At 37.3% G+C, this 144,179-nt stretch overlaps 1 protein-coding gene, 1 long non-coding RNA gene and 1 pseudogene across 37 annotated transcripts; 1 reads left to right on the plus strand and 2 right to left on the minus strand.

Moving 5' to 3' along the window:
* Positions 1-13,950: 13,950 nt before the first annotated feature.
* PICALM (phosphatidylinositol binding clathrin assembly protein) lies at positions 13,951-111,242 on the minus strand. 36 transcript variants are annotated; one of them, XM_081536983.1, is made up of 23 exons: positions 110,771-111,242; positions 80,234-80,376; positions 77,019-77,094; positions 73,191-73,293; positions 65,729-65,822; positions 62,334-62,445; positions 60,992-61,098; positions 58,683-58,724; positions 55,037-55,122; positions 51,041-51,164; positions 50,634-50,770; positions 48,439-48,542; positions 43,302-43,451; positions 40,629-40,709; positions 37,792-37,899; positions 36,060-36,191; positions 35,933-35,963; positions 35,652-35,751; positions 32,411-32,434; positions 31,000-31,059; positions 29,399-29,503; positions 16,548-16,650; positions 13,951-15,313 (listed from the first exon to the last, which is right to left on the minus strand). In XM_081536983.1, the coding sequence occupies exons 1-22, from the start codon at positions 110,898-110,900 to the stop codon at positions 16,558-16,560; spliced, it is 2,142 nt and encodes a 713-aa protein (XP_081393109.1). In that variant the 5' UTR covers positions 110,901-111,242; the 3' UTR covers positions 13,951-15,313; positions 16,548-16,557. The 36 variants fall into 36 exon arrangements, 33 of the variants coding, with proteins under 33 accessions (XP_081393109.1, XP_081393112.1, XP_081393111.1 ...); XR_014067634.1 differs by lacking the exon at positions 35,933-35,963 and having other exon boundaries at positions 35,652-35,782; XM_081536986.1 differs by lacking the exon at positions 40,629-40,709.
* Positions 88,667-92,458, minus strand: LOC145524527 (uncharacterized). Its single transcript, XR_014067636.1, has 2 exons — positions 89,060-92,458; positions 88,667-88,817 (listed from the first exon to the last, which is right to left on the minus strand). It is a non-coding gene; the product is annotated as an uncharacterized LOC145524527 (long non-coding RNA).
* A 21,617-nt stretch (positions 111,243-132,859) lies between the features above and the next one.
* Positions 132,860-133,693, plus strand: LOC145524528 (rRNA-processing protein UTP23 homolog pseudogene; annotated as a pseudogene).
* Positions 133,694-144,179: the final 10,486 nt, after the last annotated feature.

A 144,179-nucleotide genomic window follows, 5' to 3' on the forward strand; every position in this document is an offset into this window, starting at 1 on the left:
GATGTACTCTGCATACAAGTTAAATAAGCCGGGTGACAATATACAACCTTGACGTACTCCTTTTCCTGTTTGGATCCAGTCTGTTGTTCCATGTCCAGTTCTAACTGTTGCTACCTGACCTGCACACAAGTTTCTCAAGAGACAGGTCAGATGGTCTGGTATTTCTATCTCTTTCAGAATTTTCCACAGTTTACTGTGATCCACCCAGTCAAAGGCTTTGGCATAGTCAATAAAGCAGAAAGAGATGTTTTTCTGGAACTCTCTTGCTTTTTCGATGATCCAGTGGATGTTGGCAATTTGATCTCTGGTTCCTCTGCCTTTTGTAAAACCAGCTTGAACATCTGGAAGTTCACGGTTCATGTAGTGCTGAAGCCTGGCTTGGAGAATTTTGAGCATTACTTTACTAGCGTGTGAGATGAGTGCAATTGTGCGGTAGTTTGAGCATTCTTTGATATTGCCTTTCTTTGGGATTGGAATGAAAACCGACCTTTTCCAGTCCTGTGGCCACTGCTGAGTTTTCCAGATTTGCTGGCATATCGAGTGCAGCACTTTCACAGCATCATCTTTCAGGATTTGAAATAGCTCATCTGGAATTCCATCACCTCTGCCAGCTTTGTTCATAGTGATGCTTTCTAAGGCCCACTTGACTTCACATTCCAGGATGTCTGGCTCTAGGTGAGTGATCACACCATCGTGATTATCTGGGTCGTTAAGATCTTTTTTGTACAGTTCTTCTGGGTATTCTTGCCACCTCTTCTTAATATCTTCTGCTTCTGTTAGGTCCATACCATTTCTGTCCTTTATCGAGCCCATCTTTGCATGAAATGTTCCTTTGGTAGCTCTAATTTTCTTGAAGAGATCTCTAGTCTTTCCCATTCTGTTGTTTTCCTCTATTTCTTTGCATTGATCACTGAGGAAGGCTTTCTTATCTCTCCTTGCTATTCTTTGGAACTCTGCATTCAGATGGGAATATCTTTCCTTTTCTCCTTTGCTTTTCGCTTCTCTTCTCTTCCCAGCTATCTGTAAGGCCTCCTCAGACAGCCATTTTGCTTTTTTGCATTTATTTGCCATGGGGATGGTCTTGATCCCTGTCTCCTGTACAATGTCACGAACCTCTGTCCATAGTTCATCAGGCACTCTGTCTATCAGATCTAGTCCCTTAAATCTATTTGTCACTTCCACTGTATAATCATAAGGGATTTGATTTAGGTCATACCTGAATGGTCTAGTGGTTTTCCCTATTTTCTTTAATTTAAGTCTGAATTTGGCAATAAGGATCTGAGCCATAGTCTGCTCCCAGTCTTGTTTTTGCTGACTGTATAGCATTTCTCCATCTTTGGCTGCAAAGAATATAATCAACCTGATTTCGGTGTTGACCATCTGGTGATGTCCATGTGTAGAGTCTTCTCTTGTGTTGTTGGAAGAGGGTGTTTGCTATGACCAGTGTGTTCTCTTGGCAAAACTCTATTAGCCTTTGCCCTGCTTCATTCTGTACTCCAAGGACAAATTTGCCTGTTATGCCAGGTGTTTCCTGACTTTCTACTTTTGCATTCCAGTCCCCTATAATGAAAAGGACATCTTTTTTGGGTGTTAGTTCTAAAAGGTCTTGTACGTCTTCATAGAACTGTTCAAGTTCAGCTTCTTCAGCATTACTGGTCAGGGCATAGACTTGGATTACCGTGATATTGAATGGTTTACCTTGGAAACGAACAGAGATCATTCTGTCGTTTTTGAGATTGCATCCAAGTACTGCATTTCGGACTCTTTTGTTGACCATGATGGCTACTCCATTTCTTCTAAGGGATTCTTGCCCACAGTAGTAGATATAATGGTCATCTGAGTTAAATTCACCCATTCCAGTCCATCTTAGTTTGCTGATTCCTAGAATATCGATGTTCACTCTTGCCATCTCCTGTTTGACCACCTCTAATTTGCCTTGATTCATGGACCTAACATTCCAGGTTCCTATGCAATATTGCTCTTTACAGCATCGGACTTTGCATCTATCACCAGTCACATCCACAGCTGGGTATTGCTTTTGCTTTGGCTCCATCCCATCATTATTTCTGGAGTTATTTCTGCACTGATCTCCAGTAGCATATTGGGCACCTACTGACCTGGGGAGTTCATCTTTCAGTGTCCTATCTTTTTGCCTTTTCATACTGTTCATGGGGTTCTCAAGGCAAGAATACTGAAGTGGTTTGCCATGCCCTTCTCCAGTGAAGTTTAGTAACTTTCCCAAATTTCCCCAGCGAATAGGGGTCAGAGTCAGGATTTCACACAGGGGTTTTGTCTCCAGAATCTAGCCTCTTAATCAGTCACAAGCAATTCTGCATCCCAGTAAGAATAGTACTTATGTAGTAAACCTTTATCATGTGCCAGGCTATTTTTAAATACTTTCATTTATTAATTCATTAAATACAACAGTCCTATGAGGTAAGCACCATTATACCACCTGGTGGCTCAGTGGTAAAGAATCCATCTGCCAGTTGCAGGATTCAGTTGGGTTCAATCCCTGGGTCTGGAAGATCCTCTGGAGAAGGAAATAGCAACCCACTCCAGTATTCTTGCTGGGAAATCCTATGGACTGAGGAGCCTGGCAGGCTACAGTCCTGGGGTCACAAAGTTGGACACAACTTTAGGAACTAAACACCACCACCACAGATGGAGAAACTGAGGCACAGGGAGAGTATATAACTTGTCCAAAGTTGAAAACAGTTGAAAGAGTTAGTCGCTCCCTCATGTCCGACTCTGTGACCCCTCTGTAGCCCACCAGGCTCCTCTGTTGATGGAATTCTCTGCTTGTGTAAACTAGGTGTTAAACCCACAGCAAGGCTGCAGAGTCCACAGCTAATGCTATGCTTCATTTTCTCATTAAGCAACTGGTGCTTCCCTCAATGATGGAGATGCTTTCAGAAGGGAAAGATGCTTTTCAAAAAAGACATTTTCTGCAAAGTGTCCTCTGTATGTGCCTGTATTCCAGGCTCTCCATTTGCCTTTCTTCCACCTCCAAACACATCCCACCTCCACTTCTGACCACTCAGTTTTTCCCTTCCTCCTGTTGATTTTGCAGCTTATCTCCTCTTTTTTTGTTTTTAGTTTATCTATTTTTTAACTTTACAATATTGTATTGGTTTTGCCATACATTGACATGAATCCACCATGGGTGTACATGTGTTCCCCTTCCAGAACCCCCCTCCCACCTCCCTCCCCATCCCATCCCTCTGGGTCATCCCGGTGCACCAGCCCCAAGCACCCTGTATCATGCATTGAATCTGGACTGGCGATTCATTTCACATATAATTTACATGCTTCAATGCCATTCTCCCATATCATCCCGCCCTCGCCTTCTCCCATAGTAGAGTCCATAATACTGTTGTATTTATCTGTGTCTCTTTTGATGTCTCGCATACAGGGTTATCTTTACCGATTAACTAAATACCATATATATGTGTTAGTATACTGTATTGGTGTTTTTCTTTCTGGCTTACTTCACTCTGTATAATAGGCTCCAGTTTCATCCACCTCATTAGAACTGATTTGAATGTATTCTTTTTAATGGCTGAGTAATATTCCATTGTGTATATGTACCACAGCTTCCTTATCCATTCGTCTGCTGATGGGCATCTAGGCTGCTTCCATGTCCTGGCTATTATAAACAGTGCTGCGATTACCTCCTCTTTTTTTAAACTTCTTTAACTCCTACTCTAAGTAATTAATGCTATTAGCACATTCTTGCTTTTCAACTTTATTGACATATAGTTGACAAATAAAATTATAAGGTAATTACAGTATATAGTATGATGATTTGATATATTATACATTGTGAAATTATTCCTACCATAAAGTTAATTAACATATCCATCACCTCACATTCTTACCTTTTGGGAGGGGCAGGATGAGAACATTTAAGTTCTACTCTCTTAGTAAATTTCAATTATACAATACAGTGTCATCAACTATAGTTACCAGGTCTTTCATTAGATCCGCAGACCTTATTCTTCTTATAACTAAAACTGTGTACCCTTTTATTAACTTCTTCTGATTTCCCCCTACAAATCAGCCTTTAGCCCCTACAAATCAATTTTCTACTTCTCTGTTTCTTTTTTTTTTTTTTTTGATTCCACATATAAGGGATAGTATACAGTAATTTTCTTTTTCTACCTTAATTCACTTAGCAGAATGACCTAACAGTTTCATCTATATTGTCACAAATGACAGGATTTCCTTCTTTTTAAAGATAGAATAATATTTTATTGTGTGTATATATTTATCACAATTTTTTTCTTGGTCAATATGTTGAGAGACACTTAGGTAGTTTCCATACCTTGGCTATAGAGAAGAATGCTGCAATGAGCATGAGAAGTTGGCTGTCTCTTGAAGATAATGGTTCTGTTTCCTTTGGATACACACTCAGAAGTAGAATTGCTGGATCATGTTCTATTTTTAATCTCCTGAGGAACTTCCACACTGTTTCCCAGAGTGGCTGTACTAGTTTACATTCCAACCACCAGTGCACAAGGGTTTTCTTCTCTATGCATTCTCACCAGTATTTGTCATCTCGTCTTGCTGATAATAGCCATCCTAAGAGGTGTGAGGTGATGTCATTGTGATTTTGAGTTTTGTTTCCCTGATGATTAGTGATGCTGAGCACATTTTCATGTACCTGTCAGCCATTTGTATTTCTTCTTTGTAAAAATAACTATTCAGGTCTTCTGCCCATTTTTAAATTGCTTTTTTTTTTTTTTTTTTTATGTTTAGTGCATGGATTCTGTATATATTTTGGATATTAACCATTATCTAGTTTTAGTATCAGGATAATGACAGCCTCAAAAAAAAAAAAATGAGTTTGGAAGTATTTTCTCCTCTTTTATTTTTTGGAAGTTTGAGAAGTGTTGGTATTCATTCTTTAAATGTTTGGCAGAATTCACCAGTGAAGCCATCTCTTGCATGGGAATCTTATAAGTTGAGGTGCTAAATGTGGGATGCAAACCCTTCGCTCCTCAGAGAAAATTTCGATTGTATGGTACTGTGCTGGCGAGGGAGGAGTTTATGGCAAAATTGTGTCTCAGCCTTACCTCTCTATTTTGATGTGGGTATTTCCTCATTTACCTGATGTGTAAAGTTGTTCAGAGAGCTTCTATGGTATCTCAGTGGTAAAGAATCTGCCCACTAATGCAGGGGATGCAGAAGATGCAGGTTCTACTCCTGGGTCAGGGAGATCCTCTGAAGGAGGAAATGGTAACCCACTCTAGTATTCTTGCCTGGAAAATTCCATGGACAGAGGAGCCTGGTGGGCTATAGTCCATGGGATCAAAGAGTCAGAGACGACTCAGCACACCAGGGTTGCTCAGCTATATCTAGATTTCCTATAGAGGTGCTTACTCTGTGATGCTGTACATTCACTGTGCCTGTTGGAGGAGGGGTGTTCAGAAGTCTCCTGTCACCGTGGTCAACTTCCAGGACATTCTCCTTCTACTGTTTGTGTCTTATCTTTGGCCAGCTCTTCCAGCTATATCACACATTGCCTAAGTCTTGCTCATGCTTAAGAGACTATTACGATTGTCTCCTGACTGATTTACCATTTCCTTCGTTTCTCAATACACAACCACAGTTATCTTTTTGCCAGCAAAAGGTCTTAAAGAATCCTCTGCTCAACGTTTGCAGCAGCAGCAGCCCAGCTCAGAATGAAGTCTAAACCTCAGGGTGACCTAGAAAGCCTTGGCCCACTGCCATCTCCCTGACCTCAGCTTCTACCATGTTCCCTCTCACCCACTCTGCTCAAGCCTTTCTGGTATCCTTGATGCTGCTCAGAGAAGCCAAGCACCATCCCTTTTAGGATCTTCAGTCTTTTCCTTTGCCTGTGTACGTGGAGAAGGCAGCCAGTCTCCACATCTTACCATCTTGCTTCTTCACATCATGTATCTTGGTTCAAAGGTCATCTCATCCAAGATCTTCCTTGATACCTTATAGAAAAGTATTACCATACTCTGTGCTACTTGTGGTGTTGGAGAAGACTCCTGAGAGTCCCTTGGACAGCAAGATCAAACCAGTCAATCCTAATGAAAATCAACCCTGAATAATCATTGGAAGGACTGATACGAAAACTGAAGCTCCAATCCTTTGGCCACCTGATGCGAAGAGCCGACTCACTGGAAAAGACCCTAATGCTGGGAAAGATTGAGTGCAGAAGGAAAAGGGGGTGACAGAGGATGAGATGGTTGGATGGCATCACCGACTCAATGGACATGAGTCTGAGCAAGTTCTGGGAGATAGTGAAGGATGGAGGAGCCTGGTGTGCTGCAGTCCATGGGGTTGCAAAGAGTTGGACACAGCTTAGTGACTGAACGACAACCATACTAGGATCACATCACTCTTATCACCTTTTTTCCTATAGGACTCATCACATGTCATAAAACTTGTCCATCGACTATTCTCACGGGAAAATACATTCCATAAAAGCAAAACTCTTTTTTTCCCGTGCTGCAGACACACTGTTTATTTGAATGACAGGCAGGAAGTGGTAGCAAGTGGGGGCTGGGCAGGTCAGCACTGCTCCCCATGATCCTGCTTTGATAGCCACCCAAGCTGTTGGCATCCGGGTCAGAAATCCTTTCCCTCCTCTCCCAAATTAAATAAAGAGCATTCTTCTCCCCACAAAACCTGAGGAGACTTGTATGCTGAGCTGGGTGCTCTACCACAGCCCACAAACCCCACTTTTATAGTTTCTCACACTTCAAAATACATGCTCATAGAAGGCACCCAAAGTGTCAAGTGAATGAACAAAGTAAATTTACTTTCATCTTTAAAGAAAACTCTTCCTTGGCCTGTATGCCCTGTTTATTGTCCTCAACCTCTTTTAGTTCGTAACCAAGCTTCCTGATACCTCTACACTTTCCCCATCTCCTCAGTTCCACATAATCTGGCTTCTGTCCCTGCCAATGCCTGGGTGTAGCTAGGGTAAGGTTTATATTCCTACCTGCTCAGTCCAATGGGCAGGGTTGAGCTTTGTTTCACTTGAGTGGACCATTCTTTACTTCTTCATCTATATCCTTGACATCTCTTCCCTGCTTACTCTCTAGTTGACCAGTGTTTCCTGGTCTCCATGAACTCTTTACTAACCTCTAATGGAAATATTCTTCAGGACTGGTCACCAACTTTACTCTTACTTCACACAGTTGTTCCTTTGGTAATCTCGATCACTGTAATATATTCATTTGCTTGAAGTATTTTATGATTAATTAAGAAATTATGGTTAATTTCTTTAGATTTCCAGAAGAGGGATAACAGGGTAAAGGATACAAATACTTTCATGGCTTTCTGAAAGGGCTAATTTATAGTGCCCCTAAAAATGATCAGAGTTGCTAGTTTTCCCTCCCAGGAGTGACAGAATTTGAACAGTCAAAATAGGTTAACCATATAGACACAAAGGGGTGGAAAACTCAAGTGGAAAACTCAGTGGAAAATCCTGAGCAGAAACATCAAGAATGGAAGTGTGAGAAAGGTGGAAACTGACATAGACTTTGAAAGCTTGGTGAGCAGTGAGCCACACAGGCACACTGAAGGATTCCAGCGGGTAACGCGCAGGATTAACGGGGAGGGGCTGGAGCCTGCTGGACAGATGAATCCAGCACGTACTGGGTAAACCCCACCCATCTCTGGAAGCTACACATTGAGGAGAAAATTGTCAAGAGTGGAAACTTTATGAAACATGTACACTAAGGCTTGCAATCGAGAGACTATGTCTGAGAAGCTACTTGTTAAATGTGAAACTAAAAATGCCTTGTGGGTCCTCTAGTTTCCCCTAACATAAGACAAGTTTCCTGGGGGATTCCCCTTACCTTCTATATTTCTCATGAAAGTAGAACCCATGTTGGTGAACAGAACCCCTCTTCTCTACTGGGTGATAGGTAAGGAATCTTGTTCTCCTAAGCACATCAGACCAGTATTCCTCCTGTCTTCAGTGGAGATGCCTTCCCTCCGCCTCGTTATCAGCAGTCCAACCCTCCCGATGGTTGAAACCACCTCTTACCTTTGGTTGGCTGGCCTGGGAATTGGCAGAGCTTGGTGGTGTACACTGGCTTCTAATCTGGAATGGTAACAGTAAAGGTCTGAGTCTCTAGTTCTCCACTGTCTGCTGATGTGAACCATGAGACTTGGGTTGCTTTGTGTTGCAGGGACGGTCTGGGGTGGTGGGGTGGCTTCAGGGAGGAATGCAATTCGTTAATCTGACCTCTTAGTCTGTAATATGGACAATTCCTATTTTTAAATTTATGTACTACACAATTGAGCACTTCCTAGGTGGTGCTAGTGGTAAAGAACCCACCTGCCAGTGCAGGAGACTAAGAGACAAGGGTTCAATCCCTGGATCAGGAAGACCCCTTGGAGAAGGGAATGGCAACCCACTCCAGTGTTCTTGCCTGCAGAATGCCATGGAGTGAGTCTGGCAGGCTACAGTCCATGGGGTCACAAACAGTTGGACACGACTGAAGTGACTTAGCTCACACCTACAATTGAAGTCACCCAGCTAAAACCCCATCCCCAAATGATTTAACCAGATATATTTTCTGAAAGTATAATTACTGGGTGGAGGGTAAGAACTCCAGTATTCTGAAAACTTATCACCAATTAAAAAAAAAAAAGGCTGTACTGGTTTATATATACTCACTTCAGCTTTAGATTAGCCATCAAACTCTGTACTCTTGCCCATGGTGTTACACAGATGCAGTCTGATAGGCAGAACAGCCTCCGCTATGAACGGACTCACTCTGACAGTATACAGCACAGGGGTTACAGCAGCCCTGGAGCCAGACCGTACAGGCCAAGGGCTGTGCCCAACCCCTGAGGTGTTAAGGATCACACAGCGACTTACCCCCCTAGGCCTGTACGTATCTATAAAACAGGTGTAACAAAGATTGCCCCCTTCATAGGCCTGATTAGATGAATAATATATACAAACACATTCAGAACAGTCTTACACTTGGAAAAATCCTGCTGTTTTCACTTGAATTTTTCAGTTACTACTAAACGTTTTTCACTGGTCATTAGCATTTTATCTTTGGTGAACTGTTTATCATATCCTTCCCTTTTTCTACTTGACTGAAGTAAGTCACCTTACCTCCTTACATTTCTACTTTTTAACTCATTTGGAATTTATGTTGCTACTAGGTTGGAGGCAATTCCACCCTCCTTACCCAAATAGATACATGCTAGTAAAACTGGCTTATACACTCTTTTAAAATGCTCTCTCAATCACATCAACACCTTGGTTATTAGGCATATTATTTGTGTAAGAAAAACACTTGTGTGTCTCCTTTACTCAGACAATATGAAGCCAGATGTATGGGTTTTCCACATGAGTTAAAAGACACTGGCTGGGGCTCCCACGATTCTCATACTAACTACAGTTAGCACAGGCACCATGGGTTACAGGCTCAGTCCCGCAAGACTGCCTCTCCCTACCCTAGCTCAGAGAACAATTGTAAGTCCAGGTAGTCACCTGTACTTCTGACTGATGAGCTATAAATCAGGGCTTCTGTGACCCTCTTTGTGGTCCTGACAATTTGTTAGAACGGCTCACAAAATGCAAGGAAACACTTAAATTTTACCAATTTATTATATTAAAAGGATATGATAAAGGATACAGAAAAGAAAGATGAAGACACACACAGGGTAAAGTCTCCTGGCAGAGTCCCCAGTGCAGGAGCTTTTGTCTCCATGCAGTTGGGCTGCACCAGCCTCCTGGCACATGGATATATGTGTTCACAACCTGGAAGCTCTAAACTCCTTCATATTAGCATTTCTATGGAAGCTTCATGACATGGACAAGATTGATCCTTCATTTACTCTCTAGCCCACTCCCCTTTCCTGGAGGATGAGATTGGGGCTGAAATTTCCAAACTTCTAATCATGGCTTGATCTTGCTCTTGGCTCCATCTTGAAGCTATCTGGGAATCTACCAAGAGTTGCCCATTAGAACTGAAGGCACTCCCATCAGCCAGGAAAGGCCAAGGGATTTATAAACTTTGAGTCAGGAACTAGGCCAAAGACCAACTATTAGAACAAAAGATGCTCTTACTGCTCTGCTATCACTTAGGAAACAACAGAGGTTTTAGAAGCTCTGTGCCAGGAACCAGGGGCAGAGACGATTATTGCTGCAGGTACTTTCTGTCTTTTCACATTATACTATTTTGTTTGGCTTAAAGTCATATGACACTAATCTGTTACTGCTTTCAGATATGGCTGTCATTCCTTGCTTTGCACTTTGGTCCCATAGTGCTGTAAATTCTGTCCATCATGAATTCCAAGTTCTACGTTATCAGTATACCTGTCAGAAGATCGGCTCCCCCCAAGAGCTGTTATGAGCACCAGTGGTGCGGCCATTCCTCACCTGCCTCGGACAACCCTACGGTTGCGCTCCTGGGGAATCTCTCACTGAGTCTTATCCCTCTTACTGTGGTGCTTCTGCCTCCTCTGGGTACAAGTCTGCCATCGATGAGTAATTACATGGCAGTAATCACTGCAGATGGTGACTGCAGCCATGAAATTAAAAGACGCTTACTCCTTGGAAGCAGTTATGACCAACCTAGATAGCATATTAAAAAGCAGAGACATTCCTTTGCCAACAAAGGTCCATCTAGTCAAGGCTATGGTTTTTCCAGTGGTCATGTATGGATGTGAGAGTTGGGACGGTGAAGAAAGCTGAGCGCCACAGAATTGATGCTTTTGAACTGTGGTGTTGGAGAAGACTCTTGAGAGTCCCTTGTACTGCAAAAGGAGATCCAACCAGTCCATCCTAAAGGAGATCAGTCCTGGGTGTTCGTTGGAAGGACTGATGCTGAAGCTGAAACTCCAATACCTCATGCGAAGGGCTGACTCATTGGAAAAGACCCTGATGCTGGGAAGGATTGGGGGCAGGAGGAGAAGGGGATGACAGAGGATGAGATGGCTGGATGGCATCACCGACTCGATGGACGTGAGTTTGGGTAAACTCCGGGAGTTGGTGATGGACAGGGAGGCCTGGCGTGCTGCGGTTCATGGGGTCGCAGAGAGTCAGACACAACTGAGTGATTGAACTGAACTGAAAAAGCTTTTCAGTTCCTACCCTACTTCAAGACAAAACATGTACAGCCGTGGCTGATTCATGTCAATGTATGGTAAAAACTACTACAATATTGTAATTAGCCTCCAATTAAAATAAATAATTTAAAATTAAAAAAAAAAAGATGAGAAATGCAGACTTCACTGTGCCTTTTAAGATGGCCACTAGGCTAGATGACAGTGCCAGTGCAGTGAGCCTGACAGTTCCATTTAAAGTGTTCTTGAAATGTCAAGAACACTAATTGCAAGTTCTGCACATCAGTGCAGACCCTGGAGTCCATGTGTGTGAAGGAGAGAGGGAGGCTGCTTACTTCTCTTTGGATATTTTTTTGCCTACAGTCCAAGCCATGGCACAATGACCTGGTGCTTATTTATGGAGAATACAAGACAGCTGCCAAGGGCCCGTGATAAAGACAGACAGACAAGCGCCCGACTGAAGAAGGCTTAGACAGGGTGACATTTAGCTCCCCAGGTGATTCTCATGCAGATATTTTTATTTCAAAACCAACTCTGAGATCAGCTTTTATAGTAAAGGAAAAGTTCTTTTGAATGAGAACTTCTTAGGAAGCGAAGTTTCCATAAAACATTCTCTTTGCTTTTTGCTCCTTCTAGTTGAACGCCTACAACCAGCCTACCCTACTCTGCCACAAAATCACCACACCTGCCCCCAAAATAACCAAAGACAGACCTTAACTTTTGACAATGTGGGGAGTTCTATACAGCATAAAAACTACACCTGCCTGCTACATCAGTAACAAATGGGACATTTGCTAAGTGCTTTTAGCAAACCTAGGCCAAAATACTAGCGACTTAGAAAACATCTCTGACTGGTGACACACTAAACAGAATGCCACTGTTAAGTAAAAGCAAGGAATAAGCTTGAGGTCTTCTGAGCGAGACTGCATGGAAGATAACACAGCAGCCTTTCCACTCCAAGAGTCTATTCAGACTGCAGAATTCCAGGTCTAGTAAGACCCATACAAGGTAGCAAATGCGACAGATCAAAAGATCGAAGATAGATGCAAAGGCCTCATGGAAGTTGTGAAGTCACCTTTTCTCAAGGAAAAGATTATTCATCTGGATGACTGCTGGGGGCCTCTCCACATACTGTGAGCCAACCACTGCTGCACACACAGGAGCCACCCTCACCTTGAAAAGAGATTCTGTTTTCCTCCATGCAGTGCTGGAGAATAGGCATTACATCAGTAATCTGAATTCTTAAGAATTTGGAAACATGCTTATTAGTGACGGTAAACAAGAGAAAGTGGAGAGAAAAAAAGTAAGTCGCTCAGTCCTGTCTGATTCTTTTCAACTCCATGAACTGTAGCCTGCCAGGCTCCTCTGTCCATGGAACTCTCCAAGCCAGAATACTGCAGTGGGTAGCCATTCCCTTCTCCAGGGGATCTTCCCAACCCATGGATTAAACCCAGGTCTCCTGCACTGCAAGCTGATTCTTTACCATCTAAACAACAGAAGAGCCTTGCCAATTATTTTAGTCCAAGGACAAACTAACCCCAACAAGTCCTATATTCTAGGAGTAATGTTTTGTTGGCTTGTGGAGAAGTAAAGAATTCTTGCTCCAACATAATGCCTCTTCCTAAATATGGACTCTCATAGTCATTGATTAAGAAAAATATATCTTAAGAAAATATAATGAACAGTAATAACGAGATGTTACAAGCATAAAATTTTGAAAATGATTTGGGATGGGCTAGCTTCCCTCTGCTCACAATCTCTGCAGCCACTTCCAACTTGCTACCTAGACAGTAAGATGGTGTGGGCATATATCGGTTTATAACCTGACTCAGTTTTGTAATTTTTTATGTATTCAATAGCTGATTTACCTCACTTGTTACATTCTGATTATAAAGCTAAAATGGTTGTGTGGTTTTGTGTTTTTCCTTGTCAATCACATCTAGACATCAGAGAAGGAGGTGGGAAATGTGCTCCTTCTGAGAATAAACATCGGTCAACAGGCTAGACCACAGGAGGAAACAATTCCCTTCTCAGCTTATGCACAGACAGAACCACTAAACAAAGGTCTGACTCCAAGGTCTATTAGCTAATCAACCTGAGCAAGACCCATATTCCAATCTGTGAACTGGGTAAAATGGAGATAATATCAACCCAACAAGCCCCAAAGTTTGAACCATAAGCTGGAAATGTTTATGAAGCATTTCACAAGCTTGAATATACTGGGGAGGAAAAAAACACAGTATAAAAGGAACAAGCCACAGACCTCAACTATAACATCCACTCGAACACCAGGAGAGACAAATCAAAATCTGTCATAACGGTAAGAAAGTTAACTTACAAAAGTACATTTCCAATTTGTATGAAAATGGTTTAATAACACTGAAACTTAAAAAAGTGGTAATATTCACAAAGTGTATTGGTTAAAGACTATTTTTTCCAACCATGGCAAATAGTATGCAGACATTTATCAATGCAAAGCTTTTAGTCCCTCTACCATGTACTCTGAATCCTACTTACTATTCACTATGAAACACGATACAGTCAGAGGTTTTTTTGGCAGATATGTCACATGCATCAATATGCCAAATTCACAGCATTTTCTCCCTTAAACTTACCTGAAGGTATCTGATCAAAATGCAAAAATGAACAATTTTAATAAACAGTTCAGTGTATCAATGTCTAGAAGGTAACAAAAGTACAAAGATAAAGCTTTTTGGAAATTAAGTTAAAACAGAAATAAATTTTACATTTTATTAAATCATCAAATATAATCACTGGGGTATACTTTTATTAGCAAAAAATAATAATACCAATGATAAAGAAAAACAGAAAAAAAAAAAAAATGCACCTCAGACCAGAATACCATAACAAAAGTTTTGTGGAAGCTGCATTTTATTTGAAAATCCACCCATTTTTGCTAACATACATTTTAATATTGTAAACAAAAATAGAATCTGCAGAGACAATGCAACAAGTATGCTTAAACTCATGTACAGAATTGCTTTCCTACAACAAACTGTCCTTCTTAAGGCCCCTCTCAACCCAAATGTTAAGATGTATTTACACAAAGCACCGATCAACAGTGCAGTTTAATTCTTCGTTAACTAAACTCTTGGCTAGACATTAATTTTAAAGATACTATTTCCCCTTATTTAAAAGATACATGATCATAACATGGCATCAGCCAAATAAAAGGTTCAAGGATTTTGTCCCCTCCCCTCCCCCCATAACACCTCCTAGAGTTTTACCGAAAAGAAGGAAAGTCTTGAAGTGAAAGCAATTCCTCACATTCATTTTGGAAAGGCCCTAATGTCAAATGGAAAATAATGACATGCCAAGCACAAAGCAGTAAAGTTCCTTCCCAATGCACTAATGCTGAATTTAAAATGTAGTGCTTTTCCTAGTTCAGTGAACTGTTCCCTTGCAAAATCCTAGGCACAGAATTGACTATAAGGATTAATGCATTTATAATGCTTCCCTAAATCCCATAGAGACTGAGAATTCTTAAGCGATTCAGACCTATGGACTTGCCTTAAAATATTTAGTGCTCTGTATGTCAGCTGAGAAGCATTCCGAATAAGATTCATTCTTATGGATAACAATCACACATACTGTGTACATCCATACTCATTTTCATAAGGAGGTTTGATACAATATTAATGTTACGTAAATTGATAATCATAAATAAATACAAATACTTAAGGAATGTCTACTGCAAACTGAATATATAATTTTTTTAAAAAAAGAAAAGTTAATTTTAGTTACTGTTTCTGTATCTGTGAGGATTGGAGAAAAGAAAGATACTGCATAATGAAGAATTATGATTTGATCCCCCCAAAAGAGTCCTGGTGCATTAGCATAAAGGACACAGCTCTTCTCTCCAGGCAGCTTTTCCAAATACAAATTTCACACTTTCCAAATAAGGGCTTTTCTTGGTAGGTTACTGATTATGGGTATTAATAGGAGTTGAAAGAACTGAAGGGTTAGTCACCAAAAAGACAGCTCTTAGTCTGAAATCATGGCAATTCTTGGCTTTATAAACTGTATTGATACGTTCTCCTATAGACTAGTCCCAGTTTCCTTCATGGGCCTTTACTGGGTTACTGTAGCATTCTAATGGAAGAAGAGAGTTTAAGAGACAGCAGTTTGGATTTTGCTGGAAGTAAGTGTTTGCCACTTGAGCACTTGTCTTTTTGGAATAATTCCATTCTCTTCCATCTAGTTACATAAACTGTATCTGGAAAAAAAAAAAAAGAGTGTGAGTTAATTCACTGCATTTAAGAGATACCTTCTCATAAGTAAAAATGCTTTGTGCCTTTTACCATTCAACTTGCCTGGAAGTGTTCATAGCATGCTTCTCACAAACCCTGATTACAAAACAAAGTCAGTATTATCAGCTTATCATGAGCCAGAACTCAGTATGTGAAGCAAAATTACAGGGCCTTCCAAATTTCTAACTACTAAAAACCAAGGGGTATGGGAAGAAAGAAGATGAATGAACAATTTTCCCATGACAAGTTCAGAAAATCTCTCCATGAACACAAATATTCCACATAAAAATCTCATTTAGGCAACAAGCAAAATTTGAAATTTTACTTCTAAATCTTATACCAAAATTAGATATAATTAAGGGAACAGTATGATGTTTGATAAAATTTTCTTTACTAATATAAATCAAAATCTGAAAGATCTACTTTCTATTCACTCAGATTCTTCACTCATAATATCCTTTAAACGCTCATCTAAAGAAATTACTGGAATACATATGCTAGTGAACTACTGTCAAATCAGAAGAGTACAAACCCTCAAAGATCCACAAGGTATATCTACACTGGGGGCTCCAGCATCAAGAAGAACAAATGAGACTGCTTTCCAGGAAAAGAGGTGGTGTGAATTAAAAGCAGAATCTTTCTATCAAAAAGTGCATTACGTATTCACTTGCTCTTACCTTAGAAAAATAATAATAAGCTGGTTTGGGGGGGAAATATTATGATTTTAAAGTGAAAAGGCATACATAAAAAATATAACCCTTTAAAGAAACTGTTAAAAATGAATTCTTCACAATGAATCCTGGCCATTACATTAACACTAAAGATGCTCCTTATTAAGCTTGAATCCCATGTATAAAACTGCTGCTGTTCTCTATAAATCTTTCAAGACTGAATACAAACACCCAGTTTTTAATGGGTGGTGTCTGATCTCATCCATCTGCTGTGAGCAGTGGATGCTTATATGTACACATGTGAGGTCCTTTGGTTTCACACCTTCTAACCATGTTAAAGACATTTTCCAAAAGCAGTTTGTCCTCATGCCCTGTTTGGATCTATTACTCTTCACCGCAAGAACAGAGGAGGAGGAAGAGGGGGAACCTAGAGTTCTTTAGACACAAAAGAGAAGAGCGGTTTGTGCTTAATGTTTGGTAATTTTTTAAAGTTATTTCAGTCCCCATCTCCCCCAACAAGCAGCAATACCTAAAGTGACTTATAAGAAATCCTCCAAAGAGAGCTCTGCAAAAGGGTCCTTTCCTGAAGCTCTGTGAGGACTGTGACTGGAGGGGCTGGAGGCTGCCGACAGCTGGGGGAAAGAAGACAGAGAGAGGGAAAGAAAAAAGATCTCAGAACGACAGAACATGAAGGCAGAAAATGTAATGAAAGAAGAAGTGGTTTTTGTTTGTCATCTTTAATAAATATAATGGCAGCCTTTGCAGAAAGCAGAATCATTAAAACAAAAGTTTCAGTCACATGTCAAGTTAAGGGTATTCAATGGCATGTGCTTTTCAGAAAACAAATTCTTGTTTCTGAATTCCAAAGGAATAAAGTCTTTTACCCAAAAAGGTCGAAATGAGCTGACCCATGGTTAAGACTTTTATTATATGTGTGAGTGGGAGTGGGGAAGAAGGGAGACACAGTACACTTGTGAGCTGCAGATGGCAGCTTCCGGTGTGGAGGCTGTCTGTCAAATGGTGTGCAAAATCTGACCTCTGTCCAGACCCCACACATCTAGCTGCAATACTCTTTCCTTCCTTCCTCATCAGAGGTGGAAAGTCCTGTCCTCGGTGTTCACACTTTGGACAAGGAGTTGTCTCCTGCCTGTTTATGTGGAGAAGCTGCAGCTGATGCTTTTATACCCCGGAGGGAGAAATGAGCTCAGAGGTTATCTACCATAGTTGAACTACCCACATACTGCCCTGAATATAGGGAATACTTAAGATCCTTGATTCAGCTTCCTGTTAGAATACATTTACTTGATTCTTGGAATTTGCTCCTATTGTTTAAATATACAAATAGACTTCTGAAATCAATAAAATATTTTTAGTATTTCCTCAAGTAAAGACAACTCCTGAAGTACCAAGATATTCCTTTTCATATCCATATCTCCTTCACCAAGTCTACTTGAAGAGTAATTTAAATCAAATATGAAGCCATTTTTTTCTCTCTCTTTTTAGTCACTAAGTCGTGTCCGACTCTTGTGACTCCATGGAATGTAGTCGGCCAGGTTCCTCTGTCCATGAGATTCTTCAGGCAAGAATACTTTGGAACAAACTTTAAATTTTTTTCCTCTACCTGCATTAGATTGCAGAGGCACGCAAGCACAGGAATGTTCAACTGAGCATTAAATCAAAGCTAAGTAGAAACAATTTCAATTCATATTTCAATATTCAAATTCATGTAAAGGATTTCAAGGCTCAAAATCTGTCTTTGTTGGCTCAAAGTGATCCCATTTCTGCCCTTTTTTTTTTTTGCACTACAGAGCATGAATAGCCAGTGAGTTGTCAACAAATATTAATATTACACCTCAAGCATATGCAATTTATTGTTTTGGGTGCCAAGATTAATTTACAGGTTTAGAAATCACCCTCAGTTATATCAGTGGCTGAGTCATTTTCTTAATCCAGATTTTGTTCTCAGAAATAAATGTTCAAAGACAACAGGAAGAGACAATGGAAAGGTTGTTGGAATTTACACAAGCAGCTATGGACAGGAGGACAGGACAGTAGGTCTGGGTTTGGAGATTCAAGTATCACTCAGGCAGAGAAGCTTAACTGGAAAGACGCTTCTCCTCCACCTTTCATACCAACCAGGATGACCATTCAGAAGCAAAATGATTTTAAGTAATCACTGAGCTGGAGGGAGTTAGGTGTTTCTCCAAAACATGTTTTTTCATTTGATGTTAAAACAAAAGTCCCTGCTTACCCTAGAACGCCAATCATCCAAAATCTACAGTCCCGTATGAGAGCCTCTCACTAAAACCTATTCTTGTATCACATTTTCATAAGGGCAGCAGTCTGAGAGGAAAATGCACTCTGAAGAATATGGGAAAATGGAACACCAGAATTCTTTTCTTTTCCATATGTGAGCACACTGCTAGAGAAAAGTCCTAGAGGCTTAATAATAATGTTGAAGAACATCAATTTTCCTTGGGGGAAAAACTGCTAGTTTCTAATACTTCTACTATTTGTTAAATTGGCAAAATAAATGCATACATAAGTCTTAAACACCTATTTTAAAAAAATGTAGCTACATTAAAACATGAGAAAATAAGACTCAATAGCCCCGTAGTGAAGTTGCGTATCAGCAACACCCATCTCAGGCAGATGGAACCTCAGCCCAGACTGGACAGGCTGACCGCAGAGGGTGCCAAGGGCTGAGCCGCACAGCAGTCCTTCACCGCCTGGTCCCAATCTCCCAGCACCCATACCAAAGGACATGCACATCACGCACTGGTGAGAAAGCAGTCAGTTCAGAGAGCAAGTAAGGAAACTGAAGGAGGGAAATACACTGCAAGAGCCCAGTCACTGCTCAAGGAAAGAAGGAAGGAGAGAGTGCACCAAAGGGCAACAGGATCCTGGTGGGTGAGAACCAGCAGGATTTAAGGAGCCTGAGAAAGTCACCCGAAACTACAAGGGTTAGGTCTCCTTTACTTATCATTCTTGAGAGTATGTTAAAGAGTATGTAGGGCTGCTCAGTACTGGAGGATAAGTAATTAAAAAAAGAAAAATCCAATGATCTTTGTTAATTGCAAAATCACTGTATTTTACAAGGTAGCAATAAGACAAATTGTAACTGACCACTGCAGTCATATTCTACTACAAATATGCCAACACACACACACACACACACACACACACACACATATCCAAACAAAAGAAAGACTTTCACTTAGTTATCTCAGTAACATTCTCTATACCACAATTTCCACAGAGCTAAAAAAAATTAGTACAGCCATCAGTTTGTTCAAATTAAATTGACCTATCCCACAACTAAATATGCCATTTAAACAAATGGTCAGTCTCACTAGTCTAAAACAGACATACTTAAGTTTTTTCTCATTTTATATAAAAATGAAATATTGAGCAATGAAAGAAGAGCTGAATATAAATAAATAAAAATACTGAAATGTACAGGTAATTGATGATGGCAACACTCAGTTGACACTCCTCCACCCTCTTTCTCCACTTGAATCAATCTTTATAAAAATGTTGCAATAAAGCAGATTTTTTCTTTTCCCTTTTTGGCTATAGTGTGTGTTTAGCATAGTAAAGACAACAGTACAGAAATCATAAGTTAACTTCAAAAAAAAGCAAAATATTCCAATAAAGGAATTTTTAAAAATAGAGTTCTATCAATATACTAAAGACCATAAAATAAAAATGGTTATTACTCCTTCATTCTACAACATTCAACACCAAAGAAAGAAAATTTCATGTTAGAACAAGCAAACAGCGTCAGTCTCAGAAAGTGAGCCTAGTGCAACTGAAAGCTTACAGGAGAATAAAGGACCGGGCATTTTAGGACAAACTTCTTGACATACATACTGGCTGTGTTTAGAATTCTTACAGAAGGAGCAACTCTGTCACATCTTTACATTTGAACTTGAATCCAAAAGCCTGGATAGCAAATAGCAACACTGTAAAGACTCATGTCTTTGCTCAAGAGGCAAAGTCAGCATCTTAGGAGAAAAATGGGTGTTTCTTCTTTTGCCAAGAATGAGAGCACAGTTTTATGGAAAGATGGAGATGAATCTAATCCTGGCTCTTTCGTAAAATGGGGTTAAGAGAGACCCAATACCCTAATCTCCCTTAATGGCTGCTTGAGGATTGAAATATACAAAAAGCACTCAGCTCATTGAGTGGCATATACTAGTCACTCAAATATTAGTTCAACTTTCCTTACCCTCTACAATCAAATGCTCATCTAGTTTTATGTAATAGGATCAGCTCGAATCTCACTCAATCTGCATTGCTCTTTTAAGAGTTTTTATTTTACCATCAACCAGTCACTTGTGCTTCCATATTATACTCACCTTCAGGCTCCTTAAATGTATAGAAACGTAAGAATAAGAAATATATTTTGTCTCTTGTTCAGCAACTAGCAGTGACTTACACACAATAAACATTCTATAACATGTTAAGTTAAAAATGTAAAACTTACATTTTAAAGTAAAACTAAGTAAAATTTACACATTCTATAACATGCTAAGTTAAAATGTTTTTTGGTGATAAAACAAGCTCTGTATAAAAACGATCACCGAAGTGGGGTTTTAGAAGAAAATATTACAACTTCCCTATTTTTACCCTCTTAAAATGTCTATTTCTACATGTTTTTAATGTATATATGGTTTTTCCAGTGGTCATGTATGGATGTGAGAGTTGGACTATAAAGAAAGCTGAGCGCCGAAGAATTGATGCTTTTGAACTGTGGTGTTGGAGAAGACTCTTGCGAGTCCCTTCGACTGCAAGAAGATCCAACCAGTCCATCCTAAAGGAGATCAGTCCTGGGTATTCATTGGAAGGACTGATGTTGAAGCTGAAACTCCAATACTTTGGCCACCTGATGCGAAGAGCTGACTCACTGGAAAAGATCTTGATGCTGGGAAAGATTGAGGGCAGGAGGAGAAGGGGACGACAGAGGATGAGATGGCTGGATGGCATCATCGACTCGATGGACATGGGTTTGGGTGGACTCAGGGAGTTGGTGATGGACAGGGAGGCCTGGCATGCTGCAGTTCATGGGGTCACAAAGAGTCGGACACGACTGAGTGACTGAACTGAACATTGCTATAAGAATACAGAAGTATAAATACACTGAGGGTACATGCTTAAAGACTACTTTCCTGATACTGCTGTGTAATCAAAACATTTTAGAAACCTCAGCCCTACTTAATATGATTTCCCCGAGACATTACCTACAAAACTAAGCCACAGCAAGATATGCTGATTTTGAATGTTACTGAATCCAGATGAATAAGATATAAACATACAGTATTGCACTGCAATATTTTATACTAAAGACAATGCTATTCTCAGCTGCCTCTGAGAAGTATGGCTATAAAGAGAAAACTTCTCTACTGCATAAGGTAAAGGGCCTGTCCTGGAGGCTGAGTCAAATGCCTTTGATAACTGTTTCCTGGCTTTATGTTCAACACAACCCCATCATGGGCTTCTGCCCATCAGTAACACCAAAAGTAATGCCAACATTACTCCTGTCACCTTCAAAGCACTACTCATCTTATTTTAGGGGCAGAAAACAGCGACCTAAGAGAATCTCCCTTTAAATTTATGTTGTTTCTAAACCTCTCTACATAGGAGTAATGTTATTCCAAAACGGCATCTGAGACATCTCCTTAGAATCATGGCAACGTAAATTGACAAAGAATGAAAGAAAACCAAACTGAAGAGAGGGATATGGATCGCAAGACTTCTTAAACTCATGGAAGGAAATATTAACTGCTAAAGCTAAAAATAAACATTTCCGTATATAAGAAGTGTTTCCAGGGTAAGACAAGTCTGTTTAAAGGTCAATTTGATGGATGAAAATCCTGAAAACTGGCTCAGCTTATGTGAATAAAATGTTCACGGCTCATTCATATAAGACTTTAACTTCTCATCCCTTGAAAACCAAAGAAAATGAAAAGCTTAGGTTTATGCTAACTGGTACATAAGGAGATGAAATAGTAATTATACCTAAAATGCACCACTTATTTGCTATTTATTGAAAATATGGCACTTTCCTTTGGTCAAAAAAACTTTCAAACTGTGTTCCATATAGGAGCTTGAGGCTATTACCTGATTTATCTATTAGGCTTCAACTTAAAATATCTAAGGAGAGAGCTCCTTAGACTTGGACATTTTCACAAAAGGTTTGCTACTGCCACCAAAAAGGGGGCGGGGGGGGCTTATAAACTATACTAAATTGGACCAAATAAAAATTTTAACATAAAATAAAGCTTGGTACTTTATGGTAACACTACCTCCACAAATGCTAAAATACATAAGGTAAAATCATCATTTTATAGATAAACTGAGGCTCATCAAATTTCCAATGGCAACTTTCTCTGAAATACCTGGTTAGTGGGGTGTCGAGGTGACGAATTTGTTGAACTATCCTCCCAAAAGGTATCAATATGTTGAAGTCCCGATCCCTATGAATGTATCTATGAAAGTGACCTATTTAGAAACAGGGTCTCTGCAGATGTAATCAAGTAACAATGGGGTCATTAGGGTAGGCCCTAATCCAATGACTGATTTCTTTCTAAGAGGGAAATGCCACATGAAGACAGAGATGCAAGGAGGGTGCCATGTGCGGGAGGCAGAGGATGATTTGGGCTGCCAAAAGCTGGAAGAGGCAAGGAAGGGTCCTCCTCTAGAGAACTGGGGAGAAGCATGGCCTGCTAACACCCTATTACTGGGCTGTAAGCCTCCAGGACTGCGAGAGATGAAATTCCTGTTGTTTGAAGCCATCGATTTTGCGGTTCACGCTGTTATGGCAGCCACAAGACACCAACAACAGACTCAAAGCAGTCCCAGTTCCTGAAGCAGTCTGACTGCTTCCTCTCTAAAATCTTCTATCTCTATTAATCTCCACTCAGCTAGAATTTATGGCTATATTTAATATGTAGAAAAAGTTTAATATTAGAAAGATAATTTTTTAAAAAGGATTTGCCTAGTCTATGTCAGTCAATACACACTGTGTGCCTTCTATATTTTCAGTGCTATACACAGTCACTGATGTTCATCATGAAGACTTTGTAGAACCTCACAGTCACCCAAGATTTTATGAATATGTTCCAGTTTTGTTGCAAACAAGACTTAGATTTCCACCTTCTAGGAAAAAAAAAATGTCCTCAGCAAAAATCCAGCGAAAAGGCCTGGTTCTACATGTTGTCTTATTAACGATAATGGTCAGCAGATGGGACTCCTCCAATTTTTGTTTTGATTGGTTCAGGTAGGCCCAGGGGACTGCAGAAACATTCTCACCAATGGTACTAAATCCCAATTCCCAAAGTAAATCCCCCTCCATGAGATCTTCTACTAAGCAAGGAGGAATGATCACAACACACTGCTGACAAGGCAAAAGGCTCCACAGAAATGCAGCTGGGCAGATCAGCTGACAGAGAGGCACTGCCAACACCCACAATTAACACACCAAGAAAGTAAAAAAAAAAAAACAAAAAACGTAAAGCCTAAAAGCAAAGAGAGCTATTAGCTCTCACACACAAGAAAGTCATTAAAAAGGCCTTTTTTTTGGTAAGACTTAAATTATTCCAATAGCCAAAGCTAACAGTACCCCCATTTAGGTCGGTAAAAAGCACTCACAACTAGCCATTATGTCCTTTCAGACACTCAACTGATGTCATACTTTCTTAAATCTGGCAGATACAAACAAAAACACAGCAGCCATTTTACTTCTTATCCATATCCTCTACTAAAAACACCCTCAAAGCCTCCCAATACCAATCAGAAAAACAATAAAACTTTTAATAAGCTTATTTTAAAAATTAGATCCCTAAATATAACACTCTATGGTTTTCATATTGCTTTTTGGAAAACAGACTGATAAGGGTATCAGTATGAGATTCTCATATAAAAAAGTGGTAAGAACATAAACACAACGCCCCCACCCACCAAATCGTCAACATCTCAACTGTTTTATGAACATTCATTAAGAGACTGTTACTTCACATCACTGTAACTTAAAAAAAAAAAAAAGAAAGAAAGTGAAACCAGGTTAACTGTCTTCATGCTTAGTAACATAATTGCTGCATTACTGCAACGTAGAACAAGTTTACAAACTATTAACCGGCAATGTACATTTCAATTTATATACCAGAATGAACCAGTGTTTATATAAAGCACAAGCAAGAGAGGGCAGTAAGAGTCCCCATTCTCCCCAAGTTAATAAACACACTAGTAACTGGTAATAGGAAATCAAATAGTGTGAGGAAGCACGGAAGAGAAGAAAAAAAAAGCATTAGCCATATGGTTCTAGTATTCTCCATAGAGTAAAACATATAGAAAGATACACTCATGTAGAGCATTAAAAAAAAAAAAAAGCTACAACATTAGTCACGAAACAGAACATCTTTAAGCTGTGTGAAAATATTTTAAAAAATATAGAATTAGCACAAAATGTGAACAGAACATGAAGTGTGTAGGTCTATAGGAACATTAGAGTATGGTCTATTAAATAAATTAAGGCTATACTGAAGAACAAAACAGTCTGAGCTAACAGCCATGTGAAAGGTATTACCTACTTTCTTGCTAGTGGGCACTAACATAGCACCACGAGTACCTAAATATAATTTACAACGCACAACACATTGTTTGGAATACGTCACTAATGGTAATATGATAAATATATGCGGGAGGGTTGAGGTACCCTCAAGAATATTAACTTGGAAAAAAAAAAAGAATATTAACTTGGTGTCATAGTAAGTAGGTAAGAGACCAGGAGCTATAAGTTACGTCTTTAGTAAATAATGGCTCCCAAAAGAAATACTTCAAGAAATAGGAAGACTTCTGACAATAGTAGGAGAACTGGGATTTGATTAAAAGATTCTATTTTGATGGGATTTTGCTTATAAACTATCATTTATTTTATACTGTATAAAGAGACATCTTTGCCTCAAAGAATTTTTATTGAAACAAAGAAAGCATAGCAACTAAAAGGTTTAAATTAAACATTAAGAAAAATTATTTTGTTTACTGCTACCACTGAACAGCCAAAGTTAATAAAAGAAACTAGCTTTGTTATTGTTCAGTTGCTCAGTCATATCCAACTCTTTGCAACCCCATGGACTGCACCACGCCAGGCTTCCCTGTCCTTCACCGTCTCCTGGAGTTTGCTCAAACTCACGTCCATTGAGTCGGTGATGCCATCCAACCATCTCATCCTCTGTCGTCCCCTTTTCCTCCTGCCTTCTCTCTTTCCCAGCATCAGGGCCTTTTCCAATAAGTAGACCCTTCGCATCAGGTGGCCAAAGAATTGGGAGTTTCAGCTTCAGCATCAGTCCTTCCAATGAATATTCCGGACTGATTTCCTTTAGGGTGGACTGGTTGGATTTCCATGCAGTTCAGGAGACTCTCAAGAGTCTTCTCCAACACCATCATCAATTCTTCGGCGTACAGCCTTCTTTATGGTCCAGCTCTCACATCCATAACATGACTACTGGAAAAACCACAGCTTTGACTAGATGAACCTTTGTTGGCAAAGCAATGTCTCTGCTTTTTAATATGCTGTCTAGGGTGGTCACAGCTTTTCTTCCAAGGAGCAAGGGTCTTTTAATTTCATGGCTGCAGTCACCATCCACAGTGATTTTAGAGCCCAAGAAAATAAAATCTGTCACTGTTTCCCCCTCTATTTGCCCTGAAGTGATGGGACCAGAAGAAACTAGCTAAGAATTATTAAAAACTAAAGCATGAGAAACTCTTTCCTACTCCGAAGATAAATAAATAGTTTAATTCTTAAATGATTAAAAATATTCAATCATGAAATTAAAGGCATCTTCATTCCTCAGGTTAGTCATCTAACATTTTAGCTTACAGTCGATTAGCAAAGAAATTAAACCAATTTTGCACACTGCTTTAAATTACTACAGTGGTTGTAAGTAAAAAGATACTGAGTAAGTGACACAATGGAAAAGGTAAGTTTTCAACCAAATTCCCTTGTTTGACAAATAATGTTCAAAACCTGTTATGAGTCAGGCACTATTTTAGGAACCATGAACATCAAAGTTATACAAGCTTGCCTCTGTGAGGGTTATAGTCTAGTATAGGCAACTCTCACTAGATCAAATGGATGGAAGGAGGGATGGATGGACAAATGGACAAACTGACAGATGCTAAGTAGTGACAAATTCTGTAAAGAAAAATAATGCAGAATAGGGAAAAGAACTTCAAATGTCAGGAGAACTGAAAAGGGATGAGAGATAACTTAGAATGAGTAAAGAGTAAATCCACTTTATGACAGACAAAGTTGTTCTAGAAAGACAAAACAGCAGTAGAATACTGGATAATTACTGTGAATTGAGAAGGCATGAAGCTGGAAGAACATGAATGTTCTGTTTATTCATTATTATTTCAAAGAAAGGGAAATTCTGTGAGGTAGTTTTTAAGACAAAAGAAAAGGTGAGGGTATATCTTACATGTTCAGTTATATTAGATTCATTTCCTTAGTGAGTCCTTGAGTCTGGAGATAAGATGCTACAAATACTGCCTACAGAAGTTTACTCCAGTATTTACACATGGATTAAATTAGAAAGGCAAGAAAGGTTCCAATCTGGGTTAAGGATTATAGACTGCAAAAAGGAAGGGGCTAAGAATAGCAGATGAACAATTAGTGGGACACTGTGACAAGATATATGGAAAACAAAGAAGGGAAAGGAATTAAAAGCAACATTATAAAATTTAAGATTCTGACTTTCAATTGGTTCAAATAACTCTGTAAGGAGAAGTCCAAAGCCTCTCTGAACCACTTCACTGCCACCCAATCTTCTTCTCCTCATCATCAATTTGCCTTCTTCATTTGCTTTTCTCAACCAGTAATATTTAAAATTAACTACTGACTTCAAATTTGATTTCTCAACTAGAAGCTTGTTTCCTAATGTTCTCATTCTCTTCTGGCAGAAAGTAACTAGAAAAGGGCAGTTCTATCACTATTTCATTTATATACTTGGAAATTCTTGCACTGTTTTGGTGTTTTAGTGATAGTTAACATGGATTTCAAAAGGAAACAAGATATAAAATCTGTGTTACGAACTGATGCCAGGGGGCTAGCAATTTTTTTAAGGTAGATTCTTTTTTAAACTATATTAAAAACACACCAAAAAACCCTCATATAAAATGTTTCAAGGTTAAAAGCATTATCCAAAACTATATAGGATGCTCTTGACAACTACAGCAGTTCTATCTTATATACATAAATATCATTTATAATCCAACAGGAAACCCAAGCAATTAGCAGAGTGGTTCACTACTGACACAGGAAGACACTACTACCGTAGTGGCCACATGGGCTGAGGACCAGCAGCAGAGAGGCAATGTGGCACAAATGAGCACTGGACCAGGAGGGAACCAAGTTGCATTTCATCACTTGTTTAGTTTAGTTGAAGAACCTTTCCAAACCTCAATTTTTTAAAAATAAAGAATGGTGACACTAGTGCTAGTAGGCCCACCTACCTTAAACATTATTTTGAGAATGAGGTAATGTATGTGAAAGTGTTTGCAAACTGTCAGGTAGCATCCAAGCTTAATGTAACAATATATTCTGTTCTTGAGACAGGAGCTTGCAAGACAAGACCCACATTAGGTGCAGGGTTTAGCTATGCATCAGGGAAAATGAGGTAGGTAGTGGTTACCAGTAAACTTACAGCCCCAAAATATAGTTGTTTTCTTTTTCCTCTAAATAATTTAAGTTCTTTATCACTTGGTCTTGTAACAGTAAAAACCCAAAGCAATTTTTAAAAATAAATTATATATACCTGAAGTTAAAAATGTGGGTAACAAAGAAAAACTAAAAAACAACAGGAAGACATACAAACTAAAGAAAGGATCTACATCAAAAGTTAAGGAAATCATCAACAGCTTAATGTTATCAAAATCTATATATTTCTTTAACAGTATTCAGCCAATACTCAGAACTGCTGCTGGTAAAAGATGGAAAAGAAAGAAAACTATAAATACCCATAATCTAATTTATAAAAACAAATGCATAAAAAAGATAACCACACCAATTACCTCATCTGCCAACTAACTTCATTATAAATACTTAACAGTTTGAGGAGCAAGAAGAAAAGGTCACTTTAACAAGGACAAATAGGAATAAAAGAGGCATCTGGGGAAATACAAGAAATTCAAAGAACATAGATTTTACCTCTCAATCAGAACTAAATTCACTATCTACTACTCCCAGTCACTGGCACTGCCCAAGATATCAATTTACTAAATGAGTTCAATACTCAAAAAGGCTGAAAAATGAAACTGTCTCTTCTGCTTCACTGGTCTATGAGATATAGACTAACTTAACTGGATCAATACAAACTAATTTTTGCAATGTAACACTGTATACACTGGCAAGTGTAAAACTACCTGCATTCAAGTGGAAAAGGAATAACAAGTCCATCAACAAACATGCTCACAAATGCTTTCAAATAGCATTAAACACATAAAATAATCAATCAGCTGGCACTGGAAGCCACGAAAGAAGGTGACTTTTACAATCACATGTCAGTATTTCCAGCTGTTAAACGATATGAGCAGGGTCATAGAGAGGGATTAGCCAACCTATCTCTTTACAAAGGTCTCATCCCACAGGATGTCGTCAGAAAGGTAAATAACAGAGAAACTTCTTATCTCCTCTCCTAACCATAATGGGAGAAGCGTTTTTTAAAAAAAAAAATCCAGATTTCCCTGATGCTAACAATAGTGAGATGAAAAAGAAAGAGTGAATATTTAGGTGAATTTTCATGAACTGAAGAAGGCCTTAGAAACACCTGAAGAGCAAAGTCTTTCCTGTGAAGAAATTAGGTCAGCATGGCATTTCAAGCTTTTTTTTCTTCTGCGGGGAGAGGGGTATCTGTTTTTAAATACGATCTTCAGCAGGAGAAAGTTATCTAATGAAAAATAGCATTCAGAACTTTTGAAGACTTATTAAGTTTCACAGACATCTCAACGGCAACACCTTCACTGTGGCATTCAAGCCAAGGTACTGAGTTCTGAGTTCAAGGTTTCTAAGGCCAACACAGGAGAGCACGTATCAGAATTGTTATCAGAAAGAAGGTTTCTTAACCTCTTAACCCACCAACTGTTAAGTTATCAAGACTTTTCCATCTTTAGCTATCTGTAATCTGCTTATCCTTTCTTTCCAAATAATCAACATTCCTAAAAGCTCTAACATGAGAAAGATACGAGAAGAAAGTATCATCCTCCATGAAGGGAAAAAATGCTAACAACTTGGTTTTTTGAGCTGCATAAAAGGGTTTTTTGGTATTACATTTCTTCCACATCAAGCACAGTAAAAGTTACGTGCAGCATGTTAATTAGTACCTGTGCTCCTGATACAGGGCCAAAAGGGTTTGGTGGTCTCATGACAGGCTGGCTGTATATTAAGCCTGGTTGTGTCATTACAGGTACACTTCCCATTGGAGGAGGCTAAAAAAACAAAAGGCAAAAATTCTCAAGTTAAAGGATGCTGACTCACATTTTCCTTATTATGAGTAAGTAAACAAGAAGGATGATAATGATGGTCAGTACTAGTACATCTGAATTAATTCAAAGGGAAAATGTCTATAAATGCAAATAAGACTGATAGCTAAAAATTTTAAGAAAATTTTTTTTGGTATTGAAAATCTTTCATGTGCTCATTTTTTCAAGTTTACCAAAAAACTCAACTTCTTCTATATGAATTGCAAAATTCAAACTACAATAAACAAACAAAATAATTTAGACCAAAAAAAAATTCCAAATTTGCCATCTTTAGATACAGGGAAACTTAAAACTATAAAATGGCTAAGACATTTCAAAGTAAATTGCCTTTGCTTATCAAATCCAGTCCTTATGCCACAATGCAAGTAAGCACAAGGGAAAATAGTTGATTCTTTGAAGAAATTTACCTTCAATAGTTCTTTCATTTTATTTTACACATTTTTAGAGAAAACCAAGAAGAGGCTTAAATTACACACACAGAGGTTAGTTCATTCTTAAGTAACTGAAAATAAATCTCAAACAACCATCTCTTTAAAAATTACCACTCCATGATATAAAATTAACATAAATGACAGAACAGAGTATATTTATTTTGGTTAAAATGCAATATTCTAAAATCTTATCTTTCTGCAAGTTCTATTTAACTTTTTAAGATGACTCTTATTTTCAGTGATTCACTTTATGAGTTTTCTGTGTAGACACCCTTTTTATGTAATGACTACTAATCCAAAAGCTTTTATGAAACTTTTTCATATGCAGGAAAAGAGCTACTTTCACTAAGACGTAAATAAAGAATTAGCAGAAGTAGCCACAGCAGCAATACCAATGGATGAATGCTGCCTCCCACCAGCAACAGTTTCCCAGAATGTGTAGTGGGCTGAAGCTACTATACCTTCATTTCTTATTTGAACCTGTATATTAAGAGAGCTGGGAGAGTAAGGGCAGTTTATGATGTGGGTTGTGGGCAGCTTAAAAGTTTAAACACTGTTTCTGTACTATACCAATCATGTCATAGGAAAATTTCCCTGGCCTTCACTAAACTAAATTTACCCCCTATACAATGCAAGAAATATCAACTCCCCACATCCACTATAGTAGTATTAAGGTTATAAGACCTCACTGGTATTAATATAAGGTCAAAGCAACAGAGACTTGGAGTTAACATTAATGTTTAAATGAGTTCACAGTGAAGTATAGATGCCTAACAAAACTTATGAGAGGAAAAATAAGCCAAGTAATACAGTGAACATTAATAAATAATATTTGTTGTATAATAACTATTCTAGAAATACTTATGAAACCTATCCTATGGTGCAAGGTTCTGTACTAGTTACTAAGGGTATATGTGGCACTAACTCTTTTTTCAGTTAAGTTTGGAAATAAACACGTGTTAAATGTAGGTCAGTCGATTTTCAAAAAGCTGTGTTGGGAAAAATACTTACAATTCCATATCCTATCATGCCTGTTGGTGTAGTAGCAGGATAGGCCATTACAGGGGGGGCCTGACATGGTGAGAGAAAAAACAAAGAAGCAAGTGTAACTCACATATGTCAATGGAGTCCACGTAATTAATAGCTAAAGAAGAATTGCTAAGACAGCTGTGATTAAAGGTGATATATGTGTTCGTTAATAACTGTGTCAAGCTCAATGGCAAAAGGAGTCTTGAAATTAGCAGAAAAGTAGAATTATTAGAAAGAAAAAATACCATTTAAACTTAGATGCAACAGTGATCTAAGATTTCAATGTGCTTTTTACAGCATTAAAAATACTCAGATTTTTAGAAATACTCAAATCCTGTAACGTAACGCCTGTCTCTCCCATAAAGATGTCTGCCCAGAAAAAGCAGCACAGTGAATGTTCCTAGGTGCTTCACTTCTGCAGCAAAGACAAAACTTAAAGATCTCAAATCAATGAACAATCTAATCTTCCAAAAGACTAGTTTCTAGGGACCTCATTCACTTCTTTCAAATGAGCCCAAAGATTTCAAACCACTACAGAGTATGACTCGTTTGTATGTAGAGTATACATATTAATATTCCAATTTATTCTGTAAATTATTTAAAATATCTTCTGCAAAGCACCAATTCAGAGGAGTAATACATTTTCAAGTCTGTTTATGCTTAAATGTCTAAAAGAATGATCTACCACTAAGATGTTTAAGGTCCTTCCTCTTCCCACTTCAATTCATGCTTTGAAATATACAACCTCAGCAAGAATCATTTTAGATATATTTGCTGTCTTAACAACATTCCCTATGTGTTATCTTTTAATAAAAACTTAAGATGAATACAGGTGAAAGACCAATAACACTGCTAGAACATAAAAAAATAACAAATTATATGGCAATTTGAACATACACATGGAGAAGTTAAATAAAGCATAACTAAAGTGAATAGTTAAAAGTTTAGTATTTGAGTGAGCATGTAGAACTTATTGGTCTCTCCCTCCTTAAAAATCAAGAGCTGCAAGAGCAGTAGACAAACTGCCAAGTACAGCAGAAGCCTGTAAGATTTCATGCAATTGTTATTTTCAACATTACCACAATCACCATTTCCCTTCATTCAGAAGTCATCAAGTGCATAGTGGAAGCACAGATACAAACACAGACGCCCAGCCATCTGGCAGCAAATGGCAGAATATTAAGCAAGAAAAAAAATTTATATTTCCCATGCTACCATCAGAATCAATTCTGCAACAAACCCATGAAATCAGTAGATGCTAGGAAGAATTTCTGGCACATTGAAAATTTGAATGTGAAAACAAGTAATAGCTGGAAGGTTATGAGATTCTGCTACAGCAGTGGTTAATAGCATGCCAATTTATTGCAAAAAAGGCTAGTTTTTGGTCACTTACGTATTGTGGAAAATGCATGCCATTCTGTTTTTCCCAGGGAGAACAATTACATAATGCAATAACACTGGATTAGAACAAGTACTTACACAACAGAAAATACATAGAGAGCATTTTAGTTCACATGTACATTCATTAACTACCTAGAATTCCTTGTATTTCCAGTATCTAATGGAAGAACATCTATACTAAAACACTATCAAGGTTGACAAGGGAAATTTAGTCTTTGGCATCATCACCTTACTTACGTAAGAGTTTACTGATTACAAGTGTCATTAAAATATAAAATCTATCAGTAGTATGAATAGTGCAAAGTCCAATGCATACCATAAACAGGGATGCATTGTAAAATGAATAACCACACGAAAAAAAGCAAGCAGTTAAGAGTTGGTAGTATAACATCATTATATAGTTTAATAAAATATCAATAAATTTGTTTTAACTTTTTAAAAGTTTAAAAACCTTGACAGTGTTTAAGGATTAATAAAAAGGTTAGAAATGTAAAGAAATGTCATAAGCAGCAGTTTATCTAAGTAGTGAATCACATCACCAGCCCTAAATGTTAGTCATTAAAAAGAACCTCTATAAAATACATACATACAAATATTTTAACAAAGTCCTCAAGAGATGACACACCTTACCATATACAACACAGCACCATAGATACGGTTTCTTATCAACACATTCTAGATGGTTAGATGCCTATTACATTCTAACAATCAATCTAAGGTCAAGTGCTATTTGCAAACTTCTAATATTTCATATAGATTACTACTAATTTAATATAAAATAAGAAAATAGTCATTGTATTTTCATATCAGCATTCAGATTTATATCATGGTTCATATGTTGTATCAATGTATGATTCACACCTAGAGGTGTGTTACAGTGGGAAAAACACTGGATTCAGAGTCAGAAGGGATGGGTTTCAATTTAAATCTGCTTCGGAGCTGCTTTCCACTTGAGGGGAAAAAAAAAATTACTTTACCCTTACAGTTGGGACAACAGCTGCTCCCAAGAGTGCACTAATTATAGAGTCAGGGTAGTGTGTATATATATGTGTGTGTGTGTGTGTGTAAAATGTAAACTATTTAAAAATGTAAGGTTTTATTATTGGTGATGGTAGTGACCACTACCAGGAAAAAAGTTGTTGTTTAGTCGCTAAGTCATGTCCAACTCTTTAGAGCCCATCAGGTTCCTCTGTCCATGGGATTTCCCAGGCAAGAATACTAGGGTGGGTTGCCATTTCCTTCTCCAGGGGAATCTTTCTGACCCAGGGATCAAACCCGTTATCTCCTGCATTGGCAGGTAGATTCTTACTGCTGAGCCATCAGGGAAGCCCAGAGAAAAAGTACTGATTTTAAAAGGTGGCTAAATTTTAATATTATTTTCCACTAATGAAGACTGAGATTAATAAAACTCTCTAGATGATGTCATGGAAAACTTTAATAGCACACTATTTTTAGCTCAGCCCTATATTTAATTTTTACAATTAACCCAAGGAAAACAGCAAAACAGCACAATGCTCTGGAAGAGATTTAATAACAAAAGTGGCTATAACAAGGATATGAGGGTCTCTAACAACAGGAAGGACACAATGTGTAGCTTGCATAATCAAAATGCTGCTTATTAGCCTGAGTTTGCAAGAAAGCATGTTTCAAATTTTTCTACAAAAAGAAACTGGTTTTCTCTGACCCAGGAAGACATATCGGATTGGTAAACAGTAGCTGACCAAGGGTAGCGGTACAGCCACAAAACTATTCAGGGAAGACCATACCTTATGGTAATTAAAACCATTAGAACTTCTTTAGTATTAGATGTTAACTCATTGGTCCTCCCTGGAGGCTCAGACAGTGAAGAATCTGCCTGCAATGCAGGAGACCTGGGTTCGATCTTTGGGTTGGGAAGATTCCCTGGAAAAGGAAATGGCAACCCTCTCTAGTATTGTTGCCTGGAGAATCCCATGGACTTTAATTATTATACAATTAATTTTCATTATTCATAGATTCTGTATTTGCAAATTTGCTACAAACTAAAATTTATTTGTAATCCCCAAATCAATACTTGGTGAAGCTTTTGAAGTCTTTCATATACATGTGCAAAGTGGTGAAAAATTTGTCACCATATACATCCAGTTCTGACAGGAAGATAACCAGAGGGTGGAGAACTAGGGAACAGTGCGGTATACTTGAAGAAGCTCTGGCTCTGGGGCCAGTTGGGTAGGTCTAGAGTTTCAACTCAGGTACCAATTAGCGAGGTGGTCAACTTAATACCTCTGAATCTCCTTTTCTCTTTTGTAAAATAAAAGAATATATCATCTACTAGAATAAAGTTATTTAGGATTTAAGATTATAATCTATGTGAGATGTGTGAATGTGTATATATACACAGCTGAAACTATACTTGCTTGGTTTTTGTTAGTACTGTCACCTAATTTTTATAGCTGATTCTTATTTGCTGCACTTAAGGTTCAAAAGATCCTGATGCTGGGAAAGACTCAAGGGGTAGAAGAAGGGAACGACAGAGGATGAGCTGGTTGGATGGCATCAGAGACTCAATGGACATGAGTTTCAGTAAACTCCAGGAGTTGGTGATGGACAGGGAGGCCTGGTATGCTGCAGTCTGTGGGGTCGCAAAGAGTCGGACACAACTGAGAGACTGAAATGAAGGTTCTTAAAGTCACCAGAACACTGAATTAGTGAACACTGAGCCATTGTTAGGGGAAACACATGTATGTGTGTGAAATTAGCAACTGATCCAGTGTTATTTATTTTAGATAAATAAATAATAGATTTGAAACCAGCAGTAGAGAATAATGATTAAGAGCATAGCCTCTGAGGTAACACTGCCTGAGTTCTAAAAACCCACCCCATCTTTTTTATTTGGGCTTATTACTTAATAATCCTATGTTTCTATTTCCTCATCTGTAAAATGGGGTAATAATAGTTACTACCATGTAAGGTTAATTTGAGGATGATATAAAACAAAACCACACAGTATTTGTTAGAATGATGTCTGGCACAAAATAACCCTTAAGTAAACGTTAGCTACAAAAATGTACCTGGCAAATAGTGTCAACCCAGCTTCCTTTAGAAGCTGAATAAAAGAAATAAAAATTACTTTTATTTCTTAAATTTTGTAACAACCTTTGGACTTATGCTTTATCACTGCTTTAAACACATTTTCACGGTACTTATTTACCTAAATTATTCATGTTAGTATATCATGAGATTTTCCAACTCACCATTGTTGCAGCATTCCACGCAGTTGTTGGTGCAACCTTTGGTTGCCAGTTAGATCCTCCAGTTAGCTTCTTTTCACCTGGCTGACTCCAATTTACATCACTTTAAATAAATACAAGTGAGATATAAATGTCTGTAATTATGAAGTTTCTTTACTATAAATTTAGATTGAACAGAGCATTTAAGATGCAGATTAACACTTATACACATACTTTCTTGAGATAAAAGCCAAACCAACCTCTAGATGGCACATGGGAAAAAATAATACAAATTTAACACTCACTTCTTAGTGGTTCCATTTCCAATGCCAAGATCTAGGACAGGAGGAAAAAAAAAGCATTTAAAAACTAGACTCATTTTTATAAAACAACTTATTGCAAAGAAGACTTAAGAATTCAAAATATACTTACTGCCCACAAGGTTGGCTAAGGATGAATCCAAGTCATCAGATACTAACTTGTTAGGTGGGAGTTTCGCAACGGGAAGACTCTGGTTCTGAGAGGCCACTGTTGGTTTGAGAAGTCCACCTAGTTCATCAAAGCCTTAAAGTTACAAACAGATGAAATAGGATTTTGTAAGGAACTTTATAGAGCTACAGCTTTCTAAAGGAGGTCTCTGCCTTTTCTTCTTGTTTAATGGAAAATTCCTCTAAGAAAATGGGCACTAATAAATGCTCTTAAATGGAAAAAAAGAGAAATCCACCATTTCAAAGTAAATCGATTGAAGAGGCTGTATGTACTTTGGCAGAATTCATTCGTCTTACGTCATAACAAAATTACATTAAAGTTAAAGGGAATGAAGAAAGAAGCATTCAAGTAAACTACTCTTATTCCAAAACTGGGATGAGAAGGGGATGGAATTAATCCTCCCCCCTCAGCTGATAAAGTCTTCTGAAGACTCACTCACACTTGAAGAAATACAGGTAAAAAATACATCTCTGAAAAAACATTTAAGAAACCATATTTTATAGACCTTTTTATACTCTTCAAAGTGAAGAATGTAAGGTATATGTAAAACAGTACATTAGAATCAAGTGAAAATGAACCACTAGCTTATCTCTTTTCTTCTGTCTAAAAACAGTCTAAATTATACCTAAGAAATAGCTAAACTACACTCTAGTTGCACAGAATCATGTAGTAAACTAGGACATTGCTTAAAAATAAAACAAAATCCCTTAAGGTTCTCTCCTGAAGGGTAAAAGGTAAAACAAATCCAATAAACCAAGCCACCAAACGACTCAATAGCATAACCTAGGAATACTAGAGAATTTGAAAAAGAAAGTCACCAAAAATGGGGGCTTATAAAATATGAACTGGTTTCTATATCCTTTATCCTTCCTCCCAGTAAGACAAACTCAAGAGGAAAAAGTTTAATACATCAAAAATCATTGTAAACCTACCAGTGCACAGAAAAAAATGAATTCCTAGTCCGTACATATTCTTTATAAACTTGCTTCTTACTTTTGTATAAATACTTATGATAACTATTAATAACTGTATACTATGAAATTAAGACTATCTCAATATGTTTAAATGGTTTGAATTACTACACTTAACACCCACGATTAAGAACATAATTTAGTGTCAACTTTATAGGAATTCAATCTTTACAAACTTCAAATTAACAAGATACTAAATGGAAACCTAGCTCTATAGGTCTATAAAGCTGTCTTAAGACAAATGAACAAGCATACTACAAAATGATTTAAAAAAAAAAGCTCCTGCACCCATAGCTCTGATATTTAATTATTCCAGCTGTTCACTACACAGACTATTTCAATATATCAAGGTACCACAGGTAATACTGTCCTAGTTTTCAAAAAAGCCAATTTCATTTCAGTAAAAGAGCATTCTACACACGGTCACTAGTAATTGAGAACTCTAATCTAAGGAAAATATCTTTTTTCTCTCTCTTAACAGCTCTGGGAGAAACAGAATCTTCCCAGATTCAAAACTGCCACTAAGAAAAGAATAAAGGCTAACAGTCGCTTGAAATTTTCTTCCAGTTGTTGAGGGAGGAGGACCACTTCTTTGGCTATCCTAACTCCATCTATTGACACATGTTAAAAATATCATTATCTGTCCTTACACAGACTCTAAACTAGAACACCAGAACAAAGGTAATAAAGTAATTTTTTCTTACCCCCAGAATCTACAGTAACGTTGGTAGATTTATTTCCAAACACAGATTCAAAGTCAACATTAAGGCCAGCTGAAGGATGTGGCTGTGCAACTGGAGAAGGAGTGAACCCTAAGAGAAACCAAAATGCAAGAAGCTCAATCTTTAATAACTCTACATTTATAGATATCTAATAATGATGACAATAGGATGGAAAAAGCCCTAAATTCCCACAACAAAAAACAAAGCAAACCCTTCAAGCAAAATGTTTCCTAGACTACCACATCTCTTTGTGGTGATTACATTTTCCAAAACAAAATCACCCCACTGACTAAGAAAATAAAAGAGTAAGTAAAGTTGAATTACTAGTTTCATTACAAAATAACATTTTTGCTTATTTTTTACCTTAAATTTTTATGCTAATGATCTTTAAAAAACCAAACACATCTAAAATTCTAGGATTTTACATGAAACCAAAATTTAAAGGATTATCTGGGAATAAAATAAGAATTCTGTGGTGTTAAAAAAAAAAATAACTTAGTATCCCAAAAAGTCTTTCTCCCTCTACCTACTCACCTTCCATATTTCTCTCCTTCCTTCCTTCAATGGTTAATCAAAAGCTATATGGTTTAAGTTCATTTGCGAAGTAACAGGACTCTTAAAAGTTATAACCCACTAATCCTTATGACCCCCTTGTGTCCAGATGTTTTCTGAGTATTAAAAAAATAAGGCTATTTTCAACCACCTTCTAAGTTCAACTTAACTACTTACAAAAGTGGGGCTGCAACATATGTAATCAAATACACTGATTTAACTAACTATGCTGAAACAAGAACATAAAGGGAAAATTTATTCTTTCCTGTCAATGTTACACTGATACTAGTGGCATTCAGCCAAGACATCCAGTTTATATTGAAACCAGGTAATGCTGAGGTAAATGTAAGATTTTCAATTGTGTCAAGTTTTATTTTTGTGAAGTAAGGTTCTGAATTTCTACAGGCTAACTAGAAGAATTAAAATCATCTAGACCTACTATGGCTGTCACATGACTTAAGGCACCTTCAATCACTGAGTATATATTCAAGTAGAGAACAGCCTAGCAAGGATCACAAAGAAGGAATTCTTTTACTTGCAGAAGGCTGGAATAAATGGCTATAATAAATTCCTTCCTTGTGGAAGGAATTCTCTTCCATCTCTAAATTTTATAAACTCATAATGTTAAAAAGTTTTAAATGTCTGGTATTAGAAGATTAATAACTATATTAGAGAGAAATGAAACTTTTGAGCCCTAAACATAGACTCTTTCTTCCTGTCCCATCTTTCTGCTAAAGGCAATTTCAGTCTGTAAGAATCTCACATTGAACTCTTAATGTACATGACCAGGATAGAAGGAAGTATAATAATGCTGTACTAAAAAGACTGATATTAAAGAAAAAGGGAAAAATTAGGACAAGATTTGGTGAGAAGTTCAAGAAGGTCCTCAAAGTCAGAGAAGCCAGAAAGGACTAATTTTTTTTTATTAAAAGTGACTCACACAAGCTGGTATACATCAATGATACTACTGTAAAAGTAGCATTTTACATCAGAGTATGAATATTCTGTAGAGGCAAAGATTTTTAAATGTACAAGTTTGATCTTATCCCATAATCATTTAGCCCTTAAAATACTCTTAACTCAAAGACACTGACCATACAATGCGAATACAACACTATCAAAATAGAATTACATATACTGATTTAACAGCTCTCTGAAGTACACAAACTGTTTAAGAAATACACCACAGGCTTGCCAGTTCTTCTCAAAACTCCTTACAAAAGGAACAGATGTATCTACTCAAGAAAGACAAAAATCTATTGTGCTTTATAATTACATCCCCATGCTACACCATTACAGTGTAAGAAGCTTACAGTGTTCTTTAAATCATGGAAACAATATCTGAGCTATGGTATCATTTAATAGGAAAACAAAGGGAACAATAATTTGTAACTAGGACAATATATCAAATTTCTATTTTCCTCTGATATCCTGTCCCAAATTCTTTCTAGAATTTTGTTGATATCAGAGATGAGCCTATCCTTCATAATAATACAAAACAACTTCATTACTTTCTATAGAGAGAGGAGTCGTCTCCTGAGGTCCCTAGGGACACCAATCTGTGAAATTATGATGTTACTGCCTAAAAGTATAAAAGAGTTGAAAAGATACGAAGTAATCCAGAGCTAGTACCTCAAATCTTAACAGCTTCGACTAGCAGAGGGAAAAAAGTAAAAGGGAAATTCTTAATAAATTATAACCAATTAAAATAAATAAATTTATATTAAAAAATAAATTATAATAGCTGATTAGATTGTCAACCTTTAATTTTTAAAAGTGACTTAAAGCAAAGTTATAAAATATCACCATTTCAAAAGAGACGATTCAGGGATCCCCTGCAAAAGATGAATAGGCTCAACAAGTTAAGGTTAACTTGATGAAAACTGAATTGCCTAACTCTTTCATTTCACAAAACCCAATGAAAAGTCTGTCATGGGCCACTTGACAGATTAACACTTATTAATACTGTACTGTAGGAACAATCTCAAGAGGAAAATAATAAGCTGACTGAAAGGTACAAGATGAACAAGTGTTGGGGACAGAAAGGCAGGCATTCCAAACAACTCCGAGAAAAATTGGCTGGGCTGTTAATAGATTTTGGTGGTAGTTCAGTAATAAATAAGCCTCATACTTTTTTGAGAAAATAACTCTACTATTTATTAAACCAAGTTATTTTTTTTCTTACCAACTCATTTTAAGGAAAACAACAAAACAAAATCCCTCTTGCATAAACAAACTAATAAATTTTAGAGATTATTGTTACCTACCTCCAAATAAACCAGCTACAGTAGAAGGCTCATGGCACATAAGGGTAGTATTACGATAAGCTTGAGTGCCACAAGAAGTATCTGACAAGGCATATAAGGGAGTAAAAGAAAGGATAGGAAAAAGAGAGAAAGTGAGGAGGAACAGCTAAGAGTGGAATGGAGTAATTAAAAGCAAAAACAGGAACAAACAAAAACAAAAGAGAAAACAGAGGAGTCCAAGCTCTTGGTGTTCTTTAATTTACAGCTTACTAAAAAAGAAAAAGCACTTAAGGCTCCATTATGAGTACTATATTTAAAACATGTAAATAATATGCACAACAAATTTTAAAAAATAACTAACACTGCATATCTTTAGATGAAAAAACATGAACCAGCTGGCTTGTAAGCCAATACTAACAAGTCTTCTAATGTTTTCTGCAGATGAGGAAGGAGGCCTCGACAAAGTCACAAAAACATGGCATGGCTGGGACCACAACCCACTCACCTGACTTACACACCCCAGTTTCCTTAGGGCTTTAATGAGGGCAAGCTACAAACTACACTGAGAACCATATCAAATCACCTACAGTATTTACTACCTGGCTCTTTACACTAAGTTTCCTGATCACTATTCTAGAGCAGCATGATCCAACAGAGCTTTCTAGTAACAGAAATGCTTTATAAATCTGCACAATATGCAGATATGTGCATACGGTACATTATGGCAGCCACTGTGCCACTGAAGAGAGGAAATGTGTCTAGTACAAGTGAGAAAGAAAAATTTTAATTGTATTTAACATTTAATTTTAATCAATCAAGCTTTAAAGGATGACATGTGGCTAGAGGCTAATTAGATGATGCAGTATAAGCAATGACACGCCTTGGGTGGCCCTTTCATGCTCTTACTACTGAGTAAGAAACTACTGGAAATTTTATCACACTACTGTACTTCTTAGGAACTTTCAACTTGCACTGAAAGACTTACTAAAAGGTCTCTTCTACGACAGGCATCAACAAACTATAGCTGCTTGTCTTTGTAAATAAAGTTTTATTGGAACACAGCCAAGCTCATGTGTTTGTATCTTGTCTATGGCTGTTTTCATGCTATGTCAAGGTTCAGTAGCTGTGAAAAAGACTGCGTGGCTCACAAGCCAAAAATATTTACAATCTAATAACCTTTTAAGAGAAAGTCTGCTGACCCCTACTCTAGATTAATGCCTAACTGGTTTATATCAGTGGTTTTAATTTCCCCTTCTGCACTCACTTTCATAAAAAAAAAAAATTTAACAATAAGTTTTACAAAGAAAAGAGTATCTAACAATCCTCTGTAGCAATACAAAGAAAAAGTATTTAACAGTAAGTTAAGTCCCCTGTGGCTTCAGGGGACACAGATGTGACATCTTGAAGCCCATGCACTGCTCTGACTTATAAGATGGAAATATATAGCTCAAATCAAAGTCATATCTGCTTCATATTCTCAAACTAAGGGAACAGACTTAAAAAGATACAGTCATATTTACTAAATACATACCATGCATATTCAGTAAATATGAAGAAAAGTTACAACCTGTAAAAGACTGTAGACAGAACACTTCAAAGATAACTCTTGTTACCCCTTATTACCAAGCAAAAAGGTACATCATTTGACATATTTCTAAGAGTAACAAAATGTATAATTTAGTTTCAATTGCTTTTAATCTAATTTTTAAATGTATTACAATATAATAAAGGAATTACAGCAACCAAATATTACACTTTAGAACTATTAGACTAATTATGTAATTACAGCACCTGCCTTGAAAACTTTCTCAAACCTCCAACTACTGCTTTCACACTTTCCCTTCTTCTCTCTCAGATACAGCTAACACAATATTCAGAATGTGGCCACATGCTCTATCTAGGGTACATAGATGACTTTATGCATGCTGCTTCAATCAAAGATTTAAATTTGTGTCACCTTACGCTGTATCTCTGAATTGAATAAAAGCACTTTCATCATCTTTTAAGGGGGTTTAGAATCTTTTTAGCAGGATTAAAAAACATTTATTTCAGTTTAGTATATATTTAAAAACTTACTCTTTCTGGTATAACTTTGGTATGAAATTTTTTTTTAATAGATTTTTATATCACAATTAAAGCTATTCAGTCAAGTTGCTTTTCATTTCCTATTTTTCATTTACCTCCAGACTAACAATGAAGTGAGACCCTTAAGATTAGACAGAGGGTATGTATAGGTTTTAGACAATATAAAATTATATCATTATTTGAAATTAAAAAGGGGAAAAAAAGATTAAGAAAGCTACTAAGGGTGATAACCACCCTCTCTCTCAAACAGAAAGGGAAAAATATAAGCACACATAAACGTGTAAGTAAGTTCAAGAGATGTCACTCTTCAACCAACTCTTATAACCAACTCTCTGAACTAATAAACAAGATGTAGCATGTGATGCTACAATATGACAGAGAACAAAACAAAATTCAATTTCAAAGGAAATTTTCTTTCCTAAAAACGCATCAAATAAAATCAGGGATACTAGTGTAAAAAAATCCTCACTACACTATTGCTAGTTTATTTTAAAATTTGTTATTAAAATCTGAAGTAATTATTGCAGTGCTTTAAAAATAATGGATACGTTAAAAAATACTTAGGCAGTATAAACATTAATTTGAAAGAAAGGTTAAATGGTACTTTACCAACAAACATTTCATGAGTAGGTGTCCTAGTAGTAAAAGTGGATACATCTGAAGAAATAGGAAGGTGAACATCACCACTACTTTTTGTGAGGAAAGGATTTAAGCTTGGAATGGCATCATCAACAGCATCTACAGTAGCAGAGAAAGGATCTGTGCAGTCCAAGTGCATTACAGCAAAATGAAGAAAGGAAGTAAATTAATTAGTATTGTAATTAGTCAAAAAAGGCAAAGTGAAAAGTAGTAGCTATTATCATTATTAATTCAAATGCAAATGATCAAATCTAATCACCAAGATGGAAGAAATGCATTTAACATATTTTAAAATGAACCCTCAGAAAAAAAATACTTTTGTGTCCATAACAACAGCAGCATACTAAGGATGGATCTGCTCTACAACATCAGAAAGACAACAGTCAGGCAGTTTAAAAAGAGAATGACAAAATGTTTCTATAAATGAGCCACCTAACCTGAACCGTGTTCCCCACCCAAGATGGGAGTGTATTGGCTCTGGTGGCATAGCTATGCATACTTAAATAATTGATATAAATAACTGATATGAGTATGGAATAAGTAGTATTTCAAAAAGCCAAAAGGAGGAGTTTCTAACATGTCCATATAACTCTTGCACAGGTTCAGATGTAGGAAACAAAAACTAAAGATGAAGCAAATATCTAATGATGGAAAAAGTGATTTGGGAACATTAAGAACAGAGCCAAAGACTGGCCATGCAGTAGACTGGGGTCAGCTCTGACGGCCTGGCTCTAAGTTTCAAAGCCTAAAGGATTTGGCAGGAATAACAAATGTACTGTTCCCTACTAGAATGTGTCAAATACATACTATAATCAAGTCCTACAATTGAAGTCATTTTAGAACCACATATTTACTGTATCTATTCCTCATTCAAGATAACCAACATTGTAATGACTGAAAGCCACTCATCATTCCTTAAGTATGGGGAGAACCAAAAATAAGAGCAGCAAAAATAAACTGTCATAATTTTATCTAGCACAACTAAAAATGAACGGTACTCCTGTCCTTCAACAAGTAGCCTATTTTTGTGTATTCTAGTTTGCGGTCCTAACTTAAGAATACAGTATTCAGCACTATTAATCTACTCTAAGACTGTAAGACATAACAATAAGGAGGCAATGGCCTAAGGAACAGCTTCTGCATTACAATACAGGCACACTTTATCCTTAAAGTCAATAAACTGAAAGCTAGTGTTCTGCAAATCATGCAACTGTAACTTCAAAAAGAAAAATATCAAAATAAAATTGAGGTCACTGTATGAAGTCTTAGAAACATACCAAAACTCACTGATACACTATTCTAACTCAAATGATCATAAACATCTTTCCCATCCCTCCAACTCAATAAATGGAAAAATGGGGGGAAAGAATCAAAAAAAATAATTCAGAAACAGAAAGTAGAAAAGAGTCAGAAATAAGATTCACTTTTTGTACTAAAATACAAACGCAATGATGACCACTCTAACTCCTTCTTGTGTAAGAAAGGAGCTGCATTAAGTTTATCAGTTCGGTTGAAAGTATTACTACTACTCTGAAATATCTGCTAGTGGCATGGAGTTTTTAAAGCACGTCATACTTTGTTGGACAAGTAAGTAACACAAAAACTCTCTCTAGTTGTCCATGCAGAAACAGCCATGAGAGAAGTCATTAAAAAAGAATATACACATTTCTACAACAGATTCATTAGGTCTATGAGAAAAGACATGTTTAGAAAAAGTTACTAGTTATCTGCTACTCTGTTGACTGATACTTTTTACCTAAGCACTTAATGTCTATCATTTCCTATTATATGAAACATCCTAAAGAAGAGTATCCAGAAAAATGTAAGTTTAGATCAATCAACCAATAAGAAAAACCAGCTTTTAATCTACCTTGACAAAACACTTCTACTATGGTATAGTAGATTAACATCATTTAGATTTAATTATACCATAAAAATTAATTCAAATTCATTAAAGATAAAAGATAGTAATAATGTTCCAGCTATTCCAACTTAAACTTTATCAGCCTGGCAACTCTAAAATTCTGCATATTTTTATTAAATACTTTTTTCTATTATTTTTATCATTATTCACTTGCAAGTTTAATTTTATATAGAAAAAATAATCCAAAAGTTAAAGATTAAAATAGTACCAGTCATTTTTTTAGTCTTGAGATAAATATCTGATATCTACATTTGCACAGAGAAAATTGAGTGTTTTCATAATGTGTTTTTAATGAGTGTTTCCATAACGTGTTTTATGCCAGCTGAGAAAGAAACAAATTAAACTTAAGAATGGGTCATTCTTTTTTGCCTGAAATAAATTTTGAAATCTTGCTTAAAATATACAACAGTGTACTAAGCTGAATATAATGTGTATCTCTAGATTTGCTGTAACTCAAAGTTTTTAAGGTGGTGAAAACTGAAATCTCAGCTATTAGTATTCAATAGCGATTGTGTGTTTCGACTCCAGACCATTTCTTGAAAAATCAAAGGTTCATTAATAATGCAATGAAAGAAACAAGCGAGCTTGTGTTCTCTTCAATGTTCATTTTTAGGTGTAATCTTACTTACACACCTCTCATATAAACAGGCAAATCTTACTTTCTCTTAACTGTTTATCACTAACCTAGCTATGATTGGAAATACACATCATTTCTGTGGTGCTTATGACAAATAAGAACTAAATTAAGTACCAAATCTGTTGCTGATATTCATTTTCAGCAAATGAGAGCAAGAAAAGCATTAAATAACATTGTAGAATTATCAAAAAAATCTAATATTTGTTTTGTCACATGCTATAAAAGCATGATACAAAATGCTACATATTTCAAATGTTCAGGTAAATGGTTAACTTCAAAAAAAGTACCTTCTGGAATTTACTGTTATGATCAAAGCTTTATATAAAAGACTTATTTATCTCAGTAACTTTAATTTTAAAAATAAAGGAAAATATCTTAATCTGAATCTCATGGATATGAACAATACAATGATTAAGTATTAAGAGTTCTTGGCTTAAAATACTCTTCCGTTATCTCTTTATGCATAAGTCAAAACTTTGAAGTTATTACCAACTCAGAAGCCAAATATAAGACAAAGTTTCATTTTTCTTAAATTGAGGGGCTTATATAGTAAGATCACCATGCTTTCCTCATATATAACTGTAAGCTTGTGGAAAAACAGTAGTCAATTGCTACTGCCTCTGCTCCCAACTAGATCTTATACCTGATAATACTTTTTTTAAAAATAATTTTTACAGTGCCACATTTAGATAGCAAGCCTAATGTTAAAATATGGGGGAAATTTTGACGAAAACAGTACATAAACCAAAATAACCTAAAATAGAAAAATAAAACACAATGAAATGTACTCCCCAACATTCTATTCACAAACTGCTATTGGATAATTCTTCTAACAGACTATAAAACAATTTTAACATACTGAAATTACTTAAAATTATTCTCCCACAGTAATAGGCTATCTGCTTTCATATGTGAGTTCAATGATTCCAAACAGAAACTTTGATTTGTCATTGCTACAACTGTATCCAGATAAAACTATTGCCCAGTTCAGTTTCACTAAGATGTTATATTGTTCTAAGTCTTCTGTAAAATTTTTCATCTCTCCAGTAATACAACTTTTCAGTCTTAATTTTAGAAAAACTATAGTTTGTTTTTTTAAAGGTAAGCAAACTAAAACTGCTTGAATGGTCATGTTAATCCTATTAATAACATTTTTCTAAAGCAATTCACAATAAGCAGGAAATAAGCATGTAAATTTTGCCAGATTAAAAATCCTAAAACTGTAATTATCATTAGGCTATTAAGAAATTCCTTTCTCTTAACCCCTAATATGCTGTCTACAGATCATTTAAATAATTCTAAAAAATTCACTGACTTTGAACTAGCTTAGTACTTTTAGAAATTACTCCCAGATCTTAAGATTTAGCTCAATTAGTTTTTAAAATAAAGTGATAGCTCACAAAATTAATCTAAAAACCTAGTATTTTAGTGTTTTACTATTCCTTTTCCCTGTTCTGTCTTGAACCAGAAATAATCTGCCCCCTAAAAAGGAAAATGTCTACTGACTCAACAAACACTTACAAAGTACCTGCTATATACCAAGAAATGTTCTAGACATCACTCAACAAAATATTTTAGAGCTCCTCCCTTGACATAGTTTACATTCCATCATATAAAATTGAGTCTTAAGAAATAACTATTAAAAAACCCAAAAAAGTTATTAACTCAAATTATTAAAATAAAGAAAAAAGTCTAATATATCATAAAACCCCACTAGAACAATGAATCCCTGCTCTGAGAGGTAAGCCACTCAAGTTAGATTTTACATGTGAGCCAGCACAAAGTTTAAGGTAGCCTGTCATTCTCTAACAGTTTTCTAGACAATGTCCTTTCTCAGAATATCTTTCCCTCTCATAAAATTTTTTGTGTTTGTAAAATAATATTTACATAAATACAAACAGAAGTACCAAAACCAAACAAAGGAAATGATTTGAAAACATACTAAATGTCTAACTTAAAAACTGACATGGCTTGCTCTTCAAAGATGCTGGGTCATGAACATAATATGTTCACCTTAAGGTCAAAGAACTACTCAAGGGCAGCAAACTTTCCTGTTGGTACTAGGGGAAAATTCTTTGAATACTAAAATCTAAATTAAATGAACATTTTAAATATAAGTAGCAAAAGTTTGTCATGACATTCCTCCACAGAAGATAGTGCACTGCCTGATAATACTACCTGAATTTAATTAGAACTTCATTAGATGAGTTTTCCCCTCTGCAAGTAAATTTTCCTCTATACCAAAAGTAAAATATTCATTATGTATTTCTGGGTAATAGAATAGAAATTCAACATTGAAAGAATTATTTCACACTTAAACATATTTGGTCCTTTTTCATCTGCATTAAATCTCATTTCATAATTTAACTGAACATATATTCCAAAATTGTATTTATTAATAAATGAAAATGTCTTCAAGGGGCAAAACAACTTCACTGTCATATTAATATTTTTCAAGTTCTCATGTGTCAAGTGAAAGCAAGTAAATCCCACAAAATGGGGAAGGGAGATGCCTATACAACATACAAAGATTCATTAATGCTTACCTCCCCATGTACTTGCTACCTGAGAAGCAGTTGACATTGGAAGTACAGATGGGTGAAATGTTGGCTGCTGCAAATCAAGCAGATCATTTGGTAGCTTTGATGTGCTAGAAAGATATTTTGAAAATATGATTTATTTATTAGACTTTGCTGTATTAGTCACTCCTCTCACCCATTCCACTAAATAAAAACATTTTCTTTAAGTGAGAAAAAAGCCCCAATAATGTAAATCTCAAAAGGAAGAACAGTTTCAGCAAGATACTGTTACTGACAAGATACATGTCCCTCATATAACAGCATATTTTAAAGGAGACCTGGAAAATGATTCAAGTACCATATCTTAAGTTTAGAGAGGATTCAAATAATAATAGCAGTTTTGGAAAGAATCAAGATCTTGCCCAGGAAAAAACTAGTCTCTTTATTGAAAAGAACCTAGAACCTAAACAACATAATTCTAAATTATGAAATACATGACAATTTTTCTCAAGAAATGTGTTTTTTAATATTTAAAGGACTCCAATTACATTTTCAATACCAAAACTCCCACAAAGTAAAATACCTATTAACCTTACCTCTATTGCTTCAAATATCAAGCGTATCAGTAATACAGGGAAAAAATTATACATGCATATACGATATAAACTTGTAACACAGCCACCTCATTACACAATACAACTTACATACATCTTACCATGAGACTTTTACGTGATTAAGAAACAACTCAAATAAGATTCCAGTTTCTAAGAATTGAGGCATTATTTGTACCTCAGCATAGTTTAACTTACACTTATTCAAAAATAAAAAGTTTTGAAGATGTATCTTTTAGATGTAAAACATAGTGTTGTAAGTGATAAAAATACAAATAAATTTAGTGCTTTGGGGAAAAATACAGACTATGCAGTAAGTGTTACATAATAGGCTGTAAGATTTGTCCTTAATTACTATTAAAAAGGTGAAAATGTTGAATGTATGAAGTGAAATAAAAATGTTAGATCTTTATCAAATGATTTGTTTTATCCTCAAATATTAAACATTCTTTTCTATTTACCCGCATCCTCCTACCCTGCTTAGACAGGCTTCTTTCTAAGATCCTTAAGAGAAAAACTTAACACTCAATGGGTTTGATGTTATTGGGGATTAAGGAGAGTATTATACAAAAATCAAAACAAACAAAAAGACAAAACTGAAAGAAAGAAAAACACGTAACTAAATACAATATCTACTAAGACTTTTGGGAGCAGGCAGCAGTTGAGTTAGCGAAAGTTACACTGAACTGTGACAGGAGTAGGTAAGTGGAAGGGAAGACCATTTAAGGATAACTTAACAAACAGCAACAACAAAATCAAAGAAAAACAAGCAAGCATCACTCTCCACGTGGCATTTACCATGCACTAACCACCGTGTCCATGGGATTAAACCAGTCAATCCTAACTAAAGAAAATCAACCCTTAACTTTCATTGAAAGGACTGATGCTGAAACTCCCAATACTTTGTCCACTTGATGCGAAGAGCCCATTCACTAGAGAAGACCCTGATGCTGGGAAAGACTGAGGGGAGGAAGAGAAGAGGACAACAGAGGATGAGATGGTTGGATGGCTTCACTGACTCAATGAACATGACTCTGAACAAATTCCAGGTGATAGCGAAGGACAGGAAAGCCTGGTATACTGTAGTTCATGTGGTTGCAAAGAGTAAGACACGACTTAGCAAATGAACAACAAGCACCATGTTAAACCCTATATTAGTGATCCTACGACCCTGACAGATATGAAATTTGGCAGCTAACTCTTACTGTGTTTCAAGTAGCTAATGAAAGGATATTCTGAAATTACATATCATACATACATATCCAAGAGTTATACACAAGGTCTTGAACCATTAGAAACTTTACAAATGTATATAAATAATAGTTAATGTTTATTTTTTTACAATGAAACATTTGCCCAGAGAAAAACCACCACCCTCTAACTGGTATAAATTTATCATTTAGCCATCTTCCATTTTTTAAATATTCAAAATATAAACTCTTTTCACTTTGTGTTTAGCTATTATTCACTACCACCGTTTACTACTACCTTCTTTGTGTGAATTCATGATTATGAAAATCTGGTATCAAATTAAACCTGAAAAGCTCTGCACAATTGATATAAATCTTTAAATCTAGGCATTCAAAGGTAAGCGTTAACCACTCCACCTACCTGTTAGAAGAACTAGGGGTAGAAAATATGTCAATGGCTGGTGCAGTCATTACACTCCCTGCTGAGGTGGACACAGGAGAGGCTGCAGTTGTTAAAGAGGTATGAGGTTTCTTTGCAAGTTCTTTTAGGCGCTGTTCCTGTTGGGAAAAGGCACTACCATAAGGAATCTAGAAACCAGACTGATTTCTAAGGCCTTTGAAAGAAAGTGTTTTCTAATTTTGATAGCAGAAAAGGTATTCTCTGTATTGTCAATCGTTCAATGTCAGGATGAAAAATTAAGACTACTAAATTTCATCTTGTTTGTACAAATATTTATTAAATACTGTCAGTCTGTATGGAAGTCCCAGTTACTTTATGAGCACCTATACTTCCTATTCCAAATAACTTAAGAAAATGCATACACCTACCTTTAAAGCTTTTAAACGAGCCTGTTCTTCCTCTAATGCTGCCTGCTTTTCCCTTTCATCCACTTTGGTAAGAGACAGGCCAGTGCTTGCCAGGGAAGAGACTGCATTGGAAAGTGTTGTCGCCCTAGGATAATCAGGCAAAAGTAATACAGTTTTTGGCCAAACATTTCACATTACATCCTGGTTACAAAATGATCTAGTGGGCTAGCCATGGATAGATACTATAATTATGAACTAAACCTATGGAGTCAACATCAGTACTTCAGAAGAAATATTCTACCCACTCATCTAGAGGATTATTAAGAAATCAGCTGATTTACACATACATTCAGTTATTATTAATATTTTTAACCAAATGTTGAAGAAAGTGGGGAAAACCACTAGACCATTCAGGTATGACCTAAATCAAATCCCTTATGACTATACAGTAGAAGTGAGAAATAGATTTAAGGGACTAGATCTGATAGATAGAGTGCCTGACGAACTATGGACGGAGGTTCATGACATTGTACAGGAGACAGTGATCAAGACCATCCCCATGGAAAAGAAATGCAAAAAAGCAAAATGGCTGTCTGAGGAGGCCTTACAAATAGCTGTGAAAAGAAGAGAGATGAAAAGCAAAGGAGAAAAGGAAAGATATAATCATTTGAATGCAGAGTTCCAAAGAATAGCAATGAGAGTTAAGAAAGCCTTCCTCAGCAATCAATGCAAAGAAATAGAGGAAAACGACAGAATGGGAAAGACTAGAGATCTCTTCAAAATAATTAGAGATACCAAGGGAATATTTCATGCAAAGATGGGCTCAATAAAGGACAGAAGTGGTAGGGACCTAACAGAAGCAGAAGATATTAAGAAGAGGTGGCAAGAATACACAGTAGAACTGTACAAAAAAGATCTTCATGACCCAGATAATCACGATGGTGTGATCACTCACATAGACCCAGACATCCTGGAATGTGAAGTCAAGTGGGCCTTAGGAAGCATCACTACGAACAAAGCTAGTGGAGGTGATAGAATTCCAGTTGAACTATTTCAAATCCTGAAAGATGACGCTGTGAAAGTGCTGCACTCAATATGCCAGCAAATTTGGAAAACTCAGCAGTGGCCACAGGACTGGAAAAGGTCAGTTTTCATTCCAATCCCAAAGAAAGGCAATGCCAAAGAACGCTCAAACTACCACACAATTGTACTCATCTCACATGCTAGTAAAGTAATGCTCAAAATTCTTTAAGCCAGGCTTCAGCAGTACGTGAACCGTGAACTTCCAGATGTTCAAGCTGGTTTTACAAAAGGCAGAGGAACCAGAGATCAAATTGCCAACATCCGCTGGATCATCAAAAAATCAAGCAAGTTCCAGAAAAACATCTATTTCTGCTTTATTGACTATGCCAAAGCCTTTGACTGTGTGGATCACAATACACTGTGGAAAATTCTGAAAGAGATGGGAATACCAGACCACCTGACCTGCCTCTTGAGAAACCTGTATGCAGGTCAGGAAGCAACAGTTAGAACTCGACATGGAACAACAGACTAGTTCCAAATAGGAAAAGGAGTATGTCAAGGCTGTATATTGTCACCCTGCTTATTTAACTTATATGCAGAGGACATCATGAGAAACGCTGGGCTAGAGGAAGCACGAGCTGGAATCAAGATTGCTGGGAGAAATATCAATAACCTCAGATATGCAGATGACACCACCCTTATGGCAGAAAGTGAAGAACTAATGAGCCTCTTGATGAAAGTGAAAGAGGAGAGTGAAAAAGTTGGCTTAAAGTTCAACAGTCAGAAAACTAAGACCATGGCATCTGGTCCCATCACTTCATGGGAAATAGATGGGGAAACAGTGGAAACAGTGTCAGACTTTTTTTGGTGGGGGGCTCCAAAATCACTGCTGATGGTGATTGCAGCCATGAAATTAAAAGACACTTACTCCTTGGAAGGAAAGTTATGACCAACCTAGATACCACATTAAAAAACAGAGACATTACTTTGTCAACAAAGGTCCATCTAGTTAAGGCTATGGTTTTTCCAGTAGTCATGTATGGATGTGAGAGTTGGACGGTGAAGAAAGCTGAGCACCGAAGAATTGATGCTTTTGAACTGTGGTGTTGGAGAAGACTCTTGACAATCCCTTGGACTGCAAGGAGATCCAACCAGTCCATCCTAAAGGAGATCAGTCCTGGGTGTTCACTGGAAGGACTGATGTTGAAGCTGAAACTCCAATACTTTGGCTACCTGATGCGAAGAGCTGACTCATTTGAAAAGACCCTGATGCTGGGAAAGACTGAGGGCAGGAGAAGGGGACGACAGAGGATGAGATGGGTGGATGGCATCACCGACTCAATGGACGTGGGTTTGAGTGGACTCCGGGAGTTGGTGATGGACAGGGAGGTCTGGCGTGCTGCGGTTCATGGGCTCACAAAGAGTCGGGACACGACTGAGTGACTGAACTGAACTGACTGAACTAAATGTTTGACTTTGGAAAGGATACAGAAAGGATTCACAATAAAGGTGAAGGACACTGCCTCTCCCAAGCCCAAGGGAGGGATCCAATGCAACTGGAAAAGAGTTCACATACTTCAGGGAAAACCCTGACGGGTAAAACATATTAAATTTCTCATTAAGAGATGACCTTCTTCTAATTTACAACCAGGGTTTTGGCAGTACTACTACAGAACACGAAAATATAAGAACCAGCAATAAATAATGCATATGTAGATATGCTTCCCTTATAACACCTCCCAAAGATGTCATTCCCAGAGGACCCAGAGGTTCTACTAAAGGAAGACTAATGTCATCCCAGTCACCAGTCCATTTGGCACCTCCTTTCTATCTGCTACCCTTTTGCCAAGCTAGAATTTGCTTTTCAAATATACTATATTTGCACATGCATATGTAATTCCTCATTCCTCACTGTTGGATTCACAGCAAGCCATCTCCTTTCCCTTAGATCAAAAACTTACCCAGATCATAAACCCCAACATTTAATATCCAAATGTTAATTCTAGGCAAAATAAACATAGGTGGTAAAGAATTCTAACCTGAAACTACTCCTCAGTGACTGCTATTAATTTTCCTTTTATAACACACCAAATGCCATTAATTTCTACTCTAAGTAAACAAAGTAGAAAAACTACTATTTAAGTTTTATATAAAAATCAATTTTATAAATGAGCCAATATAAAGATAAAACTCTGAAGACAAAGGAAGAGTAATACTGTTCTAAAGAAATTTTAAAATATTAGAAATTAAAAACACATATAAGGTAAATCGGTATACTTGAAGCTACTTGGCTATGTTTTTCATTACTTTCTCAAATAATTGGGCCTTATATTTCTAAAAACCTATTAGAAAATCACATCAAAAAGAAGGAAAGTTTTAATCAAAATTTATTCAAAAATTTTTCTTCCACTAACCAACACAATAACATTACAAGGTCAGAAAGAGATGATCTACATTATTTTTGATTCGCTAGGTCCATTGGTCTTAGTCTTGGAAATCAGCTAAAAGTCTAACAGAATGATGAAAATATGTCACCAATCACCCCCAAGAACTGGCATTAGAGAAAGATAATGAAATCTTATGTTGGACATCCTAGTTCTGAGTCCCTGAATTACTACTTCATACTTCACAGGGCTATTTGTGAAGGTGAATCAAATTTGTAAAAAAGAGTTTTATAATTATAATATACCATATTAACCCATGCATTTATCTTTAAGAGAAATACTAACGTTACGAACATCACTCTAAACCACACAGTTACTGTCATCATCTTAAGAGATGTTGACATTTACTGAAAATCAGAAAACTGCCACAAAAACTTACATGTATTAATCTTTAAGAGCAACTCTGAGGTTGATACTATTAATAAACTTGACTTATAAATGGTGAAATCAAGATGAAGAGAAATTAAATAACCTGGAACTTCAGCTCGACTCATCTACTACTTTCTCAGAAACATCACTACCTCTCTTTGCCCCACAAAGAATAATGTACCTGCTTGCAGCTGTAGAATCTTTGATTTTCTTTCCTTCCAAGGAAGCTAAATGTTGTTCCAAAGCATCAAGAAGACTACTGGGGGCCTAAAATTGTACAAATATTAAGACTTTCATGATAATCACACCATTACTCAAAATAAATCAAGAATCATCTAATACAAGAAAGAAAAATAAACAGGTATATTCCCCATGAACAAATTAACAGTGGCATTTTAGCTATCTAATAATGACACTATTATTTTTATTACATAAGCATCATCTGGTAAGAATATTAACAAACAGTCAAAGCTATAAAAACTAAGACTATGTGAACATGAAACATTAAGAAGATCCTGCAATTTTTTAATATTTAACTTATTTAAATTTTAAATAAAAACAATCCTAAAAGCTATACATATTGTTGAGTGAGCTCCTGGTACTTAATAAATACTGAGTAACTGAAAGTGTCCAAATACAGTTTTGAATAGTTACTGACAAATCAAACCGAAAATTAACATCAAGGAAACAAAAAATCATAATGAGATACAACTTCTTACTCACTAGATGGTTACAAAGACTAGCAACATCAAATGCTGAAGATACAGAGCAAATATAACTGTCATACAACGCTGGTGGGAATACATCCACCTTGAAAAACGATATGGATTTTTTTTAAAAGAAAGCTAAATATACATCTACCTTAATTACCCAATTCCATTTTTAACTGTTTATTTAACAGAAAGATAAGCATATCTCCACAAGAAAAGACTTGTTGTAAGCAGCTTTATTTAGTGGTTTAGTAGCTAAGTCATGTCTGACTTTTGTGACCCCATGGACTATATAGCCTGCCAGGCTCCTCTGTCCATGGGATTTCCCAGGCAAGAATACTGGAGTGGGTTGCCCTTTTCCTTCTCCAGGGGATCCTCCCAATCCAGGAAACAAACACAAGTCTCTTGTGTCTCCTGCACTGCAGGTGGATTCTTTACTGCTGAGACACCAGGGAAGCCCCAGCTTTATTTACAACAGTTAAAAGACTGTAAATAACCCAAAAATTTCCAAATTTTCCAATTTAGAAAAGAGACAGAACTGTGGTAAGTTCACATGATGGAATACTATTCAGCAATTAAAAAGAATTAATTAATGGTAAATCTAACATATAGACAGCTCTCAAAACATTATGATGAGCAAAAGAAGCCAGACATGAAAACAGTCACATGATTCCATTTACATTAAATTCAAAAACTGATAAAAATTACTCTATTAGAATTCAAAGTAGTGATTTGTGTGGAACGGTCTGGGGTGACTGGAGGGGGACAGAGGCTGATGGAAACGATTTACATCTTAAATGGTGTATTGATTATACAAGTGCTTACGGTTATCAATCCTCATTCAAACAGGTATTTACCTCAATTTTTTTTAAAGACTAGCTTGAAACCCTCAGTCTGTGTGTCAAATCTCAACTGAATATGAACAGTTAATCACTTATTTTCAAAAGGAAACCTTTTCAGTGAGCTGAAAAAGAACTGTTCACTACTTTTAAGTGAACCAAAACATCAGTGGCATTCACTTACACCAAATATTCTTTAGGATTTGATATAGAGTTTCTGAATTACAAGTATCCAAAAGCAGTTGGAAGAGACAGTACTGGCTATTTTCTCTGTCAACTATGACCTGAACAACTTCCTTCACCCTGTATTTTCTCTCTCTAAATCAAGACCTTAGCACAAGACAGACATGGTAGAAAACATGGGCTTCTATACTGATCTGAGGACACATGTGCAATCCCTCAACCCCAACAAATCAGCAGGCCAACTACTGTCTGAGCTACGTCAGAGATGATGAGGCGAGTGTTACTAACAGCAATTAACATTTTAAAAGCTCCTATAACACAATGGGCACTGTGTGAGCTACCCTGTATGCCATCACTGAATCTATGAGAAAGACACTATTACCATATCCATTTTACAAGAAAACAACCTGAGACAAAGAAAATGAACTTGCCCCAGATCACGTATCTGATACATAGCAGGAGCCAACATAGTGTAGAAGGTATGTCCCGTCTGAAAGCCTAGATACTAACTACTATGCTACAGAATCTTAAATTAAAACTGAGGTCATTTAAACTATGTATTTTTTTCTGAAACATTTAAGTTGTGCTTACAAATACCTCAACTACTTAGGTACGATGATTAATAAACTATTTTTTAAATCCCTTTTAAATATATGTTTTTTCAAAGTCAAATCCACATTACAAAAAATGAAGGAAATGTGATGCTTCACATCCTAAAAAGAACAATTTATAACAAACAAAGAGTAAATAATCTCAAATTTCCACTTTTTAAAAATTTCCACTCATGTATAACTACCATCTTTCCTAAAGTACAATACCATGAATATTAAAGTACAGACACATAATGACAGTATGGCCTGAGGCTGATCTTTTTAGTTTTAAAATGTATTTACTTTAAACTTTTTATTTATATTGGCATATAGCCCATTAACAATGTTGTGACAGTTTCAGGTAGAGGGCAAAGGGACTCAGTCATATTATATACATGTATCCATTCTCCCCCAAACTCCCTTCCCATTTGAAACTGTCAAATCAGTTTATACTGTTCAAACAATGATTCTTATCACACTTAGCCTAGAGCAATAACGTGCTCAATCTTAATGAGGTCAATTATTTCATGTGGGCATATGCAAAAATTTTTATTTGCATACAATTCATAACTAGATCTAGTGTATATCCTTAGCCTGGAGATCAAAGAGATGAATCAGAATAAGTGAGTACAGAGAAGAACAGTAAGAAGCATTAACAAGCAAAGCATTTAAAAGAATCTAAGAATGACTGACAATAAGGTAAAAGGTAACAACTACTGAGGAGAATTGATACATAAGGATAGTTTATGCCAGGTCCTTTCATTCTTAATACTCTGTAAACAAACACCAGAAAAGGCCAGAAAAAACTGCAGGTTTAAAGTTTCCTTCCTAAAAATTTTTTAAGATAATGATAATAAAAAATAATATTATAATAGTTAACACTGAGTGCTTAATGCTCTAAATGTTTTTTAGGTATTAACTCTTAATCCTCCCAACTGAGATGGGTATTGTAATATCTACATTTCAGAGATAATGAAACTGAAGCACAGAGAGCAACTTCCCCAGATCACAGGGCCAGCTAGCTGGTGGCATAGCCAGGACTCAAACTTAAGAGCAATGTCTTGAGGTTTATACTTATTTAATGTATCTACCTGAGTCAAAGAGCCAAAGTGGACGGTTTAAAACAGGAAAAACAAATCCTGCGTAAGACTATTCTCTACCAATAGTATAGGGAAGATTTTGTTTTTAAAACACCATTCTCTAAGTTCAGTTCTTTCTTTTTTGGCAGGGGGTGTTGGTGGGGTGGTAATGATAATGATGAGAAACAGAGACTAAAAGAGATTAAACTAAAAGAACAGCAGAGTACTGGCTGGCTCCACCAAGAAGAAATGAGTAGACTTTTATATGGTTATAATGTTAGAACAATCATCAGCAACATATCAAAACATTAAAAATCAAGAAAAATTACACTGATCTTGACAGCAAGAGCTGCATATTATTCATCTTTGTACCCTTCAGATCTAGTGAACACAGCAGACCAAGACTGATATTACAACAATACTTACCTGTGAAAGATCTGGTATATCACCTCTGTCAATTCCAACTTGCTGTAAGAAGAAGCAGCATCATATTTAATAGATAAAATTACAATAAGGGGTTTTATAAGTAAAATTTAGAAAATAACATTTATGACTAGTACTATGAGCAATATTTTAGGAAGAATTCTTTAAAGTTAGAAGAATATTTAATCCTTGCAGATATCATTCAATACTTCCAAAGACTTAGGTATTATCTGATGGCTCTAAAAGTTCTAACAGGAGGGGAAGGAGAATTGGAAATTCAACCAGGCTACTAAGTTACCATCTCCATATCCTCAAAACACCTACAGAAGCTACCTTGTCACAATCTGAAAAATCCATCACTTCTATGACAAAAACACTACACCAAGAATTAGAAAGGCTGACCATGAATAAGTCTGTTGGAGCACAATAAGAAGTTAAGGAACAAACCTAACAACAATGACTCCCTCTTTCACCATAAAATACACTTTCCCTGGCAGTCACCACAGATTTCAAACCTACGTTCACTCAAGCAGGCCAGGTTTTATACAAATACCAGGTGATATTTAACCAGGATATAACTGTCCCCACAAAGCAATCCCTACATACTTTCATGATGCTCAGGTACTAGGCAATTTCTAGCAAAGAAGATAAAAACCATTCTTATTTATTCCAACACCCTAATTTAAAATTTTTTTTTCCCTCCTGTGACTATATGATTATTCATGCTATATAACTATTTCACTTTCTTATCACTCTCCCTTCCTTTTCTCAACCTTTCAAGGGCCAATTCCAGAATGGTATCAGTAGAAAATTTGATAAAATAATTCATACTAAGATCTTCAAAGCTAATCACTGAATGATATATTTGTCATCTTCAAACACATTTGAAAAGGTTACTTGAGTCTTCACTCCAAGAACTAAGGTCTCATAATGAAATTGCGAGCCCCAAGACCACTTCATCAAAGAATATTCTTAAGGTAGGGGAGTATTCCTATGGAGTGGATATGGAGTGGATGGTCTATTCCATCGCAGGGTTAAGACTAGCAGATCTGGAGGCGAATAAGGGCTTAAAACTTAAGTCAGTAGATACAACTTATCAAATGCAAAGAACAAAAGAAGCCAAAGGGAAAGGTCAACAAAGTAAATGTATTTAAAGAATTTCCTAGAATCATCATAAAAACTACTTCTTTCTGGTGTTAGCATGTGACTGACGCTAAAGAAATGGGAAAAAAATTGATTACTCCTTGAGAGATACTTTAAATCCAAATAAATTCCAGTACACTTCATAAAATAGTTTAACACCACAAAGCTATTTTCTTCAAAGGTCTCATCATCCTTTTGAATCTTACTCCACCTGCTACAGAATAAAAACATCACTATGGTAATAGAGGCAGAATCATCTACTTGCTAGTTTCAGATGAACTACTTTGCTATTACTGATCAACAATATATTCATCTTTTAAAATTACCCTAACAAAACACCTCTGGTAATAATAGGTAGATGGAAGAGAAAGGGAAAAATAAAAACTCTTTGTGGAAGCAAGATAATGTCTATAAGCATTACCACAACTACCTTCTGTGACTCAGAAACTCATTTTTCAAAAAGATTTACAAAATTAATTATCCTATAACCTACATTCATAGCTTTCATAAAAAATGACAAACAATAAATGCATTAAGTTCACTTCTGAAGTGAAGAAAACATTCTGAACCACATGGCTTTGGTTGCAAGTCTTACTGAAGGAAGGAGACCTGTACTAACATAGAATATTCTTTACCATATTTAATAGAATAAATCTTCTACGATATACAGCCAATTCCAAACATAAAAATCATCGCCATCTATCTGATTTTATAAAGAATTTAAAAATTAGATTACTTTTTAGTATTCAATACTAGATTAAATACACAGGGTAATATTCAATGCCATATCATATTCATACTACAGCACAGAATGCAATATAGCATAGTGTTAAAATTGAATATATACCTTACTACATATTTTTTTATTTTTCATTTTTATTTATTTATTCATTTTTATTTATTTATTTATTAAATAAATTTATTTATTTTAGTTGGGGGCTAATTACTTTACAATATTGTAGTAGTTTTTGCCATACATTGACACGAATCAGCCATGGGTTTACATGTGTTCCCGTTCCTGGACCCCCCTCCCGCCTCCCTCCCCTGAATATATACCTTACTATATTTAACACACTTCTTTCACTTGGGTGAAGACTGATTTCTTTGAAATGTACACTTAAAGACAAAGAAACCAAGTTAAGAGATACAGTCATTTAAACACAGTTTACCTCTGCAACTTTGAGAAACTCTGAGATTCTAGTCATCCTAGTCAGGAACTTCTTATAGATGTCAAGACCTTCTTTGCACTGGTTCTTTTTCATATCAAAATATTTTTCTGCCAAAAACAGATATAAACATACTTTCATTTACATCAAAATAAAAGACTCAAAAGAGAAAAAGATTTAAAACAGCCCGAGTCATACTGATGTCTCAGAAAACACATTCACCCTACCGAAAAAAGTGTTAAATTAGCTTAGATATTCAAAGCAACTCAAAATAGAGATGCTGCTGTATTAAAAATTAAGAAATTATGACTTTACTCCTGTTACCAGTTTTTCCCACAATATTTCTTTCCTAACAATTCCCTAAGTATAATTTGCATGTTAATGCAGATCACATTTGACTCCATTTAAAACAGTGCTAAATGTCTATTTCCAAATATTCTAAATAATATTAAGAAAGATGGCAACTTTTCTAAGTCCAGATGTCACTTGGAGAACTAATTTAACTTACATAAATAGCAGTAAAGAGCTTAATTTACACCAGTCACAAGGTGGGAGACTATACTTTCCAAAACTTTGTAAAAAACTTTCCATTTTTCACTTGTGAAAAAAAAAACACCCCAGTTTCCCTATATCCGTGGATTAAAGCACCCCTAAATGAGTTTGTATTACCCTTGCCTATGAAAATCAAATTTAAATAAATTCTTTTAAAAAAATTACTGAAAAGGGGGAACAAATATACTGGAGTAAACACATCGGACATCTTGACACTTAATACTTTGACACTCTTTGCAGACTGTTACTTTTCTACTCCATTCAAACTCCACTGAAAAAAATTAGCATCTCTAGGCAAAACTAACTGAATGTCATATATACCTACTACACAACAAAGCACCACACACTCCTAAAATGCCTCAAATGTAAAAAACATCCTTTAAAACAGTATTTATTTTAAAATAATTATCAATCTAAAAATTAAGTTTAGAAAAAAGTACCAATTTTATAATTAAAAGTTCATTTTGGAATAAACTGTGAGGAAATTATTTTCCTGAGACAGAAAATTCCAACTTAACTGTTAAGAAATTTTTCTGTTTCTAAAAATAAAACTGATAGAAAAAAATACAGATATATCTAAAAAGTGCATAGTTCATCTGACTGAGCATTCTAATTGTATAATTATTTAATCACTTAGCATATGCAGTCAGGTATAAAATTCTTTTCTCCAAATTGTTCAATGAATAACTATATCTCAATGAATTTTAAGGCAGCTTTAAGTAATAACTAAGACAATATTTATCAATGACACAAGATAAGAAATAAAATGTTATTAAACGATAGAAATATTTACCCAACAAGTTAATAATTCCTTCATTGTATGCTGCAAACAGTCTAATGGCATCTTTGAACAGGAGCATGAAGGCAGCATTTATTACCCCATTTGTAAGTTCGTTGCTATTAACCTGGAAAAAAAAATAGAAAGATTAGCTAATGTTCTGTTCCAAAATGACAATGACTTCCTTCAAAGTAAAATACAATGAATTCAAACACTTAGGTATAGGACAGAGAAAGATATTTATCTCTAGCAATCAGAGTCACAGCCATACAGTGCAAAAATATTGATCAAAGAATTAACGCTGAATTTAGTTCAGAAATAAGTCAGTGAGAACAAAAGTATCCTTCAACTCTTGAAATTCTTAGGCTACATCTCAAAAGTATTTTAAGTTCATTTCAACATTAAATACTTCTAATTACAAAATAGAGCCCATTTCTAAGTAAAGTTCACTTTCAGTCATGAAGAATTTATTGAATGTTTCTAAATAAAAGAATATTTATTAAATGGCTACTATAATCACCAAAGAACTGAGTTAAGCTAGGTAGAAAATACTTTTTTAAAAAAGAAATAATTTTCCCAATATTACAAACAAACTCATCTTCAAAATGGTTATAATATTTCTACCTCATATGGTTACAGGAGAATTAACTGACATACTGGTGTAAAGAGTCTGATGCAGTATTTTACAAATAAATGATCAATATTTATTTTTTCTTAAACTTTTTATTTTGTATTGAGGTATAGCTCATTAACAACGTTGTGCCTATTTCAAGTGAAAAGAGAAAGGGCTCACCCATATATATATACATGTATCCAATGATCAATATTACTATTATTAGTGACTCATGTTTTAGTGAAAAAAAAGTAGTTGTCTACTAAGATATATGAGAAATGCCTTTACCTTTATCTCAAGAAAATAATCAAAAGGATAAAACAAGTTAATCTTAAGTTCTTTTTTAGATAACTGTGGTGGTGGTGGTTCAGTTGCTAAGTTGTGTTCGACTCTTACAACCCCACGGACACTAGCCTGCCAGGCTCCTCAGTCCATAGGATTTCCCAGGCAAGAATACTAGACTGGGTTGCCATCTAGATATCTAAGTACATGATAATTAACTTGTTAGGTACAGAAAAATATAAGCGGAATCGTAAAGCAACAAATTGGTAAATATTTTCAGAATATCTGACAAGATCGATCTGCATTATAGAGAGAATTCTGTAAGACAATTCACAAAATAAACAATACATATAGCTAATAATGTAAAAAGAAGTTCAACTTCACCGATACGCAAATTAAAAGAATCAAATTAAATCACTGAACTACCCTCTCTTGAGTGCCAGACTAGTAAGTCTCAAGATAGTCAAAACCAAGGTATTATTCTACACCAATGAGAACAAAGAAAAACAGGTGCCTATTGACTAGTGAATGGCTCAACCCTTTTGGAGTATAATTTGGCAATATTTATTAAAAACTTGAATGTTTATGGCCTTTGACCATCTAATTCTTTGTCTAGGGTATTAATTCTATATAAACAGGCTTATAAATATATAGATACACTATTATCTAACGCACACATGGAGTATCTAGCATCCCTCCCTTCTGTTTTTTTTTCCCCATTTATTTTCTGAATTAAAAAACCAAATGCCCTAAACATTTATCAACAGGTAAAGTGTTAGTCGCTCAGTCGTGTCCCAACTCTTGCGACCCCATGGACTGTAGGCCGCCACACTCCTCTGCCCATGGGATTCTCCAGGCAAGAAGACTGGAGTGGATGCCATTTCCTTCTCCAGCGGATTTTCCCAGCCCAGGGATTGAAGCCAGGTCTCCTGCACTGCAGGCAGGTTCTTTACTGTCTGAGCCATCTGGGAAGCAATAAATTATTACATACAACAAAGTATAACCGACACTGAAAAGAACATGCAATTTTATAAAGATACCCACAATAAATTAAGTGGAAATAAAATTCATGGTTGGACGTTTTCTCTATAAAAATCAAAATAAAGTTCAGCAGTTACATTAATCTCCTGTCTTCTGGACTAGGAGCCAGCAAACTAGGGGCATGAGTCAGTACTTCAGACTGTGCAGCCATATGATCTGTCACAACTACTTGGCTCTATTATTACACCAACAAAGCAGCCACAGACCACATGCAACCAATGAGCCTGTTCTAAAAACACTACTGTGGACACTGAAATATAAATTTCATATACTTTTTACCTGTTAAAAAATTCTTTTATTACTAGCAACCATTCAAAAATGTAAAAATATTTCCTTTTTTTAAATTATTTGCAACCATTTAAAAAAGTTCTCAGGTCACAAGCCACATAAAAAAACAGCAGCTTGAGAACCTGTTCTAGTCTATAAAGCACCTACAGGATGCATTTACTCAATGTTTATTGAACACTATCTATGTGCCACACAGTACTGACAACAGGGTCACAGCAGGGAAAAGCAGAGCTGGTCCCTGGCCTCCAGAAGTTAAAGATTACCAAGTAACAGCACACCATTAAAGGAAAATCAATTTCAGCATAAAACTGTCAAGAGTGTCAATCACTACAAGGTCTAAAATAAAATATCTTAAGTGCTGCTGCTGCTGTTGCTAAGTCGCTTCAGTCGTGTCCGACTCTGTGCGACCCCATACACAGCAGCCCACTAGGCTCTGCCATCCCTGGGATTCTCCAGGCAAGAACACTGGAGTGGGTTGCCATTTCCTTCTCCAGTGCATGAAAGGGAAAAGTGAAAGTGAAGTCGCTCAGTCGTGTCCGACTCTTAGCGACCCCACGGACTGTAGCCTACCAGGCTCCTCCGTCCATGGGATTTTCCAGGCAAGAGTACTAGATGCACCAAAATAGAAGACTTGAAAATGCTAACACCCAACATACTACAAACAAATAACAAAGCTGGAAACTCAGTTCAAGCAGCAGTCATTAAAACAAAAATCCCAGGGAACACAGAGTCCTTGGGCAATAGCTATACAACACATTGTTACAAGTATATTTGAACTTCCCTTTATTTCTTAATAACTGTCATGCTTTGAGTTCTGCAAAGCAGACAAAAACTGAAATCTTAAGACAGCTATTCATAAGGAAAATTTTTGTACATTTTTAACATCTAAAAACCATTATCAAAAAGAGCAGATTTTCACATCAATCTCTTCACCTCTCCATCACTTTGAAAAGCTTGCATACCCTATAATATAGCGGGGATTATGGAAGCACCACCAAAGAAATCAGAGTAAATCTTAAGCAATTATTAAAATAGAGAGTAAACTGATTTGGGACCACATTTATAGAAAATCCTTAGCCAAATACTGTGAAAAATTAGTCTATGACAACTTGAGATAAAAAATCTAATTAAAATGATGCAATTTTTAAAATATCAAATTACAAAAGCATTTATGTAATCAACTTACATTAAAATCAAGAAGGGCATCCATTTGATTCTGAATAATTGGTACAGTTTTTAGGAGTTTTTCTGTGTTCATGGTTCTCATAACTCCATCAGCCCTGTTTAAAGAAAAAAACAATTGAGTTTGTTATTAAATCTACATTTCAAACTCCCATCTGGTTCTCTATTTAAACAGAGAACAAGCTGTTACCAAACATCACATGTTTTTATGTCATTATTGAACCTGAAACCTCAAGTAGAAATCGTATAGAAAAACAAAAACAGGAAATAACCATATGTCCAATATCAAGGTGCTCATTTCAAACTAAAAAGATGTAAAACATGAGCATAAAAATAAAAGCTTACAATATATAACCAGGTTTATACTATACTTTTCACACGAGGAAATCATCTGATGCTCACGCTGCTCATGCGTCTAAAGGGCATTTCCTTCAAATCACTAAATAGGACACAACAGAGACTGCAGTTGAATACATGTCTTGGTGAGTACTACTTTATTTAAAGTAGTTTATTTGTGACTCAAATCAAAATTATTTTAGGGATTCCTTGGTGGTCCAATAGTTAAGAATCCTCCTTGTAATGCAGGGAACACTGATTGGTTCCCTGGTCTGGGAAGATCCCATATGCCACTGGGTAACTAAGCCCCTGTGCCAAAACTGCTGAGCTTGGGCTCTGGAGCCTGCGAGCTGCAACTACTGAGCCCAAGTGCAACAACTACTAAAGCCTTGGGCCCTAGAGCCAGTGCTCCTCAACAGGAGACATCACCGCAATGAGAAGCCCGTGCCCCACAACAGAGCAGCCTCTGCTCTCCACAACTAGAGAAACCTGTGCACAGCAACAAAGGCCCAGCATAGCCATAAATAAATAAAACATGAAGTTATATACTCAAATATATACAATTAAAAAAATTATTTCATTACAATATAAAGGACAGTTTTCACCAAGTCATTCTAATCAGGCCATTAAAATAAGTGATGCTTAAGAGAAATGGTTTTTAATAAAATATTGTTAAATATTTCCAAAAAGACTTCTTTAAATATTTCTGTAGATATTTCTAAAGAAAGATAAATATCAGTACCAAATAAATTATAATTTTACAAAACTGACACCAAAAACACTGGATAAGAGGTAATAGGATTAACGTACACAACTAACACCAAGTGTTTATTATAGACCAGTCTTCCCTATTAAGGGCTTGGTGTATGTGTTTCAAATTCTCACAAAAATCCTGCAGGTGGTCTTGTCCCATTTTATAGACAATGAAATTTTAGGTTCATTGAGGTTATGAGAATATCTAAGGTCAGAAAACGAATTGATTTTAGGGTCAGTGTGTAAACCCAAGTGTATAAGACTCTAAAGCAGAGCTTTTCATGAACTTCTGGTAGAGGAACAAGGCCCTTTCAAAAAAATATATAGATGTTCCCTTTGGGCTCTAAGATCACTGCAGATGGTGACTACAGCCATGAAATTAAAAGATGCTTACGCCTTGGTAGGAAAGTTATGACCAACCTCGAAAGCGTATTAAAAAGCAGAGACATTACTTTGCCAACAAAGATACGTCTAGTCAAGGCTATGGTTTTCCAGTAGTCATGTATGGATGTGAGAGTTGGACTGGGAAGAAAGCTGAGCACCAGAGAATTGATGCTTTTGAACTGTGGTGTTGGAGAAGACTCTTGAGAGTCCCTTGGACTGCAAGGAGATCCAACCAGTCCATCCTAAAGGAGACCAGTCCTGGGTGTTCATTGGAAGGACTGATGTTGAAGCTGCAACTCCAATACTTTGGCCACCTGATGCAAAGAGTTGACTCACTGGAAAAGTCCCTGATGCTGGGAAGGATTGGGGGCAGGAGGAGAAGGGGACGACAGAGGATGAGGTGGCTGGATGGCATCACCGACTCGATGGACGTGAGTTTGGGTAAACTCTGGGAGTTGGTGATGGACAGGGAGGCCTGGCATGCTGTGATTCATGGGGTCGCAAAGAGTTGGACACGACTGAGCGACTGAACTGAACTGACAAATGATCCATACTTACAAATAGCTGTTCTATCCTAAGCTATCCCTTAAAACACAACTCCAGATACAAGAAAAACAATTAAGCTATGAAAAGTTTGTTTAAAGAACAAACACTGGCCTGCCTTATGTAGGCAGCTGTTGACCAGTTTGAGTCCAACAACCCTCCCAGAGAAGATGTGTGAAGTCACACATACCCAAAAACTGACTGGTACCAGCTTCAAGAGTTCGGGATGAGGACATCATCCCCTCTTTGCAGCCCTTTCTTTATTTCCACACACATCACACTCCTGTTTCATCAGTCACTGTTGGCCCTTCTAGTTCTCCCTCCCTCTCCTTGCTAAAGGATTTTTTGACCTTCTGGTCAGTTACCCTGTATCACAAAAGATGTCAACATTGGCTCAGTTTTTCTCAGTTAATTTCAACATCTTACATGCACAATCAATCCAAATCTTGATCTCAAAGCCCCTTAACCACATCCCCTATTCTCACAGTCATAGCCTGACCTTACTGCCTGCCAAGAAACCACATTATCCCTAGCCCCCACTACCACTCCCTTACCCTCAATGTAAGAAAAAGCCAAGATCAGACACCTCATCCTGACAACCACCTTTTAACTTTCTAGCTACTTTGGTCAAGTGTCCCATGACAAAAACTATTTGACTTCATAATAAACTTCAATGTATTAACCCTACCACTACCCATATTGATCCCTTCTAGTTTTTCCTTCTTTCATCTAGCTCATAATTCCAAAGATAAGTATTATAATCATGCCCTTGCAAATACCCTTAACTCTCTTGCACCTCTCATTCCCTTGCAGTCACTTGGCAAATTCATAATTTTCATTAATTATTCAACTCACTCCAGTGTAAGCTCCACTTTTACCTCTCTATGTTGCCTCTCCAGTGGATGCTAGTTCAACATTACTTGACTAGACTTCTCAGCAGCATTCAAACTTTTTCCTCCTTCTTTAATTCTCTACTCTCTTAGCATCCCCAATATCCTTCACTCCTTGTTTTCTTCCTACTGCACCATTACTTTTTCAGTCTCTTTCCTTGTCTCCTCATCCTCTACTCATTCTCTAAAATAAATGCTGTGTATCTCAAGATGTTTCTGGGCTCTCCCCTCTCATTTTACACTGATTCCCTAGGACACTGTCATTCCCCAGGCAGAAATTACCAAACTGCCATTTATTCACCCAGACCAGAACTCTCAAATGTCCTAGTTAGTACTGTCAAATTGCCTACTTGATAATTAATTTATAAAAATCACAGACATCTAAAAATTAATATTCCCAAAATTAATTTCTTAATTTTTAACCACTGCCTTATGTTGCTTCCAAAAACGTTCCCAGTAAAAGGTGCCAGCCATCTCTCCAGTGGCTTAGGGCAGAAACAATGGGAACATTTTTTATTCTTCTCTCTCTCACTAGCCTCCACAACATTTCTTCCCAGACAACTTTAAATTTCTCAATTAAGAAAAATCCAAACAGTTATCACATGCTTACGTCAGCAACTGACTTCAAAAAACTCGATTCACAAATCCAAATGCTTCAATGATTCAAACCAAATGCATGACAATTCATACTCTATGCAGAACACAAGTATTTATTACTTCAGTAATCAAGTGTAATTAAATTCAGATACTTGCTTCCCAAATATAAGAGTAATGAATTAAAGGCTGATCATCCATACTCTTACTCACAGACAATACCTGGATTATTCTTTTGCTAGTTACATAACAATGTCTTACCACTTCAAATTGTACCAACTTAGAATTCAAGATAATTCTACACGGCAAGTTAACACTATCAAAAAAATGGAATGCTAAACAAAAAGAAAATGAAGGGACCAATGTTTAACACAACCAACTAAAAAGATATATCAACAGGCAATTTACTGGATCCATTTTTCATAGAACCATTTAATGTACTGTTTAGAAACTCATCTAATCATCTTTTCAAAAACTATTAAGCATCTACTATGTTTAGACACTGTGGAAAGTCCTGAAAATAAGAATCTGAGACTATACTGTCTTCATGGATGAGACAATGTCATAAAAAATCTAACAGAAAAAAAGGCTTCCTCAAAAAAATGTTTGAGTGAATTCTCGAAGAATGACTTAAGAATTTGCCAGAACAAAAAAGGGGCTAGATAAAGTAAATGTATTTAAGTGAAAAGTCATTTAACCAAGTGCATGCATGCTAAGTTCCTTCAGTAGTGTCCAACTCTGTGTGACCCCTATGGATTATGGCATGCCAGGTTTCTCTGTTCAAGGGATACACCAATCAAGAATACTGGAGTGGACTGCCATGTCCTCCAGGGGATCTTCCTGAGCCAGGGATTGAACCCACATCTCTTACGTCTCCTGCATTGGCAGGTGGGTTCTTTAACACTAGCGCCACTTGGGAAGCCCATTTAACCATATAGGATAATGATTCATTTTGATTTTTGAATATCCTATATTTCTATTAAAAAACTGTAGTTAATCTCCATCTCACTTTTTTAATAACAAGATATATTCTAAACGAATCTAAGATTTGAATATAAATACTGAATCCATAAAAATATCCAATGAAAACATAGTTAATTGATCACTTTAGGGCAGAAAATCCCACTCCAAGTTTGCCTGAAAGACAGTAGCCATAAAAATAAAGATAACAATTTTTATCACATAGATTTTTTTAAAAGTTTTAATAAATGCTAAAAAAAAGGAGGGGGCAGTATTTATAACCTGTGACAATTTATTTTCCCAATAAATCCAAAAGCTTGTTAGTTTACCATGTGCTAATAAGCATTACATACAGTAAATCACTTAATTTTCACAAAAATCCTAATAGATAAATGCTATTAACATCACCATTCTACAGATGAAAAGTATTTACAGAACTTCACAGTGGTGCAGGGGACATGGGTTCAATCCCTGGTCCAGGAAGACACCACGTGCTAGAGAGCAACGAAGCCCATGAGACACAACTACTGAGCCTGCGTGCTACCACTAACGCAGCCCACACACCTCAGGGCCTGTGAGCCATGACCACTGAGGACACGTGCTGCAGCCACTAAAGCCCGCACACCTAGAGCTTGTGCTCCCCAACAAGAGATGCCTCTGCAACGAGAGCCCACGCACTGCAACAAAGAGTAGCCCCACTCACTACAAGTAGAGAATGCCACGCATAGCAACGAAGACCCAGTGCAACCAAAAATAAAATAAATAAATTTTTAAAACTTCACAGATGAAGTAACTTGAAGCTCTCCAACTGTACCATACCATTCTACCATGGTACAAATGGGCTATACATATGCCAACACATTAATCCCAACCCTTCAGTCTCATGTAGTCCTTTCCATGTAACACTGTCCTGTAAAAACAGCATCAGTTTGTGTGACATGATGTGGAAAAAGTTAGCCAATTGATGGATATGTAATAAAAGATACTTTTTCTTAGGAAATAGGCACTGAAATGTTAAGAGCTATAAACTGTAAAAAGGCATGAGGTATATATAATCCACTCTCAAATAGCTCAAACAAGAAAGTAAACAAACACACATACACAAAGAATAATTAAATGTTAAAAACAGATGAATCTAAGTGAAGTGTATAGGAGTTATCTGTATTGTTCCTGCAGCATTTCAGGAAGTGAATTATTTCAAAATAAAATTATTTTTTGAAAGTTAGCAAGCTGGCTGAAGTATCTTACTAAAATCCCTCATCTAATTGGAGTGAAGCTAGAAATCAAACCTAAATTTATCTGACTAAACTGCCAGTGAGCTTTTAAGACAGAAGAATTTTAAAAGTCCAATAGAGAAATGGGCAAAGGATACTGAAAAGCAATTAACAAAGCAAGAGTGGTATTTTTACAAAGAAAGAGGCTCAATATCACCCTTTAAAAGTTAATCAATTAACAAAATATCTAATGAGATACATTTTCATGATGATGAAAGAATACAATGAAAGAGGTATTTATAACTGTATTTAACTCAATAATTTGGTACCACTTTTTTTTTTCTGTATGTTTCTTTTTTTTTTAATAAATTTATTTATTTTAGTTGGGGGCTAATTACAATATTGTAGTGGTTTTTGCCATACATTGACATGAATCAGCCATGGGTTTACATATGTTCCCCATCCTGAACCCCCCTCCCACCCCTCTGGGTCATCCAGTTGCCCCAGCCCTGAGCATTTGTCTCATGCATTGAACCTGGAATGGTGTTCTGTTTCACATATGATAATATACATGTTTCAATGCTATTCTCCCAGAACGTCTCACCCTCACCTTCTCCCTCAGAGTCCATAAGACTGTTCTATGCATCTGTGTCTCTTATTCTGTCTCGCATATAGGGTTATCGGCAATTTGGTGTTTTCTATTAAAATGGTACATGTATATATATATATAGATATAGTTTGACTTGTCAATTCTAAGAATTTATTCTACAGGAAATTTCACTTACAAATGCAACCATAGGGACCTCCACGGTGATTCAGTGGTTAAGACTCCGTGCTTCAACTGTAGGATGCACGGGTTCAACCCCTGGTTGGGGAACTAAGATCTCACATGCCAAGTAGTGTGATCAAAAACAAATCAAAAAAAAAAAAAAAAAGAATGCAAGCATATGTAAAACAATAGCCAACGCATTTCTTTTATAAAATAAAAAAAAAAGGAAATAAATCAAAGGTACATCTAGAACATAATTCTAAAGCCATTCAAAAGAACAAGCTGGATCTATGTGCACAGATATTGAGAATATCTAAAATATCTATTATGGGAGGGAAGCAGTCTTCAAATAGTGTGATCCAAATATGGGATTTTCTATGTGTCTTCATACATCTATTTTTATTTCTATTTTCACACAGAAAACAGATTAGATACACCAAAATATTAACAGTTTAAGTCATAATTCTATGTTGCCTGAATTTTTAAAAAATAGTTTATTACTTTTACAAACCTAAAAACATTCAGAACAGACAAATCCACAGAGATATAAAGTAGATTTGTGACTGCCAGGGTCCAGAGGAAAAGGAAATGCATGTTTTGCAGTTAGACAGCAGTGATGCTGTACAACTTTGTAAATATACTAAAAACCACTTATTGTACACTTTAAAAGGGTGAATTTTATGTTGTGTGAATTGTCTCAATAAAGCTGTTGGAAAATTTAATGAGAACTTCGAAAATCCTAGTGTAAAAGTATCTGATATACTTCTTAAAAAAAACATCAAGCTCATCTCTTAAGACTGGCTTGAAATTCTGTAATTCATAATCAATAATGCTTATTGTTGTTGTTTAGTTACTCAGCAGCGTTTGACTCTTTGCCACCCATGGACTGTGGCACGCCAGGCTTCCCTGTCCTTCACCATCTCCCAGAGCTTGCTCAAATAATTCCTGCAGTTAACATTTTAAAATATTCAAATCCATTAGATGTCAAAAAAAAAAGAATGAAAGAAAGAAAGCTTAACTCACCCTCGTTTCACTTTTGTGAAATCAAATGCAACTTGTCTGTATGAAACTGCTTTTTCATTTAGATACCTACTATACCTCCTAATAAATGTAGACATGTCATATCCTGTAAGAAAAGAAACATAAAAGGATTTCATAAAATATTAAAAACCCAATTAGCTTAGAAAACCAACTCATTTTACCCAATGGCCACAATGTTTTGATATACTACCTTCAATTTAGTGATATGAATTAAGTGACATTAATATCTATAATACTTTACATTTTTAAACTTAGGTATGTCATATATGGCTTAGAAAAATCTTCCCCCTTAGAATTTACTAAAATAATAATTCTGCTTTATTCTGACCAACATTCCTTTTATTTATTGGGAAATGAAAAACTTGCTTTCTTATACTTGATAACTCCATAACTCAAGTTTAACATCCTGCAGAACCAAAATCCCACCCCTCAAAGTCGTTAATCAATTTAGTATCTTTCATACTTTTCAATCTTTAGTTGCATATGATTTAGAACAACTTATGGGCGCCAACCTTGTAAGTAGCAGAGAAAATTACTGCATTGTACAATGAAATAAGTGGCAATATGCAAATTTAAGGCCTAACAAAAAATAATTCTATGACAGTTTTCAATGAAACTTTCTAAGTGTATAGCTAAATCATTCTAAGATTTTGCTTCAACACAATCATGAGATTTGAAGACTTCGGCACCATAAAATCTAATCAATATTATAAAAACAAACAAACAAACTCGTGTTTTAGCTATTGCCTGGCTCAAGGAAGTCTACAAATTTTTGCTCTTTCCCTTGTGGCTCAGTTGGTAAAGAACCTGCCCGCAATGCCAGAGACCTGGGTTAGATCCCTGGGTTGGGAAGATCCCCTGGAGAAGGGAAAGGCTACTCACTCCAGTATTCTGGCCTAGAGAATCCCATGGACTCTATAGTTCATGGGGTCGCAAAGAGTCGGACATGACTGAGCAACTTTCGCTTTCACTGTAAAAGCAGATCCATTCTACTTTAGTTCATCGTCATCTAACAAATTTAATTTTAGTTGATGGTCTCTGCTACTTTAAAAAGATATAACACCAAAACAAGTGTGCACACACAAAGTACAGTGACTGGATTTAACATAATCACCAATTCATTTATTCAGCAAGTATTTCTTAGTAGCTACTAACTGGCTACTGGAGAAAAATCAGTGAACAGAAAGAAATCACTGCCCTCAGATATTTTCATAGCTATTAGTATATTGTATAAGGTGCTACATACATTTTTCAGCTCTTTAGTTAATACTGTTCCCTCTAATACACTCTACTAGATCCTCACTAAGGGGAGAAACACCTCTCATCCTTCAAGGCTCGGTCTCTAAAACTTTCCCTGAACTCTTTGTGTACCCATATTATTCTTACTTCAAGTACAGCTATTAGATGTACAGTTATCTCACTCACTATAAGTTTAATTATAATATATACAACCAGTATAAAAGCCAGTATATACTGAATAAAATATACCAGACTCTACCCAACAAAATACATCAGCAATCAAAATTACAAAAACATCACTGAATTATAACTTTTATCATTTCAGTCTAACCGTTATATCTTTGAATATAAGCTTTAAATAAAAGGCCTAAAAACTGTTCTCTACATAAAAGGAATGAAAGTCTTAAAACCTTGTCACTAGAAGTGCTTAATTTCCATCTCAAGAAAGTAGAAAATCAGTAGTTAATGAGACACATAAAACCCACTTGGAACATATGTATATATTCTGCTCTACAGTAGTGGTTTGCCTATTGTTTTCCAGACTCTTACAGTTCAAATGAACTAAATAAGGCTGAAAGCAGAAATAAAAAGATGAGGTAGTTTTATCCATGTTCCAGAAAACATAACAGCTCCAGTTTCATCTGTTATATATACAGATAGCTTCTATTGAAGATTTTACTTGAAAAAGGGATTCCATGGCTTCATTTTTTTCCCCCTTAACTTTTTAAGGCATGATATCTCTCATTAAAGTAAAATCAACCTTGTAACAGCTGGTTCTATGTACAGACTACTGATCTTCTGGAATCTCTGAAAGATTCAATTCTAATTAGTACTTTCAACTGCCAAAAGTAAAGAAGTATTGAACAGTTCATAAACACATACACAGCTACTCACTAAATTCTACTGATTTTCATCTCCACAGAAGCCACAATTCAGGCCCTCATTAACTCTCTACTAGATGATCAAACAGAGAAGGCAATGGCACCCCACTCCAGTACTCTTGTCTGGAAAATCCCATGGATGGAGGAGCCTGGTAGGCTGCAGTCCATGGGGTCGCACAGAGTCGGACACGACTGAGGTGACTTAGCAGTAGCAGATGATCAAAATAATGACCAGAGCAGTCTCAAGGTCCTCAAGATGTTACTCACTCAAATACAACAGGCTAGAGTGGGTTTTTTTAATAACACACATTCCCTCTCTCCTCCTCCCTCAACTCAAAAAACTTGGATGGTTTCTCGCTGCATTATAAAATCCCAACTATATCAAAATCCTTTGTGTATGATTTTGGCCCCAAACAGCTTCCCAAGGGTTATCTGCCATTACATATTCTCCAACACCCCATCTTACATTCTATTCATATTCATTTGCCCTATAAATAAACACCCATGCTCTTTACCATCCACATATGTCTGTGTAACTTTGCTTAAGTCAACTCACGTCCTCATCCATCTTTCAAAGCACAACACAAATCTTACCTTTTCTAAAGATATTTCCCAGCTGAAACTTACTACTGAGTAAGCCTTTAGTATGGTCTTAGTATGTCCTTTATGAGGCTCTTCCTAGAGTTATTCTGTAATGCTAACAGTCTAGTTCTGGCTAAGTGTAACAGATCCCATTAAGACAGTATGTACATGGAGGGCTACAGCACTAGATGACAGCAATTTCAAGTTACTGATTTAAAGTAAAATAAATAAAATACCTGGTAAGTATTAATAAGTAATTCATCTGAAAAACATATTATACTTACCTTTGCTATTAAAATGTATGATATTCTCAACATTTCTTAGAATAAAGTATAAAATAATAACAAAAACAACAATGAAAGCAAAAGAGTTAAATTCTACATTTACAGATATGTAAAGATACATTCTAACTTTACATTTTTAAAGTTAGGTACGTCATATGTGGCTCAGAAAAATTTTCCCCTTAGAATTTCACTAAAATAATAATCCTGCTTTATTCGACCAACATTCCTTTTATTTACTGGGAAATGAAAAACTTGTTTTCTTATACTACTTGATAACCCCAAACTCAAATTTAACATCCTATGGAACCAAAATGCCACTCCTCAAATCATTAATCAATTTAATATTTTTCACACTTATCAATCTTTAGTTGTATATGATTTAGAACAACTATAACAGAATGTAAGTAGTGTTTCCTATGTGGCAGGCATCATTCTAGGCACTTTACGTGTATAACTAGGTTACACCTCATGATAATCCTACAGGTGGGTGCTATCATTACTCCTGATTTTACAGATGCAGAGAGGTAAAGTAACTTGCTCAAGTTTATGCAGTTGTGTTAGAGATGGGATTCGAATCCAGGCAGTCCACTTTCAGAACCCATGCTCTTAAACTGCTACCTTATACTGCTTCTCAAAGAGCTCTGGGTGGCAAGAAGTGAAGTCAATCAATCTTCATATAAAAAGACAGTTTTTTCTTCTCTACATCCTTCACTAAAACATGAGGCTCCTCCATAGCATATATTCTAAAGAACAGAGTTCAACTCTGCAGTAATCATCAAATGGGGTCACTCTTGATTTTTCTATAATGAATAAGGTGTCTTTACCTTGCAATCCACTTTTATCCAAAAAATTGCTTAAGTTAAACAACGTGTTTCTTGAAGCCAAATACTGAATGAAACGCTGAGGGAAGAAAAGACAACAAATAATTATGTCAAATAGTACTGCCATCCAAGAAACTTTAATTTGAGAATTAGGGGGGAAAGTGGTGCTTAACACATTAATCTTATCTAGTTTAAATTTATCTTCTTCAGTCCTCCTAAAAACATAAAACATATTTTTCACTAGCATGCAGGAATTTATTAAAGTCTAATGCCCACAGCTATGGTATTAAAGTTAAAAGGAAACAGGCACTTTTAACTAGAAGCGCTTTACTATAGTATATTATGGCTACAGTTAATCATGTTCAGATGGTGCCTTTATTTTAAAACAAGTATCTAGTGATCCAAATTTTTATTATTTTAAAAACAGAACATTAGTAATCATATTGGAGTATAACAGAACAGACATCCTCTTACCCACAGTCCAGATTAAAGAGCACCACTCTAGATCCCCTTACAGAATCAAATTACACACTACTAAAGACACATGCCTTCAATACCATTCCCTTCTCCTCCTCCCTCTGCAGAGGCACTTTTCTGAAGTAGGTTTTTATCATTCCCATGAATGTTTTTAAAATTTTTACTACATATATAAGGATCTAAAAACAGTACATAATTTTGTTTTCTATTTTAAATTTACAGAAATTCTATACTGTACTTATTCTTTTCCAATCTGTTTTTTAATAACTTCTTCCCAAGAATTATCCATTTAATATATGTACATCTAGTTCACTCATTTTCAACAATGTTTGAGTATTTCAACAAACTACTACATCCGTTATATATCCATTTCTACATGGATATTTAAGTTCTTTCCAATTTTACTATTACTAATGATGTTTCACTGACGTCTTTGTACTGGTCTCCACCTGCAGGCATGCAACGGTTTCTCATGATATATACTTAGGGTTGAACTGTTGGCTCAGCATGTGTATAAAAACTCATCTTCTCAAAAATACTGTCAAACCCCTCTCCAAAATGCTTACCACAGGACACTATCTTAATTTCCTTTTACACACAACCTCTAAAACAGCTAAAGAAACTCTTTCAATTTTGTAGGACAAAAGTTTTAAAAGGATTACCTTTGTAAATGTATGCAGAGGATTACTATCAATTTTATGTACATGATCACTTCTCTGAACCAACAGTGTTCATCAGAGATCACTGCAAACTAACAAACCATGATTTTGAAAAATAATTTGTAAATCAGACTCCTGTTTCATCATTTATTCTAAAACAACTTGTTTCAAAATGCATTAAAATGTCCTAAGACAAAAAAAAAATCCTAAGACAATGTAACACTCATGATTTTCATAAGTTTTGATGATTCTTTTTTGTGAGGGGCTGTCCTGTGCCCTTGTAAGATGTTCAACATGCCAGCAGCCTCTACCTACTACATGCCAGTAGCATCCCCTCCAGTTATGCCAACGTTCCTTGAGGGTGAAAATCACTCGCCTGCCTTGCTCTATTTCAGAACAACTGTTCTAGAGAATCTCCATCACCACAGCATAGTGAAACCCTATGCATACTCTCACAGACCAGTCACACCTGCCAATGCAAAAACGTGAGGGTTGTACAAACTAGCACACAAAAAAGAGCAGAGCGCCAAATTTCTCTCAGCTGCTGAAGGGAAACAGTTTATCCAAAAACCACTACTGAAATGCTACCTTTCTCTTCCTGTCAGTCAGTTGTAAGGAATGACAGTCAACTTTCTATTTCTTTGCCTTTTAAAAAGGTTTTGCTTCTGGTATTATCACCGTTGGGGCTTCCCAGGTGGCTCAGTGATCAAGAACCTGCCTACCAACACAGGAGACCTCAGAGATGCGGGTTCAATCCCTGGGTCAGAAAGATCTTTGGAGCAGGAAATGGCAACCTACTCTAGTATTCTTTCCTGGAAAATTCCATGGATAGAGGAGACTGGCAAGGTTATAAGTCTATGGGGTCACAAAGTTGCACACGACTGAGCACTGGGCAAATTATTACCTTATTCACCTCTGAAAGTCACCACTGAATGTCTGCCTCTTTAACTGGCATTGCAGTTGGTTATATTTGTGGCTTTTTCTTTCTAAAGAATAAACTACATAGTTTATCTTTGAGGTAAAAAATAAATACAAGCCTGAAATTCTTCTGAATAGATGATCATGATCTTAGGTAAACACATTCCCAATAAAAATAGAAACTATTATTCTAGTTAAGATGAAAATGTTTTAGGTTACACTGAAGCTAGTATATCCAAATTTTGCTACTGACTCTGTATACTGCTAATAATGAATTAGAAAGCAACTGAGTAACATGTCGTAAAAATGGGTCACATGTGTTACCTAAGTAATTATACTTCAGGTAGCACTCCTGAAAATAATTTTTAAAACTTAAAAACTACAAATAAAACAAAAAAAATCCCTCCTCATCTCAATGGGAACTATCTCCTAGCAATTAGTGGTCTGCATTTTTCTAAGGCACATACCAAGGTCCTAGATTTATCAAATTCCATTCAAACTTTCTTTAAACACAGTTTTAAATATTCCTTTTGACACAATTTTACAAATAAGCCTACTAGGCTGAGAAAAGCAAGAACTCAAAAATTAGCTATTGGGCTATCATGGAAAACAAGATGATTCTCTCCAGACATTAAATTGCAAAGGTTTATGCATCTTATTCGTTATCCTTTTTGGGTAGCAAAGACTTTAGACACGACTCTGCTGAAGAAGGTATTCTTCAATCAGTCCCTCTAAGCAAAATGCCATCTTAGTCCTTAATATCACAGCCTTGAACTAGGCAAAGAGCTTCTACAGACAACTATATGAGATCAGACAGAAATCTGACTGGGCTGTAATGAAAAACCAAATGAATAAAGACAAACATATAACCTATACACAAAGGCCTTCAAGAAACAGAGCTGCTTATAGAACCCATCTCCAAGAATTAATCTTTGCTTCTCGATCCCATTACTGAAAGTCCCCTGTGCTATGACCCACTTTCTGCTTTCTGACTTAAAAGGCAGAAAAAAAAGTCTAGGGTCTACAATTCTATTTCTGCATAAGCACCCTACCCTTTTGACCTATATTATTCAGTTGCTATAGGCATTTCTGAGGTGTCAGTGGGAGAAGCAACCTAAACCAGTCAACACCCCCAGACACTTGTTAACCAAAAACAATGCTTACCTCATTTCCATACACCATCAAATGATGAGTTGTAATGAGAGATTTGAAGACCACCACCCAACTACTGTTAGTAGTTCTTTCAAATAAACTGTCTGCTAACTGCGGGATGTTCACATTCATCTCATTTGTGCACTGAATTAAGTCTGCAATAAAAAAAAAAGATTAATTTACTCTGCTTTATTTTTAATGCTAGGTCTGCATACTAATCGAGTAAAGATTTAACAAGAGTGGAACAAAAATGGATAGTTTGGAAAAGTTGTTAAAAAATCTCTCAAGAGAACTGAGACAGAACTTCTATCTGAGAAGTAAACAGGGCATTGATTAGTATCACATAATTAATCAATAATACCAGAAAGTAAATCAAACTTCCTTCACCCTGAAGTACATTTTATTTATCTCAAAAGGAACTGTTTCAAGGCCTTGAGTAACTTTCAGTTCTCTTACTTCTCATAAAAACTTTAGAATTGCAATACTAATAATATTCATCCCTACACTTTAAAAATTTATCCACATAGAAATAGACACAAGCTGAAGGTCAAACACCTTTATTAAAATCCTCCCTAGAATGCTGCGCTTGTACTAATAGGGCAGATATATGGTCTGTGAGTGGACAGGATTCTCAGTTTGTTTATATAAAACAATTCTCATTCTTTTCTCCCTTCAGTTCTGAGTTAGCTCAGTTTTCACTTGATGCTGCTAAGTCGCTTCAGTCGTGTCCGACTCTGTGCGACCCCATAGACGGCAGCCCACCAGGCTCCCCCGTCCCTGGGATTCTCCAGGCAAGAACACTGGAGGGGGTAGCAACTAGCTAATATTGACAAACAAAACTGAAAATGGGCTGAAAGTTTCTCAGTGCAATAAGTTTCCAAAGAACTGATTCAGGAACTGTACTCAATTATTACTCTGAAAACAGGTAAAACAATGTAAGTTCTAACTTTATATTTTAAAATATAAATAACTGGAAAGCATTACCATAAAATAGTCTAATCTACAATTGTTCTAGCACCAAAACTGAAAGAAAAAGTTAATATACCTCTCAGAATTTCACCTCATATCTGCTTCACAGATACTACTGGCAAATTCAATGAAGAAAATACAAAGTATGATCCAATTTAGACATGTAATGAAGAAGATCAAGAAATGAGTTGTTTTAAAAGTATGCATAAAACAAAATGTATAATAACTACCTCAGTTATAAGTACCATTAAAGGGGGAAAATATTAGTTGTGACTCATTACAAGTTTGTCAACTTTTCACCTTTAGTACCTAATGATTAAATATGAACTCAAGTGATCTAACTTGGCTGTGATTGCTAAAAAGAAACAACTATGACCATTTATCTGCTTATAACCTTTCAAAAATGTTTGTTTTAATCGGGCCAATTTCTGTACAAAGTAACATTTGATAAGCAAATGCATTTTAGATAAGCAGCTACCCTGGCCAACAATGCCTGAAGAACAAAGCACAAAACAGTCAAACAGAAATGTCCATGGAACACAAGGCTTTCACAATTGAGACTACTTGCAACAAAAATTAAATAGTTCATTCAACTTGGTTTGTATGGCTCAGCTTCTGATATTTTACTTCTGATATTTTAAATTTGATCTCTGCCTTCTTGAACAGTAGTTTATACCTGCCCTAAGGCACTGAATATATTGTACTTGCCTTATTTCAAAGATAAACTTTCTGTCTCTCTCAAAATATAATTTACCAGAAGCAAGGCCTATCTATGTTCTGCTCATTTTGAATCCTTTAAAACGTCAAGCACAGTGATCAAGTTTTGATTTTAATTATATGAAGTTATATTCCTAGCTTCCTGTTTTCCCATGGATTTATTCTTATGTATCTGTATTTTTCTTTATCCTTCCAGAAATTATCTTTGTAAGTTATTCATTTCTTTAATAGCTGTTTCTCACAATGACATCAATAATCACTTTACTCCTCAGAATCTTACTTTCCAAAACTGAACCTGTCACAAAATTTTTTGTCACAATACTTGCCCAAGGGCACTTCTACGTGTGTGTACGTGTGCTCGCACACCCACATGTTTGTAAACACTTCCTAGAGCCAATCAAGAACCAAGTCTCTTAAATTTCTAGATATTCCACCTTCTCCTCTCCACTCCACAATCACTGACAAAGCCAGAGTGAAGATCTTATGTTTTCCTAACTAGAAGTTAACCAGTCCTGGGAGTATTTAGAAGTTGAGGGGAGGAGCTATCACACTCTCTGAAGGGCTTTGCTGGCATAGGACGACAAAGATGAGGGAGACTGTCATGCAATGCACAACTGACACTCCGCAATTAGAAGCTGCCCTGCCCCACCTCGCTCAGTGGTGAAGAGTGCACCGGCAGGAGACACGGGTTCAACCCCCATCCAGGAGAATCCCACAGGCCCAGGGCAACACGGCCCGGAGCCGCCACCGAGGCCCGCACGCCTAAAGTCCGCGCTCCACAGCAAGAGAAGCCACCGCAGTGAGAAGCTCATGCCCCTCAACCAGAGAGCAGCCCCCACGTCAACAAAGACCCAGCACCACCAAAAATAAACATAAAACAACAAGCTGCTCCACCCAAAACCGTCCCCACTAAGAAAATGCTGGACTAACTAGCCTCTTCACTTCTAATGAGACCCCACCCCACATGCCCAAATAAAAACTGGCCATGACACGGACTACCTCAATGATCTCCCAACTGCACACAGGATTGGCATACATTTCATCTTTGTCAATATCCTCCTTGTTGAATCTTAACTTCCAAGACGGGCTTCCCTGGTGGCTCAGATGGTAAAGAATCTGCCTGCAATGTAGGTGGCCTGGGTTTAATCCTTGGATCCAGCAGATCCCCTGTTAAGGGAATGGCTACCCACTCCAGTATTCCTGCCTGGAGAATCCAATGCACAGAGGAGTCTGGAGGGCTACAGTCCATGGGGTCCCAAAGAGTTGGACACGATTCAGCGACTCTCTCTCTCTCACACACACACACATTGCTGCTTCACACCCAAATCCTTCCATTCTTGCTCATTCCTCAAAATGAATGATGTATTTTCCTTTGTGAAATTCTCCTCTCCACAGACTAAGGTACTCACCACACAGACACTAAAGCTGGTACACAATTCTACACTTTTATTATTTACTTTCTCATCACTCTCGTCTAGAATCAGAGATTTTAAAAGGAATCTGCAAATATTTTTGTTGGTAATTTTCCATACTCTTAATCAGGGACCTAAGTAAACCACTGGATTAGTCAGAGACAGCCTGATTCTAAATGAAGCCAAAAGTGTAGATTTCAGTTTCAACGAGCATTTTACGCATTAGATTATGTATATTCTATCTATGGTATATTCCCTTTGTGATCAGCTCTCCTCATCACTTTGCTTCAGTTACACTAATGTCTTCTTTGCAATGCCTCCCACGAGCCAAGCCCTCTTAACCTCAGTGTTCAGTGTTTTGTTCCTTCTGCCTAGAATACTCTTTTTGCAGATATCCACACTTCTCTCACTAGCTGAGTTTATTCCTACAGATCTTTGCTCAAATGTCACCTATTAGATGAACATCTCTAAATATTTATAAAAAAGTAACAAAGCCTTAAGGCAATCCTCTACCTCCAAACCCTCACTATACCCTCTTATTCTGCTTTATTTCTCTCCAAAGCACTTATCACCTAACTCATTTTAACTTGTTTAATGTCCTTCTCTCCCAATTAAAGTATAAGTTCCATGTAGGGAGGGCTCTATTATGTTCTCTGCTGGATTTCCTAAGAATAGTTCAATGCATACAATGGTCACTCACACTTTTTGAATAAATAACATTTATTTATTTTAGTATGCACTTGAGCAGCCCTAACATGACCATTCAAAATGTATTTTTTACACAAATTACACCAACTACAACTCTACAACTCTTTGCACAACCTGCAATTCCCAAAAGGTTAAAAACAGACCTGAGCCCATCACATGTGAAAATTCTCAACTTCAAGTTAAAGGGGATCCAACAAATAATGGTTTATTGTAATGTACTATATTTCATGGCATTTAGAAATGACCACATAAAAATGCACGGAAAACTCCAGAAGCTAAAATATAAGACCTCATATATAACAGGAAAAATAGGATAAGAGTTCATGCATAAATTCAGAGTAGACCAAATGCAAAAACCAAAGACATAGAAACATTTCTGGGAGAAAATATACTGCACGGTTACACAAACCCTGCAGAACACACATGCCCATAGTACTTTAACTCAACCATCCATTTTCTCCAGGGGTAATTTTTCCTCTGAACAATGTATCTACTACAGTAGTAACTTGAAAATGCTTCTAAGCTTGAGCCCCAACAACTCAGGAAGGAAAATGTTTTCCACACCTCTAATCAACCAAAAGCCAATTGTTTCAAACAAATATCAAGCATATCATGGCAACCTTGATAGCTACTGCTTTTCTCATTCTCAATTCAGATTTCATTTCTTAAAAAGCACAAACTTGAAAATAAACTTCCTTTACCATCAAAAGGCTTCCAAAGTAGAAACTCACGTTATATTTTCATTTAGCTGTTTACCTTGAGAATATAAAAAGTGTAAAACCTTCTTTAATATTACATTGGTAACAAATCCTAAACTCTACACTAAAAAAAATAACTATATGGCATATAGATTCTCTGCTTTAAGTATAGGTGAGAATTCATGAGGATTTCTAGTATTTAAGGGCAGAGGAAAACAGGCCTACTATGGAAATGAAGAGCATTTTTCCACACAGAGACAGCAGAAGGAACCAATCTAAACTTTCAAAACAAAATGCTGACTTTTATTATTTAACATGCCTCTCCAACAAACAAGGTCTGGCGTAGATAAAATAAATGTTTACTTCATTAACACAGGTAAGGTACTGACCCATAGGTAAGGTCACAGGAGCTCACTACTAAATACCAGACTTAGTAACAGAATTAAATTTTTTGTAAAAGATAAGGATGCTTGGAAATATTTACAAAGCAAATACCCAACTAGCCAATTTAATGCAAGTTCTAAATTTCTATAGCTAACTTAAAAATAATAAGCACTGAAATGCAAAAATATATATATTTTTGTATTCATCACAAACGTTCAGTAAAGCACAAAAATTAAGAAACAGCCAGATACCAGATAGCCACAGATCTGTATTGACTTGTTGAAGGGTAGATTTCCACAAGTCAGGCAACCCAGTCCAGTGGCATGCGCCATTAGCAGACTGTAAAAGCCTCAAGTTCTCATCTAAACAGGCACTCACTAGGCTATATCAAAACTACGCTGATACCCAAAGTAGATTTTCTAATAAAAGAGCTTGCCTAAAGCTAGTCTTTAAAAAAAAAAGCACAATGCATCATAATCATTTAGCCACATATTACTGTCTCTTTCAAAAGGGTTATTTCGAAAGACACTCCTTTTGCAACTGCCTTCAGAAATTATTTTAGTAACATAAGACTGATCTCTTCAATCATCTAGAAAACTGGAGACACTCAATTTGGAAGGCAAATTAAGTGGTTCATCAAATGTTGCTTCGCTGATCAGATCTTCGAAATTTTTCCTGGGTAGGAGTACAAATAATATAAAAACAAATATTCAGCAAGAAACAGCAGCAATGAGAGGATAAAGAAAAGCTTCTGAACTTTTGCTATAAAGTATCAGCACAATTTTTTTCACTTAGGAAAAGTTTGAAAGTATTTAGAAAACATGCAAGTTGAAATCAGACCTAAGCCAAAAGATGTCTGGGAAACAGAATGAACCATCTTACATCATTCAATTTTTTGTGTAAGGGGTCACAAAATATGGTCCAAATTAAGATGTAGCTGTTACAATTTTCTTTAAAGGTCGTGGGATCCTCCATGAGAAATGTGTTAGACTTTCACATAATTTCCATTAGAATTAACTCAAAAATACAACCTTTACAGACTGATTTATACCTTAAGAAACAAATCTAACCAACATTTTAACTGGATTTAAAATTAAAACTAGGGAAAGACTCACATAATATAGAATACTCAGTACAAGTAATAAGGATTGAGTTAACTTGAAAGAGAAGAGAAAGCAGCATTCAAAGTACTAAAAAGAAATGACAATGATATCCAAAAGGTTTTGATAAGAGTACTATGAAGCTAAGGTACCTAAGTCACAATGTGAGTGGACACGTTCAATAATGGAGGAATAGCTCATTAAATGACAGCAGTCTGGTAGTGAAGTACTATGAGGCCAACAAATACACCGAGAAAAAAAAAAAGCTGAGTGGGGAAAATGCTCACAGTATATTATATCAAAATCATGTTAAAGAATAATGCAGAATAACACTAAGATCTCAGATATACTATATTTTCTGATACATAGCATATTTGCCCAAATATGGGGTGATGCAAAAAGAAATGAACACTTTCAAAATTACTCAGCAACTAAGTTACATGTAGAACAGCTAGTAAAAGCAGCATGTAAAGGAACTGTATCACTATTATTTCCGTAATTTCACAAATTTCAGTAAGGACCTCTCACGTCACACAGCAAACACGAATCATGTACTGTAATTGATTTCAGACCCTTTAGAGCACATCATGATCACTGGCAGAAAAGACAGCATTGATATGTTCCTTTATTTCCTCAAGGATGAGGAAGAGGTGGTATAAGCACAAGAGCTGCATGTGTAATAGCTAGAAATCTGGTAGCCACTGTCGCAGAGGTAGACCAATACTTTGAATACAAGTTCAGTCTTACACCATTGTAGGTGAGTCTTGAGGAAACTCCAGAACCAACAAAGAAAATAAGGCAAACTCCCACCTTACTAAAAAAAAAAAAGTTGCGGCTGTAGGAAAAAATCAACCTGCTGGCACAACTAGATATGCTATTTCTGTCACTGCGTTTTCTGCAAAAATGAATGGACTAAGGATTCACACTGGTGAAAACTAAGATTCACACTGGTGTGAAAACTAAAATGTAAAGATAACTTGATAGCTTGATAATTATGTATCAGTACAGTTATATTAAGAGCATGATAGTATAGTTATATTTAATCTGGTTATTGAATAGTAAGTTTTTCTTTCAACTGTTTTTTTAAATCACCACATAAGAGGTTTTGTCCCCCTTAAAAACTATTTCAACAGAAAAGCTGCTATAAATCCTCACAAATTCTCTAGCTCTCAATTTTAAACAAAATTTTTGAAGATATATTAACCTGAAACACCTTCATGAGTGCTAATTTCAGGTGCTTATGGAGACCACCAAAAGAAATCAACTTTTTTGGAAAGAGGAATAAAAAACATAACAAGATTTAGGAAGTGTTGAGCGTCTTCAGAACACTTTAAAAAACAGAAAGGATTGGTCTCCTGTATATCTGTAGCAGAGGAAAGAAGTAGCATTAACAAATGTAGTTCTAAGAGAAGAAAGAATTCAGATGGAGCTAGGTAAACAAAGCCAACCCTAAGGTACTCTACATTAATATTTTGCTGAAATTTATCGCTTGTATCATAGGTTACACAAGCCAAGTTTGCTGAACTGTCCATAAAGTTTAAAATAAATTGTTTTTGTTAATGGAATCATCAAGCAGTTGCCTTAAAATTTTAATCACACACAAAGCATCTTCTTCAAATCAGCTCAAACTACTGTCTCTTCAAATTATCTATTATTATTTATGCATTTGCCTCTTTATAACAATCAACTTGTCATAAATACATAAAAATCTCACAAGAACAGAAGAAAGTTCAAGTCATGAAAGCACTATATAGAAAAAGATAGTCTTGGAACACTCTCAGAATTCAATGCCACTACCTTCTTTTTCAAATGAAATAGTAGTTTTTTCCCCCTATGAAAATGTTTCAGTCTACTATGTTAGCATTTATAACATGAAAAAGTCTGAAAACCATGATGTTGTGGTGTACTCTGCATTCCTACCACTAGATAGCAGACTGTACAGAGAAACAATAGGACTCTGGCAAGACCAGACACGGGGCTTTCCAGGTGGCACAACAGTCAATAATCCACCTGCCAATACAGGAGATGCAAGAGATGTGGGTTTGATCCCTGGGTCGGGAAGATCCCCTGAAGGAGGTAATGGCAACCCACTCCAGCATCCTTGTCTGGAAAATTCCATGGACAAAGGAGCCTGGTGGGCTACAGTCTACGGACCAGGTCGCAAAGAATTGAACACAAGTGGGTGAGTGAGCGTGCACACACACACACACACAAACAGTCATGGGTCCAAGCTTAGCTATAAATAAACGCCTTAATTTTCAGATTGTTTAGGATTTCAGGTGGTTTTCAAACCTAGATAACTTTAGTCCCAACCCAGATTCCAAATAAGATCTGAGAGGTGAGGAGAATCGCATTTTGGTAAGAACTATCTCAGAGGTACTATTACAATGTCTAATTTTCCAGATAATGTAAGATAACAATAAGAAGTCACTTAATAGAATAAAAACACATCACTTAATATAAGAATAAAAAACTTTATTTAAATTGAATAGGAAAACAAAAGCATTACAGTGTTTTAACATAAAAAAAATTACATGTCCATGGTATAAGCACAAGGTGTTCTCCTTCCCTTCTTTGAAGATCTGAAGTTTCAGAATCACAATCCCACCTATAGAAAAGAAAACAATATGTTATTAAGTATGTACCAAGCAATTTAAGAGTAAATGTCAAAATTACAAACTTTTTTTTACTACATTCTAAGAACTTGATAACAATTCATCATCAATCCAGTTAAGGAGACACACCATGACTCTCAAAAACAATCAAACACTGAATCAGAAACACACAAAACCTGATTTCCTAAGCAAAATAAAAGGTCAACTAACAACATATTACAAGTTCTGTACTTACCTCTACCAATGCTGTAAATCAGACAGTCCAGGGCTGCAGAAAATATGGAAAGAATTCTTTCATTCCACCGAGACCAGGTAAACGGAACCAAAGCTTAAGAGACTCTGTGAATGCACATTCTAGTTCACTAAAGGAGAAAAAAAACTACGTACAGAAGTTCAAAGAACTGGGACTAAGTCTGGAGAAAAGTATGTTATTAGCAGGGGGTGAGCAAGTGTCCTCGTTCTCCTGGAACAATCTTGGTTTGTACCTGCTGTCCCACTGTTCCATTCAGACAGCATATACTCTCAACAGTGCCCCAGTTTGGAATATAAATTATATGTCACCCTAGTTATCAGTGACCTAATAAAAGTCTACATGCAGCTAAGGAATTAACACACTATCATCATCTACTCCCAGTGTATTTGCATTTTTCTTTCTTTGAGGGCTAAATTCTGGTTCTTCCCTAGCCTTCCTACACAAACATGCTTCCATTCTATTTTGTCCTCTCATCCCCAACAAAAACCTCTATGTAAATGATTCTCAGATTTCTTCTCTGGGGAACTGTAAATACTAGAAATTTTCACCTCTATGTCCAAAAATATCTTATGCTTAAAAAACAGAAACATAATCTCAACTGTTACAAGACTGTCCCACCATTTTTAAGTGATCAAGATTCATTCTTAGATTTGTTAAAATAAAGCCAGGAATCTTTTTTTGCTTTTACTGTTCACATGTGTGGCATGCTATTTTGTGCATGTGCTGATACGACAGGATAAACACTTGTGGATTTATAGGTGAAACGAAAGTCCGTTTCGCCCCACTAAGATCCAGAGAGGAGGAGAGACGAAGAAGCAAAAAGCCCTCCTCGCAGCTAGATTAACGTTACTCAGTAACAGCCAAGCTCACGTCTAGAAAGTAGGAATCCAAAAGAATTTTAATGGCTTCTCTTAAGAATTTAAATCTGTCTAGACAGAGAGAATAATAAATTATAGTTAGCCTCTGTGCCAGAGTCTACCTCATCCAGAAAACACAAGTTTCATGTCTCCAATGCAATTAGAACAACAGAATCTTTATATTCCATCTTCCCACAACTTTGCAAACCTCAGTATGAACAGAAATCCCATTTCTTCTATAATACTCATTGCATGGGGTCACAAAGAGCTGGACATGGCTGGGCAACTGAACAGCAACAACACTCACTGCATAATATGCCAAATATTTAAGAAATACATAATAGTGGACAAAGTTTCTGCCACTATATACTAGTGAGACAAACAATCAATAAATGAACAAAAGCATGTCAAATGGTGAAAAGTGCGAAGGATTTCTTAGCCCTTAAAAAGAATGGGCCAAGTGTTAGGGGGAGGCTGTTATTTACACACGATAATCAGGAGTCTTAGATAAAGACAATTGAAAATTACAGTAACAATGACAGTGTGTCACCAGTGGCTTGGAGGCCTATGGAACTGACTGCCATGATCAATCACCATCATCCACATAATACGGAAGTACGGAGGCATTCCATCACCTGTCTGCTTCACCCTTGCCAAACCTAAGTCATGATGAACAGCAACCTTGTTGATCCTGCAAAAGCCTCTAGCATTACCCAGATAGTTCAGCAAGAGACAGCGGGAATCTCATTTATTCACACTTCAAAATTAAAGCAGAGCAGTATGTTCCCCTTCAGTGAGTCAAAGTGGCACAAATCACCTACTACAGTTCATGAAGCAGGCACCCTTCTTAGAGTAAAAGCCATTTCTGAAAAATCTTTTTTCTAACTGATATAAACAGTAATGACAGATACAACCCAAAATAGTAACCACCAAATAACAGCCCATCTACATGACTTTAAGTTTTGAAATAATGCTCTTTAAGTGAAAAATGTGAGCAAATAATACATATTAATAAATCACTCTAAACTAAGGCCAAAGTATTTTTCCTTGTAAGTAAACTTAGGCCTTCTTAAGTTTCTACAAGAAAAAATAATCACTAGGAGCATTTTGGCCAAAAGATCTCCATTCTCATACATTTCATAACTATACAGCTGTTTTTATAAAATTCACTACAAACCCATGTTTGCCCATTTCTCAGCATAAAAAAAAGAATCTGAAAAGTTCATGACAAATGACTTTTGTACAAGGCATAATATATTGATTAAAATCTACTTTATAAAACTGCTAAAATTGAAGATATTATTTTTTTAACTTAAAACTCCCATGTAAATTATGCTTCAGTAATATTAAAGAATTTAAAAAAACCCCACCAGTTTAAATCTAAAAGCTTGGTGAAAGTCCAAGCTTTGACCATCAAAAAATGTTTGTTGATCTGAAAACATTTTTTCAGAACTATGCAGGGGAATAAGGAAGGAATTTGGTACATTTAAATTCCAAAATAATGTTATCTGAATCATTCTATGTTTAAAAGTCATTAACCTAAGTATATTAAAGCAAAAATCAGTGTTTTGAAGGTGTTAGTTCTTCCATTAAAAATTGACATATTCATAACTTATTCTGCACATTGAACAGCTAATCATGGATTTATTTCCCCTAAATATAGACTTTAAGTATTTCTTAATATAAGACATTTTGATAAACCGACCTCTACTGCTACAGAATTTGGAAACAATGAATTTAACACAACATATATTGTACACAGTAATTACAGTGGGTTTTTATTTAGTTCTGCTTTTATGTACCAATTTCAATAACACTAATAATAGAAGAGTAAGAATAAAAACAATTTGTTCTTTCATGCAAGTATCTATATTTAGGTACAGATAATATCACAAATAATTTTCAATACTCACATTCTGTCTCTGAATGGATATCTGAGGAGTTCCTCAAATTTGCAACAATGTATCTTTCACTTGATTTGTTAAGATAATATAAATCTTAAAATGGTCCAGACAAGTAGCAGGAAAATTTAACCACCTTTCTCCCTTCATTTTACAATACCAACCTTGCACCAATTTCTCTTTTGCTATAGTGACAAAGGCTTCCCAAACAGCCTTCTTTCCAACTAAAATGCTACTACTTCGAAGACTACTACTTTTAGAGCATAGTCCTTGCCTAAATTTGACAAATACTGGAGAACATTAGCTTTCTTTTTCACTGCTATACTGGCTACCTTCCAGAAGGCTTGATTGGCAGGTGGGGAGAAGGGGTGTCTGTTTTTAGTTCTTTCTATTCCTTTGAAGTTCGTTTCTCCCTATTAAGAGTGCTTCTCTGATGCACACTTACTTGACAGTCTGTCCTAAAATACCCCATCCTATTTGTTTCCAACCTGCTTTGAACAGTAATGATGAGGATGCTAATTCCACCAATCACTAAAATTCTGCTCTAGGCTGTCCCTCCAACACTTCCATGCTTGGTCAAATCCATTTCCATGTGCTAGGACTGTACTATAACAGGATGAAGTGACATCAGAATAACTAGAGGATCTAGAACCAAATTCTAGATTCACTATTCTACACCTTTATAACGTCAAGGCATGTTAATTACCCACTCAGTTTCAAGTTCTCTATTTTAAAAATAGGGATAGCAGTCATTTAACTTTCACAAAAATATATGACATGTTCAGAGTACTTTACAACTTTAAAGCACCATGAAATATTAGATATCACTTATTTTATTTAGCATCATATTTTATTAGTCAATTTCCCCTCATTTTTAGTAGACTATTCCTCCATCACTTTTCCAATATAGTACTACAAAACCACCTCAAACACAAAAGATGTCTTACAAACCCTTCTTCAGAAAGTTTATAAAGCCCAACCTCTTCCCACTGAGAAATGTTAACCAGTTACTTGCACTCAATCTTAAGAGTGGCAAAATCTTTATATTTGGGGATTTCTTCATACTGGGTTTGCCAAGAAGTTCTTTCACATTCTTAGTCTTTTAATTCTGTATTACTGGTGCCTTTGACAAGGCAAAGAGCTTCCCCTGGTGGCTCAGACAGTAAAGAATCTGCTTGCAATGCAGGAGACCTGGGTTCAATCCTTGAGTCTGGAAGATCCCCAGGAGAAAGGAATGGCTACCCACTCCAGTATTCTTGCCTGGAGAATTCCATGGACAGAGGAGCCTGGTAGGCTACAGTCCACGGGGTGGCAAAGAGTCCAACACGACCAAACTACTAACACTTTGACAAGGCAAGGGATGCAGTTAACTCCATTGAAAAGACTTAAATACTTGCCTACCTTAAGTTAACACAAACCAGGAGCTGATTATTTAAAACAGTAGTCTTTCCACTAGAAAGATTACTATGTCTTCATAGAAATATGAAGACAAATACATATTTTCTCTGAATTCTCTTTCTGTTCATTCTACATGGTTCAAGCCTTGTCATAACCTACTCTAATTATTCTAAAATTCACACATTTCTCTTTAGCCTTCAGAAACCTAATTTCTAATACAGACAGTAACCACTTCTTATCTGGTATAGTATATTCTGCGCATTGGCATCCTCATTTTCATTCTGACTGCAATACTGAAGTTGACAGGGTATACCAAAGGAATCATAATATTCAACCCAAGTTCACAAGGAACACGTTTCAAGATTTTTGGGTATTCCCATCTCAAAATGCCTTAAATACTACAAGCCTTAATTTATAAGCAAGGTTTAAAAAGCCAAGAAGGTTTCGGTCCCAGAGATGTAATCATTACTAATTCTAAGTAATAGGAGAGGAGGTAAACTATGTTTATAAAGGGCCTCAAAAGCTACAACACCTTCTTGGTTGGTCACTGGCTAAGTTAGGAAAACCTAACTGATGAAGAAAATAAAAGAAAAAGCATTTTTAGGTTAAGTCTACAAGCCCAAAGATAAGAAGCAGCTTAAGCTTCTCTTAAAAACGTTTCCACCTCCTGATAGGAAGAAGTGGTTTTCTTTCTGCAATCAGTCAAGGAGTGTCTCAGCTTCCTGAGCTGATTTATAAATACCTAACTTAGCTGCCAGTTGCAATTCTATAATTAATTTCTTTTTCTATAACTAACTTTTAAGTCAGTACTTATCCTTCTTGTTTACTGCCACTCAGCTATGTTTATGCAGTGTTTCTGGGATGTGCTACTGAAGTCACCTGAAAATAACGCCTTTGTCCACTCTAGGCCACCAATTCAAAACAACCTTGTGTAAGAATATGAAAAACAAAAATAAAGGAGGATTTATCCCATATCAAGTCTAAAATCTCATACTGAACTAACACCTAACACTAATTCCAAACCTGCTAACTAATATACAACCATATAGTTCTGTGAAGAAAAGTTATAAAAGTTAATGTTGAGAAAAAAAAATAAAAAAGGAAATACTGCCTGCTAAACCTTAACTTCTCAGTGATTATTAAAGAGCTGGTTTACTTCTAAAAACAAATGTACAAATGGGAATAAGGATAATGTGGTTGTATCTCCCAGATCTGAAAACAGAAGACAATGTTTTTCAAGTAAAGAACAAGCCAGGTCTTCAAAAGATCAAATGCAGCTATCCTATAACCCTCTTGGAAATTCAGTTCTTATGAACAAATTCATGTAGAGCAATTCATTCAATTTTGTATTTATCTTCACAGTGGCCTTATAAATCAAAACTAGACCAATTTCCCAATATCTCACCTGCAACAAAGCTAGGAATTACACTTAGTGAGATGTTTTGTTTTCTATTCTCCTGATAAAAATAGTACACACTTCCAAAATCTTGCCCCCCTCCTTTTCAAAATTGCTATCTGAAGATGGGCAAACTGCACTTAAAAAGGTACAATAAATACCGTTGTTGTTCAATCACCCAGCGTCCAACTCTTTGCAACCCCATGGACTGCAGCACAATAAATATTACAAATTTCCTAATATAATTTACATTGTATACAACTAAGGATTATTCTAAACGATACCAGTAAGTTGCTCAAAGTTACAAAAGGTAAAAATATTGCCAAAAATAAAGATAGCTCATGCTGTATTTGAAAAGTTAGCTCAAGACTAACTATACATACATGTACCTGCAAATAAAAGCAAACTTTTTTTGTTTGTTTTTTGGCTGATCCCTGACCAGGGATTGAACCTGGGTCCTTAGCAATTAGAGTGCAGAGTCCTAATCTCACAGCCAGGAAACTCCCTGATCTTCTCTTAGTGGCGGTCCCAAATACACAAATGGTTGCAGCCAAAAAAGAGTAAGCAGCTACAGTCACAAAAATGGATGCAGTGTTAGCCTATTACAAGTTCCAGGATGCAACCTCCATCCACAATATATATTCACAGTATACATATACTTCAAGAAACAGTCTCTCCATCAAACAAAGAATCTTTGAAACAAAAATAATGCTTAGATTTCTACAGTTCTATGAAATCAAAATTAAGGGATAAAAATAAGGTTTAAGGCATTAATTCACAAACTCATCACTTAACCAAATAATTTTAAATTACTGTGGAAATGAACACATGGTGATAGATTAGTGATGCATCATTATATACCATCAACTGATCTCCCATTATACCCAACAGCCAACAAAAGCAAGATAAATAGCCAGTGTAGACCATTTAGTCTATAGTTAAGGGACCACACCATTACCCCTTTTCAGGTATCAAGTACATAATCCTAGCATGAACACTATGAACTTATCAAGTGAACCAACTCACTAGAGACCAAGATCATATCTGAATATTTGCAATAGATTAATTTTGTCCAAGAACTTCACATTTAAAAAATAAAAAAACTGCTGACTAGATAGTTCATTCACCATCCCAGCATAGTAAGTTCATTATCTTTATCAAAGATTTATTAAATATTTACTAAGCTATTATTATAGATCAGGCATTATATTCTGGGTATTGGGGATACCAAGACGAATAAAGCAAGAATCCCTGTTTTCAGAAGAAATAAACAGGCGCAAGATGCTATGAGAATTTAAAATAAAAAGAAGACAAAAACCAGAAAAAAGAAAAATGCTTCTGCAGATGGACAGAGGAGTAATTTGATTACAATTGCTACTTGCACCCAAAGGGGAACAAACATGAAAGGATGAAACATCTTGTGGTCAACCTGACTGAAAATTCAGAAAAGCAGGCATTTGAAACATGGGTGGGAAGGCTTATAGGAAGTCGTTTATTATCAAGTATTTTAACATTTTACATAATTCACAAATTTTTAATAAAAGAAAATTCACATTTTTCTTGGCCCTCTTCTCCCAAAACAATATCACAGAAAACAAAGCTATGCCCCCACTCCCAATGACAGTAAAATACGCAAGTTAAAATTGTTTTTCAAATAAAGATAATATATATCAGTAGGTGAGATACTGTAATGGGAGAATGAAGCAAAGCTCATAGCAAAACTCCTTAATCTTAGTTTCCAAAGCACCAAGCCAAGGACAAAAAAGCTAAATGGGCCCAAATACAGCATCACAGAGTAGCAGAGCAGGGAGGTAATTTAGAAAACAAATAATTTAATGAGAAACGGATTTTCCTAAGGTCATATGGAGCTAGGGCCAGCACACCCCATTCCAGTTCAGGGCTTGTTCCTTTTAAAAGTATAAGAAGTTGCTGTTTCCAAATATAATCTTACATATTTACAGAAATTATATTTCTCAAGGAAAGGCTTTCTCATATTTCCCATTCCCTAAAACTTCTCTGTGAGCTAGACTGCCCAGATCCCCAGATTGCCTCACTTCCACCCAAGGTTCTTCACTGCCACTTAAGTGTTAATTTTATTCTCTATTTCCTTCTATTACAGTAATGTTTCTCATTATGTATCTGTACAATAGAGCTAATAAGACTACCTACTTAACAGGCTTTTTTTTGTAAAAGTCAACTGTGTTAATGCATGTCAACTGCTTAAGAAAGGATTCTTTAATCTGAGCTATTATTTCCATCATGCAGGCTATATCCTAAAAAATAAATGATCTGATCAAATTTTGTGTAATAATGAAGACTGAAAAGGTTCCTTAAACGTCAATAAAATATCTTCAGATCAAAATTAGGAATGTATTACTACTGTTTAGAAGATTTCTTCAATAATTCATTCCTGAGCAATCTATAGACTCAGAAACCCTTCAAACCTTAGATACTGCCACTATGATGCCGTTTTTAATAAACAAGTTAACATGAAATGCTAAAGGCAATAAAATCTCATTCTCAGCTTATAGATTAGCAAAACTTGCCTTCCCTATTTTAACACTGGCAGCAGAAAATATAGTACAGCTTTGAAAATCAGCTCTAACTAGGGTCCAACTTTACCAGGAAATGAGATATATCTAAAGGTCATAGGATTAAAATCCATATTCCCTCCACAATCTCATCCCAGACAGTTGTTCCAACCATACTTCCCCTCAGGCCTAACCTGTCCTTCCTCTGGCCTCAAAGCACCCCATTTACCATCTACAGTTAAAGTAGATTCCTTTGTTTCCCAACACAGTTCCAGCTTTGCTACCTACAAATGTTTGCTCTTGCTCTTTCCTCCACCTGAAATGCCTACCCCTCCTAATTACCATTTAATTAGGTCCATTTCTCCTTCTTTATCAAAAGCAGTTATCTCTCTCCCCTCTAATTTTCAATGACATCCATTCTGAGCTTATCTTACACTGTTGCCCGGTAACATAACTATCTGTAGATGTCATCTTCCTTACGAGACTGAGGAAATGATCAACAATTTCACTTTTAGATTTCTCAATAATCTCAACACAGTAGCTTGTTTATACTAGTAGACAACATGTAATTGCTAATGAGTATATTAATTTCCATTAGACTAATAAAGTCTTGTTTGGTAGAAATTGAGCTTTAAAAACCTAAAGAAACTAATAATGTATCCTATGTAACAAATTGCTATCAATTGTTAAATCACACAAATCAAACATGCTCCCAAGAATCTTAGCAAACTTTTCCTATTCACATTGACTGTCATCAGATGATAAGATAGTTTAAGTTCATTCATAAAGTTGAAACAAAAAAACCCCTACTTGCAGACAAGCCCATAAAGTCATGCAATCAGTGTACCTGATTCTATTCATTCAGTGACTCAAACGACCACATATAATAACATTCAGTACTTCTGCAGTTCTATAACACTGGCATTGAAAACTAGGAGAGCAGCCAACAGGAGGAAAGAGATTCTAAAACGAAGATCTGGGCAGAAGAGACCAGAGTTTATCAAGGTAACTCTTGTCCCTGCAAGACACTTAAGGGCTCTCTCTCCAATCTCATCGCCCCCCTATTCTCATTGACAGTTCACATTCCACCATCTGGCACTACTTACAGTTTTCCCCAAACACACCAAAATGCTCTTTCTTGCCTTTGTGTCACTGCACGTGCTAGTCTATTTAGAAGGAATTTCTCTGTCCGTCTGGCAAATCTCTGTTAATCCTTAAAATTCCTGTTACCTCCTCTACGAAGCTGTCACTAACTTCTTCAAAATTAATTACCCTATCCCATATTTTGATACTTTATGTAAATAATATTACGCATTTATCTCAATGTATTACAATTATTCGTTTACACATTTTCACCATTAGCTTTCATGTTCCTTTTAGGGTAATAATCAAGTGTCATTCATTTTTGCAATATTTCCTAGACTTCAATCACTTTTCCTTAGCAATCCACTTAATGTTTCTTTCTAACCAGGGTTTTTGCTGGCACTGTGCAACTCAACAGAACACAATCTCAGAACTTTCACCCCATAGTCTTGCTCATAGAACAAGCAAAAGATCGTAATATAGTTTCCTAGATAATTTTACTAAAATAATATGAAATTTAAAAAAAATTTTGTTCTTATAATTCTTTTTCTATTCAAGGCCTTCTCCAAGAAATATAACACCAAACAAAATGCTTAGTTCTTGAGTCTGTGGGTACACAAATGAATTAAGATTTATCTACATTACACTTCCCAAAAAATTAATTTGGATTTCAAGAAGTCAATCAAGGTTAACATCCAGTTCATTCATTATATAGCCTATTAAAGTCATATATTTCATTTCTAACGATCTTCCTTTGCACTTTACATGTTCTGCCAATGTCTTATAACAAAACACACAAGAAGGTAGCAAGTAAGGCATTTATAGCATTCTGCTGTCAAGTGAACTATTGCAGATAACACAAAGTCTAAAGTCAAAGACTGACTGGAATACACTTACAACAATCATACATTAGCAAATAAAATTGATAATGGGGGAAAAAAAGGATAAGAAACATTTGAAGTCAAATATACCAATATTAAGCAGGTCCTGGAATAAACAATATTTAAGTGTGCCAAACTACTCTAATTTTATATAATCTAACTCTGGAAGTCTACTTCTTAACTTCCATAATTCCTCACATTTTCAAACCATAAAGAATAAAAAGTAACTTCATTATGGAAACAGAAAAAAGGTCAAACAAACAACTACTACTCATAGTAAAGACATTACCCCTACAGCAATCTTTATTTTCCTTCATGGAAAAAAAACCTAAAACAGTGTTTGGTAACTCATTAGCAATCCCTCAAGAAAATTTTATCCCTCCTTCATTCTTTAAGCATCTTTTCATTACAAACTTGCTATATGCTCTATTTAGCACAGTAAAGAAGACATGCAAGGGTTCTCTATGCTGCTGCTGCTGCTAAGTCGCTTCAGTCGTGTCCGACTCTGTGCGACCCCAGAGACGGCAGCCCACCAGGCTCCGCCGTCCCTGGGATTCTCCAGGCAAGAACACTGGAGTGGGTTGCCATTTCCTTCTCCAATGCATGAAAGGAAAAGTGAAAGTGAAGTCGCTCAGTCGTGTCCGACTCCTAGTGACCCCATGGACTGCAGCCTACCAGGCTCCTCCATCCATGGGATTTTCCAGGCAAGAGTATTGGAGTGGGGTGCCATTGCCTTCTCCTAAGGGTTCTCTATAAACACTTACAATTATAGAAGCTATAGAGAGTTACATCACATGAAAAGTGTCATTATGGGGAAGTGTAACATACTATGGAATGATACACACCATTCTGCATAGACAAAAATAACTGCTTATTGATCCTCATGCAACTATGTGTTATCTCTTCACACATTTAAACTACCCAGAGAACGTTAAAAAAAAAAAGTTTGTTGGATTAGATTAAGTGGTCTACCCAATTAAAAATGTTTGACTTGAATTTTTCACAGTCAATGAATTATACCAGTACTGGAGAATGCCATTAGGGAAAATTTTTTCTCCCTCACTAGTCTTTATTTCTATGCCACACAGAGGAAGCAGAGTTGTACCCCATGTCAACTTAACAAGGGGAAAAACTCAAATATCTTCCATTTTCCTTACTATCACCTTGCCTCCACACACCATATATAAAAATTAATTCAAAACTGATCAAACCTAAAAGAGCTATAAAAACACAAAACTCTCAGGAGTAGTTAAGGCCTAAATCTGTATAACCTTGGACTAGCCAATGGTTTCTTAAGATAAAATAGCAAAAGCACAAATAACAGAAAATACAGAAAAACTGAACTTCAAACATCATTTATAAAAATATTATGAATAACTATGCTGCATACCTGAAATTAATAAAATACTGTAAATCAACTATACTTCAATTTTTAAAAGGGCAGGGTGTAGACAGGTTACTATCAAAAAAGCAGAAAGGTAAGATGCAGGATGGGAAAAAATAATCATATACGTCACACATAAGGACCTACTATCCAGAATACATAAAGAACTCTTCTAGGTTTCCAAATAAATAAAGAGTCAAATTTCAAATGGGCAAAGGATCTGAATAGACATATTTTCAAAAATATACAAATGGACAATAAGCTCAACATCATTAAAAAGATATTTAACATCACTAGTCATTTGGAAAATGCCAAGCGAAATCATTACCAGCTTCCCTAATAGCTCAGTTGGTAAAGAATCCGCCTGCAATGCAGGAGACCAGGGTTCAATTCCTGGGTCGGGAAGATCCCCTTGGAGAAGGGATAGGCTACTCACTCCAGTATCCTTGGGCTTCCCCTGTGGTTCAGCTGGTAAAGAATCTGCCTCCATGCAGAAGACCTGGGTTCAATCCCTGGGTTGGGAAGATCCCCTGGAGAAGGGAAAGGCTACCCACTCCAGTATCTGGTGTGGAGAATTCCAAGGACTGTATCATCCATGGGGTCGCAAAGAGTCAGACACAACTGAGCAACTTTCACTTCACTTCAAGCAAAATCATTATATACATACACACACACACACGTATGTATGTATTTAACTAGGATGGTTGCAATGAAAAAAATTTAATAAAATTTTAAATACCATGAAAATAATAAGTGTTAGAAAGTATACAGAGAAACTGAAACCTTTCAACATTGCTGTTGGGAATATAAAATGGTACAGCTGCTGTGGAAAACAACCTGGTAAACCCTCCAAAAGTTAAATATTTAACTACCAGAAATTCTTCTCTTTGGTACATACCCAAGAGAACTGAAAACACATGTTAGCACAAACATTTTTATACAGATGTTCATAGCAATACTATTCTTGGTGGGTTTAAAGGGGTAAACAACCCAAATGTCCATCAATGGACGAAAGAACAAAATGTGGTCTATCCATAAAGGGAATATTATTAGGGTTATAGAAAGAATGAAGCATTGTTATTACATGCTACAACATCCACAAATCTGGAAAGTCTTATGCTAAGTGAAAAAAATCAGACATGAAAGGCCAAGAATTGTATGATTCTGTTTAGATAAAATGTCCAGATTAGGAAAATCCATAGATAGAAAGTAGATTACTGGTTGCCAGTAAAGAGGGTGGCGGGATTGGGGAGTGACTGCGAACAGACAGCTATTTTCTTTTTGGGGTGGTAGAAAATGTTCTGGAATTAGATGGTGGTAAAGGTCACACACAACATTGTGAATATATTTGATGTTATGTGAACTACATCTCAATTTAAAAATTGCATACAAGAGACATCCCTGGCAGTCTAGTGGTTAAGACTCCCAACTTCCACTGCAGGGGAGCAGGTTTGACCCCTGGTTGGAAAACTAAAATATCACATGCCATGAGGTGCAGCACCCCCAAAAAATTTTGCATAAAAAAATCACTTTGCCTCACAATCCCCCTTTTCACAATAGCTCTGCGTGAGTTAAATGACAAAATCTCAAATTGTTCAAAACCATGCATGAAATCAAATTTCTGTAAACAATTGTTTCAAATGTAACAAAAAGGTCTGCAAACCCTTTCTAGTGTGAGTATCACTGTAATTACTTTTGGTATATACTGAGCTAAAGTAAGATTTTTGCATACGAGATGTATTTAAAATGTTACTTCTGTTTTTCTCAAGCTTCCACAAGATAACGAACTCTATTACCAGCACATAAAAATCTTAATACACACACACACCCCATGACGCTTTTTCTTAGAGCTTATAAATCACATGAGGAGGCCTATAAAGACCTATAATTAGCAGAAAAATGTATTGGGTAGGCTGAACTTGTTAGCTGAACCAATACATTAAAATGGGGCTTCTCTGGTGGCTCAGTGGTAAAGAATCCTCCTGCCAATTCAGGAGATTCAGGTTCAATCCCTGGGTTGGGAAGATGCTTTGGAGAAGGAATGGCAGCCCACTCAAGTATTCTTTCCTAGAAAATCCCATGGACAGAGGAGCCTGGCAGGCTATACAGTCCATGGGGTTACAAAAGAGTCGGATAGGACTGAGCAACTAAACCACCACCATACGTTAAAATACAGCAACTAAGTAGACCCTATGAAGTCAATTGTAAAGTACATCTGCTCTCTTTAAGTGAGGACAGAAGTTTGGAAAGCACGACTAAGCTTCTTCAACCACTACTTGCAAAAAATTTCCCTTGAGTAAAATTAGGGCCTCTTTCATGCATTGGAGAAGGAAATGGCAACCCACTCCAATGTTCTTGCCTGGAGAATCCCAGGGACAGGGGAGCCTGGTGGGCTGCCATCTATGGGGTCACACAGAGTCGGACACGACTGAAGCGACTGAGCAGCAGCAGCAGCAAGCTTTCAAGTACCAAGTTTATGACTATAAATACCAGCACCATTTCAGAAATCACTCCTGGAATTCCAAACATTCAGAGAAGACTTTCAGCAATTCCTACCAGCCCCTGGAATCAACTGACTGATGATCCAGATTTAGTAGTCTTACTATCACAGCCATCACTATTACCACTCCAACCTTTGCTTACCTTCTAAAGCTTCATTCTAAAACAGTCATCTCTTTTGCATTCTGACATTATCTACTAGGTGTATACTTCAACCTTTTTTATATCTAAAGTGAAGTTGCTATACAGTTATATACGGGAAGCACCCTCCACATAGATTATAATGTGATCAGCACCTCCTGGAGCTGTACAAGGAAGCAACTCTGATATACATTTAAAATATAATTCTGGTCTCCTGTTTAATTCTTAAAATTAATTTCTTCTTTTAAGACCACATCCTCAAAATCATGCATTTTAAAATAGCTTTCAAGCTGAGTAGCTGTAATCATGAAATTTTTTTCTTTGCTATTAACACCACTTTGGGAAAATCACAAAATATTGAAACAAAACTAAACCTCAATTCCTCATGGGTCCCATGAAATACAGCAATTTGTTGTTTTTTATCAATGCTACTGAACAACTTTATACATAATTTTGTAACCAAGTGATTACCATTCACTGGAACTAAGATAATGCCCATAAAAACATTATTAAAATATCTACTGGAATAGAGCTCGATGCTATGTCTGTAAGTTGTTCATTCAATAGCCTGAGCTGTGACAGGAGATTATGTGCCATCATTCAGTATTTAATGGGTACCCAAAGCACCACTGATTAGGTAGTGTGAGAAGAGATACAACAGTACAAAAAAGAACAGTTTCTATTCACAATTAAAATACCCATGAACCCAAAATATACAGAGAATCAGAATAACCAGGGGGAGTTGTTCAGTAGTGTCCTTATGAAAGAGGTGATTTTAAATGTGAACTTTAACAAAAGCAAGTTAGTTTAAAGAAGGTTAAAGAGGAAGGATGGATCTGTTTTGACACAGAGGAAAAAGATATTTTGTGTCCAGGGAATGGTATCTGCGAAGGACTGCTAACAGTTTGGGAGTCAAGAACTTACTTTGGCACAACTGGTACCTAACCTGCTTAGCTGAAAAAGAAACAGCTTAGCTATATTTAAAACAAAATACAACAAAACCAAAAAGTGAGGAAAAAGAGGATCGAGAGTGTCAACTAATGACGGACTTTATCAAGGCCTTTTAGGAAAAATTACATTATTACTGTTAAAAACTCTCTTTGCCCCTGTGCAGTCTCCTTTGCAAGTCACACATCACATTCTTTCCACTCTACTCACAGTATGACATAATCAAAGGATTATGTCACATCTCTTGCTCAGTCTTACAATGACTGGGTCACTGTTACCCATCAAATCAAATGCAAAATTACTCGGAGAATTGAAAGGACCACTTAAATCTAGTTTCTCAGTTTCTTTTCCTCCCATATTAACTTACAGACATTCTTCCTTCAAGTTGCATTTTTTTTTTTAGTCTCAGAACATTTACAATCTTAAAAATTAAAGACTCCAAAGAGCTTTTATGTGGCTTTTCTCTACTGATATTTACTGTGAGGGTGAGAAATTAAAACTGAGAAAATTTTAAAGATTAATTCAGTTTAAAATAATAAAACTCATCATGTTAACATTCTTCATAAAAAATAACTATTTTCCAAAACCAAAATTTACAACAGTGGCATTGTTTCAGATTTTTTCCAAAACCCTTTACTATCTGGCTTAATAAAAAACAGATGAATTCTTCTATCTGCTACTACATTCAACTTGTTGCAATATCACATAGCCTCTGGAAAACTCCACTGTACAATAGTGGAAGAATGAAAATGGGAAAGCTAAACAATGTCTCAGCATATGAATACAGTTCTGACCTCACAAATATGCTGAAAAGGTCTTGGGGACTCCCAGGAGGCAAAGGACCACAGTTCAAAAAACACTGCAAGGGACTTCCCTGGCAATCCAGTGGTTAAGACTCTGTGATTCCACATTAGGGGACGTGGGTTTGATCCCTGGTTGGGAAACTAAGATCCCACATGCATGGCTAGGAAAAAGAAAAACACTGCCTTGAGTAAATAAATATGGCTTATTCATTTCCTAGAATAGAAAAGCATTACATAAAAAGTCACACCAAGGTGAAACCCAGACCTGATGCCAGACTACCTGGGTTCAAATCCCAGTTCTCTTCTTGGCTATGCAACCTTGGGCAAATTACTAAACTCAATGCCTTAGTTCCCTCTTCAGCAAAATGGTAATAATAATAAAAAATCTCTCTCACAAAACTGTTGAAAGGAATAAACAGGTTAATAAACACAAAGTGTTCAGTAATGTGAGTGCCCAGCACAAAGTAACCACAAATAAACATTTGTTAAATAAATATAAACACAATCCAGGCATAAGCACAAAGCACATGCCTAGCTATTAGTACTGCTACTACATTCTAATGTAACTTGAAAAACCCTTGGTATTCTTATAATCTGACAAACTACAATTCTGAATGCAATTTTTAACACAAAGGTTTAGGTTCATCAAAATACCCTTTTCAAGGAATATCATTAGTAAATTCTAACTGCCCACAAACAATTCTCCATAAAAAGAACTATATATACAATGGATATACAAAATTCTAAAAGGTCAAATCCAAAACTTCAATTCTCTAGAGAAATATATAAAGCCATTTAACAGGGAACATATTGAGACAGAACACAAAGTAACGGAAATGCCACTTCAGCCACGCCACTTCAGCCACCAAAAGAAAAGGAAGAGCAAATAGTAAGCCTTTACTTTGAAAATCTAACCCTACTTCTCCTTGGTTGGGCTGTAACCTCTGGCCAAGAAATCTTTAAGTTTATTTTTCTTACTTTGATTTTAAGGGAGAAATCATGGAACTAGGCACTTTGAAACCGAAAAAAAACAGAACGGTGAACTTTCACATTAAGTATTCTAAATGATAATGAGTCAAAATAAACTATTTTATTTAAATTAAAGCAATTCTATTTCAAATAAATTATATTAAACAATTAATGTATTTTTAAAACATCTAGGGAATTCTCTGGCTATCCAGGTTAGGACTCCACGCTTCCACTATACGGGGTACAGGTTCAATCCCTGGTTGAGAAACTAAGATCTCACAAGCCTTCAGCACAGCCAAAAAACTCAAGGATTAAGTAGAAGAGCTTTAAAAAGCTAAAAAAATAGAACATCTAATTAAATACCATACAAGTACTCTACAAATCAAAGGAGAGGAAATCAAATGAGTCAAAATTAAATTCTAAGACATCTTAAAAATTATTCAGATATACAAACATATAAAGCACTGGTATACAAATAAAAAATAGATGAATAAAATAAAATTTAAACATCATTTCTTAAAATAACAAGTCCACCAGTGATGCCTAATTATTTTACAAAGATATTTTATAATTAATTTGCTAATAATTACAAATAAGGAAGATACTGAAATGGGTAGAGGTCATATTCTTTTCTGGGTTTCTCTTTTAAAATACATACTATCCAGAAATATAACTAACTATATCAAGGAGGAAAAAACTTATATTTGTAGAGTTCTACTGTACACCTCCTGCATTTGACAGAAGTAGTCAAATTTTACTATTACCACTTTGATGACTCAATCACCATTTTTTGTATTTCAGAACTATTAAAGGAGTAAGGGACAGAATAAGTCAAATAATGAAAATGAAAATATAAACCATAATTCTTATGGGAAAGAACAGTAAGCCCAACATAACTACAAAATAACTGTCTATTTGGAAAGCCTCAGCTACCTTATTTCTGAACAAGAGCCATCAAGGACAGATCTTCCACTTACTATCTTCTTCACATGTACTTTCCTGCAGATCAGATCCCAGGTACCAGACATTCTTCCTGATAATACAAAAACTAAGTACCCACTGTATATCTTTAAGACGTTAAAAATCAATAATTTGCTTTAAAAGATTATTTCAGCTGCATGTCAGTATTTTATATGTATTTTCAATGTTATAAAAACCACTAACCCAAATACAAATTACACCTTCTACAAATTCAAAGCATTCACAAATTCTTACTTTAAAATCATGCACAAATTTCACAACTAAAATTAGGCTGAGTCTAAATCCAGTACACAGCACACAAATACCCACACTGTATCTACCTTAGAGATATGGTTACAATGAATACTTAGTAAGAATGTGATTTTGATTTTGTTGTGCAGAATGTAAGGCAGATGGTGACTAGGATGAAAGGCCTCTTAAAATTAACCGGGAAAAACATGGATATAAAAGTGAAAACATTAGATCCGTTAACATAGTATTTCATTTCAGTGAAACATGTCATAACATACATGCCCAAGGAAAGAAAACCAGTATAGAAAAAAGACAAGTGTTCTTGTCAAAAACAGAGTGAAGGCTGTGAAATCGGATAAGAATGTTTTCAAGAAATTATAAATTATAAAACTGTTCTGTGTACTTCAATCATCAATGTTTTCAGCATTCTATATCCATCTCTTTAAACGGTGTTAGAGACAACCTTCTATGCATATGACTTGACTATCCCATAGCTATAAGAGAGGATTAAATTAGGTAATAGTTAATAAGTGCCTGGCAAACAGGTAGTCCTTCAGGTACAAGGGCTGCTATTCTCCTACCTTGATTATGGACATTAGAGGCCTGGAATTAAATGCAAATCATGTTTATTTTTAAAAATGTGTTTCAGAGATTTGACAACTCTTTTCCCCACTGTGGACACTAGTTAACATTATTATCTACTGACCACTATAAGCAAAGCAAAAGCTCTTAAACATATATACAATGCAGTATATGAATTAAGCCATAATTCATGGATTACAATAATCATTTCCTAATATGGACAGACCTTGGCAAGGTACACAAAAATCACCTCCACACTCTAAAGGCTTAGAGGAAAAAAAAAACAGTCCTAAGTATATTTTTATTAACTACAAACATTTAAAAAATGAAACCATTTTCATTAGGCTCAACTAAATAGGCAACAGTTTCTCAGGATATTAAAAGGTGCAACAACTAAGCCTTCACTAGAAAAATTCCCAAAAGAGGAAAAATTGTATCTTCATTAAAGTCCTAAAGGTCCATGGTATCATATGGCTGAGTCCCTTCACTGTTCACCTGAAACTACCATAATTTTTAATTATGTATGTTAATTGGCTATACCCCACTACGAAATAAAAAGTTTAAAGTTTGGGGGGAAAAACGTCCATGATGTCAAAACCCAAAATGTTTGTGAAAGCCTTTTGGATTTTCTCAAAGTATGTTAAAGTGTGTAAGGCAAGGGGGTGTTTAGAAAAGCCACTCACTGGTCAGACTTTAGTTAAGTGTATTTTATTAATGGAACTGGTTATATAGGTGTTGTAAACAATATAGGGAAGACAGTATTAGTGCATTTTTAAAACTTCATTTGAAAGAAATAAGAGTAGTGGCACCTTATCTACACAGATTTAAAAAAAAATTCAAACATTATCAGCAATATTCAAGTTCAAAATACCCTTTTCAAGGAATATCATTAGTAGGAATGTATAAATACAACGGTGGTAGAGAAAAAGAACTACAAACCTAAGATTACCCATACCAAACGTAATCCAGTTCGATTCTGCAGTAGCTTCCATTATAAGAGAAAAGGCTAACACTTAACATTCATAAAACCACAAGCAAGTCTCACTCTCCTAAACTTACCTAGCCTATTTTCTGACCTTTTCCACAATGTGTTAGAACTGCAACATTTGAAATAAGACAGAAATCTTTAAAAGGACTTTTAAAACCGGTATCTATTCTTGTTATAATTTATCATTTTGAAGTGAGAGAAGAGGGTAACAGTTCACAAAGTCACAAGTAGTTTCTTCAACACTGAAAACAAGCAACAGAAACCAACCTCACAAAAGAATTGTTAGGGCAACCATAGATTGAATAGAGAAAGCCAGGTAGTTATTTGAAGAGAAATAAACAGTAAAAATGTATTCCAAATACCAGATAATCAAAAAAGCACTATGGCTTCAAAAAGAATTTTAAAGAATTTTCCGTTTATAAAAGTGTCACCATTCAAATACATTCTGAATTCCTTAAAACAGTCTAGGATTGATGGTTTAAGAAGCAACCTGCAAGAACCGCACATCAGAAAGAATCACCGAGCAGTAATGATGTTTTTTTAAACTTTTCCACAAGGAAGGAACAAGTCACAATGAATAATGGGTTCGTCTGTAGCAATAACTTGTTGTAACAGTACTTCACGAGCAAAGCGTCTTGGAAGAATTCACATTTTGTGCATTTTTTTATGAAAGCGCAAACCTTAGGGCCAAAGTCCAAGCGAGAAATCAAAACAGGACTCCCGTCAGTGAATTCTCTTTCAGGACATGCTCACTCTTGCTTCAAACAGTAAAGCAAAGTAACTTTCATGGAGGATAAAAGTCAGTCAGGCTTCTGTGTCCAACAGCCATTAAAAAAAAAGGAACTTATTTCTTAACTATGCCTTTTCCCCCATGTTTCCCTTAAAAGTTTCAGGTCAAAGCTTCACCGTGTCAAAGATTGAGTAACCCACTGATCTTTGTACCTTGAGGTAAAGGAGTGGAATAAAAAAGGATATTACAGGTGGCTTCCAGGTTTGGAAAAAGTTGGGAGGAGTTATCTGGACTAACTGTATATGTCAGTGAATGGTGTAATGCTATGCCGTGTAAGAAAAACTAGTCTCCCAAAAGACAACCAGTATAAAATAAAACGGAGTCCAAACTCAAGCATCACCAAACACCTTTTCATCAGTTTTTTAAAAGATGTGTGTTACTTGTGGGTTTGATTACTAATCCACTTTGAATTCCAATAGTCTACACTTCACTAAAGCTTCTAAACTGAAACCGCCAGGTTTAACAGCTCTACTAGAACTGACACCAAAATCAGCAAACATTTTTCCATATCCCCATCCGACAAAAAAAAAAAAACAAAAACGGAGGGGGGGTTCGCCTGACATTCACAACTTATTCCAGTCCGAAGTAAGAAAACACAATGACTAAATTCCACCAGGGGTGAATAAAAATCCCGAATTTCCCACAAAGCTGTCCCCACACCAAGGGAATCCCTTTACTTTCACGATCCTAAGAAAAATAGTCCAGGGGAAGGAAAAAAAAAAAAGTCGGGGACTGAGTTATGATATTTACAATGAGACGAAGGGAACTTAAGTGAAGCTACGGAGGCCGAAGAAAGGTAAACCGAGAGAGGAAGGAAAAGGTGGATGAGAAAGCGGGGGGAGGGAAGGGACGGGAGAGGCTGGTGGAGCAGAGGAAGTGGGGACTGTCCTTTCGGGGGAGGCAGCCCTCGGGGGCTGCGGAGAAACGGTGGGGTCCGGGCGCTCACGGAAACCCCGAGGAGGCTGCTACGGGAAACAATGGGGCGCTGAGGCCGGGAGCCGGCGGTGGGGAGACGCCGGGGAGCTGGCGGCTGGGTGCGGAGAGAGGACAGAGGACAGAGGGCTGCTCCAGGACCGGAGACGGCCGGGGGGCGAGGGGCGAGGTGGGGGACGGGCGGCCGGCCGGCTGTGGTGGGGCCCCCGGGGATCCGGGAGGCGACGGGCTCGTCAGGGACGGTCCAGACCGGGAACGGAAGCCGCGAGGGCAGGTGTGATGGAGGCGAGAGACAGAGAGAACACGGCGCCGGGGGGGAACCCAGGACCCGCCGGGCTCCGAGGAGACCGCAGCTGAGGAAAGAGGCAGCGTGAGACGCGCGGGGGCCGCCACTCACAGTCCAGGTGCTTCTTCTTGGGCCCCATGATCTCGTGGGTCGTGGCCTTGCATACTGTCTTGGACACGGCGGAGCCGGTGACACTGTGCTGGGCGGCAGTGATCCGGTCCGTCAGGCTCTGGCCGGACATCTCTGCGGCTCCTCCGCCAGCCCTCCCGCTCGGCAGCCAGCGGGGAACTGGGACCCCCAAGCGCCGGAGAGCCCCTCGCCACCCCCACCCCGCCGCACCCCCTTAACCCCGCACCGGCCCCCCTCCTCCTCCGCCTGCCGGCCCGGGGCGGGGCTCAGGGCCGCGCGCCGTCACCCGGACCGGAAAGAGCCGGCTCCGGTCCGCCGCGGGGTCAGGCGCGGCGTCGGCTACTCCGCTGGCCCCCGCCTCAGTTTCAGCCCAACCCTCCCCCGGTCAGCTGGAGCCCGGCAGGGCGAGAGGCACAGGCGGCTGCAGGAAAATGGCGGCGCCAGGCTCCTCCTCGGAGCTTTCCGGGCTGCCCCGGGTCACGTGACGCGGGCGCCGCCCCTCCTCCTCCCTGTCCTCCTCCTCCTCCCGCCCCCTTTCTCCCTTCTCCGTCCTCTTCGGCACCCGCCCTCCCTCGCTCGGCGAGGGCAGAGCGGGGCGGCGCCCGCGCGTTACGTGGTGGAACCCGCCCGGCGGGCGCAACAGGAGGCCCGCCCGCGGGGGAGGGGGGGAGGGGTGTGTGCGCTGCCCGCCGCGTCACGTGACGCTCCCTGCCAACAGGTCGCCCGAGGCCGGGCTCGCGGGAGCGGGGGGAGGGGAGGGTTGTCAAGAGAGGGGCGGGGTCACAGAGAGAGGGGGCGGGGTCGCAGCGAGGGGGCGGGGCGTGCGGCTGCCTCCCTCGCCCGCCTCCGGGGTGTCCCAGCGTTTGGTCGGAAGCGACGGTGTGACAAAGAGGAGGTGCGGCCGCCTGCTCAGCCCCTCCCTGAGGAAGCGGGTGTCGGAGCTCCCGGGGCTTTTTTCGTTGTTAAATCAAGAACGGGGTGTTCAGTGATGCCCCCGCCACCCCTCCGAAGCCATCCTCCTGCTTTAAGGGCAAGGCTTCCGTCGACCCATTCTCAGGCCTCTCCCTCCAGTGGGTATTGAAGCTCTCTCCGCTTCCTGACCCAGGAGGGTTGGGGTGTTTTTTTTACCCCACCCTTTTTCTTGAGAGACTTGGAAATAGCACCTGTTTTTGTTTATCGCTTCTCTGAAAACGCGACGCGTTGATGCCACTCTGTATTTGAATACTAATAGACCAGGGTTCTCTTGGGGCGTCAAATACGACAGGAAACACATAGCTTCACTGGAATTTCAAAAGGGAAGTAGTAGGATGATGTCACCAGAGATTAGCTTGACCCTACAAGGGCTGACTGCTGTGGTGATTAAAGGTCCAGACCATAGAAGGAAGTGAGAGGGTGGTAAATGGAGACGTCCCATTCAGAGAACCCAGACATCACTACCTGGCATCTACGCCTAGTTTAGTGTTTGTTCTCTTGGCCTCTTTTCTCTTGCATAAACCAGATTTTCAGGGAGAAAAGACACCGAAACCGTCCTGTGGGCATTTAGAAGAGTTATATCCTGTGAATCTGTTACATGAGATCCAGATCTCTTAACAAAGTCTTAAAATGTTATTAGGGCCCCACTTGCAACACTAAGTTAAAGGATAAATTTTTAAACCTGTATGAATGTTAATTTACCATGGTAGTCCTATGTAGTCTTGCTAGTTTCAAATGAAATGCTAACATACTCAAAGTCTGTGTACACCATCTGCCAGCCAAGTCCGAAATACTGTGCTTCGGTCTGGTGACTCTCAAAAGATGCAAAGCTAATAGATAGTTAAGATTTTGTGTGTCATCATAAATTTTGTGGTCTCTTCTCATTCCCTTTCCCCTCTTTTTTTTTTTTTCACAATGGCTGGTGAAATTCTGCAGCACTATGCTTTTGCCAAGAACATAAAGTGCTTAAACCAGCAGGCTTCATCCTTGTCAAGCCAGCCCAAATTTCTCAAAACTGTAATGACTTCCTTCAGTGCATCTGCAGTCCGCCTGTGGTTTGGTGCCCAGTTTGCTGCCCTGTGTCCATTGGGCTGTGGAGTTACCCAATTTTCAAGACACCCTTGCTATTCTTCTCTGGGTTCTACTTAATAAGTTACTGAGTGGCCTCTGTGCTGGTACACCCAAGGTGAAGTCAATAGGAACTAAATCAGTAGATAAATATTTCATCTTTAGGGAAAATCTAAAAGTTATTCCTAAACACACAGAAGGCAACATGTATGTTTTGCACGCTATGAATGACATTCTAGCAAAGTATTTCACCATTACGTCTACCAAAGAGATTCTTACAAAGCACCTTTATTCAAATAACTGTGGACATGTTCACTTACTAATAAACTAGCTTCTATTAGAAATATCACCATACTGTTTTACAAGGGTATATTTTAGAAGTTTCCAAATATGTAAATAATTAGTGATCATTGGAGAGATGTATAATTGTGGACTAAACTATATGAAGCAATGTAGATAGTGGAGAAGTGCTCTAAGAATAGGAATTATTGACCTACTCTTTCTTATATGCTTAAGTTTTCTGTATGTTCCACTTTCCTTGGTCTAGTCAAGAAATAGCTCTCCCTGAAGTTCCACGGATGCCTCAAACCTACTATGGCCAGAGCTGAACTTCTCTTGTCCTTGCCCATTTTACATCCTGAATTCATAATGATCTCCTGTATTCCTTGTTTGTGTTAACGGCCTCACCACCTGCCCTGAAGTCCAAGCCAGAAAACTGTGATTCGTTCTCAGCTCTCTCCTCTCTTAGTTCTCATCTAGTCCGTTCTACTTCCATTCCCTCTAACTCATCTTCTGTCTCCTGCACCACTTCTATTGCCTTAGTTCCAGCCTATGATCTCTTTCCCAAGTAGACTGTTCTGGCTGATTTCCCTCTCTCATACCTGAACTCTCCAATCCAGATCATTCTGAACCTAAAGTCTATAGAAAAGCCCATCTTTTCTCTACATGAAAACCCTTCTGTAAAATCCTTATTGCTACTCTAGAGGATAAAATTCAGGGCTCTCAGCCTGGCATTCAGGCCCATTGTGATCAGAAACCCCTACCTAACTGCTGCTCATTGAGCCTCATATCTTCCTAGGCCTCCACACGCACTCCAGCCAGTATCACACTACTGGTCATACTTGGATATGCCATGCAGTCAGCAGTTTCCTTTTGTTGCTCGTGTAGTATTCTGTATACCCTTCTGCTATTGAATTATTTTAATTTTTATTGCACTAGCCACTGAGCAACTGAGCACTGATTGTACTAGTGCGGGGAGCTGGTAGAGATATCTTCTTGCTAGCATTGTGGCTGATGCATAGCAGGTTTGTTTAAGCCATTCAGTCATGTCTGACTCTTTTTGCAATGCCATAGACTGTAGCTCACCTGGCTCTTCTGTCCCCGGGATTTTCTAAGCAGGAATACTGGAGTGGATTGCCATTTCCTCCTCCAGGGGATCTTCCTGACCCAGGGAGATCGAACCCACATCTCTTGTGTCTCCGGTATTGGCAGCCCAATTCTTTACCACTGAGCCAACTGGGAAGCCCAACACATAGTAGACATAGTCAAATGCTGGTTGAATGAATGAATGAAAATATTCTGAAGTCGCCCATTTGGAAACACCACTCCAAACCTCTCATTTAATAAAACCTGCCCATTTTTTCACACTTAGAGCATAATTGTCAGGTTATGGACAATAATTATGTATTATGGGCTGCAGGTAAACATAGTTAGGCCCATCCTATCATTATCCATAATGCACATCATCCATATTTCAGAACTGTATTAATTCGTTCACTCTTCCAAAAAATATGTATTGAACAGCTGGTCTGTGTAAGGTACTGTTCTGGGTGCTGAATACTGTTCTAACAGAGAACTCATCAATTCTTTAGGAACTAATAACTCTCAACTTTGATCATCAACTTGAAAGTCTATGTGTTTTAATTATAAATGAACAGAACCAAAAACAGAAGAAAGGAAGAATTTGAACAGAATATATCTCCTAAGGTTCCCTAAATTATAAAGTACATTGTAGAGAGGTATAAGGGACAGTTTTTTGAATGCTTTTTGTGTGCTAGGAACACTACATGAATTTTTTCATTTAACTCTCATTACTATAACTCTGGGTTCCCTGCTGACTCAGTGGTAAAGAATCTGCCTGCTAATTCAGGAGACTCAAGTTCAATCCCTGGTCCAGGAAGATCCCCAAAGGAAGGAAATGGCTCCCCACTCCACTATTCTTGCCTGGAAAACCCAATGGACAGAGGAGCCTGGCGGGCTACCCAGTCCATGGGGTCACAAAGAGTTGGACACAACTGAGCGAATAAACAACAACAACAGCAACAACAACTATAACTCTAAAAAGTCTTGTGCCACTTAATACAAAAGGAGAAAAAGTCTTAGAGTTTAAATGTTTATGCAGTTTTACTCTATTGCTTAAAAAAAGTCTTAGAAGTCTCAGAATTCCACAAATACCCAAGTGGTAGAAGCAAGATTTAAAAACTCATTGTGTTACATACGCACTATTATGTATAAAATAGATGACTAATGAGAGCCGAATGTATAGCACAGGGAATTCTGCTCAGTGCTCTATGATGACCTAAATGGGAAGGAAATCTAAAAAAGATTGGATATATGTATCCGTATAGCTGATTCACTTTGCTGTATAGTAGAAACTCACACAACATTGTAAACCAACTGTATTCCAACAACAACAAAAAGAAACCTCGTTGTCTTTCCGTTACTTTATGTAGGTCCTTTAGCCAAGACTGAAGTTACTACCATATAGATTAAGTTCGTTCAACAAATACTTGCTGGCCTACTCTGTGCTAGGCATTGCTAGATGCTAAGATATAATATATGTGTGAGGCAAACATGGTCTCTGTTCTCAGCATTCTTACACTATTTTATATAACAACAGAAGAGAAAAATAAGTGGGGAGAAGAAAATACCCTGTACTTAAAGAATCTTTATGAGGTTGGTAACTTTTAAAGTAAGAAAGTGAGGGAGAAAAAGAATATGAGAGGATTAACCAGAATTTTTACCCTTTATTATTTCAGTTAAGCCCCTGCCCAAATCCAAAGAATCTACCAGTTCCCTGTTCCCACTCTTGTTAGACATTAATGGTAAACTAAATTATAATCTTTTGACATTCTGTTAGCTAAGCTGACATGAACACCTTGGCAACCTCTTCACCCCTCACCTTTTTATGTTTATGCTTCCTGATGCTGATGAATCAGTTAAAGATTATAATCTTATATAACCTTACACAAAAATAAGTACTTTTCTTTGAATGTGGCTGAGTTCTCTGGCTAGAACCTCCAAGCAAGGACTTCACTTTCAACCTGACTTCCTTATTTAGGCTCTCAGCCTATATCCTTGTGATAATAATAATTACACACTACTGTGTTGATTCCTTAGCCTGTGCTAAGCACATTACATTTATTTTCTCAGTGAAACCCTGAAACAACCTCATGACCAAAAGTAGCAGAGACACCTTTGAATTCCCCCAAAGTCTGTTTCCTTTTCTCCTGAGCACACATATGGTGATGCCCAGCCTCCTTTGTAATTAGCTGGGGTCATGTGACTGACCTGATACACAATGGAGTGTGGACAAAAACAATGAAAGCCATTTATGTTTCGGCCCACAAAACCTCTAAAACTTCCTGCAAGTGCATCATATTCTCTTTATTTACCTACCAGCGGAATGAAGATTTCAAAGAATCTAGAGGAAGTCAAAATGGAAAAATAGAAGCCTGGGGCCCTGAGTTAATCTTTAGAGGAATCCTGCCTCAGAGAACTGCATGAGCAGGAACACCTGTGTTAGATTTTACTTGCTTTGTTAAATTACGCCTCTAAAATTTTGATGCTGTGTTTTATAGTAGTCCCTTAGATAGCAAGGAGATCAAACCAGTCAGTCTTAAGGGAGATCATCCCTGAATATTCACTGGAAGGACTGATGCTGAAGCTGAAGCTCCAGTGTTCTGGTCATCTGATGTGAACAGATGACTCATTGGAAAAGCCCCTGACACTGGGAAAGATTGAGGGCAGAAGGAGAAAGGGCATCAGAGGATGAGATGGTTGGATGGCATCACTGATGCAGTGAACATGAACTTGGGCAAAATCTGGGAGAGGTGAAGGACAGGGAAACCTGGCGTGCTGCAGTCCATGGGGTTGCAAAGAGTCAGACACAGCTGGGCAACTGAACAACAACAACAACAAAATTACAGTAGTAATTAACTACCCTACCAAATACTCTTCTTTTCTCTCCATTTTACTGATAAAGAAATTGACACTTAGGAAAAGTTAAGCATCTTTGTGGCTCAGGCTGGTGAAGAATCTGCCTGCAAAGTGGGAGACCTGGGTTCGATCCCTGGATTGGGAAGATCCCCTGGAGAAGAGAAAGACTACCCACTCTAGTATTCTGGCCTGGAGAATTCCATGGACTGTATGGTCCAAGGGTTGGCAAAGAGTTGGACACAACTGAGCAACTTTCACTTTCTCACTTTTATTAGGTGGGAGAGCAAGGATTAAATATCAAGTCTGTCTGACTTTAAAGCCTGGCATCTCACTGCTTGAGTTTCTCATGATAGTATTTTATGTGCTTCTAAAGTTTTTATTAAAATTTTAGTACACACTGCTTCACATAGCATGCAGAAAAGACAGTAATAAGGGTGACCACCAGGTTCCTCCATATATCTGAAAGTCTTTTACTGTACCTTTAACTCACTCCTGCCGCATTCTCCTTTCTTCCAGGTATGTTAATGCTGTAATCTCAATACGAATTACAGTGCATTGGGGCCTTTTATCGGAGAAGGCAATGGCATCCAGTGCTCTTGCCTGGAAAATCCCATGGACGGACGAGCCTGGTAGGCTACAGTCCATGGGGTCGCTAAGAGTCGGACACGACTGAGCGACTTCACTTTCACTTTTCCCTTTCATGTCCTGGAGAAGGAAATGGCAACCCACTCCAGTATTCTTGCCTGGAGAATCCCAGGGGCGGCGGAGCCTGGTGGGCTGCCGTCTATAGCGCACAGAGTCGGACATGACTGAAGCAACTTAGCAGCAGCAGCAGCAGGGGCCTTTTATTGTCTTCAAAATGACATGTGGACTAGCTGTTAAATATAATCCTTCTATTAAAAGGGAAGACTAACCAAACCTTTATCCTGAATCATCATCAAAAACTCTCTAATCATGAAGCAGAATAAAAATAGGATACTTGAGCTGTTAAGGTACCTGGGGTCCATCCTTCTCTGTAATCTAAAGAGGCTGAATAAAGTAAAATTGTATTAGAGTATGCAACACTGAACTAAAAGATCAGCGTTTCAATGTTAATGATAAAATTAGGGTATTAAATTTTGACCAGTAAGTATCAATAAAATTAAGGGGATTTATTCATTCATTTGAGGCAATGGTAGAAATATCAGATTTGGAGTCAGGCACACTTAAGTTCAAAACTTGGGCAAGTTATTCAGTTTCCTCATATATAACACAGGAATCATAGCAGATATCTTACAGATTTCTTGTCAGGATTAAAATAGTGTACGTTTGTAGCCTTTTTTAGATTCCACATAAAAGTGATATCATATTTGTCTTTGTCTGACTTACTTCACTCAGTATGACAATCTCTAGGTCCATCCATGTTGCCATAAATGGCATTATTTCATCCTTTTTTATGGTTGAGTAATATTGCATTGCATGTATGTACAAATGAACTTATCTAAGAAACAGAAATAGAGTTACACATGTCGAAAATAAATTTGTGGTTACCAGTGGGTAAGGGATAGGGAGGGATGAATTGGAAAATTGGGATTGACATGTACACACTTCTATATAAAAAACAGATAACTAGTAAGGACATACTGTATAGCACAGGGAACTCTACTCAATACTGTGTAATAGCCTATACAGAAAAAGAATCTTTAAAAAGAGTGGATATATGTATATGTATAACAGATGAACTTTGCTGTACACCTGAAACTAACACAACATTGTAAATAAACTATACACCAATAAAGATTTTAAAAAATAAATGAAATAATGTACATAAAAAACTAGTACAATGCTTGACACACAGTTGTCACTTGGAGAATAAACTCATTCAATAAACATTTACTCAGAATTTACTATGGGCAAAGCCCTCTACTAGAGTCTCAGGATACAGACAGAGATTAGACAAAATGTTAGTGTAATGTACAATTGACCCTTGAACAACATGGATTTCAACTTCACAAGGCCACTTACACCTAGATTTTTTTCCATAAATACACCTACGATGCTACACGATCTTTGGTGGGATGAATCTACAGTGCAGAGGTTTTACTGTAAAGTTGTACTTGGATTTTCAGCTTGGCAGTGGGATGGGAGGTGGAGGGTAACTCTTGCCTTCTTCAGGAGTCAACTAACTGTATTAAGTAGTATGATAGAAGTATGCCTACAGTACTACACGAACAAAGAAAGATGACACCTAGTTCCTCCTGGTGGGATCAATAAAGGTTTATCAGAGGCAGTGACACGTAAACAGTCTTGAAGGTGATTAGAAATTGTGAGGGAATAAAGGAGAAGTTATTCCAGGCAGAGGAAAACCACCAATGGAAAAGAAGGAGCCATTTGGGGATTACAAATTGCTATATACAGCCTAAACGTTTAAGTGAATGTGAGGTTTTTATTTATTCATTCAATCAGCAAGTAGTTATTGAGCACATGTATATGCTGAGTAGTGTTCTAAGCCCTGAAAACACATCAGTGAACAAAGTGGAAAAGTGTTCTTTCTGCCTCCTTGACTGTGTGTATATTCAAATGCGACATATAACAAACAGATAAATATGAAACAGATACCGGGAGAGAAGAATGCTATGAGGAAGAATTAAGCAAGATAAATGAATCAAGAAGGACAGGGGAAGAGGACCTTAAGCTGGATGACAAGGAAAAGTCTTTCTAAGATGGTGACATGTGACTTGAGTGACATGTGGGATCAGTAGTGCAAATATTGGGCAGATCACTTTGTGTGAAGGAAGCAGTGAAAACAATGGCCCTCAGACAGGAGCAAGATTAACTAGTTTGTGGAACAGTAAGGCCAATGTGGCTACCAAAGAAAGAGTGAAGAAGAGAAAAAAGATTTAGGAAACGATCTCAGAGATATGACTAGACTATGAAGGGCTTCATAAGGTATGTTGAGGAGTCTAGGTAACATCTAGAGGTAGCTATCCATGACAGTATACAACCCTAGATCCTTGGAACAACCTGATAACTGCATGAAGTTGGCTGTTTCCAACCAAGACAACTGGAACAAGACCCCATTGGTCACTATATTATTCTGTGTGCATGTATCCCCTTGGCTTTGCATGTTTATCTTGTCAGCTATTTTCTCCCCCCAACTTCTAGATTAAGGTCCTAGACAGTAAATGGACATCCGTGGCCTTGACTCCTGGTATTCCTAAGACTTACATTCCTAATATACTGGTAAGGTTGAATAAACCCTACCCATATTAAAGGAAAAAAGAAACTTGATTACGTAAGGAAGATCCAAATAGATCTTCCTTCCTTATGTAAGGAAGACAAACAGATTGGCTTCCCAGGTGGCGTTAGTGGTAAAGAACCCGCCTGCCAATGCAGGAGACATAAGAGATGCAGATTCGATCCTTGGGTTGGGAAGATCCCCTGGAGGAGGGCATGGCAACCCACTTCAGTATTATTGCCTGGAGAATCCCATGGACAGAGGAGCCTAGGGGGTTACAGTCCATGGGGTCGCAGAGTTGGACACGACTGAAGCGACTTAGCACACATCCAAATAGATTATGTCCCATCAAAATCTAAGTATGAATTTGAAATGCCTTTCAAACTCTAATAATCTTTGTCTTAGTGTCTTTCTGCATTGCAGTTACCAGATATATGATCTTCAGTGTCCTAAATGCTGCTGCACAGCCATTGCTACACTACACGATTTACAAATGATCAACCAGCAAAAAGAACAAGAAACTCTGATGCTTGTAGAGGTCGATATGACTGGTGAACAATTCAGTACATAACTGCAACTTATAAAATAGCAATGCAGATCTGGATTGATCCCATCCCCAGAAAAATAAAAGGCTTTCTCCCTGTTTAGGGTGAAAACTGATCAAAAAAAGGAGGACTGAGAAATGAGGCAAGAATGATCAATATGTGCAAAGTGAAATGAAGTGCAAACTGAAATGATCTACTGTACTCTTCCATGATATGTAATAAAAGCTATTTAAGCTGTTACTGTTTAACACCAGCCTGTTTAGGCTGTTTGTTACAATATAAGACCACATATGAATGGGTTTGACTATAACTCTGCACAGATGCATAGATTCTAGTAATTCAGTTAGCTTACAAATGCTAGCCAATTCCTGCCCAGGCTACTAATATCCACCACCAAGACACCCTATGATTCATACCAGCCCCCTCCCCAATCCTGTAAATATCTTTCCCTTTTCACCCCTTTTGAGATGTTATCGAGACTCTATTACTGTGGTGCTCCCCACTGACAGCAATTTTAACAAATCCAGATTTTATTGACAAACAGTTTTTCTCATGGTCTCTGTATAGAATGTGGCAGACTAAGTCATACCCTCTCCCCTGACAAAGATGTCTATGTCGTCATTCCCAGAACCTGTGAATTTGTTATTTTACATGGTGAAAAGGACGTAGCAAATATGAATAAGTAAAGGATGGGGCCCGAAGTAATCACAGCACCCTTATAGAGGGAAGCAGGAAGTCAGAGGAGATGAAGGCTGTGTGACAACACAAACAGAACTTGGAGTGATGTGATCACAAGCCAAGGAATGCCAGTTACCTCTAGAAGCTGGAAGAAAGAAGGAATGGGTTCTCTCTAGCGCGTCTGTAAGGAACCACCTCTATTGACAGCTTGAAGTGAATTCTGGAAGTTACAGGTCTAAAATAAGACAACAGGAAATTCCCTGGTGGTTCAGTGGCTAGGACTCTGTGCTTCCACTGCAGGGGACAAGGGTTTGGTTCCCAGTCTGGGAACTAAGATCCCACATGCTGCTTGAAGCAGCCTAAAAAATAAACAAATGAACGAATAAATAAAATAAGACAACAGATTGAATAAGGTCTAAAATAAGACAACATAATAAATTTCTGTTATGTAAGTCACTAAGCTTGTAGTAATTTTGTTAAAGCAGCAATAGGAAACTAATACAGAGCTTTGGCAGGAATTTGGATTTTATTCTAAGTGAGATGAGAAGTAATCAGATGTTTTGAACAGAGGAATAACATGATTTCAAAATATATATATATATATATATTTTATGTCCAATCTTGCTGTTTAGAGAATGGAATTTTGAGCAAGATAGAAGCGGGGAAAGTGGTTAGGAAGGAATTGCTACAGACAAGAAGAATAGTCAGTGACGGTGACTTAGATTAGAGTGGAAGGCGTGGAAATGAACTGTAGGTAGATTTAGGTATATTTTTAATGTAGGATCAACAGAATTTGCTGGTGAATCAAATAGTGGGGAGAGAATCTGAGGACAGCAACTCAAGGGAAAAAGATTATACAAGGATGACTTCTAAATTTTGACCTGAACAACTTAGGTGAATGCAGAATAGGGGCAAATGAAGCGGAAATGAAGACAGTAGCCCTGTCATGAAACACCTTGTATGCTGTGCTTAGGAATCTGCATATTGTCCTGAAGGCAATGGGAATGCTTTGACAAATTCTAAGTCCAGGATGGCATCAACATCTAATGGACCTCTGTGTCCCTTTCATTTTTTAAACTCAACAGATACATTAAAAGATGGCCCAGGCCCATAAATCATTATTCCTTCTACTTTCTCATTCTCTATCTGTGTAATGCTTTGGTTTTTAATTTAATGAAAGCCTCATTATGAGAGAAGCTATCAAAAAATTCTGAACAGCTAAGTTTTACATTTTATGGTCTGCATTGAGCCTGATTGAGAAAACAAAAATCTTGTAAAAATAGTTGTACTTGTTCATAATACTTAACCCAAGGGTAGAGCAAGGGAAAACTGGTCAGTGGGTAAAGGGCATTGTAGTAGAGGCATTACAGAGAGGAAGAAGGATATAGATCCTGGAGATAGGAAGTATTAATAAAATGCATAAAATCTGATAAATAGATTGCATGAAATACACAAGAGGACCCAAAGTAAAGGTTGATTCCTAGTTTTCTGATGTGGTTTATCTGGATACATCATGATTCCATTTACTGAAGAGGATGATCTTGGAAGAAGAGGAAGTTGGCAGGGATAGAAATACATTCAATTTGAATATAATTATTTTTTAATTAATAAAACGTATTTTAAGAGCAGTTTTAGGTTCACGGCAAAATGGAATGGAGGAACTTCCCAGGTAGTCCAGTGGCTCAGACTCTATGTTCCCAATGCAAGGGCCTTGGTTTCCATTCTTGGTCAGGGAACTGGATTCCACATGCCACAGCTAAGAGTTTGCAGGCTACAGGTAAAAAATTATCCCACGTGCCACAGCTAAGACCTGGCACAGTCATATAAATAAGTATAAGAAAATGGCGTGGAGAGACAGAGAATTTGCATATACCCCTGTTCCCACACATGTACAACCTCTCCCACTTATTAACATCCACTGTTAATATTTGTTACAATTAATGAACCTACACCAACACATTATTATTATCCAAAGTCTGAAGTTTACATTAAGGTTCACTCTGGGTGGTGTGCATTCTATAGGTTTGGACAAATGATAACAAGTATCCACCATTGTAGTATGATGATAAGCAGTTTCTGCCCTAAATATTTTTATGCTCTCCCTTTTGACCTCTTCCTCCTCCCTAAACTCTGTCAACCAGAGATTATCTTTTTATCTGAGTTTTGCCTTTTCCAGAATGTCACGTAGTTGGAATCATACAGTGTATCACCATTTCAGATTTGCTTCTTCCACTTAGTAATAGGCATTTAAGGTTCCTCTATGTCTTTTTGTGGCTTGATGGCTCCTTTGTTTTTGTTTTTGTTTTTTTAGGTTTTTTTTTTTTTAATAAATTTATTTATTTTAGTTGGGGGCTAATTACTTTACAATATTGTAGTGGTTTTTGCCATACATTGACATGAATCAGCCATGGGTTTACATGTGTTCCCCATCCTGAACCCCCCTCCCACCTCCCTCCCCATCCCATCCCTCTGGGTCATCCCATTGCCCCAGCCCTGAGCATTTGTCTCAAGCATTGAACCTGGAATGGTGTTCTGTTTCACATATGATAATATACGTGTTTCAATGCTATTCTCCCAGAATGTCCCACCCTCACCTTCTCCCTCAGAGTCCATAAGACTGTTCTATGCATCTGGCTCCTTTGTTTTTAGTGCTGAGTAATATCCCATGGTCTAGATGAACTACAGTGTATTTTTCCATTCACCTACTGAAAGACGTCTTGGTTGATTCCAGTTTTGGTAATTATAAACAATGCTCTATAAATATCTGTATAGAGGTTTTTGTGTAGACACAAGTTTTTCAGTTCATTTGGGTAAATATCAAGGAGCACAACTGCTGGATCACATGGCATTAGAATGTTTAGTTTTGTAAGAAACTGCCTAACTGTCTCCCAGAGTGGCTGTACCATTTTGCATTCCCACTAGCAATGAATGAGCGTTCCTGCTATTCCACATCCTGAACAGCATTCAGTGTTTCAAATATGCTCATGAGACGCTCTCAGTATACCAAAGATATTAATGTGTAAACTGGAGAAACAGGCCCAAATGATACGAGTGTACAAGTACTGTGGTTGGTACAATCACAGTGTTAATCGTTCAGTCGTGTCTGACTCTTTGTGACTCCACAGACTATAGCCCACCAGGCTCCTCTGTCCATGGAGTTCTTCAGGCAAGAATACTGGAGTGGGTTGACATTTCCTTCTCCAGGGGATCTACCCGACCCAGGGGTTGAACCCAGGTCTCCTGCACTGCAGGCAGATCCTTTACCATCTGAGCCACCAGGGAAGCCCCCAGTATATCTGTATAATGGAATATTATTTAACCATGAAAAGGAATTAAGTTCTGAAATACACTACAATATGATGAATCTTAAAAACACACTAAGTGAAAGAAGTTAGTCACAAAAGACCTCATCTTATAGGATTCCATCTATCTGGAGTCAGAAAATCCACTGAAATAAAAAGCAGATTAGTGCCCACCAGGGGCTAGGGGAGGGGAAATGAGAAATTAAAGTATGTGTCCTTCAGACTGTGGGCAGGATTGAATGGAGCTATCTTTCATTGTTGAGGTCAGGATCCCTGTCTCTTCCACATGAAAGCACAAGAAAATCAATTCAAAATTTCCAAGAAATCAATCATTCTAGATCTTAATGATGAAGTACAAAGCAAAGTTCTATTGTCAGCCCAGTATCTGCACTCACCAACCAGGCAGTTCCCTTCTCAGGAATCCCTTCAGAGCACTTCAACCTCTAAGAAAATGAGACTTCCAAAATATGGATTTTTTAACAAATTCAAACAGTTGCAAATAAGACAATCTGTCTAGGCAAGCCTCTCTGTTTATTTAAACATACCCCCTTTCCTGGGCTTCCCCATCCTGAGGCTGTCTAGCTACAAGACTGGAAACTGAACGATCCAGGACCTCCAACTTTCCTAGTCATAGCAAAGGTCCGCTGTTGGCCTGGCTCTGTCACGGTCGAGGCTCTACTCTCTAAAAACGAAGTTAATCACGGACTTCCCTGGTGGTCCAGTGGCTGAGACGTCACCTTCCTAATACAGGGGGCCCAGTTCCAGCCATGATCAGGAAATTAGGTCCCACATGCCCAAACTAAGAGTTCGCACACCAAACTAAAGATCCCAAGTGCCGCAACTAGGACCCAGCACAGTCAAATAAGTAAATAATTTTTTTTTTAAGTCAACCAGGTACAATTACAGAGTATTTGAAGTCACCCTGAGCATAAGCTCCCAGGAGTGAGACAGAGAGTCCTGGGGAATTCCAGCATTAAAGAGATAGCATACAATTTTGAAGGAGCACTGAAGATAAAGCCACCCTCCGATAAAATTAAATTTTCTCTGGTACTTTGTTATTGCTCATATAAATTTATCAAAGTTCATTACCTTTTATACTGTTACACCCACACCTCCCACACCCCAATTAACTAAAGCAATTATATTACATAATCCTCTCATCCTGGGGCAATTTTTAACATGGAGACTTTTAAAAAGTATAATAAAATATTTTAAACTCCCTTTTAAATGAAGATCTATAGCTTGTTCTATAAATCTTTTGTTTAAAAATATCTCTGGAAAGCAAAGACAGTTTACTACAATTGGCAGACCACAGAAAGCTTTGAGTACCAAGTTCTAAACCTCCAAAAGTAGGATTAAAATTTGAGATACTGAAAGATTCCAGGAAACAGCAGCATTTCTGCATGCGCCAGTAAAATGAAGACAGGAGGATGCATCTGCCAAGCTTCATATTGTAATTAAATCACTTTGTACTGACATAGCTTTACTTTGGAGGAGAATGTTTGTGGGGATTTTTAATCAGATAAAAGTAGGGCTGCTGTTTTCTCTATACCAATTAACATAGTTGACATCTAGCCAGATCTGCCCTGGACGCAGCAGGGGATGTTCAGTTTGTCCTGATTCTGTGGGGAATGAAAAATGCAGTACTTGGCACAGAGGAAATATGTGAACCCAAGAAATGTTGTCAAATATAGCAAGTCAAATTAAGAAAATTGATTTACTGAAGGGCGGTCTATGCTTTCTAGAGAACAAAGGAGGGAGGGAGACTCTGGACTACTAAAAATGAAGGACCTCAAGTTTAACTATTACTACTCTATGCTAATGAATAAACATATTTAGTTAAGGACTTTCCTACAACTCTATTAAATATGCAATTTGTCTTACTTTGAGTTTAAAGAAGGAACCAGTAGTGGCTCCAACATGGCGTATAAAAACTTATTTAACATTTTTGCACAGAAAGTCAGCCTAGATGTCATCTAGTCAAATTCCTTCTTTCTTGTATGATGAAAATTGGTCCCAGGGATGTTAAATTACTCTTCATGAAGTCACAATGGTGCAATGCCCTCACAGACCCTTTGGCTCATGGACAGAAAACTATAATGGGGACATCAAAGCTATAGTAATATTTCAAATAACCAGAGTACTTTCAGAATAGTTTATTCTAGTTCATTTAAACATATGGTTAAGTAATGATTTGAAAGAAAAGTGTTTTTATAACTGCTTAAAAACTGATCTAAAGTGTCAGTTAATAGTCCTATCTTTACAAGTAGTATGTTAAAAACATGAAGTTACTGATGTTAGGTAATTATTTACCCACAAAAATCACTAATTTCATATGGTTCAACCTAAAATATGAAAGTGAATTAAACTGAATATGTGAGTAACTTGTATAACTCAACTCCATCACTCTAAAAATTATTTTATATATATAGTTCAGCATTATGGCTTAAATATAGATGGTTTAAGTGGCTATGGAGGAAATATTCTGGTTCCTAAATACCCTTGTGCTAGCCATTAAATAATAGCTAGCCTATTAAAAGCAAAGATATCACTTTGCCCACAAATATCCATATAGTCAAAGCTATGGTTTTTCCAGTAGTCACGTATAGATGTGAGAACTTCCTGGCCCAGGGATTGAACCCAGTTCTCTCGTATTGCAAGCAGATTCTTTACTATCCAAGCCAGCAGGGAAAGCCCTGCTGATGTGAGAACCGGGCCATAAAGAAGGCTGAGTGACAAAGAATTGATGCTTTCAAATTGTGGTGCTGAATAAGTCTCTTTAGAGTCCCTTGGACAGCAAGGAGATCAAATCAGTTAATCTTAAAGGAAATCAACTCTGAATACTCTTTAGAAGGACTGATGCTGAAGCTGACCCTCCAATACTTTGGCCACCTGATGCGAAGAGCCAACTCATTGGAAAAGACCCTGATGCTGCGGAAGATTGAGGGCAGGAGGAAAAGGGAGTGACAGAGGATGAGATGGTTGGATGGCATCACCGACCCAATGGACATGAGTCTGAACCAACTCTGGGAGATAGTGAAGGACAGGGAAGCCTGGAGTGCTGCAGTCCATGGGGTCAAAAACAACTGGATACAACTAAGCAACTGAAAAACAGCCACAAAAATACCCTGAAAAACTTGAGACCTGTGCAAACCAGCATCCATGAGGGATTTTAGTGATCCCTACCTCCTGGTGTTCATGCTGGCCTATCGCCCCCTCTCACAGTGAACAGGAATGGCCTGTGTAATCAATAGAACCTTGAGGAAATGATGGCGTGTGTCTTCTCAGACTTGATCATAAAAAGTATTGCAGCTTCCACTTTGCTCTCTGTTGGCTCACTCACTCTGGCAGAAGTCTGTCACCATGAGACAGACTGAGAACACTCAGTCTAGTGGAGAGCTCCACGTGGCAAAAAACGCAGGCCTCTTGCCACCAACCTGCACTCACTTGCCAGCCTTGTGAGGGGACCATCTTGGAAGCAGATCATCTAGCACCCCAGCCAAGTCTTCAGATGCTCTGACCAGCGTCTTGATTGCAACCCCAGGACAGATCCTGAGCCAGAACGTCCCAGCCAGGCTGTTCCCAAATTCCTGATGCACAGAAACTGTGTGAGATGTTGGCTTAAGCCACAAAGTTTTGGGAAAATGATTAATGCGGGGCTTTTCAAATATGTCTGTGCCCTAGGTTCGTTTCCCTGGATTGCTATAATAAATTAACCCAAATTTGATGGCTTAAAAACAACACACATTTATTCTCTCACAGTTCTTGGGGCCAGAAGTCCAATATCAAGGTACTGGCAGGGCTGCACTCCCTCCTGAGCATCTTGGGGAGAATCCTTCCTTGCCTTCTCCAGTTTCTGGTGGCTCCATGTGTTCCCTGGCTTGTGGCCGCATTTACTTCCTTCTCTGTCTCCACTTTCACATGACCTTCTCCTCTTCTCCATGTGTCTTCCCCTTGAGTGGCTCTTAAAAGGACACTTGGGTTTAGAGCCTACCCAGTGAATCCCCATGGACAGAGGGGCATGGGAGGCTACAGTCCACAGGGTCACACAGAGTTGGACATGACTGAAGTGACTTAGCACACATGCACAGATAAGGAGGATCTCATGTCTGGATCCTTAATGTAATTACATATGCAAAGACCCTTTTTTTTTTTCCCAGATAAGGTGACCTTCTCATGTTAGAGAATATGGACGTATCTACAGGGGGGCCACCAGCCAACCTACTACGCCCTGTGTGAGTTTACATATAATTCAATATATAATTTGCTTACGTTGCCAAAAGAGTCATAAAAGCAAAATAATATAACCATAACGGGTCACAGTAGTAAAGAACCCACCTGCCAAGGCAGGAGATGCCAGAGACGCAGGTTCAATCCCTGGGTAGGGACGATCCCCTGGAGGAGGGTATGGCAACCTACTCCAGGATTCTTGCCTGGGGAATTCCATGGACAGAGGAGCCTGGCGAGCTCCAGTCCATGGGGTCACAAAGAGTGAGATGCAACTGAGCATGCATGCAATTATAGAAGGCCTGGTTAATTGAGTGCTCTGGTGAATGGGTTTAATTACTCAAAGCTGCATAATATCTTTTTTTTTTTTTTTTTTTTTAATGAACAGGAATCCAGGAATCCTGTGTTCTGGTCACCACTGGTTGTATAGCCTTGGCAAAAATCCTTTACTTCTAACTTCTATGATCCTTTTTTTCTTTTCTTTTTTTGGCTGCACTGTGCTGTGTGGCATGTGGGATCTTAGGTCCCCAACCAGGGATGGAACCCATGCCCCATACAAGGGAAGCATGAGGTCCTAACCACTGGACCATGAGGGAAGTCCCTCTGTGATCATTTTTAGGGGAGACTCCTTTCCCCTAGCCTCTTTTCATGTGTGAACATCTCCACTAGGTCACACCTCTGGCCTCGCTTTCCCTCTGCAGTCACTCTCCTTAGGGCAAGAGGAGGGATGTACCTGATTGGTGAGTTCAGGAAAAATAAATGGACGTACCGGTGGGGCCAGGACAGTGTGAGGCCAGGAAGGTATCTGAGGCACAAAAGTGAAGAAGGCCTGCACCCTCAGGGTCAGGAGACAGACATGGTCATGAGCTGAGAGTGAGGGCCTCCTTGAGGTTTGCACCCTAGGTGCCTCGTTCACCTCACTCTACCTCTAGCCCTGTGTGTAGGCTTCACCTGGTTGGAGCCGCCTGCCTGCAGAGACCTTGTGTCTGGTCTGTCTCTGCTAAATGCTGAGGGGCCTGGAACTGCTTAGGGAGGCATGAGTCTCCAGTGAACCTATGTCTAAATGAATGAGTCTACCCAATTAGGCAGTGAAGTGCAGCCACATAACAAAGCTGTATCTTCCAATTTAGCTTTTTACCACTAATAAAAAGAGCTGACTCACCTGAAAAAAATCCTGATGCTGGGAAAGACTGAGGGCAGAAATAGAAGGGGGCTACAGAGGATGAGATGGTTGGATGGCATCATTGACTCAACAGACATGAGTTTGAGTGAGCTCTGAAGTTCATAGACAGGGAAGCCTGGCATGCTGTAGTCCATGGGGTCACAAAGAGTTGGACTTGACTCAGCGACTGAACAACAACCACCACCACTAATAAGGCTGCTATTTTAATCTCTAGTTATTTGTTCTGTCAGCTGATTCCACAGTCAGGTAAAGGAAAAGAGCACTATTAATGACATTCATACATACACATACATACATGTCACAGTTCCCTCATTGATCAAAAAAAAAAAAAGAACTAGACAACACTATGAGCCTTTATAGCATTACTATGGGAGAGGAAGGAGATAGAGGGATGGCATTTTGTTTGTATTAAATTACTATTTACAGTGCATGTGATTTCCCTGGACCTGTAAGGCCCTAACTCCATTCCAGGGCTCATGTTATTGGTCCCACCCCAGTGTCCCTCTGTGAAGTCCTCCCTTCTGGGTGACTCAAGATAACACCAATCTTTCCCTACCCGGATCCTCCATAACACTTGTTTGGACCTCACAGTTCACAATTCTTCCCTAGTCTCTAATTTTTCCAGGTATACATTATTTACCTCTTCAATTAATTTTATTATTATAATTTATATTTATTATTATTATTAAGAAACCCTCAATGTTGGGCATCCATGTTGGAGCACATTACAAGAGCATCATTACACATTTACTGATTGCCCAAATCAATAGGAACACTTCTTCAAGAAAAACCCCCTTATTATGGTTTTCTTCTTGGAGATCGTATTGTCTCAAAATTTATTCTTTACTTCAGAACACAGTACAGAGACTTTCTACATGGACTATTTTCCCCATGAAAACTGTATAGTACTTAAAGCACCTAAATCCCTTGTGTAACCTTCTTTAAGCTATTCATATTTAAGAAATGTGCTAAACTTTTTGCTGTTAACTTGCTTTCCCAATTTCTTAATTTGTGACTCTTCTCTACTTGTGAGGCTACTGATTGAATTATATTCTTTTAGACAGGCTAAAATACCAGTTATCATTGGAAGGACTGATGCTGAAGCTGAAACTCCCAACACTTTGGCCACCTGATGCGAAGAGCTGACTCATTTGAAGAGACCCTGATGTTGGGGAAGATTGAGGGCAGGAGGAGAAGGGGACGACAGAGGATGAGGTGGTTGGAAGGCATCACCAACTCAATGGACATGAGTTTGGGTAAACTCTGGGAGTTGGTGATGGACAGGGAGGCCTGGCATGCTGCAGTTAATGGGGTCGCAAAGAGTCGGACACGACTGAGCGACTGAACTGAACTGAAAATTCCAGTTAGGCCAAAGAGAGCTTGCTGTGTATGGACTCTGTCTGAAAGGCACACCCCTAATCTATATGGAGGTGGGACCAGATGATACATAGAGACCTACACATCCTATATCTACATGCTTAAAAGTCACATATTAAGTTCTCAGACTTTTAGAGGAAAAAAAAATCCTATACTTCTACCCTGACAAATTTTCTTTTCTGAATTTTACTTTTATATTTTCTATTTCTATCTTGGCCTGAACTTGAACTCACTCCTAATGCTCAAAAAGATTAAAAGCCAAAATACAATTCTATTCAAACTGTCCAAATTTTGAACATATTGTCCATCAAAAAATATAAATATAAAAAAATGAAAAATTGCAATTATTTTTGGATGAAGATGGTCAAAGAGTGCAAAATGCCTGTTAAAAGATAAATATGTTCTGGGGATATAATGTACAACCTGACAGTTATAGTTAAAAATGCTGTATAAAAAGTCCTGTATATTTGACAATTCCTAAGAATATAGATCTTAAAAGTTTTTACCACAACGGGGAATAAATTGTAACTGTTATTTAATGGATATTAACCAAATTATCGTGGTAATCATTTTGCAGTTTATACATACAGTTGGCTCTCTTTATCAGCAGGTTATGTATCCATGGATTCAACGAACCATAGATCAAAATTATTAAAGAAAATGCAGCCGTTATGAAAAGCAATGTGGAAATTCCTCAGAAAACTAAAAATAGAATTACCATATGATTCAGAAATCTCACTCCTGGGCATATACCAATACAAAACTATAATTCAAAAAGATATATGCATCCCTCTGTTCATATAGCACTGTTCACAATAGCCAACATATGGAAACAACGTAAAAGAAGATGTGGTACATAAATACAATGGAATACTACTCAGCCATAAAAAGAATGAAATAATGCCATTTGCAGCAATGTGGACAGATCTAGAGATTACCATACTAACTGAAGTAAGTCATATCACAAATACCATATGATATCACTTACATGTGGAATCTAAAATATGGCACAAATGAACCTATCTACAAAATAGAAACAGATTCATAGACTTGGAGAACAGACTTATTGTTGCCAAGGGAGAGGGGGATGGGGGAGGTAAGGACTGGGAGTTTGGGATTAGCAGATGTAAACGAGTATATATAGGATGGAGAAACAACAAGATCCTGCAGTAAAGCACAGGGAGCTATACTCACTATCCTGTGATAAACCATAACAGAAAAGAAGTTTTTAAAAAAGAATATATGGGTAGTTTATTGGTTAGAAGCTGCCTCCTGGTTGGGTGGCCTGGGTCCGGGAAGCTAGGCATGAAGATCACCAGGCAGAAACACGCTAAGAAGCATCTTGGCTTCTTCCGCAATAATTTTGGAGTCCGCGAGCCATACCAGACACTGCTGGACGGCACTTTCTGTCAGGCGGCGTTACGGGGCCGCATCCAGCTGCGAGAGCAGTTGCCCCGCTACCTCATGGCGGAGACTCAGCTGTGCACCACCAGATGTGTGTTGAAAGAGTTGGAAACATTGGGAAAAGACTTATATGGGGCAAAGCTGATTGCCCAAAAATGCCAAGTTCGAAATTGTCCCCATTTCAAGAATGCAGTGAGTGGATCAGAATGTCTGCTTTCCACGGTGGAAGATGGAAATCCTCACCATTATTTCCTGGCAACACAGGATCAGAATTTGTCTATGAAAGTGAAAAAAAAAGCCTGGAATTCCTCTCATGTTTATTATTCAGAACACTATAGTCTTGGACAAACCTTCTCCCAAAACGATTGCATTTGTTAAAGCAGTAGAGTCCGGTCAGCTTGTCTCAGTGCCTGAGAAACAGAGTATCAGGCAACTCAAAGAGGAACAGGGTTTAGTAAAAGACCCAGAACAGAGAAGAAGAAAAAAGCGCAAGAAAGTAAGTGGCCCCAATCCTCTTAGCTGTTTGAAGAAAAAGAAAAAAACACAGGATGCGAACTCATCTGCCTCGGAAAAGAAAAGGAAAAGAAAAAGAATCCGAAACAGATCTACGTCAAAAGTACTTTCTGAAAAGCAGAATGCAGAAGGGTAATAAGTCCTTTGGTTACTTTTAAAGACTTTCAAATATGAAAATAAATTTCTTTTTGAAACTGTGAAGGTACTTATTTTTATAAATGAATATTGACCCACAAGTCTTTATAAAATTATTTTTTAAAAACCAGTGGGTGTATTTAGGTGTAATCATGTTTACTTTTCTTACAGAACTTAGAGGGTTTTCTTTTTTAATGTAAAACTGTTAATCTCTTTCTGTCTTAGTGCTGTCCCCCACCCTCCCAACATTATGTGGAGATGGTTTAAAAATATCTTATAGTACCAAAATGCTTGTGACTAAAAACGAGGTAATCCTTCTCATCCTTCTTTCATGTTCACAGAGGAAACTTACTCTTGCAACTTACATAATGGTTGTAGAATTTACCTTTATGTTTCCAAATAATATGAATATGTTGCTATCTTTTGATATTACCTTTTTTGTTATTTCAGAAGTTAATAATGGGCTCATTTTCTTCTAGCATCTGACTTGATCTTGCCATATTCAATAATTCTGGAAAGGATCTCATAATTTTCTATATGACTGTTGTTGTTCAGTTGCTAAGTCATGTCCGACTCTGCAGCCCCATGGACTGCAGTACACCAGGCTCTTCTGCCCTTCACCATCTCCTGGAATTTGCTCAAATTTGTGTCCATTGAGTCCGAGATGCTATCTGATCATCTCACCCTCTGCCTCCCCCTTCTTTTGCCTTCAATCTTTCCCAGCATCAGGGTCTTTTCCAATGAATTGGCTCTTCTCATCAGGTGGCCAAAGTCTTGGAGCTTCAACTTCAGCATCAGTCCTTCCAATGAATATTCAGAGTTGATTTCCTTTAGGATTGACTGGTTTGATCTCCTTGCAGACCAAGGGACTCTGAAGAGCCTTTTCCAGCACCATGATTAGAAAGTGTCAGTTCTTTGGTGCTCAGCCTCTTTATGGTCCAACTCTCATGTGTATACATGACTACTGGAAAAACCATAATATCAGGTAATTTCCTTCCCCTGGTGATGCTTCTGGAGCCAGCCCTCTGACCTCCAATGTGGAAACGTTTTCTGCCAGGTATATTGCTCAGCTATCACCTAGGCATTTCCTGTCCTTATCCAGAGAATCTATTCTGTAGCCTAGATTCTTCCGTCTACTCTTGGTTTCCTCTTCTGTGGTGGAGCATAGAGTGTGTAGGAGGTACACTTTTTGAGGCTCAACCAGTATGTCTAAACTTATATTTATTGTACCAATAATCTAGCAAGATAAAGAATTCTCTATTCTTAATTGTTTATAAGACCCTAGGGGGAAAAAAATCCCTTTACTCATTTTGAGTTCCATTTGTCCGGTAGAGAGGATGATTTTCTTTCAGGTATACATGTTAACTTCAGTGGCAAGAATTCTCTTCCATTCTTGGAATACTACTCTTTCAGATTGGCTTTAAATATTGTTTTTAAAATGTCTAGATAGTTCAGTTAGGAATTGAATAATCTAACTTTTCTTTTTTAGGCCCCTCCCAAATTGTTTCAATCATCAATTAGGCCAAAATTAAAATGTTTTTACACTGTAAGATTGAAGTATAAAGTTCTTAGATTGATCAGTAGTTCCTGACTTTGAGAGTCTGTGATACCTTCAAATAGTGGTTCTTAATCTGTATCCTTATAATATCATGATCATGTATGAAGTACTTCATGAATAAGTTCTTATTTGTGGCTAAAGTAAATGACTTTTTAAAAATATGAGACAATTTAAATTTATTCCTATAGAAATATTCTGTTGAATTCAGAGATGCTTTTTTGATGAAAAGTGGAATTTTAGCTTTATACCAGGCACACCACATAGGCTGTATTACCAGGTGAGTGTTTTCTGTTGACATTTCATGATTCTGTTTTAAATTGTTTGTATAGGAACATTTTTTAAAAAGGAAAGTGAAAGTACTGGAAAAAAGTGAATATAGTTCTATAGTTTTGTGAGGAGAAACATTTGTCAGTAATGACAAGAGTTGAGATTACTAAATGTAGACAAAGTGATAAAGCAAGTGAAATGTACACTGATGACACTCTTTTCAGCATTCTCAAATGCATAAATTTTAGATATTTTTCTTTTTAACAAGGTTTGTATTTATTCAGTACTATCTGATTGCCTATTAATAGAACTGCTGAGCTGGGAAAGTCAAGTCATTTTTATAAAATAGTAATTTTTAAAATGCAAAAAGTACAACACATTATAAAACTTTTAATATCTTAAAACTTTGATTAGTCATATGTATTTTTTCTTGGCAAAGTTTACTCTAAATGTAACAAAAGGATCTCATATCTTTGTACTAGTTCTTCACTGAGTATTACCCATTGCCACCACCTGAAAATTGCTAGTGCTACTTGCTTTATTTCTCTGTACAAATTAGAGAAGGAAGTGGTGGGCCGTAGGAGTACGCACATATAATCCATTTTGTGGTTTGGAAAAGAAAATGTTAAGAGCTTCTTTAAAGGATAGCAACTTGCGTTACTGGGGATAAAATACACATGCTTTTGCATTCTTTGAAGTTTGCCAGACTAAAAAAATAGTTATTTCTGAAAACCACTATCCGTAACAAACATGTCAAAATAAAGTGTTTACAGTTGAAAAAAATAAAAAATAAAAAAGAATATATGCATATAACGGAGTCACTTTGCTGTGCAGCAGAGATTGGCACAACATTGTAAATCAACTATTCTTTGATAAAAAGAATACTTGAGATAAAAAAAGTTCCAGAGAGTTTCAAATAGAAAAACTAGAATTTGCTCCATGACGGCAACTATTTACACATGGCAAATAGATGGGGAAACAATGGAAACAGTGACAGACTTTATTTTGGGGGGCTCCAAAATCACGGCACATGGTGACTGCATCCATGAAATTAAAAGAAACTTGCTCCTTGGAAGAAAAGTTATGACCAACCTAGACAGCGTATTAAAAAGCAGAGACATTACTTTGCCAAAAAGGTCTGTCTAGTCAAAGCTATGGAGAAGGCAATGGCACCCCACTCCAGTACTCTTGCCTGGAAAATCCCATGGACGGTCGAGCCTGGTAGGCTCCAGTCCATGGGGTTGCTAAGAGTCGGACACGACTGAGCGACTTCACTTTCACTTTTCCCTTTCATGCACTGGAGAAGGAAATGGCAACCCACTCCAGTATTCTTGCCTGGAGAATCCTAGGGACAGCGGAGCCTGGTGAGCTGCTGTCTATGGGGTCGCACAGAGTTGGACACGACTGAAGCGACTTAGCAGCAGCAGCAGCAGTCAAAGCTATGGTTTTTCTAGTAGTCATGTACGGATGTGAGAGTTGGACTATAAAGAAAGCTGAGTGCCGAAGAATTGATGCTTTTGAACTGTGGTGTTGGAGAAGACTCTTGAGAGTCCCTTGAACTGCAAGGAGATCCAACAAGTCCATCCTAAAGGAAATCAGTCCTGAATATTCATTGGAAGGACTGACGCTGAAGCTGAAACTCCAATAATTTGGCCACCTAATGCGAAGAACTGACTCATTTGAAAAGATCCTGATGCTGGGAAAGATTGAAGGTGGGAGGAGAAGGGGATCACAGAGGATGAGATTGGCTGGATGGCATCACCAACTCAATGGACATGAGCTTGAGCAAGTTCCAGAAGTTGGTGATGGACAGGGAAGCCTGGCGTGCTGCAGTCCATGGGGTCGCAGAGTTGGACACAACAAACAGCAACTAATCTGCTTAAGGGCACAGGTAGTAAGTGACTGTGAACTTCAAATAGATGTTTTCTGCATCTTAAGCCTATACTTTTTTCATTTGTTCTTGATGCATCAACCATGTCTTTTAATCCCAGATTCCAGGTTCACAGAGTACAATGTTACTATTATTCATCCGTTAAGGATGAAAATTATAAGTACCTTGTCATCACCAAACTGAACTCCTTGAGAGCAGAGATTGTTTTATTCAGCTCTTAGCACAATGCCTGGAACACAGTTGACACTCAGTATATGTTTGTCAAACTAGAGAAAGATAAATACCATATGATATCACTTATATGTGGAATCTGAAAGATGGTACAAATAAACATATTTACAAAAGAGACTTGGACATAGAAAACAAATTTATGGCTATCAAAGGGGAAAGGCAAACAGTTTTGGAGAGGCGGCAGGGAGGGACAAAGTAGGAGTTTGGGATTAGCAGATATAAACTACTATATATAAAATAAATAAGGTTCTACTGTTGGCACCCCACTCCAGTACTCTTGCCTGGAAAATCCCATGGACAGAGGAGCCTGGTAAGCTGCAGTCTATGGGGTCACTGAGCGACCTCACTTTCACTTTTCACTTTCATGCATTGGAGAAGGAAATGGCAACTCACTCCAGCGTTCTTGCCTGGAGAATCCCAGGGATGGGGGAGCCTGGTGGGCTGCCGTTTATGGGGTCGCACACAGTCGGACACGACTGAAGCGACTTAGCAGCAGCAGCAGCAGCAGGAGTAGAGCACAAGGAAATGAATTCAATATCTTATAATAAGTTATAATGGAAAAATATGAAAAAGCATTCATGTGTGTAACTGAATCACTTTGCTGTACACTGGAAACTGATACATTTTAAATCAACTATACTTCAATTATATATATATATGTACATATGCATATATATGTATACATATATATGTACATATGCATATATATGTATACATATATATATATATGTTTAGCAAACCAGTGATGATTAATTTGGAGCCAAAAACAGGCTAGGGAAATTAACAAACAGTATTTTGTGAACTGATAGTCAAAAATAGATTCACTGAGATAACTGCAGTAGTACCTCTGATCCCTGTAACAAAATTTTATATGATTAAAAAGTGATTTTTTTAAGTTCAGTCCTCTCTACCCTTAGTTCTTGTTTTGACATTTTAACCCAGGGTATACAGGCCTTGACTCTGCCATGACTCTTCTTGAAGTGAAGACTAGGAACATTCAAATTCTTTCTGGTGCCCACTAATATTCCCATGATTCTTGCTAGAAAACAAGCTACAGGATGTTTAGAGATGTTTTCCTTATTTAGATTTGAACTGCATGTGGCTATATTTTTCTCAGAATAATCTCATGGTACACACAGGTTCATACAAGCTTGAAATATGGTTATTTGTATGCCTGTCACTTTAAATAACAGTTAAATTTAGGTTCATATATTTAGGAATATAGTAATGATTCTACAGAGTTTTATTCTGAGTTTCAGTTCTTCTGGAGTTCCACAAAGAGCAACCTGCATCTAGTACCGAACAACATCTTAAAATGCATTTCCTAGCAAGTTGTAGGAGGAAAAAAATAAATAAGCTATTTATTTACACGTTAGTCCAGACTGGGAAAATAAGAGATTTCCAGCAAACTCCAGCAGCAAGTGACTAACAAAATGGTGATGAAAAAAAAAAAGAGAGAGAGAGAGACTTGTGTCAGACATAATCCCAGATATCCACTCCTTCATCTTTACTTGGTGATGGAAACTTGATTTAGGCTAGGTTTATAGGCACTCCAAAAAAACCCAAAAAGCAAAAAACCATCTCTGGTTGTTAGGTATGTCTATAAAACTAAATTCTAATCAGTGAAATGTTAGTAGAATTGTTCTTTGGAATTTCCCAGAAGACTCCTTAATGGGAAATCATGCAGGCTTCTTCTTCATCTCTATCTCCTTCATTTGGACTGTGATGGCTGGAGCTCCAGCAACAATTCTGGATCATCAAGTAGAAGCCCTGTGCTGTGCTGTGGGTGGCAGAGCAAGAGGGTAAAAAGAATCTGTGGCTTTGACAATTGTAGATTTAATTTACTAAACCCGGACTGTTTACTTCCAGACTTCATTCATGTAAGAGAGAAATGAATTTATATCTCATTTAAGAAGCTGTTACTTGCAGCTTTCTGTCTTCCTCATCTGTACCTAATCTTAAGAGACAGAAGGATCTGCTATACTGAAGGGTCTATTGCAGAAGACCTCATATATTTTTCTCTTAGGCAAAAAAAAGAGAAAGATTTGACCTTATCTCCATGATCATTTTCTTTTTCTACTCCCCACTCAAAATAATTATCCTATTTCCATCTGGCTCACAGAAGCCAAAGACACCTAAACAACTTTAAGATGCAGTTTGTCAATTAACTCTAGCTTATGAATACAGTAGCAATTTCTCAAATAATATGCTTATACTATCCTAAGATGACCTAATTAAATATTCTGAGTTTTGTTCTATAAAATTAGTTTAAATGGTTTCCCAGCTCTTTACACAGTTCATTAACTTTACACCTTTAAAGGCCTTGAAACCTTTTCCTACAGATAAATGTGACTTTTAGTCTCAGACTTCAACCTAGTTTATACATAGCATTGAAAACAACCACACAGTTGTTTCTCCTAAAAGCCTAGTTTTTCTTTTCAAATGTTCCCTCATTTTTATAATCTAATCTCTAAAATCTTTCAATTTATTATTATATATTGAATCCTATGTTGTAAGGTTATAAATGCATTTTTTTTTACATTTTCTTTTTTTATCCTCGAAAAGATATTTTATGCTTTGAATAGTGAATAATTATTAGGGAGGTAGATAAAAGTAGGAGATGGGAGGAGAAAAGAAAATGAAATTTAAAAAAATATTAGACTTTAACATAAAACCTAACGAAGTGCACATTAAACATTTTGGCTAAGAAAATTCTATAAATACCAAAAGATTTTTAAGCAGCAGGAACAGAAGTCTGACAAAACCAAAAGGTAGATTTCCTTATAATCTAATAGGATGATTTTGTCTTATTAGGAAATGGATGTTGTTAAATGGAGAAGTATGCTCAGAAGTTCCCCCAATGGTAGCAATGCACATGATTCAGACTGTGAGCAACGTCAGCTTACAATGACTTTGGGAAAAAGCACACAGTTGCCAAATCATATCCTCAGGCACCAGAATGTGTGTGAATCCTCTACCCACGACCAACTCATGTCTCCAAGATATGTTGACACACTTGTTTGTCATATGTCTCTCTTTAGTCAGCAGTGTGGTGTAATACAAAGAGCACTGGGTTCAAGGTCAGAAGACATGAGCCCCAGGCCAGGCTCTCGCACACACTTGATGGCCTTGTGCATGCCACTTGACCTTGCCCAGTGTCGGTTCCCTCATCCATAAATTGGGGTTGCTAACACCCACCCTGGACTTTCCTGGGGATCCAGTGGTTAAGAATCCGCCTGCCAATGCAGGGGACACCGGTTCGATCCCTGATCCGGGAAGATTCCACGTGCCTTGGGGCAACTAAGTCCATGCACCACAACAACTAAAACCCAAGCTCCGCAGCAAGAGAACCCGTCTCAACAAGAAGCCCACGCATCCAGCTGGAGAGTAAACCCACCTTGCTGCAACTAGAGAAAGCCCACGCACACAATGAAGACCCAATGCAGTCCAAAAAAAAAGCTACAGTGTTTGCTCCGAAATCTGTTGCGAAGATCCAGTGATGTGTATGTATCAGTGCTTTGTAAATTACAAAAGTTAAGCATTCTCTTACTGCAGGCTTTTCTGCCTGTACCTACAGATCTACTGTGACATTTCTTTTCCTGAATATCTTTTTTTTTTAAATTAGTAGTGAGTCTGAATCTTTCCGTTACCTCTCTCAAGAGAAAATCCCTTATCCTCTTCAGCCTCTTGATCATAAATGACAAAGTGGACTACATTGAGAGGTCAAACTTCTATTTAGCTACAGAAAATGTTTTGAAATAAATGTATTCAGAAGATCAGTATGTAAAAAGGACAGAAGCAGGTTTGCTCTTAGTTGAGATGGTTGAAGCTGGAATGAGGAGAATTCAGAATCCTGTCTAATTAGATGTTTCCCCTACTATACCCCATTCAGGCATTTACTGAAGTCCTTCCAACAAACCTTAGGTCCTTCCCACACTACATCTACACTGTTGATATTATGATTGCAGCCCTTATGTTTCTATGATTCTCCGTGCAAATTTCTCTACTTTAAAGGGGTAAAGAAAAACTGTAGTATGGTATGGGCAGATGGATGCCCTGGAATCTGAACTCTTATTAGCAGACTGACAAACATGCTGAAAGGCAGCCAATTCAGTCTAATCAGTTAAGTAGCAAACTCCTCAAGACGGAAGATGTCTTTAAGAAGCTACGTGAAATATCTCAGCAGTCCCCATGGAGCAGAGAGCTCTGCCTGAAACTATAAAAGTAAATATCGAATGGGCAGTTCTCCAAGTTGTTCCACACTAATATACAGCAATTGTGCAGGCTCTTTGAAACTGTTTTCAGTAAGAATGACTCAGAGATGTAGAAGCCACTCATGATAAAGCAAATAATGCAATGCCATTTCTCAATGCCCCAAACAAGAGAGTTTACTTAGGGAAGTTGGCTTCAGAATACACAGATCATATAATCGCAGAATGTCAGACCTGGAAATAATGCTAGAGAGCAACTGGTCTATTTTACAAATGAGAAATCTGAAATCCAGGAAGACTGTGAGCTGCCCAAGATTAGAAATTCATTCAAGCTTCATTAAGTAAACATTAGCGGAGGATGAGCTATATGCCAGGTGGAAAGAATAAGAAGGCAAAGAAAACATGATCCCTGTCCAAGTGGTGAGAAAAGACAGACAAGTAAATCCACCATTGCGGTTGGATTGTTGTAAAAACAAGATTCAAACTCTGTGTCCAAGTTCATAAGTCAGTGGCTGTCCCACCACCTCACACGGCCTCTCAAATTAAAAAGCTTGAGAAATTAGTAGTGGGGAATGATGGCCAAAATTATAAACATAAATTACTGTCAACTAAGTCTCAGCCTTTGGGGTGCACAGGTGAGTACCCACATTTCTTAAGGACCTATGAGTTATAAAGAGGACTCTATCTGTAAATTAAAAGAAAATTCTTATGAAGACCATTCACTAGCACTTATAAGGACTTCTTGGAATGCTGAGGAAATCACAAATGAAAAATCCCGACAAAGAAAACTAATGATAGCAAGGCCTTTGCACAGCTTTTGGAGAAGTTGCCGTCAAGGTCAAAGTCATGAAAAATTCTGTTATCTACTGGCCTACTTTTCAACCTACTTAAGCAAGAAAAAGAGATTTTAATCAGCTGTTTTCATGGGTTTATTATTTTTCTTTAGTATGTAAAATACTGAAGAAGTGTACGAAATGTCAAAGACCTATGCCATCCTCCAGAAAGAAAAACAAAAACAAAGCCAACCAAAAACCTATGACCATGCCTACAAAGTCTCATTTCTCCATTGTTGATAAGATACTATTTATAACATGAATTATTTCTTGCCAATTCTTGACTATCATGTCTTTTCTAAGCTGCATTGTGATTTTTCAACTATAGTAAAGTAAAACAAACACGTATACCTAACAAGAAAACTAGGAAACAACATCAATATCCCTACATCTATTTGGCAGAACACTAGCATTAGTAGACCCGAGGTCTATCCATCTATTGTCCATTTATTCATCTAGAAAGCTTTTTCTTAAAAATATTTATTTTCTTTATTTGGCTGCTTTGGGTCATAGTTGCAGTGCACGGACTCTTTTGTTGTGGTATGTGGGCTTCTCTAGTTTTGGTGCATGGGACCAGGGGTTGAACCCACAGCCCCTGCATTGGAAGGCAGAATCTTAACCACTGGAAGGAAGTCCTTGGCAAGCATTTATTGAGTGCCTTCTTCATGAATATCATAACATCAGAAACTACGTAGAATACTTGAGACATAGAATGAAGTGAAAGTGTTAGCCGCTCAATTGTATCTGACTCTTTGTGACTCCATGGACTGTAGCCCACCAGGCTCCTCTGTCCATGGAATTCTCCAGGCAAAAATACTGGCATGGGTAGCCATTCCCTTCTCCAAGTGATCTTCCCAACCCAGGGATCAAACCTGGGTCTCCTGTATTGCAGGTAGATGTTTGTTTTTTTTGTTTTTTAACCATCTGAGACATCAAGGAAGCCTAAGACATACAATAGTATTTCTCAAAATGTAGTTTGAGGATCCACCTGCATCAGAATCACTTGGTGAAGTCGCTCAGTCTTGTCTGACTCTTGGTGACCCCATGGACTGTAGCCTACCAGGCTCCTCCATCCATGGAATTCTCCAGGCAAGAGTACTAGAGTGTGTTGCCATCTCCTTCCCCAGGGGATTTTCCTGACCCAGGGATCAAACCCAGGTCTCCTGCACTGCAGGCAGACGCTTTACCATCTGAGCCACCAGAATCACTTGGAGAACTTGATAAAACCCAAGTTCCTAAATTTCACTGGTATCATTTATGTTGGTTATGGTTCCCTAGAGTTCTACAAACAATAGAAATCAACTCGCGCTACCAAGGAGTTAATTGGAAGGATATCAGGGGTCCACAGAATTAACTGAAGATTGGAACCAAGGAAGATTTAGAGGAGCCACAACACAGGTCATAATGCAGAAATGACGTTGTCCGTACACTGACACTGTGACTATCCCTTCTAATTCTGTCATTGCATCACTGCTGTAGATTGAAAGTTCTGGAAAAGAGCCTCCAAACAATGGGGCCGACACCCTAGGCCCAGATGACCCTTCCAAAGACTACACAAAGG

This window comes from Giraffa tippelskirchi, chromosome 10 (assembly GCF_054371585.1).
Source record: "Giraffa tippelskirchi isolate mGirTip1 chromosome 10, T2T-mGirTip1v1.2.pri, whole genome shotgun sequence".
Lineage (NCBI taxonomy): Eukaryota > Metazoa > Chordata > Mammalia > Artiodactyla > Giraffidae > Giraffa > Giraffa tippelskirchi.

What these genes read in the sequence shown, in the direction of transcription:
- PICALM (XM_081536983.1), bottom strand. Translation starts at nt 110,900, where the DNA reads ATGTCCGGCCAGAGCCTGACGGACCGGATCACTGCCGCCCAGCACAGT. An exon ending in TGATGGTGTATGGAAATGAG is followed by an intron (nt 77,095 to 80,233) that starts GTAAGCATTGTT and finishes TTCTTCCCTCAG; the next exon opens with CGTTTCATTCAGTATTTGGC. An exon ending in TACTCATGAAATGTTTGTTG is followed by an intron (nt 40,710 to 43,301) that starts GTAAAGTACCAT and finishes ATGCCTTGTCAG; the next exon opens with ATACTTCTTGTGGCACTCAA.